A 144179-nucleotide genomic window follows, 5' to 3' on the forward strand; every position below is an offset into this window, starting at 1 on the left:
TTAAGTAGATGCTTTTGTCCAAAGTGACTTAGACATGTGTGCAAACAGTTATGTCAAAGGTGGCCCCAGCAGTTATCGACCCCATATCGCCTGGCATTGCAAGCACAATGCTCTACTGATTTGAGAATGTGTACAGATCTCGTTTGTCCTTCCATCAAATTTAACAAGCAAACCCAACTCATCTGATCCACCATAATTTTAAAAAATGAAAGAAAGCAAACCTCTGAATAAATAACAAGATAAATAATATTTATTTCCATGTCTTTGTCATATATAAAATTGTGTCCACAATTAATATTAACAATGCAATAACGAGAATCCTTTATTTCTGTGTTGCGAGATTCAGGCTCCAGCAACCTGTGAATGTTTACTATTGGTTGACAGGGAGAAAGGTCCAACAGGAGCAGAGCCACCTCTAGATTGGCGACTACCTCACTGATAATACACACATGGGTGCTTATGTTTCTACAGCACACGATGCCAAACATTAGCCTGACAGAAACAGATCTGGGACTGCGGTTTGCCAACTCCTATGGCCGTGGTCAATTGGCAAGACGGCACAAACAGATCTGGGACCAGGCTATCCAAGCGTACCATGGTTAGGACCACCTTCCTAATGGTCTGACCCAAATGGCTAACATGCGGTCTCTGGAGCCTGCAGTCACACCAAGCCCTTCAATGTACACACAACTTCATTACCCAGGATTCATCACTGTTCATCACACTGTCTAAACCAAACAATTAATTTTGAAATTCTCAACAATAATTCTCAAAACCATATTACCATTAGTGAAATAAATTATTTCATCATTATCATAATTATTTTTCTCATCATAACCATGATTCTTGTTGTTTATTTTACACATTGTAATTTATTGTATCCCTAATGTATGACACAAAACCCCAGCAACCAAGAAAACAAACAGTAACGATGAATAAACAACCTTTTTCTAGTCTACAAAAAAATGTAGATCATTAGATGCCAAGATGTGCTCAAAGAAAATATGTAATGGTTTCTCGCAGTTGGTTCTCTTGCTGTTAAGTAGGTTTCATTGATGCCATGTAAGTTATCAAAAAGGTCTTAATATACTGTATAGAATATTAATTACAGTAACAAGGTATCCATGCAATCTTTTTTCTTTTACAGAGTTCAAGGATTCAGTAGTAAATAACAAGGTACTGTACAAACCCACATCACTGCTGGACAGCCTGAGTGCCAGCATGCTATATCGCCATCATGATCTGAGGCTGAGGACCAGCTAGGAAGCACACCGGGGGTCCTGAAGCCTTCTGCCACTGTTAGGCTATAGAACAGGTAGAGAGCTACTGTATTGGCCTGGTAGTAATCTCCGAATCAAAAGTTGTGCTGGTTAGCTAACAAGAGTACCATGATAGATATTCATTAAAGAGCAATAGAAAGACCAAGATCTCTCCTTTCTGTCAAGGTGTTAGGTCAGTAATTAGAGATAGCTGGTCGTCCAATGTTTACCTTAAGTGCCAGTCACAACTGTTTGCATATCACAACTACAGTATATGCAGTTCCTTGATGAAAATCAAAGTGGACTTTGGTCATACTGCTTTGGTGCTCTCACCCAAGCAGACTTAGAACGTGTCAGAAGGCTTAACAAGCACATAACACTACTAGACCCAATCCCAAAATCGACCCCTACGCCCTACACATTTGTGGAGATCTGACTGGATGACAGGTGTAAGCAATATGGTAATAGCTCCACCTTGCCCTCTGATAGGCTAGGTGGAAGTTTCACCACATTGCTTATATCAATCCAATCCCTCAGATCTGTGCTTAGGGGTCAATTTGTGATTGAGCCCTTGTGTTTCTGCTTCCCTCCAGCTAATCCACTGGCCCCAGCCCGCAGAGCACAATGGCTCCACAGCAAACCCCAAAACAAGAGCTAAAGCAACAATCCAAAATTGATTCATTCAGTCAAATACATTATTATTACTTATTTTAAAAACAATAGCCAATAGTTAACCTGTAATGCAAAGAGCACTGGCGGTAGCGTGGAGAGCCCAGGGAGCAGCAGAACAAGGGGAAAGAGCTTGTATTAAGCTTGTCTAACTGGACATGCACTATTGATAGTGATGGTGTGTTATTATTATTCAATAAGATGAAAACTAAGTAACAAGGGATGAAATGATCTTACTGCACAGAACTAAAAGGGCTAGAGAGGGTTCACGTGGTAAACCAGGGTTCGTGGGCGTGGCCTGGGAGTAGAGTGGGAAGGAGTGGGAAATAGGCTGGCACAAAAATACATTCATTATTTGACCCTACTAGGTCCAAGTCGACATACAGCATGTTGGGAGTTTTAACGTCTTGATTTGATTGATATGTGCTGGGAGAGACAAAGGTCTCCGACTGATGAAGTCTGGCCAATTTAGCTGCCTTGCTTGCCAATTCTCCTCCTCACCCTCCTAAGCATCCTTTCCAAAGTATAAGTATATTTTGTGTATCTACTCTGTGGTAGTAGTACTCCGCAACTGCAATTGTGATTTAGGAACAGAGTTCTTGTGGTATGGAGATGGGTGGAGGGGAGGATGCGCAACACTGAAGGTTGATTGTGAGGCTAGATGGGTTTATCAGAATAGTCTGGGCAAAGTGGGTGTAGTCATCATTTCACATTTAATCTTGGTTGCCATGTCTCTGGACTGACTCCGGCTCCCCAGTAAGAACTAAAGAAAGCGGCCAAGCAGCAAAAAGCTATTCACACATTCAGGACAGAGAGGCACACGCCTCCGCACACCACACTGCACCGCCCAAGCCCGGATGAGTCAGAACCCAGGGCCAATGCTGCCTACCTGCTTCCTAAACAGAGAATGAAAGAGCAAGAAGAGAAAGGTCGATGGGAGAGAGGAGAGCTAAAGAGCAGAAATCAGCTCAATATACAGCAAACAGAGGTCCATGTGGAGAGAAAGGGAAGGAGAGGAACGTGGTGGTATACTGTAGCCAGAGGCGCATGTAGTTGTGATGCGATGGTCTGATGGCCACTACCATGAGCCAGACAGTGGTCCAGACAACTTCCCCAACATTGTGGATCTGGATGACAGAAGCCTTGGCAGACAGAGGGGTTCCTAAGGGGTGGGATGGACACATGGGTACTGGGCAGCACCTTAGGCCAAGCAATGTGGTTCCTCTAGCTGCCCGTTACTAGCATCTTCACCAGTTAGCATGCCAGGCTCTTTGTCGGTTGTTGGTACCATCAAGACTACGTAGTCTCTGCCAGGGTATACCCCTCTCTCTCTATGCTGCACCAGCTCCCTCTCCCCGCAGACACACAACAATCCCCCAGCTGATTGACCCCTCTCCTCCTAAACCTCTCCCTCTCTCCCCCCACGGTCCACCTATTGCATGTTACTGTACAGAGTCAAAAGCGATGAGCTGAATGTTTTAAAAAGCAACAGGAGTCCTGGATGTGTTTTGCAGTTTGTCGTCACGCTTTCCTGGGCCTACGTGAACATGGGCATGCATTCGTTCGTTGGTTCATATACAAACACACTAACTCGTTCATTCACTCTCACACATGTACACCATCGCACGCTCGCATACAAACACATGCGCACACACTCGCACAGATGTACTCTCGGTCTCATGCATGCCCTGCTCGTTTTCTAGTGGAGGTTGAGCATGCAGGACTGGGGGGAATGGAGGAGAGGGGCATTTCTTTAAAAAGGAAAGGTGTGTGTGTGTGTGTGTGGGGGGGTCTTAATATTTCAGCTGCCTCTTCCTGTACTTCTTGTCCTCGTTGTCTATTGGGGAGAAAAACAAAACGTTTTAACATTAACGTCTACATGCATAGAGCTTAACCATGAGGCATAAAAAGTCATTCATGAGAAGGGTAAACTGAAAAGTCAAAATCTAGCACGTTTTATCTACAATATACAGGTTTCAAAGAGGTGCAAGGAGGAGGCATGGGAGAGATGGGAGAAAAGGAAAGAAACAATGAGAAAAACCCAAATTATTAAGTACCTTTTACAGAAGGCGAGAGGAGACAAAGTTTAGGCTAAATAAGGAATGCAGAAAAAGAGAGGAACGTCACTTTTGGGGGGTTTCCAAAGCAAGCTCCAGAAGAAATGCTATCCCTAACCCATTTTCCTACCAAAGTCAATCAGAAATCTCTAGGGAAAACCAAACAGAGTCACATGTAGCGCATTCAGAAAGAATTCAAGACCCCTTGACTTTTTCCACATTTTGTTACGTTACAGGCTTATTCTAAAATGTATTAAAATCGTTTTTTCCCCCTCATCAAATTACACACAATACCCCATCGTGACAAAGCAAGAACCAGTATTTATACATTTTAGCAAATTTAAACAAAATACTTTGTTTGAAGCACCTTTGGCAGCGATTACAGCCTTGAGTCTTCTTGGGTATAATGCTTGGCACACCTGTATTTGGGGAGTTTCTCCCATTCTTCTCTGCAGATCCTCTCAAGCGCTGTTAGCTTGGGTGGGGAGCATCACTGCACAGCTATTTTCAGGTCTCTCCAGAGATGTTTGATCGGGTTCAAGTCCAGGCTCTGGCTGGGCCACTCAAGGACATTCAGTGACTTGTCCCGAAGCCACTCCTGCGTTGCCTTGGCTGTGTGCGTAGGGTCATTGTCCTGTTAGAAGGTGAAGCTTCGCCCCAGTCTGAGGTTCTGAGCGCTCTGGAGCAAGTTTTTTTCATCAAGGATCTCTCTGTACTTTGCTCCGTTCCGCTTTCCCTTGATCCTGACCAGTCTCCCAGTCCCTGCCACTGAAAAACATCCCCACAACAGGATGCTGCCACCACCACGCTTGACCGTAGGGATGGTGCCAGGTTTCCTCCAGACGCGACACTTGGCATTCAGGCCAAAGAGTTCAATCTTGGTTTCATCAGACCAGAGAATCTTGTTTCTCATGGTCTGAGAGTCTTTAAGTGCCTTTTGGCAAACTCCAAGCGTACTGTCAGGTGCCTTTTACTGAAGAGTGGCTTCCATCTGGCCACAATACCATAAAAGGCCTGATTGGTGGAGTGCTGCATTGATGATTGTCCTTCCGGAAGGTTCTCCCATCTCCACAGAAGAACTGTCAGTGACCATCGGGTTCTTGGTCACCTCCCTGATCAAGGCTCTTCTCCCTCGATTGCTCAGCTTGGCCGGGCGGCCAGCTCTAGGAAATTTCTTGGTGGTTCCAAACTTCTTCCATTTAAGAGTGATGGAGGCCACTGTGTTCTTGGACCTTCAACACTGCAAATAAATGTTGGTACCTTTCCCCAGATCTGTGCCTCGACACAATCCCATCTCAGGCTTCTATGGACAATTCTTTCGACCTCATGGCTTGATTTTTGCTCTGACATGCACTGTCAACTGTGGAAGCTTATATAGACAGGTGTGTGCCTTTCTAAATCATGTCCAATCAATTGAATTTACCACAGGTGGACTCCAATCAAGTTGTAGAAACATCAAGGATTATAAATGGAAACAGGATGCATCTGAGCTCAATTTCAAGTCTCATATCAAAGGGTCTGAATATTTTTTTAAATAATGTTTTTTATTTTTTATTTGCTAAAATTGATAAAAACCTGTTTTCGCTTTATCATTATATGTGTGTAGATTGAGGAATTTATTTGATTTTAGAATAAGGCTGTAACGTAACACAATGTGGAAAAAGTCAAGGGATCGGAAAACTTTCCGAATGCACTGTATTTCCTGTTTTTGAACAGGAAGCTACTTTTAGAAACTGAGTCATACCGTCTAAGTGATTGCGGGAGATGTACTTGAGGGCCTCATCCAAAAGGATGACGGGGATGGAGATCTTTAGGACCACAATCCACTGGCACCAGGACAGAGGGGTCACTTGGAAGATCAGCTGGAGAGCAGAGAAAAGAGGTAGACCAGGTCAGAGAGAGGGATACACTAGAAAGCAAACTATTGCTGACAGACAGACAGAACCTATGTATATGCTGTACTCACAGGCAGGGGCTCGACGTAGAGGATGAGGAAGTGGAGGGACAGGGAGAGGACTATGGCCCCCAGCAGCCAGAAGTTCACCCAGGGAGGCATCCTGATCAGGGACTGGTTCTCAGACAGACTAGAGGCAGGAGGAGAAGCCACATTAGAAAAAAAACAAAATCTGTAATTACTGTATTCATAGACAACTACTGGACCCAAAACATGGTCTACAGGACAATTATTACGATGCAGATGTATGAGGTCTGGGCCCGTATCCACAAAGCGTCTCAGAGTAGGTGTGCTGATTTAGGATATAATATCGTATTCATTATGATCTGAAAGGTGAAACTGATCCAATTTATAATTGGCTCATTCATCCCCCTCCTCTCCCCTGTAACTATTCCCCAGGTCATTGCTGCAAATTAGAACTTGTTCAGTCAACTTACATGGTAAAATAATGGATAAATAAAAATAAAAATAAAAATCCTAGATCAACACTCCAACTCAGAGTCTGAGTGGGTAAAGTCCCTGATTTACTACAGTAGTCTATACTCAAATGACTGGCCTAATAAAACGAATACAACTCTCAGAATCAGGGTGACATAGCAGAAGGCCAAAACATGGAAAGTATTCAGAGCACTGGACTTATTCCACATTTTGTTACGTTACAGCCTTATTCTAAGATGTATTTTTTCCTCACTACACACAATACCCAATAATGACAAAGCGAAAACAGGTTTTTAGAATGTTTTGCACATTTATTAAAAATAACCTTACTTACATAAGTACTGCGACCCTTTGCTATGAGACTCAGGTGCATTGTTTCCATTGACTATCCTTGAGATGGTTCTACAACGTGATAAGAGTCCACCTGTGGTAAATTAAAATGATTGGACATGATTTGGAAAGGCACACACACCTGTCAACACAAGGTCCCACAGTTGACAGTGCATGTCAGAGAAGAAAATCAAGCCGTGAGGTCGAAGGAATTGTCCGTAGCGCTACGAGACAGGATTGTGTCAAGGCACAGATCTGGGGAAGGGTACCAAAATATTTCTGCAGCATTGAAGGTCCAAGAACACAGTGGCCTCCATCACTCTTAAATGGAAGAAGTTTGGAACCACCAAGACATTTCCTAGAGCTGGCCACCCGGCCAAGCTGAGCAATCGAGGGAGAAGGGCCTTGGTCAGGGAGGTGACCAAGAATCTGATGTTCACTCTGACAGAGGTCTGGAGTTCCTTTGTGGAGATGGGAGAAACTTCCAGAAGGACAATCATCTCTGCAGCACTCCACCAATCAGGCCTTTATGGTAGAGTGGCCAGACGGTAGTCACTCCTCAGTAAAAGGCACATGACAGCGTGCTTGGAGTTTGCCAAAAGGCACCTAAAGGACTGACCATGAGAAACAAGATTCTCTGGTCTGACTGCCAAGCGTCACGTCTGGAGGAAACCTGCTACCATCCCTACGGTGAAGCATGGGGGTGGCAGCATCATACTGTGGAGATGTTTTTCAGCGGCAGGGACTGGGAGACTAGTCAGGATCGAGGGAAAGATGAACGGACTAAAGTACAGAGAGATCCTTGATGAAAACCTGCTCCAGAGCGCTCAGGACTTCCGACTGGGGCGAAGGTTCACCTTCCAACAGGACGACGACCCTAAGCACACAGCCAAAACAACACAGGAATGGCTTCGGGACAAGTCTCTGAACATCCTTGTGTGGCCCAGCCAGAGCCCGGACTTGAACCCGATCAAACATCTCTGCAGAGACCTGAAAATAGCTGTGCAGCGACACTCCCCATCCAACCTGACACAGATGAGAGGATCTACAGAGAAGAATGGGAGAAGCTCCCCAAATAGAGGTGTGGCAAGCTTGTAGCGTCATACCCAAGAAGTCTCGAGGCTATAATCGCTGCCAAAGGTACTAAAACAAAATACTGAGTAAAAGGTCTGAATACTTTCTGAAAATCCCCAAAATGTGTTTTTGCTTTGTCATTATGTCATTATGGGGTATGGTGTATAGATTGATGAGGGGGGGAAATGTAATCCATTTTAGAATAAGGCTGTAACGTTACAAAACGTGACATTTCCTGGATTGACTGACATTCATGTCTTAAAGTAAGGATGGACTGTCATTTCTCTTTGCTTATTTGAGCTGTTCTTGCCATAATATGGACTTGCTCTTTTACCAAATAGAGCCATCTTCTGTATACCACCCTAACCCTAACACAACTGATTGGCTCCAATGCATTAAGGAAAGCAATTCCACAAATTCACTTTTAACAAGGCACACCTGTTAATTGAAATGCATTCCAGGTGACTACCTCATGAAGTTGGTTGAAAGAATGCCAAGAGTGTGCAAAGCTGTCATCAGGGCAAAAGGTGAGTACTTTGAAGAATCTCAAATATATTTAGATTTATTTAAGACTTTTTTGGATACTACATGATTCCATATGTGTTATTTCATAGTTTTGATGTCTTCACTATTACTCTACAGTGTAGAAAATAGTACAAATAAAGAAAAACCCTTGAATTAGCAAGTGTTCAAACTTTTGACTAGGACTGTATATGTAAGAGGACGATATGCTTCTTTTGAGCCTAAAATGAAGAAAATCTGCCCAACATTTTAGGCGTAGACCCTCCTATATCTATCTATCTATCTATATATCTATATATCTATATATCTATATATCTATATATCTATATATCTATATCTATATATCTATATATCTATATATCTATATATCTATAGATATATCTACACACACATTTATTGTGTATATACATACATACATACATACATACATACATACATACATACATACCACACACATCATTTAGCAGATGCTTTTATCCAAAAATACTTACTGTCATGCGTACATACATTTAACATACCGTAATTGCTGGACTATTAAGCGCACCTGAATATAAACCGCACCCACTGAATTATTTAAAAAATATGTATTTTGTACATAAATACACCGTACATGTCTATAAGCCGCAGATGCCTACCGGTACATTGAAACAAATGAACTTTACACAGCCTTTAAACGAAATACGGCTTGTAACAAAAATAAATAGGCTTTAACGAAACACGGCTTGTAACAAAAATTCAAACAGTAGCCTACCAAGCCTCCTCCTGTGCACTGAAACCACTGAAGTCATCTCCTTCGGTGTCGGAGTTGAATAGCCTCAGAATTGCTTCATCCGATGTTGGATCGTTTTCATTGTCGCTCTCGTCACTTTCATCCGGAGGCAAATACCCCGCTGAGCTCATGCTGCCCCTTCAACACGCAGCAGTCCAGCCTTTCGAAACCCGTTGATGCTGGTGGATTTGACAATGTTCCACGCTGTCAGGACCCACTGGCAGACTTGACCATAAGTTGCTCTTCGCATGCGGCCCGTTTTAGTGAAGGATTTCTCCCCACTTGTCATCCAAGCCTCCCACTGAACACGGAGCGCCACCTTAAATGAACGATTTACACTGATGTCGAGTGGCTGCAAATACTTTGGGCCATCTGCTTTTCTTCCCTCTGAAAGGTTTGTTGTCTTTTTGCACTGAGTCAGTTCCTGACGCTGCTGTTTACAAAGTCTTATAATCGACTCATTAAGGCCAAGCTCCCATGCAGCAGCTCTATTTCTTTTTCCAACAGCCAGATCGATCGCCTTCAACTTGAAAGCTGCATCATATGCATTTCTCCGTGTCTTTGCCATGATGAGGGTGACAAAATTACTACCGTAATCAGAATGATGGGGAAGTTTGAGCGCACTCGATTTACGTCACATTATGTGACTGTGCTCAGTTTTTTGGCGGCGGCATGAATCTTGCGAAAGCGGGAAAAATCCATAAATTAGCAGCGTCATTGTATAAACCGCGGGGTGTGTGGGAATAAAGTAGCGGTTTATAGTCCAGCAATTACGGTACGTGTTGTCCCGGGAATTGAACCAACTATCCTGGCGCTGCAAGTGCCATGCTCTATCAACTGTGCTACAGAGGACCACCAGATATGGACCAAAATATATTCATGTATAATAATATAGTTCTGTTGCCCTCCCAAGTACAACATGCTGCTGACTGACCTGTTGAGGGAGTTGAACATCTCTATGGTGACCAGCACAGAGAGGGCCATGGTGGTAGGGTAGCGGGACTCAAACACCTCACAGTTGATACCCTGGAACATGGGGTTGTCCTCTGAGCACTGCATAAAGTGTCTCTGTGAAGAGAGGACAGAAGTTAGGTAAGCAGGCTTCACAGCATATAACCAACATGGGGTTGACCTGCATACACTGATTGGGTCTCTGTGGAGAGGTAGAGGAGAGTGGTGAGGTAGGCTTTACAACAGACAAAATAGCACCATGGAATGGGCTTTGTGTTGCACTATTCAACTTAATTCTCTTCCATTCCATCTAGATACAGTCATTGCACATTGGAGTATTATTCCAAAGTTTCTTACACGGCATTAGATGACCAAGACTGACTTCAAGCAAGTCAACGACCAGAACACTCGAAGCACTGTGCGCACTTGTGCACAGGAAGTGACCTAACCTTGCGACCTGCGGTGTTGGGTCCCAGACTTGGTCTGATACTGCAGCAGCTGCAGGAAACCCTCGACTCAGCTCCTCCTCTGTTCCCCCTTTCCTTCTCTGACATTTTCCCTTCTGGGGACCCTTGGACTCAGTTCACTCTTCCCTCCCTCCTCTGTTCCCTCTCTTTCTCTAACATTCCGATTTCCCTCAGACCACATGTGTCTTATTCTCCACCAGTGAACTCTCTATTTTCTCTGAATTCTATTTCTGTCTCCTTGTATGATCCCAGAGATTGTCGTCATGGCAAATAGCTGATGGGGTTAACCATAAGAACAACCAAATATAGCCCAGAACTGTACGAAGTGATTAAGCACCATCCTCTGGGGATGGATGCTATTGAAAACACATATAAACAAGAGGTGTTTGAAAAGTTACTGGTTTTCCTGAGAAGAATATCCATTTCTAGAGGCAGCAGAGAAAAGGGGTTGACCTAGGTCCTATTTATTAGGACACACTGTAGCAAAAATGGTTTTTAACTAACTGGACATGTTCAAGCAGTCCCTCCTTGTTTGTCGGTTTTCTTCCACCTGGTGGCTAATGAATAGGACCCTAATGAAGTCATTGCAATGGTGTGTTTGTTTCCACTCACCAGCTGGTAGAAGGTCACATTAGGGCCTTCCTCATCAAACAGGTACCACCAGGTGGCAGCACCCACCGTGCCCAGACCAACATACCCTGCAGGAACACACAGAGACAGTCAGGCAAGAAGTCAGAATCCAAGCAACCGTGAGAGCCAGGTCGATCACGTTTTAACCCCCCATGTTAGGAATGAAAGTCACATTAGGGTAGTCTCCAACTAGCTAGCGTGACACTTTGATTATGACTTGCGAGACTACATGTGAGATAAAAATAATGAATGAGCAACTCTTGTTGTATTATAACCAGTGTCCAGTAGACCAGACAGTGTCTCACCTCCAATGGCCATATATCTGAAGAACAGCCATCCAGAGATGAGGGGCTCCTTGGGGTTGCGGGGTGGTTTGTCCATGATGTCCAGGTCTGGGGGGTTGAAACCCAGGGCAGTCGCAGGGAGACCATCTGTCACCAAGTTGACCCACAGCAACTGTACCGGGATCAGAGCCTCAGGCAGACCCAAGATGGCCGTCAGGAAGATGCTTCAGACAGAGAGAGTAAACACGCATCAGAAATACAAAGAAAACAACGACAGTCAGCATTCTTGACATAGGAAAATGTGTGATTTTGTGTGCAGTGCATGCGTCTCTGCTTACCAGACGACCTCGCCAACGTTTGAGGAGATGAGGTATCGTATGAACTGTTTCATGTTGTTGTAGATGGCCCTGCCCTCCTCCACAGCCGCCACGATGGTAGAGAAGTTATCATCAGACAGAACCATCTCAGAGGCCGACTTAGCCACAGCCGTGCCCGAGCCCATGGCAATGCCAATCTCTGCCTTCTTCAGGGCTGGCGCATCGTTCACCCCATCACCAGTCTGTGGAGGAAAGCAAAAGTATTTCATTATGTAATAGGGTGTTATACAGACATGCGATGGGAAAACTTGATAGTTCACAGAACTCTTCATTGTCAAGCCAAGTCAGAATAGATTGGTCCATAAGTGAGTTATTCAAAGAATTAGATCTAACATTTGATCTACGTATTCATTGATTTATTTGCACACAAATGAAGTAAAGTCAACATCAATCAAGATCTAGTCAAAATTATACTGAAATGAGGCACTGAGCTCCCAGGCAGTTGAATGAGACAAATGGGTGGAGCTGTGCATTAACCCTCTCCTCACCATGGCAGTGATCTCATCAAACGACTGCAGGTAGCCCACGATCTTAGACTTGTGGGCTGGCTCCACACGGGCGAAGCACCGTGCCCGCTTTACAGCGTCTCTCTGGGACTCTATGGGTAGGTCGTCAAACTCCCTGCCGGTGTAGGCCTTGCCCACCACATCCTCATCCTCGCCGAAGATACCGATGCGTCGGCAGATGGCCACAGCCGTGCCCTTGTTGTCCCCGGTGATCATGATGACACGGATGCCCGCCTCGGCGCAGAGCTGGATGGCGCCAATCACCTCCTTCCTGGGCGGGTCCAGCATGCCCACGCAGCCAACGAACGTTAGGCCCGTCTGGAGAGAGCAAGGAGAGGATGCAGAGAAAAGAGGAGGAGAAGAGGGGTAGGAGGCAGGTAGAGGATGAGGAAATGTCGAAGAGAGAATGTGAGCACCAGATAGATGAATGAGCAGCACCCATCAGAATACAACCTGGATGTAGCTCAAGCTAAAGGATAAAGGGTGTCAGAGTAGGGGGAGCGCACCACATAAATACAATGATAATGATCATAATTTGTAAGGTGGATGATCTCTCCTTACATAGGACATGTCTATAAAAACAAAACCAATAACTCTCCCTGCTCAGTTCTGTCCATGCCCCGTCTCTGACATAGCACACAGAAACCTACAAACACTAAGGTTTTCCATCTCTCTCTTGTACCTCATACTCAGCGAACTTAGTGGCGTTCTCCAGATCCATGTCTTCCCGTTTTGGTGGTAAATCCCGTGTGGCCATGCCCAGGCATCTCAGTGTGTCCCTGCCGGTGCCCCAGTCCCTGATCAGGGAGGTCAGCTGCTCTCTCAGGGGTATGGTCAGTGCCACCTTCCCTGTGCCAACACGCAGGTACTGGCAACGCTCCATCACACTCTCTGGGGCACCCTGTGAGATTAGAGTGGAGAGGTTGTGTGTGTGTGTGTGTGTGTGTAGGGAGAGGGTGGGGGTACAGGGGTCAAAGGACACACAAGGTTAAAAAAAAATGACAGCAAAACAACTTGGACATCCAAGCTCCTAATCACTCTGGCTTACAGAGAAAATGTATTATTAAAGCATGTGAGAGATCTGTTGACTGAGGGGTTTGTGTGTGTGTACCTTGATGAACATCTTGCTCCCAGAGCCTGGTTTGCTAGTGGGGGTACAGTACACAGACATGGACTTGCGGTCGCGAGAGAACTCCAAAGTAAACTCTTTCTTCATCAGCTGCCTGATGACCTGGTGAGAGAGAGACACACCAAGAGAGAGAGAGAAGAAAAGAAGAGAGCAAAAGAGAGACCGGGTGTTTATTCCAGACAGGCATGTTTGTGGACAGCGGTCATCCTTTCAGTACCAGGTGGGGGACTGGGAGGCTTGACTCTGCCTTGGCTGTGTTGTTGTTTTGATGGAGGGGGCTCTAATGGGCCAGGTGTGGGACTGAGACTGGGAGGCTTCTCTTTGGCTGTGATGCTAACATGATGGATGAGACACTCCAGCATCCTATCTACTCTGGACTGGGAGGCTGTGTTGTGTTTGTGATGGAAGGGGCTTTATCAGACTATGGCCCGTATCCACACAGCCTTTCAAAGTAGACCCGCTGATCTATGATCAGTTTAGCCTTTTAGATCATAATGAATAAGATTATATGGACAGATCCTAGATTTTTGTATTGAACCTTTATTTAGATCCGCACTCCTGATTTGTGGATCTGGGCCCAGATAGGTGACAGAGGTTTGGCTGTGTTTTTGACACTGGGTGGATGGTACTCTAACATCCTGTTTGGGCTCAGAGTCAGCCAAAGGCACCAGACACAACTGAGCAAGTCTGTATATGAAGGGCCAGGATCAATCTGGGCCAGACAGGACCCTCTGTCTATGTGAGTTCTAGTGCCAAACAGGTGGTCTATGTTGATTTTACAAGGGACACAGACCATTTAGTGGGTGCAACTCAACTTGGCATAAACTTGTAATGAAGTGCAAGGTTAACATAGAACGTATACAGCCCTGCGTTCACATCCTTAAAAATCAGCAAAATGTCTGACTAACATGCATCATACTGATCAAGCTGTAAATAATCAGAAATGGTTGGTTAGGTTTGCATTGTCATTCATTTGTGGATACTGAGACCCATTTCCCTCGCTTTCCATTTCCTAGTGTCTAGTTATGAAGTACCACTAGGAGTCACCCTCGTTCCAGTTCCCATGAGCTCTCCCCCTCTCAGCTCAGACATCTCTGACGTGGAGACATGATGCCAGGGGCCTCCATAGACACTTCACAGATGTCCTCACAGACAGAGCCGCTGAGCCAAAAGACCCCTCTTCCCATCATTAAGCCACTGAGACACTGAGCCCATATTAAGCCAAAATCCCTCTCTTCCTCCCGTCGTAAAACAAAAGACGAGGAACGTGAGCCGAGTCGGTCTAGTGACGGCAGAGGAGGAAGCTAAACATCGTCTTACACACTTCACCGACAACTAGTGCATTAGTAGGAAACGACATCCTATTTATTTTCTGTTCAAAGCCCTTAACAGAGGGCTGGAAAGTTTAGCTAACCTCTTCATAAACTCCCTGGCTTGTCTAAATATTATCATCTCTAGCCTCTGAGGACGACTTGTGTCAGTGACAGGGTTTTTTCTTGTCGTGGGACTGTTGGGAATTTTAAAAATGGTACTTTATCTGGGGTTCAGTGGAAACACTTGGAACCGCTGGTCATTGACAAGAGCACAGGGAGTTAGACTCTCTCTCACGCCTACCTGTCACGGGTCATTCACAAAGACAGAGAGAAGAGTCACACGAGGAAAGGCGTCATTCGCACAGATGGAAGCTCAGAGCCCATCACTGGGAATTCACCACAGGGCAGTTAGGTCAGTTGGTAGCACTTTACAATAACTCCACATAATAAAGAATATATAATGGATTAGTTCATTTATTAATAATTCATAAGACGTTTAATACAATTTACTAATCATTAGTTAAGACTGCATCGTCTCAAGTGTGGGCTATTTATACTTTATACATGTTTTAAGTGACCACTATTTTCTGTGTGCGTGCGCATCTTTGTTGTCATTCATGCATTCGGCATAATGTAAAACCTAGTTTGTATACCTAGCTAAGTCTAAGAAGAAATTTGCAAGCCTGTCTTAATCACACAGCTAAATTTAAATCACGCAACCTTTTAGTTATGGGTTAACCAAGATTATAAACTGGGTGGTTTGAGCCCTGAATGCTGATTGGCTGAATGCTGTGGTATATGACGAAACAATTTATTTTTACTGTTCGGAATTACATTTGTAACCAGTTTATAATAGCATTAAGGCACCTCAGCGGTTTGTGGTATATGGCCAATATACCACAGTAAGTGCTGTGTCCAGGCACTCAGTTGTGGTGTGTGTATAAGAACAGCCCATACCACACCCCCTCGTGCCTTATTGCTTAATTAGACTCTCCTAAGGAGTGACTGCAATCCACACTGGTTTTTGCAGGAAATTCCCTGCCAAGAAATGCTTGTGTTCACAATATTTTCATAAACATCCTCTGTATTGTGTGCTTATTGTTTAACCATTGATATGTTCTAGGGGCCATTTTGAGACCTTAAGGAGCATCAGGTACTGCTGGAATGTCTACTAATGGCATGTCAATCTTTTTGTGAGAAATCACACTGTTCGCTCAAAACATTTATACAGTATAAATAAAGTATAAATATCCCACACTTTAGAAGAGACCACGCAAAAATACTCAACTAATGATTAGTAAATGGTTTTAAATAACCTATATTAAACATCTTATGAATGATTTTATGAAATCATAATTCAATACGTTAAAAGTGATTGATAAATGTGTGAATAACTAGGTTACTAAATGTACAAATGTGAAGTAATTATTCATTTATGAATATGCTATTCACTTAGCCATTATAAATGCTTTTTTACTTGGTGTTATTATAAAGTGCTACCCGAGAATCTGTATTCTCACACATTCTCTCTCAGGGAGTACGAACACCCTTAGTGCGGGCCAGCCAGTTACCAATGCAATTCGGACTACTGATGGAGCAATCACTGGTTTCATTAAATAATCAATTTTATGCGAGAAACCCATTTAAGTGCTAAACTAGGAGCTGAGGTGATCTTAGTGGAGATCATTGTCCGATGCGTTGAAAGCCAATAGGTACCTGCTCACATTACCATACCTTGTTTAAACTTGTTGTCCAAGTTCAGTTGTTTAATCACTGTGTTCAGGACAATATGTTAGATACATAATGAAATATGTATATGAATAAGCGAGCAGTATGAAGATGGCCTAATACACACGACATGCATGGATAGATGTGTTGTATACATGCCATCCACAATCCCTCCCCACTTCCCCCAGTGTTTTCCCTAGCTGCTTACTGCGTTGCACGCTCCGGCGCGCTCCACCTTGCTGAGGCCTGACATGTCAGTCTTGAACACATTCATCTTCTCCACCAGGGTAGTGAGGGCCGTCTCTGTCGCCTCACCCACCTTCTCATACACTCCTTTGGCCTAGGAGAGGGGAGAGGATTGGTTAGTCAGAAGTACAGAGAAACTCTGTCCGTGGTCGTATACCCTCATTTGCGTTCTAAATTGTAGGCATTTCGGGTATGCGAAAATAGAGAATTGAGTATGCTTTAAAATGCCAGGATAAACTAATTTGGGCTTTTCATCTAGTAGAATTGGCTGCACCCTATTAAGGAGGAGAAGCTTTGAGACCCACATGTGTCTGACAACAGCTGATAAAAATCACAAGGTGATGTGCCATACAAAAATGAATGAATGGCTGGAATTGACGCATTTGTGCATTAAATGACACATTCTCAGTATGGATGAGTCTAGTATGTTGATATTTGTTGCTTATTGCATTAGGTGTGACTACTCTGTGCGTTCTAAATAGTATACTGTATGTGGTACAATTAGTACAAAGTATGTAAGACATCTAGGCAAGACAGATTTCGGACACAGCCACTTGTCACATGTGCCGAATACAACGTGTAGACCTTACAGTGAAATGCTTCAAGAAAGAGTTAATAAAATATTTAGTAAATAAAACGTTTTTTAAAATAAAAAATAAAAAAATCTAATCAATCACAAAGTAACAAGAACTGTATATAACAATAACGGTGGTGTATACAGGGGGTACCGGTACAGAGTCAATGTATGGGAGTACAGGTTAATTGAGGTCATTTGTAAAGTGACTACGCATAGACAGCGAGTAGAAGCAGTGTAAAAACAAAAAGGGGGGGTTCGTAAATAGTCCGGGTCGTCATTTGATTAGTTTAGTTGTTCAGCAGTCTTATTATGGCTTGAGAGTAGAAGCTGTTAAGGAGCTTTATGGTCCTATACTTTGTGCTCCGGTAACGCTTGCCATGCGGTAGCAGAGAGAACAATCTATGACTAGGGTGACTGGAGTCTGACAATTTTTGGGGCCTTCCTCTGACACTCCTGGATGTCAGGAAGCTAGGCCCCAGTGAAGTACTGGGCCGTACGCACTACCCTCTGTAGCGCCTTCCGGTCAGATGCTGAGCAGTTGCCATACCAGCTGGTAATGCAACCATGCGCTCGATGGTGCAGCTGTAGAGCTTTTTGAGGATCTGGGGACCCATATCAAATCTTTTCAGCCTCCTGAGGGGGGAAAGGTGCTGTCTTGATGTGTTTGGACCATGATAGTTTGTTGGTGATGTGGACACGAAGGAACGTGAAGCTCTCGACCCGCTCCACTTCAGTCCCATCGATGTTAATGGGGGCCTGTTCGTCCCTCCTTTTCCTATAGTCCACAATCATCTCCTTTGTCTTGCTCACATTGTTGTCCTGGCACCACACTGCCAGGTCTCTGACCTCCTCCCTATAGGCTGTCTTATCGTTGTCGGTGATCAGGCCTACCACTGTTGTGTCATCAGCAAACCCTCCCCAAGCCCAAATATAAAAAATTATGCTATAAAAAAAAAAGGTAAAGTGTGCAGCGCATCAACTCTTCATTTAACGGATTACAGTTTGAATCGGTCTTCCCTGGAAATATAACGTTTATTTTGAAAGTAATAAATATATAGATATTTTTAAAAGCATTCATGATTTGCGTAAATGTAATATACTAACTATTACTCTTGTTTAAAATATGAAATGGTATTACATTTGGTGAAGAGCACATTATGACTTGTTTAGGACTCAAAACCTAAAGTTTAGGACTTGAGACTTGACGGTCTTGACTTGGGACTTGAGTGCTAAGACTTGAGACTTACTTGTGACTTGTAAAATAATGACTTGGTCCCACCTCTGATAAGCACTGATGTGACATCTAAAAGTCTGACTAACCAAGGTGCGTGCGTGTGTGTGTGTGCGCACGTCAATTAGTGAGTGCATTCTCTCAGTAATTCACATCAACCTTTAGTTCTCATTAGATGACTTGAGTCATAGTGAGTGAGTGGTGTGGTTTCATAGCTGGCTGACCTGACCAGCCAGGTAATGTTCTCTGTAGCTCAGTTGGTAGAGCATGGCGCTTGCAATGCCAAGATAGTCGGTTTGATTCCCGGGACCAACCATACGTAAAATGAATGCAATAGCTTTCATTATTATACTGTATATTATTATGACGTGAGTAGGTGGAGCCCATCGTGTTTTAATAGGACACAGCCCTGCCCACACTACCTGTCTGCCCCACTGAACACCACATGGTCAATAAACCCCCACTGCCCTCCACCGCCATCAGGATCCACTAATCTCACACCACTCTGTCCACACAGCTGCTCTACCTTTATCGTCCCTTCCCTCCTCTCGCCATCCATTATCTCTAGTTGGGAAAGACACACTTCTACAAAATGGCATGCTAATTCAGTTCTACAACGAGTCTTTTTGGGAAACAATCACAATTTCCTCTGTGTTTGAATAGCTTGTAATTAAACTGCTGTGTCCTTGGCTTCATTTACACACAGCATGGTTACCATGACACCGTGGTGATGACAGAGGTGAGAAAAGCAATCAGAGAACTAGAGAAACAGAATCACACATCAGAGTAAAATTAGATCAGCTACTGTAGGAGGCTTGGATATGTGTGTGTGTGTCTTCGTTATCATTCATGCATTTGGCATAATGTAATACCTAATCTGTATACTTAGCTAAGTCTATGAAGAAATTTGCAAGCCTGTCTTACTTTCACAAAACCTCTTAGAGTGGAGTCTGCTTTGCATGGCAAATCACACACTCATTTGTGTATCACAGAGGTTAGTCCAACTCAACATTAATGACGACATCAGTCAAACCTAGGAGAAGGCAGCAACAGATGTGCAGCCATGTCTACGGCTCAGTGTGTGTGCCACAGCTGCTCAGAGCGAAGGCTTCTTACCACTGAGGAAAACAGGGTGAAAGGACAGGAACAGAGAGTGTCAGGCTGCAGAAGAGTGCCTTAATGACTCACAAAAACAGTGTGTGTGTGTGTGTCAGCACTGACCTCATTGTAGTCCAGTGAGGAGTCGTTGCACATGGAACACACAGTGGCCAGCTCCAGTAGTCCATCATAGTCTGCGCACTGGACCACCTTGTCCCCTTTCAACCTGGAAGAGAACGCACACATTTTTTTTTCTATCCTTGTGGGACCAGACAATTTATTCCCATTGAAAATTACATTTACCTTAACCTCTAACCATTACACTAACCTTAACCCCAGACCCCTAACTCTAAACCTTTTTCCTTGTGGGAACTGGCAAAAAAAAGTCAAAATCATTTTTTAAAATTTAACTATCCTTCTGGGGGACTTCTGGTCCCCACAAGGATAGTAACCCCCCCCATTTAAAAACACCCAAATGTAGCCTACATTACTTATTTTTTGTTGTTTTTGTGGGGGGGTGGCTGGGCTATTGAATCTCATTATAGAATATGCATTAAATGCATCATCTGCCTATGCCCACACATTGTCTCAATAATATTTTCTATTTTTAATACCCTCAAATACCAAGATAGGCATTCCTAATTTCAAAATAGGCCACCATCACCTTCAATCGTGAATTATAAATCTTTATCACGTTTTACTGGTGAAACATCCAAACTAACTGCATCTACATGCCAGCCATTTGATCTCAATCAGTTTCATAGGAATATGCATTTAGAGCTTGAATTACTGTTCCATGAACAAATTAGAACAGGTGGTGTTATAACTATAGCCTAGCCTTGCTGTATTTTGTTTCAATCCAAGCACATTCTGTCTAGTGGCACGCAAGGTTGAGTTTGGGCCACAGGAAAAAAAGTGTGACTTCAGTTAACCATCCTAAAATCTAATGAGAAATTAGGTGGTGTTTTCGATGCAACAGTGACATTACTATATTTGTTACTGTTATGTAGAATACTAATGAATCATTATGGGGTCTTCTAAGAAATTGATTCAGCTGCTTTGATCTAACTTCACTAAACAAGCACCGTTGTGAGAAGTGGTTGAGCGACACTCCGGTGTACGCCAGCAGCACTAAGCCCCTGCTCCCACTGCACCAAACGAGCTAATTGAAGCACACCTAGCCTACTCTTTTGCCAAATGCAAAATTTGGTGATGCAGAAACGAGACCACGTGTGTCTGTTTTATGAAAATCTGGGAATATTTGACCAAGGAAACATTTTTGGCTGGTCTAAAACAGTTAAAACAGGATCGAGTGAGTAGCAGCAAATATGTCGAATGAGCAACTAATGAGCATGGAGAGCCTCAAGTTTGACAAAATTACTGTAGTTCTTTCAGTCTAATACGGCTATTTATTTTGGCCTACTTCTGTAGCGCATCAGAAGCATGCTTTTTGTAAATAGTTAGGACCAACTGTCCTCTCCAATTTTTTGCTGTAATTTAACCAGAAAGGATTTGAGAAACCTGATTGGTTGACAATAAGGCTTATGAAATTGGCCTACCTCGCGTCTTGCATTGAGCAGAATATCACCAGTGCAACATGACCCCAAGAGATAGGTTGGAATGTCTGACTCTTTTTCTAAATTAGTGGTATTTGAATTTGTTGATCAAATACAGTACATGATTGTTTGATTGCGGAACAAATGGCCAAAATGAGGGAATGTCCACAATCTGAGACAGGTAGTCATCCTATTAACAGGTGACATCAATAAGGGATCATTGCATTCACCTAGTCAGTCTTTGTCAAGGAAAGAGCAGGTGTTCTTAATGTTTTGTATACTCAGTGTATGTCGGCAATGACAGTAATATAAATGACACCCATAACATAGAGCTCCTAGTCAGTTTTAGAATGGGTAACTAGCAATAGGCTGGTGCTAACGCTTTATCATGGTACCAAACTGTCTGTTCAAGCAGTTGGCACACAATTCGGACACTCATCGGCATAGCACAAGACATGCAACCAGAGGTCTCTTCACAGTTCCCTGGAACAGAGGCTGGGAAGCACACAGTATTAAATAGAACCATGACTAAATGTAACTCTGCCACCCCAGGTAACTCAAGCTAGCAATAAAACCAGAAACAAAAACAAGGTTAATAAAATAAATAAAAAAATGGAAACACCTTACGGCACAACGGGGACTGTGGATATATTTTGTACTGTATCATTTCTTGTATTTCGTAGGTGGGTGGCCTTGTACGGGCAGGAGCTCTCTCTTGTTTATGAAGAGTGAGGCAGAAGCAGGAAATGATGTAGTAGTGTAGTGGTTTTGTATATTATGTTATTATTTTATTTATGTTTTTTTGTTTCCTGTTCGGACCCCAGGAAGAGTGCAACGGCTAATTGAGATCATAATAAATAGTGCGAAATAATACAACACTTAATTTTCATCATGAGCCAAATCGATTGGTTTTCTATACAAAGTTTCAAAGGAAATGCTGTGATCTACTAAATAAACAAAATAGACTAGAAAAAATGGATAAGAGTGTGGCAGTATAGCAGGAACAGTGGCATCTAGTGGGCAAAACCTAGAGAATATTGCTATTCTCTGAAAAGTGGGAGGGAAAAAACATCACCAGGTTCACAGGGAACACAATACATAGTATGGAGAAACAATACTCCAAGCCACAGCTTCATTCTACTTGTCAAACATTGAAAACTGATACTGTATACTGGTTGTTGGGGTGGGATTGGCATTGGGTGTGGAGGGTACGTGGGTGGCTTTTGACAATTTTTCACGTCTTACTCATTGGTAGGAAGAAGTTTGGTCCAAATCAGATGTTGGGTACTGTATTTATTTAATATTATCCTATAAATAAAATTAACAAAATAATGTTTTAGGAATGCCAATCGTGTTTCAGATCAATCTGTAATGACATGGAACAACTCGTGTTAATGTGAGTGTGTTTGTGTGTGCGTTCGGAGCAGCAGCAGTTGCTGGTTGGTTGCATGACCACATGGCCCACAGCCCACTAGAGGCAGCAACAGTTGCTAGTAGAGTAACAGCCCACACAACAACCCACGCTGTATGGCACTGCACCGCAAGGCATGCCAGCCTGAGATTTCATAACATCTCAGTTTCACACCCACAAACCAACCAGAACAGTGATTAGGACTTCATACACCTTTCTAAAACACAGTATCATCATGTTGCATTATATTGGATATAATCATGAGGTTTTAATCAACTTCAGTAGAGAAATTGTAACGAGTGAACAGTCTGAAGGGGAACATTTGGCATGGTAAGACATCATGAGAGCATAGTACTTAACCCTTCCCAAATGTAAAATGTTTGAACCAGAAGAACTATAAAAAGCATATGCATAACCATGGTAGCAATTGAAAGAGAACACTTTGAAGATTATGGGGAAATTATCAGACCAAAGGTGAGGAAACCAGTTCCCCTAACAAGACTGAATCCAAACATTACACGGTTGATTTTCTATTTACTGTACTTCTCACAGCATTTGTCAATAATGAAATCTGAAAACTCTGGATACTGTACATTCAGTAACGTAAGACTATTCACTGAAATGTGCACAATACGAAAAAACTATTACAAGGGTTTGAGTGAGAGGTCTAACTGGTGTCTCAGTGGCCACACACCTCTCCAAACTGTGCGCAGTTCCCAAGTAACTTCAATACACTTTTATGACTCAAGGAAAGAGTTGTCAACTATAAGGTGCTTTTATACTCTCTCCTAGCTTTGCCATTGAGGAACATAAGCAAGTACACTAGATTTTTGTTTGGAACACAGCCCTGAGTCCCCAGCATCACACAATAACTGTTGTTGTTTACACAATCCAAAAACGTTCCCTTATAAATCGCAATCGTACACATTTGGACTTCCGGGTATGTGGTTTGCTTGTATGACATCAAAACTGTATTTATTATAACGCAGTCTCATCTTTCAGAACACAAACCGTTCCCGATGTACAGCATTTCCCTCACCGAGACTTCAACAAATGTGCAACAGAATCCCAATTAGTGGGAGGGATGGGGGCATCTTGTCGCGTGAGCTGCGAAGTGGAGAACCTGAGCTCTGACATGTATAGCATGTTACCGTACAGCCACTGTGTTCCAATTTAGGTGCTTATCAATGACAAAACTGCCATTTTCAAACCGTATACAGGATAACAGGGGCTGTGAGTGGAAAGTGTTACCAATAAATACCTCAGCATTTCAAAATCATGACAGAGGTTGATATTGAAGTCGTTATTGTAAAAGAGAATGTGCTCTCAACTTATGACTTTCTGTATTTCATTTTTGAATGAAAAGCAGAAGGGATGAATACTGAAGAAGATCTAGTTCTGGGCCTTTGCAGGTAGTCATTTGGGGAATTAGACTAGAGTGGGCACTCCAGATAGCGAGAGAGGAGGTTGTCAATCAGGTTACAACTGACATTATACAGGAAGGGAAGGACTGCGATCAAGTTTGGAACACTATGACTTTGGCCCAGCTACACCCCTCATCTCTCGCCGTGTTCTTCTCTCCCAATCTCTCGCTCTAGTCAGAGCTATTTGTCATCTATTCCTCTAGGATTTCTCCACAGTGAGACTATTTTAGTAGTTGTCACAGGTCGGTGTCCTTTCCTCTCTGCGCTATCTGTTCCATCATGGAAAAAGTTCACATGCTTCAGGAAAACATCATTTGCATTCTCCCTAAACTTCCCCAGAGCTGTTAACCATTTGCGACAGAGGAAAACAGAGTAACCCTATGGGGGCTGGGGGCTGGGAATGAGAGTTGGTATGGGGAAGGAAGGAGACTTCAAAAGAAACCCCTTTACATCAAATGGAAAAAAGGAGGTTAGGGGGCTTTTAACAGCAGGCCGGCCAGATGAAAGTGGTCGTGGTGGGACCAAGGGTTTTCCACTACCGCCTGTAAAAATAGGTGTTTGTCTGTCCACGGACAGGGAAGGTTAACAATGGCCAGCCTTAACTTTCCTCTGGGGCTCAGTGTTTTCAGACTCTGAACCACACTCAACACACAATTTACTGGGAAGTGTAGGAGATAAACCTCATAGTGTGTGTGTGTTTGTTAGTTTGTGTACGCATGGGTGCATGTTTCCCACTTTGATGCCACAGTCACCACGAGTTGTAACCTGAAATCACACTTAGTCATTTGCACTCTGTACACTAATACAAAGAAAGGTAGGGGGACACTCACACTTGCCCTTCAGGGGCATAGGTGGAGCCAGTTATAGAGAACTCATGGACAGCACAGCTGGAATCCTCCACCTTGTCCACCACAAACATCTGGAGAGAGAAGAGAGTTGGGATAGATAAAGCAGGTTAATGTAGGCTAGGATATCGTCAAAGAGTATACAGAAACTCTGTGCCAGGGATTCCCAGAGTTCTGTACAGGGCCATGGGAGAGGTGAAGGACATTCCCGCCCCGGGCCGCTGACGCGGAGGGAAACACACTCACGCACGCTCCCACACTCCCATTCAGTTGTCGCGCCACTTAACTAAGGGCTTCCCCACCACATAATGTCACACAGCAGTTTTTGTTCTTTCCTTCTCTATTTTTCCAGCAGGCATTGGTTCCTGTGTTTACTGACCTTGGGACCAAACTATACCCTAAGCTACCAGTCTGTAATCCTGGCATACATAGCATAGATCACTAACCACACTGTTAGTGGAAGGCTAAGACTTGGGGGGGCAGCGAGCGAGAATGAGAGAGCAACTTGTTTCCCAGGTCAAATTTTGTTTTGATGTCTTTTCCACCCTTACCAGTGATCAGACTACGGTGTTGCCCAGAGTTCTGCTTTGTCTGCACTCATGTATTGATTTCCTGTGTAGAGAGCCCAGCCCAGAACAATTAGGGTTTGGCTATGCTGGCAGGTCTTTTAGGCTCGCAGCCCAGTGGTGAGGGTGGGGGGGGGGGGTTCTACTGTAGCCTTGGATCTGCCCCTTCTCTCCTGTGCGTGCGCGTGCGCGCGTGTGTGTGTGTTACATGCATACATTCGATCTGGCCCTCTCCTTTCTCTCTTGTTCTGGCTGCAGCGGTGATAACAGGTGGAATGGATCTGATGAGGTTCATTTATGGGAGTGCATCGATTGGCTTGTCACAGGGGTCTGTTGTTCCATTCACACTGGCTGGGACCACTGAGGAGGTTACAAACAAAGCCTTTGACTTTCCTCACATCAATATTCTCTCTCTGTAATCACAGACTTGCCATCTGGACCAGACACAACCATAGTAACCATGGAGAGAAGGGAGGAGATTGGCTAGGGCGGTCAGGTCGTGCACACACACTAAGGAAAATACTCCCTCCTGTCCGGGCTTTACTCGACTTTAAAAGTCAATTAAATCTGGACGATTAAAGAATTAATGAAGAAAAAATTATATATATTTTCCCTTCAGTACATCCGCTGCTACTGCTTCTAGAGGGTGTGTGTGTTCTGTTTTATACCGAGAGTAGTTTACAAAACACGTGTGTGAAATCTACTCCAGCTGAGAAGGTCTAACATTACACAGATCAGAGTCATCATGTCTGGAAGTGCTCATTTAGACAATGGGAAGTCATACTCAGGTCGTTTCAAACGAACAGTGACTAGCTAATAACACTGGCTATCTATCCATTTAAAGACACTGCAAACAATGTAACCATCTAGTCAGTCTAGGGTCTAACTTGACTATGATGGCTAGTTCTAGGCGATGCTGGATGCTCAGGTGACATACAGGTTCTCTAGGACAGATCGAGCATCAAGAACAACAACCCTCCTCTGCCACAGAAGCTTTATCTACTGACAATCTACCTACCTTGGGCCTCCTCAGTCCTCAGCAAACAGTAACAAACTGAATAATGTGAATGAGAAAAATGATTAGACTGACAAATAACCGCTGTGATTGGTGCCCCAGTGTGTCTGTGGCCCAGATCATACACTGTTCTTTAGGAGATGATAGGAGCTGGATTCTGGGTCTTAAATCTTTTTTTCACTGATCCTGGATATGTGACCGTGGAGCCCAGGAGACGACTGCAGTAATTATTGGAAAGGGGATACCTAGCCAGTTGCACAACTAAATGCATACCCACCCAAAATGTGTCTTCCACATTTAACCCAACCCCCTCTGAATCTTAGAGGTGCAGGGGGCTGTCTTAATCGACGTCCACGTCATTGGTGCCCAGGGAGCAGTTGTTGTTGGGGTGTAACTTCCTTGCTCAAGGCCGTAACGGCAGATTTTCTCCACTTTGCCGGCTCAGGGATTCGATCCAGCAACCTTTCGTTTACTGGCCCAATGCTCTTAACCGCTAGGCTGCCTGCTGCCCCTTATTGTGCATAGTCCCTGATAAGTAAGCTAACAACATCAAATACATGTCAAATCAAACTGTGTCATATGCGCCGAAGACCACAAGTGTAGACCTTAGCATGAAATGCTTACTTACAAGCCCTTAACCAACAGTGCAGTTCAAGAAGAGTTAAGAATATAGTCAATGTGCTGGGGTACAGGTTACTGAGATAACGTTTTACCACATGGCCTATCAGGACTGCTATTAGCATATTTGTAATAACTGCTATTTCAGTGTTTTGTCATGTTTGTCACGGCATATTTATCTCACTATCAGAGATGTGGTTTCCATGGAAACAAGGCACTACACGATTCATATGAACCAATGGTGCCCGTCTGTAGAAGTTGAAACTCTCCTCAATACAATTTGACTTGCCCTATATTGTGTGTATTGTGCTGTGTTGGCAGCAGTACCAAAGTGAGAGAGTGTCCCTGCTCTGTGTACTGGAAATTAAATGGTATGTCGTCATAGAGGGTATTCACTCCTGTGTGTGACCGTGCCCTGGGATATCCCCTCGGCTGGGAAAGCAGGATATGACAGGGCTACGGGACACAGACGTTCTTATCAGAACCATATGGCACAGCTAGACCCAGCTTAAGGTCAAGGACACGCTTGCACACACACGGACAGGCAGGCAAGCACGCAGACGGACAGGCAGGCAAGCACGCAGACACGCACGCACGTAGGCAGACACGCAGGCAGACGCAGACACACATGCAGACACGCGCACGCACGCAGGCAGACACGCAGGCAGACGCAGACACACACGCTGGCAGACGCACTCTCCCACGCAGGCAAGCGCACGCTGGCAGACGCACTCTCGCACGCAGGAGCACACTCGCAGGGACACGCAGGCAGATGCACGCTCGCAGACGGACGCAGGCTCACAGGCAGACGCACGCTGGCAGACGCACTCTCGCACGCAGGCAAACGCACGTTGGCAGACGCACTCTCGCAGGCAGGGAGACGCACGCAGGCAGACACACACGCATGCAGACGCATGCAGGCAGTCAGATGCACGCAGGAGCACGCTCGCACGCACGCAGGCAGACGCACGCACGCAGGCAGGCAGATGCACGCAGGTGCACGCTCACACAGGCAGACAGTCAGATGCACGCAGGAGCACGCTCGCACTGGCACGCAGGAGCACGCTCGCACAGACACGCAGGCAGACACACGCAGGCAGTCAGATGCACGCAGGGGCACGCTCGCACGGACACGCAGGTAGACGCAAGCTCTCTCGCAGGGAGACGCAAGCTCGCACGCAGGGGCGGGCACGCTCGCTCGCTGGGGCGGGCACGCCGCTGGGGCGGGCACGCAGGCAGAGGCGGGCACCCAGGCAGAGGCGGGCAGGCTCGCACCCAGGCAGAGGCGGGCAGGCTCGCACCCAGGCAGAGGCGGGCAGGCAGACAGTCGGGCACACTCACGCAGGCAGGCGCACTCACGCAGGCAGGCAGTCGGGCACACTCACGCAGGCAGGCGCACTCACGCAGGCAGGCACAGGCAGTCGGGCGCACTCACGCAGGCAGGCAGTCGGGCACACTCACGCAGGCAGGCAGTCGGGCACACTCACGCAGGCAGGCAGTCGGGCACACTCACGCAGGCAGGCAGTCGGGCACACTCACGCAGGCAGGCAGTCGGGCACACTCACGCAGGCAGGCAGTCGGGCACACTCACGCAGGCAGGCAGTCAGGCACACTCACGCAGGCAGGCAGTCGGGCACACTCACGCAGGCAGGCAGTCGGGCACACTCACGCAGGCAGGCAGTCAGACACACTGGCATGCAGGCACGGGCAGGCAGGCGCGGGCACGCTCGCACGCAGGCTCACTCACACAAGCAGGCAGACGCACACTCACACAGGCAGGCAGGCACACTCACGCAGGCAGGCAGGCACACTCACGCAGGCACACTCACGCAGGCAGGCAGGCACACTCACACAGGCAGGCAGGCGGGCGCGGGCTCACTCACTCGCGCAGGCACACTCACTCACGCGCAGGCACACTCACTCACGCGCAGGCACACTCACTCACGCGCAGGCACACTCAGTCAGGCGGTCAGGCACACTCACTCACGGTCAGGCACACTCACGGTCAGGCACACTCACGGTCAGGCACACTCACGGTCAGGCACACTCACGGTCAGGCACACTCACGGTCAGGCAGTCAGGCACACTCACTCACGGTCAGGCAGTCAGGCACACTCACTCACGGTCAGGCAGTCAGGCACACTCACTCACGGTCAGGCAGTCAGGCACACTCACGGTCAGGCAGTCAGGCACACTCACGGTCAGGCAGTCAGGCACACTCACGGTCAGGCAGTCAGGCACACTCACGGTCAGGCAGTCAGGCACACTCACGGTCAGGCAGTCAGGCACACTCACGGTCAGGCAGTCAGGCACACTCACGCAAAAAGGCAGGCACGCAGGCAGACAGACGCAGGCAGGCAGACAGACGCAGGCAGGCACTCACGCACACTCACTCACGCAGGCAGGCAGGCAGTCAGGCACACTCACGCAGGCAGGCAGGCACACACAGACACACACGAGGAAAAATGTAGAGTAGGATACATATTTTTCTTTTTTAAGTCAAATATATTGCAAAGGCCCGGGTATCCTGGAAGGACATTGACCTCATCCCGTCAGCTGAGGATGCCTGGTCATTCTTTAAAAGCAACTTCCTCTCCATTTTAGATAAGCATGCTCCGTTCAGGCAAAAATGCAGAACCCAGAACAGATACAGCACCTTGGTTCAGGCAGTCAGACCTGACTCACGGTCAGGCAGTCAGGCAAACATCCGGTCAGGAGTCAGGCAATAACGGTCAGGCAGTCAGTCCCGGTCAGGATATGCACACTGTTCAGGAAGTCAGGCACACCACGGTCAGGCAGTCAGGCACACTCAGTCAGGCAGAAAGCACACTAAGGCCAGCTTCTTCAGGCAGAAGTTTGCATCCTGTCAGGCAGTCCAACTCCAAAAAGTTCTGGGACACTGTGAAGGCATGGAGACAAGAGGCAGGCAGACCTCCTCCCAGCTGCCAGGCACAGTCAGGCACTCACGCAGGCAGGCAGGCACACACAGACACACACGAGGAAAAATCCATGATAGGATACATATTTTTCTTTTTTAAGTCAAATATTTGCAACGGTATCCTGGCCATGCCTCATCCCGCCTGGCTTGAGGAACCTGGTCATTCAAAAGCTCTTCCCCCATTTTAGCCCAAGCCTCTCCAGGTTCAAAAAATGCAGAACCCAGAACAGATAGCAGATGAGCTCCAAACCTGGACCAGCACAAAACATCCTGGGCGGACTAATCTGGAACATTTCTGAAACTAGTCCCCGCCATTATGCAACTGTTCAGCCTGTTCAACCAATTCATAGTCAGTCTGGATCCCTAAGGCCATTCTTCAGGCAGAAGTTTGCATCCTGTAGCCCAACTCCAAAAGTTCTGGGACACTGAAGTCCATGGAGAACAAGAGCACCTCCTCCCAGCTGCCCACTGCACTGAGGCTAGGTAACACGGTCACCACCGATAAATCCGTGATTACAAAACTTCACTAAGCATTTCTCAATCCTGGCCATGCCTTCGCCTGGCTTCTCCAACCTCTGGCCAACAGCTCCGGTCCCGGGTGCACCTCAGCCAAGCCTCTCCAGGTTACTTTAAATCCAGATATCAGATGTTCCAAAGAGCTCCAAAAGACAGTACAAACAGCTTTATAATTGGACCCTCATTTCTGAAACGCTCTTATCCAGAGCCATTGTCGCAAATTGCCTGTTCAACCTTATGACATCCAGTGGAACAGCCACTTTGCAATAGTGCATCTAGGTCATCCCCCTCTTTAAGGGGGGAGACACCCTGGACCCAAACTGTTACAGACCTTATCCATTCATCCTATCTAAGGTATTCCAAGTCAACAAAGAGGTGGGGTTTCAGGTGTCTCCGGAATCTGGTTTGACGGTCCGGTGCACCTCAGCCACACTCAAGGTACTAAGGGAGTTTGTTCCACCATTGGGGGTACAGTACTGTGCAGCTGTCTTCATCGACCTTGCCAAGGCCTTCGACTCTGTCAATCACCATATTCTTATCGGCAGACTCAGTAGCCTCGGTTTTTCGGATGACTGCCTTGCCTGGTTCACCAATTACTTTGCAGACAGAGTTCAGTGTGTCAAATCGGAGGGCATGCTGTCCGGTCCTCTGGCAGTCTCTATGGGGGTGCCACAGGGTTCAATTCTCGGGCCGACCCTTTTCTCTGTATATATCAATGATGTTGCTCTTGCTGCGGGTGATTCCCTGATCCACCTCTACGCAGACGACACCATTCTATATACTTTCGGCCCGTCATTGGACACTGTGCCATCTAACCTCCAAACGAGCTTCAATGCCATACAACACTCCTTCCGTGGCCTCCAACTGCTCTTAAACGCTAGTAAAACCAAATGCATGCTTTTCAACCGATCGCTGCCTGCACCCGCATGCCCGACAAGCATCACCACCCTGGATGGTTCCGACCTTGAATATGTGGACATCTATAAGTACCTAGGTGTCTGGCTAGACTGCAAACTCTCCTTCCAGACTCATATCAAACATCTCCAATCGAAAATCAAATAAAGAGTCGGCTTTCTATTCCGCAACAAAGCCTCCTTCACTCACGCCGCCAAGCTTACCCTAGTAAAACTGACTATCCTACCGATCCTCGACGATGTCATCTACAAAATGGCTTCCAACACTCTACTCAGCAAACTGGATGCAGTCTATCACAGTGCCATCCGTTTTGTCGCTAAAGCACCTTATACCACCCACCACTGCGACTTGTATGCTCTAGTCGGCTGGCCCTCGCTACATACTCGTCGCCAGACCCACTGGCTCCAGGTCATCTACAAGTCCATGCTAGGTAAAGCTCCGCCTTATCTCAGTTCACTGGTCACGATGGCAACACCCATCCGTAGCACGCGCTCCAGCAGGTGTATCTCATTGATCATCCCTAAAGCCAACACCTCATTCGGCCGCCTTTCGTTCCAGTACTCTGCTGCCTGTGACTAGAACGAATTGCAAAAATCGCTGAAGTTGGAGACTTTTATCTCCCTCACCAACTTCAAACATCAGCTATCTGAGCAGCTAACCGATCGCTGCAGCTGTACATAGTCTATTGGTAAATAGCCCACCCATTTTCACCTACCTCATCCCCATACGGTTTTATTTTTTTACTTTTCTGCTCTTTTGCACACCAATATCTCTACCTGTACATGACCATCTGATCATTTATCACTCCAGTGTTAATCTGCAAAATTGGAATTATTCGCATACCTCATGCCTTGTGCACACATTGTATATAGACTCCCCCCTTTTTCTCTACTGTGTTATTGACTTGTTAATTGTTTACTCCATGTGTATCTCTGTGTTGTCTGTTCACACTGCTATGCTTTATCTTGGCCAGGTCGCAGTTGCAAATGAGAACTTGTTCTCAACTAGCCTACCTGGTTAAATAAAGGTGAAATAAAAAATTTTTAAAAATTAAAAAATTAAAGCTCTACAAATCCATATCTTATCCTTGCTCCTGGACTGGCATCCTGAAAACCCTGAAATGCCCTTATAAGGTTCCATCATCACTCCAAAACAAAATGGAAAAACACAAATTACCCAATGTTAGGACTGAGGAGAGAGTTGCTTTCATTTATTTTTGTTAACCTTAATTTATAGAGGTTAGTCTCAGAGACTAAATCTATAATAGAAGAGAGACCTGGGTTCAAAATGGCAGCAGTAAGTCAGGGACCATTTCCCCTGGCGTTTCCTATCAGGTAAATTCTATCACTCAAAACTATGATGGAAAAACAACGCTGCACCACTGAAGACTGAGGAGGGAGAGCAGGTCTGCGTTTCCCTTAATCTCTCAGCTGCATTAAGCTAATATACCCTGGGCCCTGAGGGTAAATATTTACCAGAGAGAGCAGAGCAGTTGAGTCCCAAATGGCACCCTTTTCCCTTTATAGAGCACTACCCAGTTCTGTTATACTTCCACAGGACAGTAGGGAACTCCCGCTCTCCCTCGAATGCTGCTGATGGTTGGAACAATGTATACACATTTACTGACTGGAGCAAGCGGTCAGTTTCTACTAGCCACGTCATCACAGAGAGGGTAAGGGAGAGAGAGCAAGAGATAGAGAGAAAGAGCGAAAGAGGGGCAAGAGAGAGCAGCATCCTCTCAGCAGGAAACAGCAGTTGTGCAACCCTCTGGAGCTTCTTATACACACAGATGCACTGCATGCTGAAACAAAACATACAGGAAAGGCAGCAGAGCAGCACGGAAGAGAGAGCTCAAACCTCCTGAGAATATCATACAAACACAGTGAAACAGCAGGGACAAACAAATATAAATGCAATCACAGAAAAGTTTGGGGTCACTTAGAAATGTCCTTGTTTTTTTTTGGAAAGAAAAGCACATTTTGTTCCATTTTAAAATAGCATAAAAAATTGATCAGAAATACAGTGTAGACATTGTTAATGTTGTAAATGAATATTGTAGCTTGAAAACAGACATTTTGAGCCTGTAATCGAACCCACAAATGCTGACGCTCCAGATACTCAACTAGTCTAACGAAGGGCAGTTTTATTGCTTCTTTAAATCAGAACAGTTTTCAGCTGTGCTAGCATAATTGCAAAAGGGTTTTCTAATGATCAATTAGCCTTTTAAAATGATAAACTTTGATTAGCTAACAACGTGCCATGGGAACACAGGAGCTCGACACTACTAGCTAGCCAGCTAGCCCCCGAATCAACAACGCAGCCACTGCCAGCTAGCCTACTTCAGCAGTACTGTATCATTTTTAATCATTTTAGTCAATAAGATTCTTGCTACGTAAGCTCAACTTTCTGAACATTCGAGACGTGTAGTCCACTTGTCATTCCAATCTCCTTTGCATTAGCGTAGCCTCTTCTGTAGCCTGTCAACTATGTGTCTGTCTATCCCTGTTCTCTCCTCTCTGCACAGACCATACAAACGCTCCACACCGCGTGGCCGCGGCCACCCTAATCTGGTGGTCCCAGCGCGCACGACCCACGAGGAGTTCCAGGTCTCCGGTAGCCTCTGGAACTGCCGATCTGCAGCCAACAAGGCAGAGTTCATCTCAGCCTATGCCTCCCTCCAGTCCCTCGACTTCTTGGCACTGACGGAAACATGGATCACCACAGATAACACTGCTACTCCTACTGCTCTCTCTTCGTCCGCCCACGTGTTCTCGCACACCCCGAGAGCTTCTGGTCAGCGGGGTGGTGGCACCGGGATCCTCATTTCTCCCAAGTGGTCATTCTCTCTTTCTCCCCTTACCCATCTGTCTATCGCCTCCTTTGAATTCCATGCTGTCACAGTTACCAGCCCTTTCAAGCTTAACATCCTTATCATTTATCGCCCTCCAGGTTCCCTCGGAGAGTTCATCAATGAGCTTGATGCCTTGATAAGCTCCTTTCCTGAGGACGGCTCACCTCTCACAGTTCTGGGCGACTTTAACCTCCCCACGTCTACCTTTGACTCATTCCTCTCTGCCTCCTTCTTTCCACTCCTCTCCTCTTTTGACCTCTCCTCTCACCTTCCCCCCTACTCACAAGGCAGGCAATACGCTCGACCTCATCTTTACTAGATGCTGTTCTTCCACTAACCTCATTGCAACTCCCCTCCAAGTCTCCGACCACTACCTTGTATCCTTTTCCCTCTCGCTCTCATCCAACACTTCCCACACTGGCCCTACTCGGATGGTATCGCGCCGTCCCAACCTTCGCTCTCTCTCCCCCGCTACTCTCTCCTCTTCCATCCTATCATCTCTTCCCTCTGCTCAAACCTTCTCCAACCCATCTCCTGATTCTGCCTCCTCAACCCTCCTCTCCTCCCTTTCTGCATCCTTTGACTCTCTATGTCCCCTATCCTCCAGGCCGGCTCGGTCCTCCCCTCCCGCTCCGTGGCTCGACGACTCATTGCGAGCTCACAGAACAGGGCTCCGGGCAGCCGAGCGGAAATGGAGGAAAACTCGCCTCCCTGCGGACCTGACATCCTTTCACTCACTCCTCTCTACATTTTCCTCTTCTCTCTCTGCTGCTAAAGCCACTTTCTACCACTAAATTCCAAGCATCTGCCTCTAACCCTAGGAAGCTCTTTGCAACCTTCTCCTCCCTCCTGAATCCTCCTCCCCCTCCCTCTCTGCAGATGACTTCGTCAACCATTTTGAAAAGAAGGTCGACGACATCCGATCCTCGTTTGCGAAGTCAAACGACACCGCTGGTTCTGCTCACACTGCCCTACCCTGTGCTCTGACCTATTTCTCCCCTCTCTCTCCTGTTGAAATCTCGCGTCTTGTGACGGCTGGCCGCCCAACAACCTGCCCGCTTGACCCTATCCCCTCCTCTCTTCTCCAGACCATTTCCGGAGACCTTCTCCCTTACCTCACCTCGCTCATCAACTCATCCCTGACCGCTGGCTACGTCCCTTCCGTCTTCAAGAGAGCGAGAGTTGCACCCCTTCTGAAAAAACCTACACTCGATCCCTCCGATGTCAACAACTACAGACCAGTATCCCTTCTTTCTTTTCTCTCCAAAACTCTTGAACGTGCCGTCCTTGGCCAGCTCTCCCGCTATCTCTCTCAGAATGACCTTCTTGATCCAAATCAGTCAGGTTTCAAGACTAGTCATTCAACTGAGACTGCTCTTCTCTGTATCACGGAGGCGCTCCGCACTGCTAAAGCTAACTCTCTCCTCTGCTCTCATCCTTCTAGACCTATCGGCTGCCTTCGATACTGTGAACCATCAGATCCTCCTCTCCACCCTTTCCAAGTTGGGCATCTCCGGCGCGGCCCACGCTTGGATTGCGTCCTACCTGACAGGTCGCTCCCTACCAGGTGGCGTGGCGAGAATCCGTCTCCTCACCACGTGCTCTCACCACTGGTGTCCCCCAGGGCTCTGTTCTAGGCCCTCTCCTATTCTCACTATACACCAAGTCACTTGGCTCTGTCATAACCTCACATGGTCTCTCCTATCATTGCTATGCAGACGACACACAATTAATCTTCTCCTTTCCCCCTTCTGATGACCAGGTGGCGAATCGCATCTCTGCATGTCTGGCAGACATATCAGTGTGGATGACGGATCACCACCTCAAGCTGAACCTCGGCAAGACGGAGCTGCTCTTCCTCCCGGGGAAGGACTGCCCGTTCCATGATCTCGCCATCACGGTTGACAACTCCACTGTTTCCTCCTCCCAGAGCGCTAAGAACCTTGGCGTGATCCTGGACAACACCCTGTCGTTCTCAACTAACATCAAGGCGGTGGCCCGTTCCTGTAGGTTCATGCTCTACAACATCCGCAGAGTACGACCCTGCCTCACACAGGAAGCGGCGCAGGTCCTAATCCAGGCACTTGTCATCTCCCGTCTGGATTACTGCAACTCGCTGTTGGCTGGGCTCCCTGCCTGTGCCATTAAACCCCTACAACTCATCCAGAACGCCGCAGCCCGTCTGGTGTTCAACCTTCCCAAGTTCTCTCACGTCACCCCGCTCCTCCGCTCTCTCCACTGGCTTCCAGTTGAAGCTCGCATCCGCTACAAGACCATGGTGCTTGCCTACGGAGCTGTGAGGGGAACGGCACCTCAGTACCTCCAGGCTCTGATCAGGCCCTACACCCAAACAAGGGCACTGCGTTCATCCACCTCTGGCCTGCTCGCCTCCCTACCACTGAGGAAGTACAGTTCCCGCTCAGCCCAGTCAAAACTGTTCGCTGCTCTGGCCCCCCAATGGTGGAACAAACTCCCTCACGACGCCAGGACAGCGGAGTCAATCACCACCTTCCGGAGACACCTGAAACCCCACCTCTTTAAGGAATACCTAGGATAGGATAAAGTAATCCCCCTTAAAAGATTTAGATGCACTATTGTAAAGTGGCTGCTCCACTGGATGTCATAAGGTGAATGCACCAATTTGTAAGTCGCTCTGGATAAGAGCGTCTGCTAAATGACTTAAATGTAAATGTAAATGTGATGGTTGCTGATAATGGGCCTCTGTGCGCCTATGTAGATACTCAAATATCAGCCGTTTCCAGCTACAATAGTCATTTAAAACATTAACAATGTCTACACTGTATTTGACAAAAAATGAGCTTTTCTTTACAAACAAGGACATTTCTATGTGACCCCAAACCTTTGAACGGTAGTCTGTGTGAAGGGATCTGGCTACATCTCAGTCATCAAATGTTATATATACGCGCGCGCGCACGCACACAGACACACACACACACACACACACAATGCCCTTTGCACCCTCAGGTCTACACATAAAACACCAACTGGTGACCGGTTAAGCTCTTAGTTTTCACATCAATAAGCAAATACAAATACATGGACTCCATGACAGACAGATAACACACACACACACAGAGAGAGCGAGGGTAGAGCGAGCGAGAGAGCCCAGGAAGCAACACGTCAAGTCCAGATACAACTACACTGCAGTTAAAACAAACACTAGACGTTTTTATAGACCATGTTCTGTATGGCCTGTATGTAAAAGCACTGCCTGGCACACTGGCTGTACAGTACTGTAACTGAACAGTGTGGCAAACACCCTTTAAGGCAGGCACAGGTGGATGCTAGTTCTCCACTATCGTTCAGTCTTAATGTGCTCAGCTGGTAATACACTTGTGTCCTCCGGTAACCTCTTCCAACATAAATCATCATCCATTCAGGTTGCCAAGGCATCGGTTCCTCCTTAACTAGCTTTGATGGCGTGCCACCCCCCCCCCAAAAAAAAACGGAATATATGCTATGCATGCAGTCTTAAACTATTACACTCAACGGAACGACTTGATTAGTGTAGTGTCAACAACGCAGCCAATGCCAACTAGCCTACTTAGTCAACAACGCAGCCTCTGCCAGCTAGCCTACTTCAGCAGTACTGTATCATTTTAATCATTTTAGTCAATAAGATTCTTGCTACGTAAGCTTAACTCTCTGAACACTCGTGACGTGTAGTCCACTTGTCATTCCAATCTCCTTTGCATTAGCGTAGCCTCTTGTGTAGCCTGTCAACTATGTGTCTGTCTATCCCTGTTCTCTCCTCTCTGCACAGACCATACAAACGCTCCACACCGCGTGGCCGCGGCCACCCTAATCTGGTGGTCCCAGCGCGCACGACCCACGTGGAGTTCCAGGTCTCCGGTAGCCTCTGGAACTGCCGATCTGCGGCCAACAAGGCAGAGTTCATCTCCGCCTATGTCTCCCTCCAGTCCCTCGACTTCTTGGCACTGACGGAAACATGGATCACCACAGACAACACTGCTACTCCTACTGCTGCTCTCTTCGTCTGCCCACGTGTTCTCGCACACCCCGAGAGCTTCTGGTCAGCGGGGTGGTGGCACCGGGATCCTCATCTCTCCCAAGTGGTCATTCTCTCTTTCTCCCCTTACCCATCTGTCTATCGCCTCCTTTGAATTCCATGCTGTCACAGTTACCAGCCCTTTCAAGCTTAACATCCTTATCATTTATCGCCCTCCAGGTTCCTCGGAGAGTTCATCAATGAGCTTGATGCCTTGATAAGCTCCTTTCCTGAGGACGGCTCACCTCTCACAGTTCTGGGCGACTTTAACCTCCCCACGCCTACCTTTGACTCATTCCTCTCTGCCTCCTTCTTTCCACTCCTCTCCTCTTTTGACCTCACCTCTCACCTTCCCCCTACTCACAAGGCAGGAAATACGCTCGACCTCATCTTTACTAGATGCTGTTCTTCCACTAAGTAACTCCTCCAAGTCTCCACCACTACCTTGTATCCTTTTCCCTCTCGCTCTCATCCAACACTTCCCACACTGCCCTGCCTACTCGGATGGTATCGCGCCGTCCCAACCTTCGCTCTCTCCCCGCTACTCTCTCCTCTTCCATCCTATCATCTCTTCCCTCTGCTCAAACCTTCTCCAACCTATCTCCTGATTCTGCCTCCTCAACCCTCCTCTCCTCCCTTTCTGCATCCTTTGACTCTCTATGTCCCCTACCTCCAGGCCGGCTCGGTCCTCCCCTCCCGCTCCGTGGCTCGACGACTCATTGCGAGCTCACAGAACAGGGCTCCGGGCAGCCGAGCGGAAATGGAGGAAAACTCGCCTCCCTGCGGACCTGACATCCTTTCACTCCCTCCTCTCTACATTTTCCTCTTCTCTCTCTGCTGCTAAAGCCACTTTCTACCACTCTAAATTCCAAGCATCTGCCTCTAACCCTAGGAAGCTCTTTGCAACCTTCTCCTCCCTCCTGAATCCTCCTCCCCTCCCCCTACTCCCTCTCTGCAGATGACTTCGTCAACCATTTTGAAAAGAAGGTCGACGACATCCGATCCTCGTTTGCTAAGTCAAACGACACCGCTGGTTCTGCTCACACTGCCCTACCCTGTGCTCTGACCTCTTTCTCCCCTCTCTCCAGATGAAATCTCGCGTCTTGTGACGGCCGGCCGCCCCAACAACCTGCCCGCTTGACCCTATCCCTCCTCTCTTCTCCAGACCATTTCGAGACCCCTCCCTTACCTCACCTCGCTCATCAACTCATCCCTGACCGCTGGCTACGTCCCTTCCGTCTTCAAGAGAGCGAGAGTTGCACCCTTCTGAAAAACCTACACTCGATCCCTCCGATGTCAACAACTACAGACCAGTATCCCTTCTTTCTTTTCTCTCCAAAACTCTTGAACGTGCCGTCCTTGGCCAGCTCTCCCGCTATCTCTCTCAGAATGACCTTCTTGATCCAAATCAGTCAGGTTTCAAGACTAGTCATTCAACTGAGACTGCTCTTCTCTGTATCACGGAGGCGCTCCGCACTGCTAAAGCTAACTCTCTCTCCTCTGCTCTCATCCTTCTAGACCTATCGGCTGCCTTCGATACTGTGAACCATCAGATCCTCCTCTCCACCCTCTCCGAGTTGGGCATCTCCGGCGCGGCCCACGCTTGGATTGCGTCCTACCTGACAGGTCGCTCCTACCAGGTGGCGTGGCGAGAATCCGTCTCCACACCACGTGCTCTCACCACTGGTGTCCCCAGGGCTCTGTTCTAGGCCCTCTCCTATTCTCGCTATACACCAAGTCACTTGGCTCTGTCATAACCTCACATGGTCTCTCCTATCATTGCTATGCAGACGACACACAATTAATCTTCTCCTTTCCCCTTCTGATGACCAGGTGGCGAATCGCATCTCTGCATGTCTGGCAGACATATCAGTGTGGATGACGGATCACCACCTCAAGCTGAACCTCGGCAAGACGGAGCTGCTCTTCCTCCCGGGAAGGACTGCCCGTTCCATGATCTCGCCATCACGGTTGACAACTCCATTGTGTCCTCCTCCCAGAGCGCTAAGAACCTTGGCGTGATCCTGGACAACACCCTGTCGTTCTCAACTAACATCAAGGCGGTGGCCCGTTCCTGTAGGTTCATGCTCTACAACATCCGCAGAGTACGACCCTTCCTCACACAGGAAGCGGCGCAGGTCCTAATCCAGGCACTTGTCATCTCCCGTCTGGATTACTGCAACTCGCTGTTGGCTGGGCTCCCTTCCAGAACGCCGCAGCCCGTCTGGTGTTCAACCTTCCCAAGTTCTCTCACGTCACCCCGCTCCTCCGCTCCCTCCACTGGCTTCCAGTTGAAGTGCATCCGCTACAAGACCAACGGAGCTGTGAGGGGAACGGCACTCAGTACCTCCAGGCTCTGATCAGGCCCTACACCCAAACAAGGGCACTGCGTTCATCCACCTCTGGCTTGCTCGCCTCCCTACCACTGAGGAAGTACAGTTCCCGCTCAGCCCAGTCAAAACTGTTCGCTGCTCTGGCCCCCAATGGTGGAGTGACAGCGGAGTCAATCACCACCTTCCGGAGACACCTGAAACCCCACCTCTTTAAGGAATACCTAGGATAGGATAAAGTAATCCCTCTCACCCCCCCTCCCCCTGAAAAGATTTAGATGCACTACTGTTCCACTGGAGGTCATAAGGTGAATGCACAAATTTGTAAGTCGCTCTGGATAAGAGCGTCTGCTAAATGACTTAAATGTAATGTAAATGTTAAAATACCACCATTTTGGAATTTTATGACAACTTCAGGATGTTGCACACCGCGTTTAGCCAATCAGGTTGCAACAGTGTTGTTTACCCCTGGCTGAACGTGGGGCACAACATCAGGAAGTAGCATCTAGCATGGCGGTGGGAAATTGTTTTATTATGACAGTATGCATCTTTTCCCTGTGTTTTCTGCAGCGGCTAGTTAACCCTATCAGTCCCAAGACCCCAGCAAAAATCAGCTTTCCATGTATCGGACTTTCCTTTATCTGCATGTCCAGCCCTTATATTTAGCCTCACAATAAAGTATTTTACCATTTCCTTTTCAGGACAACCAGGGCTACAAGTACAACACAAAACAACTTGACAAACAGTTGCATTCATGAATTATTGACAAATGGCAATAAAAGAAAATGGTCCGCCAAAGCAAAAACCTGATAAAAATGATTTTATATGAATGATAACCGTTGTTTGCTCAGTGGGAAATGAATATCCAACTAGTCCGTGACAACTGTGTGGAGTGTGTGTCAGCAACTGTGTGAGCTTATTACAGTATTAGACACTATGTCCTGGGATATCCTATGATCTTCTAACGACTCTTGTAGCTTGTGAGCGTCATAGAGCAAAACAGGTGCATGTTTGTTATCCATGAAAAGTCTCAGCTTTTCATGGATAGCTTTTAAATCGTTTGTAGTTCAAAACATTCGGACTCTTGAGTTTTTTTGTAAAAAGACGCGGCCCCGGGCCCCTTCGGGATCCGCCCTTGTCTCAAACACCGCTCGAGCTCAGCCCCCGTTAATCATGTTTTATGTATGAACCAATCACTGCGGGACACGAGTGTATTACCAGCTGAGCATATTAAGCCTTGAAGATCGTGGAGCTCTAGCACCCACTAGCAGCTGCCTAGGCTACCTTAAAGGGAACAGGCTTCATCTCAGTCATAAAATGTGATTAAAATATTGACTTAAAGGCAACTTTCATATTCCAAATTGGCAAATAACATGACCACTGGCCAGCATGTACAATTTAGAGGTACAACAAATTTGAAATGCAGTTTGATCTTTCTCATAGGTGAGAGGTCAGGTGAGGGTAAGAGGAGTTCACTGTGGTTAGGCGGTGTGTGTGTGTGTGTGCACGCTGGGTGGGGTGTGAGCCAGATCCTGCTCCAGAGGCTAAATGGAAGCCAAGACAAACAGTGGCCCTGGCATTTCCTCTGTGGTAGAGCAGAGCAGGCACACACCCACCCACCCGACCAAGGTGTGGAGAGGAATGGGATGGGCTGTGGGATTCCACAAGAGTGACAATATGGGTGTGTCTCTCTGACTCCTGTGCTTGCACTGTGCATGTAGCATATTTCTCTGTACATAAAGGTCTCCAATGGTTATTTAGCAGCTGCAGGTTTGACATTTGAAAACATATCTATGCTCTGAGCTTCTTGCCTGCTAGCTGTCTGTGCCAGCCTCTCTCAGGGTCAGTGAGAGGGCCATGTAGTACTGTGACCTACAGTACAGTGTGCCGTTTGGTCCTGCCAGCCTGCATGCCTGCCCGGTCTAGGCTAGCTACACCTCTCAAATGGCTGACTGACGGTAAACATTACAACATCACAGGGATTTTCCATCACTACTAACCCCACCTGTCCCCCATCCAAAACCTGTGTGTGTGTACACACACGCGCCTGCGTGTCCAAACCCAACACTAACAGTATTTCACTGGAAAGAACACAGATGTGCTTTTGAGATTAGGCTAATCTTAACACAGAATATAATCTGACTGACTGAAGGCGTCTCAGTATGAAGGAAGTGTCAATCATTTATAAAGATGAAAGTGGATTACAATGCTTTGGTTTTTCTCTAAACTCGATGAAACTAAATATCCTGGGTCGGTACAATGACAAAACATCCTCTACAACTGCAGGTAGCCTAGTGGTTAGATAAGTGGGCCTGCAACCAAAAGGTTGTCGGGTAGTATCCCAAGACCAAAAAAGCACTTAACACTTTAAAAACGTGTTTTTCTTTACGTCAAAGCGTCATCACAGCGCATGTGAACAGCTGTCAATCGCACTAATATTACAGTCGCACATCAAACCATTCACACTAATATCCCTTGAAAGTGTTCCCAGACTCACCCTGCAGACAGACATCTGGTTAGTGGTGAGGGTGCCAGTCTTGTCAGAGCAGATGACAGAGGTGCAGCCCAGGGTCTCCACAGAGGGCAGGCTGCGGACGATGGCGTTCTTTTTGGCCATGCGTCGGGTCCCCAGCGCCAGGCAGGTGGTGATAACAGCGGGTAGACCTGAGGGGGTAAGAGAGGCAGGATTGGATAGAGTGGAATGGACCAATACAGTACAGTAACATGGACAGTAGTGGTGCACGGGTCAGCGGTTTGTTCACCAGCAGTCGCCCGCAATTGCTAATTATCCATCCACAACCTCCCAACTATGTGACATAGTACAAATCTGAGAGCCGCACCAGACTAATCTGCAAATATAGAAATTGCACTATAGGCTAGTCAGAGATGGCATAACAATTTTTTTGACAGGAGGTTCGGAGTTTTTTGGTGCCTAATTTAGATATGTTTCTGCTTATCATTTCTGACATTTTGGTAGGATATTAGTTATTCAACTGAATTAGATAGGGGAAGCTTCTCTTCTGCCATTTTATGTTGCCCTAGAAGACTAAATAAACCCTTGCTCACCAGAATAATAGCATAAATGATCGAATGAATGCTTCAATCTAGTTGACACAATCTCTGCTTCTGTTTAGGGATCTGGGAGAAAATTCTATAAAATGTCCAAAACTACATCAATTTGACCAGTAGTAAGGAAATAGAAAGCTGTGAAAACAACCCAAAGTGTTTCTGATAATATTTCAGTTTAACCTGGATGCATATTTTATGTGCTTGAAAAGATAGGGACCGTCTACAGAGGTCCTAACTGTGCATTCACATTCTCCCAAGACGCTGAAAGAAATCATTGTTTCTCCATCCTGTTCCCGAAACAAAATGTACATTTGGTGTATCATTTTACTGCAAGAAATGCTTAATTCTACAGGAGTTATTATTAAGGCAATGTGAGAGGTTATAGACCTGCAGTCAGTGTCCAGTCCACATACTTTTGCATATACAGTGCTTTTGGAAAGTATTCAGGCCTTTACTTTTTCCACATTGTTAGGTTACAACATTATTCTAAAATGGATTAGTTTCCCCCCCTCATCAATCTACACACACACACACACACCCCAAGCTCTGCCTGGGCCACTCAAGGACATATCCCAAAGCCACTCCTGCGTTGTCGTAGCTGTGTGCTTAGGGTCATTGTCCTGTTGGAAGGTGAACCCTCGCACCAGTCCGAGGTCCTGAGCAGGTTTTCATCAAGGAGCTCTATACTTTGCGCCGGTCATCTTTGCCTCGATCCCAACAAGTCTCCCAGTCCCCGCCGTTGAAAAACATCCCCACAGCATGATGCTGCCACCAGCATGAGTCACCGTAGGGATGGTGCCAGGTTTCCTCCAGACGTGACACTTGGCATTCAGGACAAATTCCTCTCATCAGACCAGAAAAAAAAGTTTCTCATGGTCTGAGAGTCTTTAGGTGGCTTTTGACAAACCCCAAGCGGGTTATCATGTGCCTTTAATTGAAGAGTGGCTTCCATCTGGCCACTCTACCATAAAGGACTGATTGGTGGAGTGCTGCAGAGGTGGTTGTCCATAGGAACTCTCGAGCTCTGTCAGAATGACCATCGGGTTCTTGGTCACCTCCCTGACCAACGCCCTTCTCCACCGATTGCTCAGTTTTGCCGGGTGGCCAGCTCTAGAAAGAGTCTTGGTGGTTTCAAACTTCTTCCATTTAAGAATGATGAAGGTCACCGTGTTCTTGGGGACCTTCAATGCTGCACATATGTTTTGGTACCGTTCCCCAGATCTGTGCCTCAACACAATCCTGTCTGAGCTCTATGGACAATTCCTTCGACCTCATGGCTTGGTTTTTGCTCTGACATGCACAGTCAACGGTGGGACCGTATATAGACAGGACCCCCCATGAATCAGGTGTGTGTCTTTCCAAATCATGTCCAATCAATTGAATGTACCACATGTGGACTCCAAAAAAGTTGTGGAAACATCAAGGATGATCAAAGGAAACAGGATGCACCTGTGGTCAATTTCAAGTCTCATAGCAAAGGGTCTTACAGTACCAGTCAAATAGTTTGGGCACAACTACTCATTCAAGGGTTTTTATTTTTACAATGTTCTACATTGTAGAATAATAGCGAAGACATCAAAACTATGAAATAACGGAATCACATAGTAACCAAAAAGTGTTACATAAATATGAGATTTGCGATTCTTCAAAGTAGCCACTCATTGACTTTCTTCACACTTGCCATTATCTCAACCAGCTTCACCTGGAATTATTTTCCAACAGTCTTGAAGGAGTTCCCACATATGCTGAGCACTTGTTTGCTGCTTTTCCTTCACTCTGCAGTCCGACTCATCCCAAACCATCTCAATTGGGTTGAGGTCGGCTGATTGTGGAGGCTAGGTCATCTTATGCAGCACTCCACCACTCTCCTTGAACAAATAGCCCCTAGACAGTCTGGAGTTGTGTTGGGTAATTGTCCTGTTGAAAATCAACATTATAGTCCCACTAAGCCCAAACCAGATGGGATAACGTATCGCTGCAGAATGCAGTGGTAGCAGTGCTGGTTAAGTGTGCCTTGAATTCTAAATCACTGTCAGCAGCAAGGCACCCAGACACCTTCTCCATGCTACACGGTGGGAACCACACATGCGGAGATCATCCGTTCATCTACTCTGCGTCTCACAAAGATACGGCAGGTGGAATCAATAATCTCACATTTGGACTCAGACCAAAAGGACAGATTTCCACCGGTCTAATGTCCATTACTCATGTTTCTCGGCCCAAGCAAGTCTTCTTATTGGTGCCCTTTAGTAGTGGTTTCTTTCCAGCAATTCAATTGAAGGCCTGATTCACACAGTCTCCTTTGAACAGTTGATGTTGAGATGTGTCCGTTACTTGACCTCTGTGAAGCATTTATTTGGGCTGCAATTTCTGAGCCTGGTAACTAATGAGCTTATCCTCTGCAGCAGAGGTAACTCTGTGTCTTCCTTTCCTGTGGTGGTCCTCATGAGAGCCAGTTTCATCATAGAGCTTGATGGTTTTTGCAACTGCACTTGAAGAATCTTCCACAGTTCTTGAAATTTTCCGCATTGACTGACCTTCATGTCTTAAAGTAATGGACTGTCGTTTCTCTTTGCTTATTTGAGCTGAGCTCTTCAGTAAGGCCCGAGTAAAAAAATGTTTTTAAATTTGTTATTTTGGGGTATTGTGTGTAGATTGCTGAGGAATTGTTTTTATTTCATCCATTTTCAAATAAGGCTGTAATGTAACAAAATGTGGGAAAAGGGGTTTGAATACTTTGATGGCACTGTATAGTGTAGCATAACTTTTTCTGCCTGTTACCAAAAAAGCGTTTGGTGATTGGTGTGTAGGAAATTTGGAGCATGTAAAGTTGGGCACTAAGTTAGTTAAGTTCCTCGGCGTACACATCACAGACAAACTGAATTGGTCCACCCACACAGACAGCATAGTGAAGAAGGCACAGCAGTGCCTCTTCAACCTCAGGAGGCTGAAGAAATTTGGCTTGTCACCAAAAGCACTCACAAAGTTCTACAGATGCACAATCGAGAGCATCCTGTCGGGCTGTATCACCGCCTGGTACGGCAACTGCTCCGCCCACAACCGTAAGGCTCTCCAGAGGGTAGTGAGGTCTGCACAACGCATCACTGGGGGCAAACTACCTGCCCTCCAGGACACCTACACCACCCGATGTCACAGGAAGGCCATAAAGATCATCAAGGACAACAACCACCCGAGCCACTGCCTGTTCACCCCGCTATCGTCCAGAAGGCGAGGTCAGTACATGTGCATCAAAGCTGGGACCGAGAGACTGAAAAACAGCTTCTATCTCAAGGCCATCAGACTGTTAAACAGCCACCACTAACATTGAGTGGCTGCTGCCAACACACTGACACTGACACTGACTCAACTCCAGCCACTTTAATAATGGGAATTGATGGGATTGATGTAAAATATATCACTAGCCACTTTAAACAATGCTACTTTATATAATGTTTACATACCCTACATTATTTATCTCATATGTATACGTATATCTTTATGTAATACATGTATCACTAGCCACTTTAAACTATGCCACTTTGTTTACATACTCATCTCATATGTATATACTGTACTTGATACCATCTACTGCATCTTGCCTATGCCGCTCTGTACCATCACTCATTCATATTTCTTTATGTACATATTCTTTATCCCTTTACACTTATGTGTATAAGGTAGTAGTTTTGGAATTGTTAGCTAGATTACTCGTTGGTTATTACTGCATTGTCGGAACTAGAAGCACAAGCATTTCGCTACACTCGCATTAACATCTGCTAACCATGTGTATGTGACAAATAAAATTTGATTTGAAGCTTAGGCTTACGCACTATTGACAACCTAAAAATAATGAAAGAATAATCTTAAATGTAGCCTATAAATTGTACAAGAATTATACATTTATAGATTTTTTGAATGTATCATTCTCCTTATTCAACTCAAGCATCACTAATGGACAGCATAGGATCATTCATTTTTTACATGGTATTTGGAAAGTGAGAGGGAAAACAGTGAAAGGGGGGGTCGAGAGAGAGAGGCAGATGGAAGGAAATAAGCTGTTCTCACATACCCTCAGGGATGGCGGCCACAGCCAGGGCCACAGCGATCTTAAAGTAGTAGATTGCCCCCCGCATCCAGGAACCTCCATGAACCGGGTCCCCAAAATGCCCGATGTTAATGACCCAGACGGCCACGCAGATCAGGGAGATGACCTTCAAGTTCAAAATATTGTCTGTATTTTGGTGAGGATGTACATTTGTCTTGGGATTTCAAGTCACATGGCTCATACACATCACAGCAAACACAGACAGAAAACGTATAGATATGATAATATCTATATAATAAATAAACTAATACAACAACTATAGTAAAACCCACCTTGGAGAGCTGCTCTCCAAACTCATCCAGTTTCTGCTGCAGAGGAGTCTTCTCCTGCTCCGTGGCAGCCATCTGGTTCCGGATTTTACCGATCTCCGTGGACACGCCGGTGGAGACCACGATGCCAATGGCTCGCCCCGCAGCAATGTTAGTGCCCTGAGCAGGAAGAGGTTAGCACAGAGTTAATATGGTGATATAGTACACACTGATATCAAACCATGCATACTGCATCTATATTGGACCACTACTTGCAACTAACTCCTTCAGGTACGCAGATGATCTGCTGAACACATCTAAAGAAATGATGCATAGAGAACAGAGCTGCAACACCACACACACACACAGCTGATTCAAAAGGGAGAATTCCTGATATGGCTGATGAATGCAGCAGAGAGAGAGAGAGAGAGATAGTGTGCCTGTGTGTGTGTGTGTGTGTGTGTGTGTGTGTGTGTGTGTGTGTGTGTGAGAGAGACATTGTGTGTGTGAAAAAGAGAGGGAGTAGAGTTGGCTCCAAACAGGAAGTGTATCTCTTACGGAAAACAGCATATTCTTCTTGTCTTGATTGACAGCTCTGGGGTCAGGGACGGGGTCAGTGTGTTTGATAACAGACACAGACTCGCCTGCAGAGACAGATTAATACACACTGTTACACAAGATCCTACAAGCCATTAACAGTAAGATGTTACACAGGTTTTAGAACATTGTATTTAATCGTAAGAGGAACACCTAGGCCAGAGGTTTAATCTTATTCTGTATTTGTTTGACAATGTTGTCGACTGTTTTAAAAAGTCTATTCTACTCGGCCCATCACATTTGTAGCATGCTTTGGAATCTCACAAGATGCAGCAAGTCAGCCAGCCAGTCAGTCATTCAGTTTGTTTGGTTAATATGGTTCCCCATTAGCTTTTGCCAAAGCAGCAGCTATTATTCCTGGGGTCCACACAAAAACAGGACAAGTAACAAAATGCTGACAGTCAGTCAGCCAGCCAGAATGGAGCCTACCTGTGAGAATAGACTGGTCCACTCTAAGTGTGGTAGACTTGATGGAGGTGATCCTGATGTCAGCAGGGACCTTGTCACCAACTAGACAACACAACAATACAGGCTGGGTTTAGAAGACAGATAGTCAAAAACAAAGTCATTGAATGAAAGCATTAGGTTAACATTCTACAGAGGGAGAAAGCAGAAGCGAAGGAAGAGAGACAAAAAGCAAAAAGGTGTGTTTGATTTTAAATGACTATATCTTTGCTCTCTGTAGTGACCTGGGAAAGTGAGAGTCTGGCGGGCCAGGAGATGTAATGACAAAGGAAACGAGAAGACAGTGGCCTAGCTGTCCCCAGGTGACCACTCATTTTCAACCTATCGCAGCCTTCACACAAAGCCACAAGCAAAAAAATGAGCCCCGGCTTAGACTCACAAGTCAACGAACAGCAGGCACCAACACAGATCGAGTCACAACGCAATCCCAACAAATTGATTCCACACTCGCACTCGGCATCAGAGAAATCTTTTAGTTCCCATATCACAGCGCGATAAAGCCAGATACAAGCAGCTTGGATTAATGCATGTAATGTCTTTAATCTGTTTTCTCCTCTTTGGCTGTTGTTTATGAAAGTCATATTTCAGGACAGGGTGTTTAGGTGTCATGGGCCTGTGGCACCTAACGTCTTTTTGAGCCATGCACATTGCTTCCACTGTACACTTGTCACAGCTTCACAAACAATGTTGGGGCGTTTTCTGGGTTACACCAGGACAGTTATGCTGGAACTGCTTTAACTAAGCTCCAGAAATGGAGTAAAATAATAATACAGAGTTAAAATTGTAGCTGGGCCCACCAGATAAAAATTGCACAACGTTAGCCCTATGCTAACCTCACCAGGTGGCAGTGATTATATCGTTCAACAAGTTCTGCATCAGCCAATTAAAATAGTCAAAGTAGTTCCAACACATGTTCATGGAAGCATCCTTGACATATTTCAGCACATTCTGATCAAAGCAGCCATCACGTATATTTGACTGATCCCCCCCATAATTTTGATTTACTAGTACTGTGTTAGTGAAGAGAAGCCCACAACAAACCGCTAATAAGGAGCTACATCTTTCAGCCTTGCACCCAAACACACTGCTATTGCCTAATAATTATATTGAGTAGGCTATATTACATGGACGTGTACACCTAAAATGTAGGTTTACAACCATTTTTATAATCTGTTTTGTCGAGGAGGATGAGAATGACAAATTGGGTGTACTCTCACCATCCTCCTACAGACGGCAGTATTGCAGTTATTTTATGGCATTGTTGAATATTAGTTTCTGATTGGCTTGAAGGGCATTCGCCATTTCCCTATAACGCACGGAATAGTTCAGTCTTACATGTTCTGTTTGAGCTGCTGTTGAAAGCAAAGGTCGAATTGAAAACGTTATTCGCTTTGTTGAGTTTGATTTTTATAATAGCAAGCTAGGACTGATGGCTTGGTTAGCTAAATTAGCAAGTCTGGTTGGTTACCAAGGCAACTACTGTAGCTAGCTAGTAAACTTGTTAGCTACTTCAGTTTGATGTTGAACACATCTCTCTACCTGCAAAGCAACACATTTCTAAACGGCAAATGTGTTCAATTATAGCTATGGTAATAATGCAACTCCGTGGAAGGTCAGTTCCACTCCACTAGCGTGTCGTGGAACACAGAAGGCATAGCCCCTCATTGATTATACCATATCGCGAGTTCAGACGACGAATATAGTCTTAAATTGCGGAAGACACTTAGCTGTATCAGTATCAGATGGTGAATTAGTTATATTTGACAAAGTAATCTAATTAGCCTTTTCTGTAAGCTACTATAGGAACGCCAAATCAACATAGCTATTGCCTACATTCATTCACATCAGATCGTTTCCTCATTGTGCTATAATAACCTATTAATGCATATGGGACTGTGTATGGTACACCTCGAGTCATGATGAACCCCATTAACCTCCTTGATCGTATTCCATAAAGTCTCGGCTTCCAAGCCGGTGAGGTGGAGCCTACCCACAGAGTGATTACGCCCTCCTCTGGCAAGGAGCCAGTGTAGACTATCATTAGTAGGCTACACTTACATGTAGCCAGCCACGTTTAACAGGCTTTATGACATTATTAGAAACCATCCACTTCGTCACATGCGTTTTGAATTCGAGCAAAGGACCTGCAGTGAAAAGTTTTCCCCAACAAAAGAAAAAGCTTGATGTTGGGGGGCTCGAACCCATGATAAAAGTGCACTATCGATTTCAAGTCAACCACTTTAGCAGTGTTCCACCTAGAAGTGATGGTGATAATGTTACATGACTGCTATTTGATGAATCCACAAGGCTCTTTGTTGTTGTAAAGGACTACATTTCTCTTTTTTTTAAGCACATGGATGTGTGAAACAGATAAGACAACATTATCACATTTTTGTTTAGTAGTAGCCTAGGCAAAGACACGTCAATGCAATATTGGCACACAACATTCTGTTACAGACCAACGAAACAAAAAAAAAAACATTGAAGGTTTAAAATATCCCACTAGTGGCCAGTTGACCTATTTTAAGAAAAATGCCATTGGTTGGTGGATATAGTCAAATATCTTTGATAGGCTGATGAAGAATTTGTTCCAGGATATAATCACGTAGTGAAGTTAGCTACAATTTAGTGTTGTCACGTAAGTCAACGATTTCAATTGGCTGATACAATTGGAGTTTGATAAACTGTTTACATTGAAATGATTGCTTATCTTCGTAAATATGGCCCAATCTTCTTCTATAATACAACTATATCTTCAAAGTAGGAGGTTTACAACAAGTCAGAAGGAGCCCGAAATCTTCATAACTAGCGCTGTTGCAACGGATGTTGAGCACACAATCAATATGCCATTCTGTAATGGTTTGAAGTTACTTGGTTTGCAGAGGTAAACACATCTCAACACAGCCTTTTGTACAAGATGTTCTCCAGAAAGAGCAAATCCTGTCATCAGACAGCCTAATTAATTGCTGTTCAGTAAAACACTAAAACAAGGCCAATAACAGAATGCACCAAGTACGCTTTTCAAGGTGATTCCTTTGGAAAAGGCTCCATCTTGTCTTTTCCCTTGTCTGGTAGTGCAGGATGATCATTATTTGGCAAGGCAACCTGACTGTGATTAGTGATGTTCCATGACCTACAGGGTGTGGGAACGATAGTTGGCCTCCCATCTACCTCCATCAGGAAGTGAAGCACTGACCAAACCCAAGGTATTGATTAAGAACATTTCAGTACTTCATAAATCACATACATGTGTGCATAATGAGTAGGACTATGGCAAACCTCTAGTTTGATGATTTCAGAAAACATCCTGTGTTTATATAATTAATCAGATTCCCCTATAATCATGCCATTTCCATGTGTTTTGTGCTTGGGAGTTCTCATCTTCATACATTATGACAAGTTCCCAATCTCTTACATTGTATCAACACTCCATTTCACTCTTCCTCAACAACCAGAAAGAGAGATTGAAAGATAAAGAAAAAGATAGATTAAGAGAGGGAGGTGTGTGTGTGGGAGCTGGGGGCAGTAGCTCCACAGGAGGCAGGCAAGGCAGAGGGCAGCAGCAAGAGGCTTTTGAAACTCCCACTCCCAGCATCCTCCTCACTTACTGTATGTAGTCCTATCGCCTCCAACTCACCCCTCGCTCTTCTCCATTCGCCTCCCACAGACACTCTCCCTCCCTCTCTCTCTCATTCCCACTCATCTCTATCCATCTTTCTCCCTCTCTCTATTAAGATTTGCCCAGACGCAATCTAAATGCTAATACTAGGAGCATTAGAACATATTCTATTTCAGACAAAGAATACATACTATACCATAATGCAGCCTACGCCATTACTGTATGAGGCCCAATACCAGGCATCAACATCAAATGGGTCTGGATGGAACCTTGCGATTCATCTAGTAAAGTGGGCTAAAAGGGATAGTTCACCCAAATTACAAAACAATATATTGGTTTTCTTACCCTGTAAGCAGTCTATGGAGAAGTTATGACAGCAATCCATGCTTTGGTTTTGTTTACCTGGCGTACCAATATGTAATTGTGTTATTTGGGTGAACTATCCCTTTAAAGTCAGAATACGCAGTTGAAACAATAAAGCAGAGACCCCCACCTCCGTTTTGCTAAAAAGCAGAGGGATGGGCCTGGAGAAATGTAAGCACTCTCAAATGCATAGAAAGAGCTATGGATGCAATGACTGACCATCCATGAAATCAAAATTACTTTTAACCATGTTGAGGCTATACAGTGTTTGCTTACATTTGCATCGTTTACAAACATTGGAGAAAAACAAACATATTTTGGGCTCTCGTGGAGTGTGACAGTTGAACTACGCTCATGAGGCATTTATAAGTTATATTCTTCAAGAATCAATGGGTATATTATTCAATTTATAAGTTCAAAAATGGATGTAGCCATTAAGGGTTCTAGCTTTAACTTCACTTTTACTCCTGTAACTAAGTATCGATCAGACCAAACCCTGGTTGATCTGATGGTCTTATTTGATTTAAGTATCTTGAAAAAGTTCCTACGTCCCTGCCTGTCGAGTATACAGACTATTTCCATCTGTAATAAAAAAGCTGGGAAAGAAAAGCTGGGAAAGTTCCACAATCATAACCGTGACACTTCAGATCATGTGAAACCACCCAGGCAAGCAGGGTGGAAACTAGTGTAAATATATTGATTTTTTTCCCCCTCTCTCCTCAAATGCACTTGTGGTTGAGAATGTCCTTTTTCTGATCCCTCCAGATCGCTTGTTCTACCCTTCGCCTTGAGTTCCCATGGAGCCACCACTGTAATGGACACTTGCTAATCCAACATCCAAGAAAGGAAAGACAGATGAACAACATGCACATCAAGACAAGAAATGTAACTGCAAGTCATTTTTTCTCTCAAATTCTGAACATGTTTTTAGCCAGGATCATAGTCGCTTCTCAAGATACTGACACTTTTTGAGAGACAAAATACATAACCCTGAGTGCTTACTCATGTCTAATAGCACTTAATAACCAGAGAAAAGGGATGGGTAGATATCCCTCTGATCTTCATCTGCTCAGACAATACATGCAGAACACTATACGAAGCTGAAAGCCTCTATCCTGTATGGTAGGAAATTAGCTTTAACTTATGTCCTCTCACAGCCCATGTGAGTGCATGCGTGCGTTTGCATGAACAATATGAGGGCCCTGCCCTCTACTCAGCAGCCAGTCAGCAGGGACTGGGTGGGCAAGTCTAACTGAACGTCATCATTCATCTACTGTATATAGAGCTGCTGAGAGAGAGAGGAGTGATACTCTGACTAGCCATCCACAGAGGAGACCCTGGTGCCAGGGACAGATGGGGGTCACACCCCATTTCAACAGAAAATAGTTCCTTCTCCACTCCAGCTTAAAGATGCCAGATTGCCATGGAGATAAACAGGAACGGAGTAGCTAGATCTCAGAGCCTGGAAATATCCCAATTATGTTCCGTGTGTGTGTGTGTGTTTGTACTCTGCCGGTGGTGGAACAACAAACTGTGAACCTTCATATCCATTCATAACTGACCAAATTATGAAGACAAGCATTGTAATTTAGTATTCTATAATGTGAGTGTGGAAGAGACTGATTGGTTGTCTATCAATAATGGCAAACCACCTGGTACAGACAACTTGGATGGACAATTACAAAGGATAGTTACGGACCATTGACCCCAACATACATTCTGAGCTATATACATTTTTTTTAAAGAGATTCAAAGCTTCAAAACAATGTACAACTTGTATATCAATTCTCAAAATTGTTAAAGCTAATTTCCTAGAGCTAGTTATAACAGAGGTATCCCTGATCAGCTGTTCAGAGAAAATCACCCCTGAAATGTCTGTTTTCAGGGCAGGGAAGTTAGCATTCTGCACATCCCAATGCAGTGCTACTGTAACATACATAATTTCTGTTATATGGCATAACTCGAAGCTTGCTAGCTAGCTGATTAATATGTCTAAAAACAAGTTTGTGGGGGTCCTAGCAAGCTAAACAGCTAGTTAGCTAGCTTGTCAGTTGACTTTTAGCTAGCCAAGGACTCGTTCTGAAAGTCAGGCTTTAAAAGAGTGCTTACACTTTCATTGACATTCAAACTAATTTGGTTGGTCAGAAAACATGTTGTTCTAGTGCAGTGGTCGCCAACCGGTCAAGGCATGTGTAGTCAACCACCAAACATTTCTGTAGAAAAGCCAACCATAAAAGGCTGAAAGGCTTTCATTTGTGCTGTTGGTGGTAGGTGCACTTGATTCAGAAGCCCTGCACACCAGGTAAGCAAAGTGTTCACATTTTGAACCATTTAAATTAGTCTGAAAAGACTAAATGCCACCTACTTGGTGGACCAGGAGACCAGTGTCTAAAATGGAGCGCGCCTGCTGCGCTGGCCAATCGGATAGCTCAAATCATCGCGCCTACAGAGATTCCATGACCCCGGCCATAGCCAAGTTTGATACTAGCCTAAGTAAGATTTCATAACTTTGAAAATCATGACAAGAGAGACTGTCAAATAACACAGCAAAGAGCGGCTGTTTGTTTATTCAACACTATTACAAAACATAAAATGCACTTCTCCCTACTTCTGCTTGCGCTGCAGCTGCAAGGAATGAGTAGCAAATTGTGCGCCGCCCTATGGGACTCCCAATCACGGCCGGTGGTGATACAGCCTGGAATCGAACCCGGCTCTGTAGTGATGCCACTAGCACTGAGATGCTACGCCACTCGTGAGTCCAGTATCGATAGCCCTGTGTTTTTATTAGTATTAGCAGCACGTTGTGTCTATTTTAATATCAAGGAATATTTCACTTTCTCTGGTCATAGGAACAACATGTATTTGTGCATAAGGCAGATGCGGTGCGACTCGAGTTTCGCCATCAGGTGAAAGACTGTCACCTTCCCCTCTCACCAGGGGGAAAGGAAGGAAAGAGCAGGGACCATGATTTGACCTTGTTTTTTCTGCATTCCCAGTTATCTTGAAATCACCATGACCATCAGATGTAGGTAACATTAGTCCAGTAAAATAAAAAAAAGCTAAGTATTTGCAAAATATTTCAATTTGTGCTTAGCTGTGCCTCAAATGCTACACAGACTGATCTATTTTGTAATCAAAGCTTGAGTTTGAAATATAATATGGTCTGAGAATAACAATATTGGCAGGACAGGCATATAGCCAATATGGTGTGCTAATGTATTAGGCCTACTGCACAAACCTAATTTCTTACAGAACTGTTTTTATTAGGTTAAATGTTACATCATTATTTTTTAAATATACTTGCTTTTTGACTGCAAAAAATGACTCGACTTAGAAAATGTTGGTGACCACTGTTCTAATTCCAATAACAGACCATACCAATATTTGACTATAAAAAAAAGCTGATCAGCTAGCGCAACCTATTTTTATAGCTCATGTCACATAACACCACTCCTATTTGCCATCTCTTCAATCTAAGCCAACATGAACTTGTGCGCCCTCAGGCCTGGAGGGAAGCAAAAGTCATTCCGTTATACAAGAATAGCAATACACCCTTTACTGGTTCAAACAGCCCACCAATAAGGCTGCTACCAACTCTTAATAAACATTTTGGGGAAAAAAAAAAAGTGTTTGACCAGATACAAGGCTATTTTACAGTAAACAAATAAACTGACTTTCAGTACGCATATAAGGAAGAGCACTCAAAATGTACGGCACTAACCCAAATGACTGATGATTGGCTTAAATAAATTGATAAGATTGTGGGAGCTGTTTCATTAGACTTCAGTGCAGCATTTGACATTACCGATCATTGTCTGCTGGTGATAAAAACATGTTATGGCTTTACATCCTCTGCCATATCGTGGATCGAGAGTTGCCTAGAACAAAGAGGGTATTCTTTAATAGAAGCCTCTAACGTAAACCAGGTAGTTTGGCATACCTCAAGGTAGCAGTCTTGGCCCCTTGTTTTTAAAATGTTTCACTACTGGCCTACCATTAGTATTGAGTAAAGCCTGTGGGTATGTTGATGATTCAACATTATACACATCAGCTTGCATAGCAAGTGAAATATATAAAAAACTAAAAGCATTGTATTTGGGACAAATAATTTGCTAAAACCTAAACCTCATCTAAATATTGTAATAAATCATGTAAATAATGTGGCAATTGAGCAAGTTGAGGAGACTAAACGGCTTACTATAACCCTTGATTGTAAACTGACATTGTCAAAACATATTGATGCAACGGTAGCTAAGATGGGGAGAGGTCTGTGAAATCAGAGCAGCGCGTTATCACAGACAATCAACAAAAGAGTTCTACAAGGACAGGTTTACCACACCTGGACTACTGCTCAGTTATATGGTCAAGTGCCACAAAGAAGAACATAGGCAAATTACAGTTGACCAACAGAGCAGCACAGCTGGCATTTCTAAATGTACACGGAGGGCCAATAACATGCATGTCAATCTCTCCTGGCTCAAAGTAGAGGAGAGAATGACTGCATCACTACTCGTCTTTGTGAGAGGCATTGATGTGTTGAACGCACTAAACTGGCAATTCAAAACAGCTAAACACAGCTCGGACATCCATAATTACCCTACAAGACATGTCACCAGAGGTCTCCTCTCAGTCCCCAAGTCCAGAACAGACTATGTGACACATGCAGTACTACATAGAGCCATGACTACATGGAACTCTTCCACATCAAGTAACTCAAGCGAGCAGTGAAATCACACACGCACTCTACACACTAATGTGGTATTGTGGATTTTCTATTGTACATTTAGGATCCCAGGAAGTGTATTGGGGATCCTAATAAATACTAAATGTGGGCCTGTCACAGCCTGGTTGACAGTCAACACGCATACACAAGCTCAGACACACACACCTGAACAAAGAGTGTTTCCTATGGCACTGGGGCATGTCATTTACACCACCTCTCCTCCTTTCTCTCTCCTCCTCTACCAGAAACATACACAAGATCGCAAAAAGGAAAAAGAAACAGCCTCCCATCTGAAATCCTCAGTCGGTCAATGGTTGAATTCCTTTCATTCTCAAATCCATGCTACCTGACAATAACACGGTGGCTTCATTCAAGCTAGCACGTTACCCATTCAGAGCACGCAATCCCTTTCCCCTGTTGTGAGGTGCGCAGTGCAGTGATTATGAATGAAAACTGTGATTCCAGTCTCAATCCCTCCATCCTACCCCTTTTTATCCCACCTCCCAAAGACACTCTGCTGCTGCTTCTGAGAGAGATCATTAAAGGCAAAGTCAAGGGTTACACAAAGAAACACAAATCACTTTGATTATGAGACTGTGTGTGTGTGTGTGTGTGTGTGTGTGTGTGTGTGTGTGAGAAAGAGAGATACACAGATGTTCTGGAACCAGACAACAAGACTACTTTTAGACAGAGGGCATAGTGTGAGTGAGTGTATAGCTGACAAACAGCCAGCAGCAGTGACCAGGTGGTAAAACTGAGACCATGGAAAAGCCAAGGGAAATTCAAATAGGGCCCTAAATACAGGGACGACCACAGCCACTTTGCAGTTTAGCGTGCGTGCACACACACAGCTGAGGTCCTGGCTGGCACCTGTGGGCCCAGAGGAAAGGCTGTTATGCAACTTAGTTTTGAGCAATGTTTCCAGCACTGGAAATGGGGCCTTACACACGAGTGTGTGCGTGTGTGTGTGTTGGGTAAGGGCAAGCATGCATATGGTGAGGGGGAACAGAGAAAGACTGCCACTGAAAAGACCGTTCCCCCAACTTGTGACACCAGGGACAGCCTCTACTCACCGGCAATCTCTACAACATCCCCAGGCACTATTTCCCGGGCCTTGACCCTCTGGACTGCCTTGCGGTTCATGCGGTACACTTTGGCTATCTCTGGCTCGTACTCCTTGAGAGCCTCGATGGCGTTCTCTGCATTCCTCTCCTGGATCACAAAGAGAGCGCATGAGGAGGACAAAACGAGTGGCAGGTTCAATACCAACACAAAGGCCAAAAGGTTGATGCTTTACTGAAGCCCCATTTTGTACCATGGTACAGCGTTTGTATATTCCTGTCAACTTGAAATTAAATCCCAAAATGAACACCTACTAGAAAGTCGATGTCTACAAACTAAATATCCAAACTGATCTTACCCAGTGTACTCAAGCTCGCTCCCTCTCAAATTGTTCCTTAAAAACCCAGTTTAAAACCTCTTAACACACATCTTATTCTACCTACCCATCCCTCAAGGGTCAAAGTGCTCTATTCAGGGACCTATTCTGATTAGGCTTCGTTTCAAAGTTCTTCAATTAACACCAAACTATCTGTCTGCAGATCTACAGACTGAAATGAACAAAGACAAGTTTAGATTTGTCATTTAGGAGACACTCTTATCCAGAGCGACTTACAGTTAGTGCATTCATCTTAAGATAGCTAGGTGGGACAACCACATACTGTACAGTGCATTCTGAAAGTATTCAGACCCATTCACCTTTTCCTCATTTTGTTAAATTACAGCCTCATTCTAAAATTGACTAAATTTTATTTTTCATCAATCTACACACAATACCACAATACATGAAAAAGCAAAACCAGGTTTAAAAAAAACTGAAATATCACATTTACATAAGTATTCAGACCCTTTACTCAGTACTTTGTTGAAGCACCTTTGGCAGTGATTACAGCATTGTAATCTTCTTCTTGGATATGACGCTACAAGCTTGGCACACCGGTACTTGGGGAGTTCCTCACATTCTTCTTTGCAGATCCTCTCAAGCGCTGTCAGGTTGGACGTGGAGCGTCGCTGCACAACTATTTTCAGGTCTTCCCTAGATCCGGCTGCCACCACGCGTCACTGTAGGGATGGTGCCTGGCGTCTTCCAGACGTGACGATTGGCATTCAGACCAAAGAGTTCAATCTTGGTTTCATCAGACCAGCGAATCTTGTTTCTCATAGTCTTTTAGGTGCCTTTTGGCAAACTCCAAGCGGGATGTCATGTGCCTTTTACTGAAGAGTGACCATCGGGTCACCTCCCTGACCAAGGCCCTTCTCCCCCGATTGCGCAGTTTGGCTGGGCATCCAGCTCTAGGAAGAGTCTTGGTGGTTCCAAACTTCTTCCATTTAAGAATGATGGAGGCCATTGTGTTCTTGGGGACCTTATATGCTGCAGAAGTTCTTTGGCACCCTTCCCCAGATCTGTGACTCAACATAATCCTGTCTTGGAGCTCTACGGAGTAGAGTGGAAGTGTTGGTTGAGGAATTATTAGTATTATTCAATTGAGATGAGGGTGATTATTTAAGAAGAGGTAGGGTTTCAAGTGCTTTTGGAAGATGGACAGGGACTCTGCTGTCCTAGATTCAGGGGGAAGCTGGTTCTACCATTGGGGTACTAGGACAGAGAAGAGCTTGGACAGCTGAGCAGAAGCTGCCTTCCCGTAGGGGTGGGAGGGCCAAAAGACCAGAGGTTGCAGACAACATGTCATCATTCACAGACTAAAAGGCCTACAGAAATGGCATTCATGTCATAAATGGCTTGTTTTACTGGCACCTCTAGAAGCAGATATGTACATTGTCATACGTATACCAGTATCTTTCCATGGCTAAAATTTTAACACAAAGCAGACCAAACTCTTTGGTCCTTTAATTACCTGCTGTATGTCAAATAGTGTGCTATAACTTGGAAAATAAATAAATGTGACTCTGGATGACAACATAATGATGTTTGTTTCCAACATTAGGGCTGTTTTCCTAAAGATGTTAAATCTGCCTTGTGTTTTGCTTCATTGCCACGATACTAACAGGTATCACGATACTGGTATCGTCTCGGCACTAATGCATGGCCAACGGGGCTATTTAAAAGCTTTCCAAGAGCTTGGCATTGGCTGTAGTCTTAAACTTGGGTTCCATGGTTTCGATTGATAAGTCTCTCCTGACCTACAATAAAGTACATCAATAAAGCCCTGCTGACACGCATGATGATCGAAAGCCAAACAGAGGTTATGGTTTCCGTATAGGATAAAGGACACTTTATATAATGACCTCCTCACCCTAAGTGACACACCATAATACCTTGTATTTTAGCACCATCTCATCTGTTATCTGCTCCAGGCAAATACCAGCTGGGTAGGAGCAATACTGTACGCACACAGGTGAGCAAAGGATACACAAATATAAATGGTCTGAAAATGCACACACGGTGACATCATACCTCACACATTTTGAGAACAAATACACACTCAATATGAGTCTCTTCAGGTGAACATGCATCCACACACAAACACACTAAGAGAGGGTCTCACCTGCCAGACTCCAATCACAGCGTTAGCGATGAGGATGAGCAGGATGACGATGGGTTCTACGAAGGCTGTGATGGTCTCCTCTCCCTCCTCAAACAGAGCCAGCACCTGGAACACAGACAGAGAGAGAGAAATATGAGTCTCCTCTCCAGATAAAACAGACTCAATAGGAGTATCCTGGACACACAGAGAGAGACAGAGAGAGTAGCCTCAATATGAGTCTCCTGGACAGAGAGAGAGCGTAGCCTCAACATGAGTCTCCTGGCTCGAGAGAACCATTATCAGTGTACAGCAATTCCGTCGCCTTTGACCCTAGTTCTGACCTAATATATTGGTCTGTATCTGTGAACATCACACATTGTTTATGCAGCTTTAAAAGACATTTAACTCTTATAGCTCTATAAAAACAGTTTGAAAAATCACAAATTATCAACAGCAAGAAATTCTTTGTAGAGGGTGTAGTCTCCTTGTGGCTTGGTCCCGTCTCCACCTATAGTGAGTGGTAGTACGTATACTATATAGGAACTAAAGCCCCTTCCGACCCAAAATGGCAGCAGGGAAATGGATGACGTGTAAAGGCAGGAAGGGGTAGCATTTCTGCATAAAGGTCAGCAGTGGCCAAAAAACTGAGGGCAACATTCTCCACTAGGTTCGGGGTGCATCCCACATTTGTCATGTAATTTTCTTTTAAACTAGGCAAGTCAGTTAAGAACCAATTCTTATTTACAATGACGGCCTACCGGGGAACAGTGGGTGTATCTGCCTTGTTCAGGGGCAGAACGAAAAATTTCTACCTTGTCAGCCCGGGGATTCGAGCCGGCAACCTTTCAGTTACTGGCTCAACGCTCTAACCACTAGGCTACCTGCCGCCCCAAATGGCACCCTATTCCTGCATAACACACTACTTTTAACCAAGGCCCATAGGGCTTTCACAGCCATTTGGGACACAGATTTCAACAACTGTATAGCAGTTAGCTATTCCGGTTGTTCTTTTATTTCTGTAGGTTAAATTGTGGACTTTAACAACATTAAAAGCTAGGTCCTTATGTATATGTGGGAGAGAAGGTGCACAAAGTCACCACCGGAATGCTGTGGATTCGAAGAGGAGGAGAAAACGAGATGCACCATTGGTGATAACAGAGCTTAACCACATACACAGTAAAAGTTATCCCCTCCACAGTGAGTAGTGAGGAGGAGCGAGCAGAACGAGGTACGGCAGATCAGTGGCTCAAGCCCCGGTCGATAACTCATCATTCACAGTCATTTGGGGCCCGCAAATATCCCCTTCCCTCCGCTCTACTGCTCCGTGTAGAGAACATTGATGGGGGGGCAACTCCTGATCAGTCCTTTCATTCAGCCTACCTAGCCAGCTGAAACGCACACACGTTTCCGTTGCAATTCTGACACTTAGCGAATATTTTTTAGTTTCAGCAGACAAGAGTTAGAGAGAGAGAAGCATGATGAGAAGGCTGAGGTTTACACAGGGTTTAAGGTATCAGTGCAGGAGTCCATTTCAACTTATCACAGGGGTTTCTCCACAAACCTAAACTTATACATTAAGCAATAGACCAACTCCTACACACATTTAAAAATCTCCACCTAAGTTTAGACTGAATGTCCAGATTTCTAACATTAAGTGCCAACCAAACACAGAGTCAACAAACGGAAGAGAAAAAAAAACAATGCCAAAGACGGTTTACCAAGATGTGTAAGGAGAACAAGAGAAGAATGAGATCCAAATTTAACCCAATTCAAAAGGCCACTGACTTTTTTCCCTCCTTTCCTGTACAACCCAGAACCTTAACCTACACTCCCTTTCTCACATAATGCCATGGAAAAATAAATAAAGGCAAGCTAACCTTTCCTTGAATGGAGGAAGTGTACAAATGTTCACCTCGGTTTACTGGGTGAGACTTTGTGACCTTCAACAAATACAATGAGTGGATAAAACAGAAACAACATGCTCTTTCCATGACAGACTGGCCAGGTGAAAGCTATGATCCCTTATTGAGGTCACTAAAAATCAGTGTAGATGAAGGGGAGGAGACAGGTTAAAGAAGGATTTTTAAGCCTTGAGACATGGAATGGGGTCCCATGTGGTTCAGTTGGTAGAGCATGGCGCTTGCATCGCCAGGGTTGTGGGTTCGATTTCCACAGGGGACCAGTATGAAAATGTATGCACTCAGAACTGTAAGTCGCTCATCTGCTAAACAACAAAAAAGTCAATTATGTATGTGTGACATTGAGGGTGAATAGGCAAGACAAAATATTTAAGTGCCTTTGAATGAGATATGGTAGCAGGTACCAGGCATACCGGTCGAGTGTGTCAAAAACTACGACGCTGTTTTTTTACAAGCGCAAAAGTTTCCCCGTGTGTATCAAGAATGTCCCACTCACCCAAAGGACATCCAGCCAACATGACAACTGTGCGAAGCATTGGCGTCAACATGGGCCAGCATCCCTGTGGAACGCTTTCAACCCCTTGTTGAGCCCATGCACAGATTCATTGAGGCTGATCTGACGGCAAAAGGGGGTGCAACTCAATATTAGGAAGGTGATCCTAAAAAAAAAAAAAATGACGCTCAGTGTATATTTTTGGGTGTTTTAACACATTATTCAGACAGTAATGAAATGAGGTGGGGAAACAAGCAAGCGGGAAAAAGGGTGGACGCATCGATTGAACCCTGGTCTCCGGTGGGGAGTTTAAGTGAAATGTTCCGGGGAGTGTTAACACTACAACGCAGCTCTGCACAGCTTCTGTTACCTTTGAACCTGTAGTGATTGACTTGGTATGGCCCGGTCTATACTCTCTATCCTTATACATGGATAATAGTAATCAAATTGGCTCAAAAACAATATCAGTAAAAACAATTAGAGTAAAAAGGTAGCCTTATCAGTATTTAACGTTACAAAACTATCGTAAGCATTGTGTCCAGTCCAATATAACAGCTATTGAGCCGACAATGGTAGACTTGAGCATTCTCCCTCTTCTGCTACTTCTCTCCATAGTAATGTACAGTATATGATTATATCATATTGGAGCCAGCTTCAAAACACAGCAACACTTTCTCCTCTGTTCTGCTCCTGTCGCCTGGTTACAAGGCTCTTTATTCTCATGTCATGCAAAGATTCAGGGCAGGTCAATATCTCTATTAACATATTCAAATAGGCACACAAAGGTGTTCCACATTGAGGTTCGGCCCTTATATAGGTTAGCCTCTCCTTCAGATACTAACGCAGGTCACTTTCTCCACCAGCACTAGCAGGCACTGCACTGGGAGCTCACGTTGCGGTTCTCTTGAGAGGCCTGGCAAAGTTACTGCTACTGTCCTTTCCAACAACCGTTTTAAATGACTGACTGATATGATTGATCCATAAAGAATCCATCAGCATCAAGTCTCAAAGGATGTACGGGAGTTTCAAACAGGGTGCTCTCAAATTCAGGAGGGAAATTATGGTACTCTCAGGAAACTGAGTAGTGAACCCGGCTCAGCGCTGCTTGGTATATAGTAAAGCTGTGAGAGCTGTAGAGAAACCAGCCTAGGTAGCTCAGTGACTGCTTGGTGTAGTACAGTATATAATAAAGCTGTAGGGAACCCAGCCTAGGCAGCTCAGAGTGCTTGGTGTAGTATATAGTAAAGATGTGGGAGGTGTAGTGAAACCAGCCTACGCAGCTCTGCTTGGTATATAGTAAAGCTGTGGGAGTAGAGAAACTAGCCGAGGCAGCTCAGAGTCTGCTTGAAGAAAACCTCATCTCCAAAACATAAACTTCAGGAAATTGAAAAAAAAACTACCATATTTTACCATTACTGAACATAGTTTCAAAACCTTAGAAGCTATTTCGAATACATTTGTGGTCCTAGTCATGAAATGTTAAGGACATTGAGGAAAGCTACTGCTTCAATACATGTAAGACAATGAAAATATGCTAAAATGGAGCTACAAGGTTCAGACAGCAACGATAGTAAAGCTGTGGGAGCTGTAGTGAAACCAGCCTCGGTGGCTCAAAGTCTGCTTGGTATATAAACTCAGCAAAAAAAGAAATGTCCCTTTTTCAGGACCCTGTCTTTCAAAGATATTTCGTAAAAATCCAAATAACTTCAGAGCTTCATTGTAAAGGGTTTAAACACTGTTGCCCATGCTTGTTCAATGAACCATAAACCATTAATGAACATGCACCTGTGGAACGGTCGTTAAGACACTAACAGCTTACAGATGGTAGGCAATTAAGGTCACAGTTATGAAAACTTAGCACACTAAAGAGACCTTTCTACTGACTCAGGGCCCCTGCTCAGCTGCGTGAACATGCCTTAGGCATGCTGCAAAGAGGCATGAGGACTGCAGATGTGGCCAGGGCAATAAATTGCAATGTCCGTACTGTGAGACACCTAAGACGGCTCTACGGGGAGACAGGGCAGACAGCTGATCATCCTCGCAGTGGCAGACCATCTGTAACACCTGCACAGGATCAGTACATCTGAACATCACACCTGCAGGACAGGTACAGGATGGCAACAACAACTGCCCTAGTTACACCAGGAACGCACAATCCCTCCATCAGTGCTCAGACTGTCTGAAATAGGCTGAGAGAGGCTGGAGTGAGGGCTTGTAGGTCTGTTGTAAGGCAGGTCCTCACCGGCAACAATGTTGCCTATGGGCACAAACCCACCGTCGCTGGACCAGACAGGACTGGCAAAGAGTGCTCTTCACTGACGAGTCGCGGTTGTCTCACCATGGGTGATGGTCCGATTCACGTTTATAGTCAAAGGAATGAGCATTACACCGAGGCCTGTACTCTGGAGCGAGATCAATTTGGAGGTGGAGGGTCCGTCATGGTCTGGGGCGGTGTGTCACAGCATCATCGGACTGAGCTTGTTGTCATTGCAGGCAATCTCAATGCTGTGCGTTACAGTGAAGACATCCTCCTCCTTCATGTGGTACCCTTCCTGCAGGCTCATCCTGACATGACCCTCCAGTATGACAATGCCACCAGCCATACTGCTCGTTCTGTGTGTGATTTCCTACAAGACAAGAATGTCAGTGTTCTGCCACAGTTAGTGAAGAGCCCGGATCTCAATTCTATTGAGCACGTCTGGGACCTGTTGGATCGGAGGGTGAGGGCTAGGGCCATTCCCCCAGAAATGTCTGTCAACTTGCAGGTGCTTTGGTGGAATAGTGGGGTTATATGTCACAGCAAGAACTGGCAAATCTGGTGTAGTCCATGAGGAGGAGATGCATTGCAGTACTTAATGCAGCTGGTGGCCACACCAGATACTGACTTACTTTTGATTTTGACCCCCCCCCCCCCTTTGCTCAGGGACACATTATTCAATTTCTGTTAGTCACATGTCTGTGGAACTTGCTCTGTTTATGTATCCGTTGTTGAATCTTGTTATGTTCCTACAAATATTTATACATGTTAAGTTTGCTGAAAATAAACGCAGATGACAGTGAGAGGACGTTTCTTTTTTTTCCTGAGTTTAGTAAAGCTTTGGGAGCTGTAAATCAGTTGAATGGAACAGGGGCTCTGTTGCACTGTAAACAACACATTTACATTTAAAAGTAGGAAAAACTAACTCTGCAGACACACAGGCAGCCCAATCCACCCCAGGCTTGTCTGGACTCACAGCCTCCCACTTAAAAACACCAGGCATCAGGATCAACACACAGGCAATTAGTGCAGATACTCTATCATATACGTTTTCCTACTTCCCAGAAGTGCCCAGTAATTCCATCCTGTGGCACTGGGGACAGTAACAGTAATAGATGGAAATAAAATAATTATCCAGGCAGGTTTCCCTTGGTCGTGACACTCACCCCATCCCGCTCTACCTTACCATCTGGCCCAAAACAGGGTCACTATTTAAAAGTGGAACTGACAGCATTTTAGCAACATGAAATCTTATTAAAATCTGTTCATATACACCCCAGGAGGAATGACACTTTCCTAAACATGTTCTGATCAGCAAGCAATTAGATATGGTTATTTTCACAGTTTCATAAATTCTTAGAATGTTTGGGAATTACATATAGTAAGGCATTTATGGAAAAATCTATATCTATAGCAATATAGAGTGGGAAAGCGGATGAACATTTAGACAATTAATAGACACTGCAGCAAATAAAATATACAAAAAAACCATTGTCTCGTCGAAGACCGGAGTCTACACAGACCGTTGTGCTGTAGCCAATCAGAGCTACAGCAGGCATTATACAAACAAGCCATTTTCCCACACTGGCCAGCCATAACTCACCTTGAACTGGACTGTTTGTTTACAGGCAGTTGCAACAGCATAACTTTAGATCATTAGCTAGACCGCATTCAACAAAAGCCACAAAATACGCCTGAATGGATTTCCACAAATATGTTAACACTACGGGAGTCCTCTTACATTTGGGAACTTTACAGTCCTATTGATCAAACAACCATGAAAAAGGTAGGCTCGCTCCCTCAGTTATGCACATCAACAACTAATGCTAGCCACAGCAAGATGAACTCAAATCTAACGAAGGAACAGTAGATAAACTCTCAAAGTTTTTCAGCTAGTTGACCGTAAAAATTGCACTCATAAACGATGGGGAATTGTAGCCTCCTCATCCTTCTGCCAATGCATGCTTGTCCCAACCAAGCACCTAAGCTAACTGGCTAGCTAGCTACTTCCAGACACAGATGAGAGAACACCTCTCTCTGACCATTTTACTCGCCGTAGCAGAGCTGGCTAGGCTGTTTACGTTATTACTTTTTTTTGCCTACGTTTACTGACACCGGTCATACTGAGAGTTCATAAATTCATCAGGTCTGAGTGTGCCAGAGCTAAGAAAAGAGTGCTCTGAAATCGGAGATAGCATATCTCGTGTTTGCAAATTGTCTGGCTAACTGTATAACAGTCGTTGAAGTTCTTGCTAGCTAACCAAATAACACCTGCATCTCTAGCTGTGTATAGGCACCAAAAAACGACATGAGGGGAAAGTCAGTCACTCACCCACTTCCAATTGCATGAAATTACATTCTCCTAGCAGCTAGCTAGCTATATAGCTAACATTAGGCTGTGTTTTTAGCTTGGTACATAAATAGATACGCTAGCCTATTAGCCACGTTATGATCATTGCCCTTGCTAGTTTCATTGTATTAATTTTCCCAGTCTTAGTCACATTTGTCCATTTATGTCAAAAATATTGAGTCATTGAAACTGAAACAGTGCATCCCAAATGGAGGCAGCAAACAATGTACTGTACTAGGCCAGCTGTGATTTACAACCTGTTAGCAATATTTTTTGGACTACCAAGAAACGTATTAGTGAATTATATGACTCATGCTTTGAACGGCATCAATCTATTTTGCCAACAATGCCTTACTGTACATCATGGAAAGTTGAGTTAAATATAACATATTTTTAAAACCTCTTATAAAGTTGGTTTGGTAGCATAAACTGGGAATGTTATATTTTGATTGTCTGTGTTGCATATCTGCAAAGTAGTAAAAACTCTGTCAGTTCCACTTCAAGGAATTGTATGTGTCAGAGTGCAGGTTATCTGGTATTATTCTAAATACTAAAGTGATATTATGCAGTATTTAGTTATTTTATTTCACCTTTATTTAAATAGGCCATGGTGGCAAAGTAATTACAATATAGCAATTAAAACACTGGAATGGTAGATGTGCAGAAGATGAATGTGTAAGTAGAGATACTGTGGTGCAAAGGAGCAAGATAAATAAATACAGTATGGGGATGAGGTATGGGCTATTTACAGATGAGCCATGTACAGATGCAGTGATCTGTGAGCTGCTCTGACAGCTGGTGCTTAAAGCTAGTGAGGGATGTATGAGTCTCCAGTTTCAGAGATTTATTTTAAAAAGCAGGCAGAGCTGAGGAAAATCTAGGAATTTCAAATGTCTTAACTTTCCATTTGCATTTCAATATTATTGGAAATACAGAGGTGGTATGCTAAGCACTGCCTTCAGGCAGAGAATTATGGCTACATGATGCCCACAGTCAGGCCAGAGCATTATGGCTACATGATGCCCACTGTCAGGCCAGAGCATTATGGCTACATGATGCCCACTGTCAGGCCAGAGAATTATGGCTACATGATGCCTACTGTCAGGCCAGAGCAGACTAGTTGTCGCTATCGGCCAAGCTGCAAAGCCAGACGTTCAGTGACGCATCCACTGTGCAAAAGCCCAAAACATTCAACTCTATGTAATATGAATGAGTGGAGCAAACAGAGATATGGTGATGAGCAGAAGTCAGCGATACATCCTGTTGATGGGTATTCTGGTCTACAGTGGTTACTTACAAAGGAGACGCAGGCAGCTAGCAATAGGATCCTGACCAGGAGGTCCTCAAACTGCTCCACCACCAGCTCCCATAGGGACTTGCCTGCAATACAGACACACAGAGAGATGGAGTCAGTCACATGGCTGTCCGGCTATACATCATCGTGTCACACATGCCTAACAACTTAGTCAAGGCCTAAAAGTACTGTACATATGATAATCTGAACTACAGTAAATGTAGCTCCCCATCTGTTGATGATATGGGACTTCTATAGGCATACTTGTGTTCTTCCAGTTATGGTGCCCTGTTCTACTGACAGTGTGTCTATGTATCTATATGGGTAGTGCTACAACAGTCCGTGTGTACTCTGAGGGTTTTCCCTAACTGTATCTCTCTAGTACAACACAGATGATCCCTAGGCTATAGGGCTAATTGTCAGCTTATGAAGGAGGCTCCAGAATCACACTGGAAAGGTCAATATTTACCTTCTTCAGCCGGGAGCTCTGTCAGTGTCACATCACCATATCCATGGAGGAATGGAGAGAGAGGAGAAAGAGAGTTGGAATGAGAGATAGGGAAAGAGTAAAACAGAGAGAGGGAGGGGGAACAGAACAAACAAAGACAAGTTAATACCTTTTGATTAACTTAGAATAGGCTTTGAAATGCGTTTGACATGTGTATTATGGTTTCCAAAGGTGGTGGAGTGGCAATCTTTACCAAGGAACACCTTCAGTGCTCAGTTGTCGCCACCAAGTCTGTCCCCAAACAATTTGATTTGTTGGTTTTAAGCATTAAGCTTTCTACTAGCTCTTTGTTGACTGTTGCTGGGTGTTATCGTCGTCCATCAGCCTGTACCCTACCTGCCTTAAGTCTGAATTTGTCCTGCTAGGTGACCTAAACTTGGACATCTCAACCTCTAAAACACCATTAGGCAAAAGGCTTGGCACACAATGTAGAAAATAGTAATAAATAAAGAAAAAACACTGGAATGAGGTGATGTCCAAACTTTTGGATTGGTACTTGTAATTGATGAGGCTGGTACTTGTAATTGATGAGGCTGGTACTTGTAATTGATGAGGCTGGTACTTGTAATTGATGAGGCTGGTACTTGTAATTGATGAGGCTGGTACTTGTAATTGATGAGGCTGGTACTTGTAATTGATGAGGCTGGTACTTGTAATTGATGAGGCTGGTACTGTAATTGATGAGGCTGGTTGATGAGGCTGGTACTGTAATTGATGAGGCTGGTACTGTAATTGATGAGGCTGGTACTGTAATTGATGAGGCTGGTACTTGTAATTGATGAGGCTGAGCGTCATGTACTGTGAAATTTGATCGACAAACTGATGACTATTAGAATTTTGAATACTGAAATGACTGTACTTCTGTAGTTGTACAATTTGAGTGATGTGTAACAAATGGGTGTGTGTGTTGTGTAACACAAGGAGTATGTGCCATGTAACACATGGAGTGTGTATATGTGCTGTGTAACACATGGAGTGTGGGTGTTTACTGTTGTTTAGTCACTTCCCAGGCCTGAGCGTGCGTGTGTGTGTGTGTGGCAATGGACGCAAAGCAGGAAGCGTGTGGGAGGGAGACAGGCAGCAGAACACACTGCAGCTGGCCTACAATGAATGGAGATCACAACTATAGCTATGGTACAACACCCACCACAACCACCCCGCTTTACAGCACCAACCATCCATCAATACTGTGGTCAGCACACAAACACTAACTCACATTGAGTGCTAAACATCTTACTCTGGCCTCCCGGGTGGCGCAGTGGTTAAGGGCGCTGTACTGCAGCGCCAGCTGTGCCATCAGAGTCCCTGGGTTCGCGCCCAGGCTCTGTCGTAACCGGCCGCGACCGGGTGGTCCGTGGGGCGACGCACAATTGGCCTAGGCGTCGTCCGGATTAGGGAGGGCTTGGTCGGTAGGGATGTCCTTGTCTCATCGCGCACCAGCGACTCCTGTGGCGGGCCGAGCAACACATTGGTGCGGCTGGCTTCCGGGTTGGATGCGCGCTGTGTTAAGAAGCAGTGCAGCTTGGTTGGGTTGTGTATCGGAGGACGCATGACTTTCAACCTTAGTCTCTCCCGAGCCCGTACGGGAGTTGTAGCGATGAGACAAGATAGTAGCTACTACAAACAATTGGATACCACGAAATTGGGGAGAAAAAGGGGTCAAATAAAAAAATAAAAAAACATCTTACTCTAAATTAATACTGTAAATCCTGGCAGTTTAAAAGCACGATGAAAATCCTGTGTTTTGATTCTGCTACAGTAGGACGGCATCGGAGGTTTCACATGGGGATCAAACGTCACACACATGCCACGGAAATAAAAAAGAATACAATTTCAAATAAAAAATAATACAATTTCAGGACCATTGGAATTAGAGTTAAATCAGGATCTTTTAAATTCTTCCAACCAACTTTGACTGACCAGAAGGAAAGGAAAAAGTAGAAGTATTTTAATCATTTCATGTTAAAATGCCCTTTAATTAAATTGCTTTGTATTGACAGAGTCCGTACAGTACATTGAGAATGTAATGTCTTGTAGCAATACAAAGGGGGTTATTGTGCTTTGAAGAACAGTCTGTCTTTGTTTCCACTTATTATGTTATCCGAGTAGGCAGAGTGGAGGGGTAAGATGAAGCAGAGGAGAGAAAACTGCCATTGAAAACTGCACCATAAATATCAACTAGTGAATGCAAAAAAAATACGCAATTTCAGTCATAGCCTTACAGCTTGGCATTTCTTCTTAGTTCCTAACCAATTATCTGTCAAATATTTTTTTGCGTCTTTTCATCATCATTTTTGCCTCATTTTCACAGAGTAATCTGTATAGCTACGATGACTCAATGTAAATGAGTACGTATTTCGTCATATAGAGACTCAAGGTGAGTTCTCTGACCTGAACATGGTAAACCCTTATGGAGAACCTCTCAGTTCCAGAGGCTCCTGCAAACTAGAGGAAACTGTCCCGCTGTTTTCCCTGTACCGCCAGTCTTAATATGCCCATGTCCCTCTTACTGTGCCTCCCCACTTGTTGAAGGCTGGCCTGGAAAGAGACAAAGGGAGGCTTGCTAGCCAGGAGCAAGGGAGGGAGGGCTGGAGGGGTTGAATGGGGTTCCCCAGCGTGCACTGTGCCAAGGATTCCCTCCTTACTGTTGTCATCTGGGTTGTGTTAGCCTCAGCCTGCCCAGGCACATTCCAACAGACTTCACCACGCCTCTTTCTTTTTTTTTTCTCCTCCTTCTCTCTTGCTGGCTCTCCCTTTCTCTCTCTCCCAGGCTCTCCTTTTCTGCCCCGCCCCCCAACAAACTCTCATGCCCCCCCGCCCCCATGTGCAGAGTGCAGACAGACTGAAAACAAGAGCCAAACTGTTTTGACACTACCAGTCCAACAAGAGGGGAACCACTTCCTGGTTACAGTAGCCAACAGAACAGAGGGATCCATGTCCAAGACCAGGGTTCAACTACTATTTGAAATCATTTAAAATACTTTAGCGGTGCTTGATCAAGCTTTCCTGTTGCAATGGGCCAATTGGTATCTTTGCAAAAGTGCAAACCCTGCCCACCTGGTACTCCAGACAGGTTAAAGCAAATGTTTACAGTAATTAAAAGATTTCAAATAGTTTTTGAACCCAGATCTGATGATCAGAGATAGTAACAGAGAGCCAGGAGAAGCAACAGGAAATGTACCATCATGACTAGGACATGGGATGTGCTGATACAGAAGCTTTCACTATAGCTTCCTAGTACACTCAAACGCACTTACACTTCCTTAATTTCTCCTTTAAAAGCATTATAGCTGTAATCACTAGGCAGACTAATAAACTACACATCATAATATGGAAAGCACAGCAACAGGGCTAGATTATAGTGGCCCTCGGCCTCAACTGTAAATAAGTGAACGTTTGCCATGGGTAATTTGCTTGTGGACACTACTGGAAAACAGTGTTTCATTGGATAAGTCACCAGCGTCTGACCAACAAAAAACCAACAAAAAAAAAACACCCAAAATAATTTATGCGTATAACAGTGCGTACTGTAGGAACTTGATAAATCTCCACACTACACACTGCCCCAAATGGCACCCTATTCTCAATATAATGCACTGCTTTTGACCAAAGCACTATTTAGGGAATAGGACAAAAGTGGTGCACTATATAGGGAACAGGGTGTCATTTGGGACACACCGTGGCTCTCTGGGTATCTAACAGCGAGCTCACCATCGTAACCCCGTAGACTAGAGCTACAGATCACCTCATCTCTGAAACAGAGTGAACTTTACTGCTGATGCTGACCTTTATAAAACCCTCTTAGGCCTCACTCAATCGTATCTGAGAACTACTGCAGCCCTCATCCTCCACCCGTTCTGTCAGTCACATTCTGTTAATGTTCCCCAAAGCACACATCCCTGGATCGCTCCTCTTTTCAGTACACGGTAGCTAGCGACTGGAACGAGCTACAAGAAGAAGAAAAAATAAGTTATGAAGTTTTATCTCTTCATTCAATGACTCAATCATAGACATTCTTACTGACACTTGTGGCTGGTTCACATGATGTATTGTGTTCTCTACCTTCTTTCCATTTGTGCTACTGTCCGTCCATGTTGTGCTGCTGCCATGTTGTGTTGCTACCATGCTGTGTTGGCTGTCTTAGGTCTCTCGTCATCATGTGTTTTGTCCTACATTTTGAATCTCAGCCCCACAGGAGCCCTGTTGCCAGGCCATCAGTGTAAATTAAAATGTTCTTTTTTAAATTTATAATTTAATTTTACCCCTTTTTCTCCCCAATTTCATGGTATCCAATTGTTTAGTAGCTACTATCTTGTCTCATCGCTACAACTCCCATATGGGCTCAGGCGAGACGGAGGTTGAAAGTCATTTGTCCTCCGATACACAACCCAACCAAGCCGCACTGCTTCTTAACACAGCGCGCATCCAACCCGGAAGCCAGCCGCACCAATATGTGTCGGAGGAAACACTGGGCACCTGGCAACCTTGGTTAGCGCGCACTGCGCCCGGCCCACCACAGGAGTCCCTGGTGCGCGATGAGACAAGGATATCCCTACCGGGCTGTCTCTGGTGGCACAGCTGGTGCTGCAGTACAGCGCCCTTAACCACTGCGCCACCCGGGCAGTAGTTTAAGAATGTTCTTAAACTGACTTGCCTAGTTAAATACAGGGCGGCAGGTAGCCTAGCGGTTAGAGCGTTGGGCCAGTAACCGAAAGGTTGGTGGATCGAATCCCCGAGCTGACAAGGTAGAAATCTGTCGTTCTGCCCCTGAGCAAGGCAGTTATTCCACTGTTCCTAGGCCGTCATTGTAAATAATCATTTGTTCTTAACTGACTTGCCTAGTTAAACAAAAAAAGGAGAAATAAAATACATTTACGGTGGGATAATAAAACGGGTGGCCAGGAGATGCCCTCGGTCAGCCCGTAGAGTTGGTCTAGTGCTGCACTCAGAAAAATAGCCCGTTATTCAAATAAATAGCAGAAGGTCATAGAGAGCCGAGCAGTCAGCTATAGCACTCTGTCTGAGAGAGACCCAGCCAGTCTGACACAGTGGCTATGCTGTGGGAATACAAAATCAAGTCTAGAAATGGTAGAATGGTGAACTCTTGCACCTTCCTGTGTGTCTCAAAGGTCTGCATGCATTAACCATATCATGTATTAGATGTGAATGATAAGGGCCATAGACTTTAATGATAGTGTGACTACGCCATGGATGTCACTCATTCATATTAATAGAAATGGAGGTTGGAGGAGGGTGCACCTTCATTCCCAGGAGAGGCAGGGGTGTGTAAGCACGAGTGTGTAAGTGTCTGTGTGACTGCATGATGGGATAGCCCCTATCAGGTTAGTGTGAGGGCAGGGGATGAAGTTCAGTCAGTAGGTCAGTCATTACTATGCTACAGTACAGATGGGGAGTACTCACAGTATCTGTATGGGAGAATCATAATCAGGGTGACTAAACTAATGTAGCAGGCGTAGAAAGACACCTGTGCGGAGGACCCACTTCCGTTTTTCAGGAGAAACGGAAGTTAGGTTGAAAATACTGTTTCCCTGAAAACCAGAAACACACACTTTGTCAACACCGCTAAGGGTGGGGTTGCTGAGGAAGATGAATCAGGGCCACCGCTGTGACAGGCCAGATGTTTATCTCTTACTTATTCAAAAGCCCAGAACCGGTTTAACACCAGGCTTATCTGCCCAATTGACACGCACCTCCCAGATGAACTCATGGATACCCTTTTCATGTCTCTGCGTGCAATCTGAAGGAAGTTGCTAACTAGCATTTCGAGCAATTGATTAATAGCATTAGCACAATGACTAGAAGTCTATGTAACTGCTAACATACTAGTAGAAACCATAGACTTCCAGTCATGACGCTAATGCTAGTTACCATTGGCTCGCGAAACTACCTCTACCTTCCTTCATACTAGAGGCAGAGACATAAAAAGGGTATCCATGAGTTCATCGGACTGAAGTAGATAAAGGGCTTCATTGCCAAAATCCTGAAGCATCCCTTGAAGTAAATAAATAAAACAAAGCCGTATTTTTGGTGATTGTCTCTCATGAGCAATGGATAGATCACTTTGTCAATAAAATTAAGTACATTTAAAAGGCTGGCCCTTTAAATGGCAGTAGTTTTTACCCACAGAGATGGATAGAGATACAGTATTATCATTATAAAAATCAGTCCCCATTATACGGCTGTGAACACACAGGTAGCGCCAGTGAGGCAATCTCCATTTTGAAGTAGTCAATTTTCTTATTTTGTGTTTGATAAATGCATACATCTTATTTTGGTGATTTACTGCCACCTGCAGTGTTGGAGTCCTGAACCATTCATTTATTGTGGCCACTAGATGGCACTGTTAAAATCATTTAGAAACAAAAGCACCCAATTTGAAGATGAAGACAACGCTGTGATCATTCACTGATTGTTCCCAACTCATAGGAATCCCCACCCTTTAAAATGGTGGAAGGAAAAATGGGCATGCTAAAATGGCTTACATTTAGGTTGGGTCCTCTATCCAGTTCTTATTTACCACAAATGACAAACGTTTATGTTTACTTTAAATGTTAAAAAACAAAATGATCAAAATTGTACATCAGCTTTTTAGTACTAATGTGTATTGTGTACTTTGGAAAAAAGCTGCACATTATTTAAGGGAACATTTAGATTCTTGTTTTACAGAATATGCAAATGTGCTGTAATTATGCTGTTTAGGTTATATATTTTTACAGATAACATTATTTACATGTCTAATGATGTTTTCATGATAATTAGGTATGATTGTTGTTTTTTTCCCCCCAATAGTTCCATGGAAATCCATGTCTGTAAAATATGTTGGTAGTATGAGGGTTAATCAGTTTGACTGAATGGCTGATCAAACACACGTGGGTGCGTGTGCAGCTCAGCTCTGAGCTGCTTCTGCATGGCTCAGTGACTCAACATATATCTCAAGAAGGTTGCAGGGAGTCTGACTGACTGCAGAGGTGGGAGGAGAGAATCAAAAAAAGAGGGACAAGTTAGCACAGGATCCCTGATACTCTGCAGAGTAATGCATAACAGAACAGAGCCAGACAACACCTCAAGGACTAAAGACATTCTGTTAAACTCGCCTCTCCGTTCGGATCTCCGATAGAAAAGTCCAAAATGTTATATACATCTGGTCTATTTAAAGAGGAAGGAATAATATCATTATTTGCAGTTGCATTGCAATATAATTAAAATAATAAACAGTGATATGAAGAGTGCAAGTGTGTAAGGGGCAGGGTTAGTTTGACAGGAAGTAGTATGGCAAGAAATGGTGGATAACTGGCAACTCTCCAGCCTGGTCTCAGAGCAAAACGTATTATATGTTACTAGAATCCCTGTAACTCTGTTTAGTATGATATGTTACATTATTTGATCCGTTTAGTATGACATTATGTTGGATAAGACAGTAGGTTATTTAAGGCGAAAACTAAAGTAGGGTGGTCGGTTGGGCATAAAATGCAAATGTCTAGCAACCCAAAGGTTGCATGTTCTAATCTCGTCACAGGAAACTTTAGCCAACTACTTACGTAGCATGTTAGCTAACCCTTCCACTAACACCTAGCCTAGCTAAAGTTGGCGACCTATCCACCTATCTAACGTTAGCCACAACAAATTGGAATTCTAACAAAGGTATTTCAAATTCATAACATATTGTATGAATTGCAATTTGTACTATACATCCTAGAATTCGTATTATATTGTACGACCCCCTATTACATTGGTAGGCTAATGTAATGAAAAATATCATACTAAATGGTATGGAACAGATTTCAGTAACATATAATGCTCTGAGACCAGGTTGAACTCTCCCATACGGTACACATTCTACAGTGGAAGTCAGGGTTGGACATACACCAAAGAGCTGCGTCACAGGATATGCATCAACACTAATGCTCCTTTTCCAACAAGGAAATAGTAATAAATGTGAGTAATATTGAGTAATGTATTGCCCAATGATATATTATCGCTACAGAATTCAAATTAAAACAGGATGTTTAACAGAAGCCAAACACCATGAGGAACAAACATCAAAACATGAAGAGTTTTGTTACCGTACCAGTCAGAAGTTTGGAAACACCTACTCATTCCAGGGTTTTTCTTTATTTTCTATATTGTATAATAATAGTGAAGACATCAGAACTATGAAGTAACACATACGGAATAATGTAGTAACCAAAAGGTGTCTAATCTAAATATATTTGAGATTTTTCAAAGTAGACACATTTTGCCTTGACAGCTTTGCACATAATAATGGCTGGAATGGAGTGAATGGAATGGCATCAAACACAAGGAAACCATGTGTTTGATGTATTTGACACATTTCCGCTCCAGCCATAACCACGAGCCAATCCTCCCCAATTGTGACTCGTTTCAGGAAACTAGGCTTATGTCACTACTTCACAGCATTTGTGTTTTTGGGCAGAAATGCCTTCTGGAACATGTGCACTTTCCTGTGCCTTAATAACAAACATGTATGCCATCTGTAAATACAATTGTTAAATCGGGAGCCTAGTTGGTTTAGCCACAAAAAAAGCCAGGAACCTTCCCGCTAGCCATGTTTGGCTGAGATAATGTGTGGGCTGAACATGCCAATGGAGGAGTTTGGATTGGTCTGCCATGTAGCATGTTTCTGTCTATAACATGAGCTGGTCAGTATGTGTAGGTAATCCTTTCTAACACAGCTTTTTTTTAAAAGATATATAGTAGAACTGCAAAAGTGTTGCTCTCCACTTTCTGGAAGACTGAGTTTTGAGCTAAGGAAAGCTGAGAATTCTGGCGTTTGATTGCAAATATGCAGAGGGAGTCAAAAAGAAAACTCCCAGAAGGCTGTTGTATAAAACACCTGTCTCCAGATTACATCTTCAAACTAAGGGCAACCATGGAATCTGTGACTGAGATGGAGAAGTGTCCATCCATGTATAAGGGTAAAATAGTTTAGCTAGCTACATTTTAAGATTACACATTTCTAATTTAGTCAAAGTAGTTATCACATGTTAAAGCGTACTGTTAGCTAGCTAATATTAGCTGGCTTGCTAACGTTACATGTATGATCTGTGTAGTAATATTATACGTATCTCAGAGCCATTTGCATTGCTAGTTATAGCCTAATGTTAGCTAACGAACCAGGTTCAATGTTAGCTAGCTAGCTATCTGCAGATTCATGCAGGGTAGTAACATAATGAACTTGGATGATGGCTCATTGTTTAGCTAGCTAGCTACATGTCTAAACAAAAGACTCCACTATGCAAGGAACCATTTCAATCTAAATGTTCATGATGTCACTGTGACAACTGTTGATAGACGTAGCTGGTAAATTCGCTCTGGCTATCTATTCTGATTTCAGAGCATTCTCGTAAGTGTGACAGAGCACAGAATAACTGAGGAATTTACGAACGCTCAATACCCGTTGAATATGGCCGGTGTCAGTAAACGTTGGCAAAAAAACGTATTTCAATTGTTGCCAAGCCGGTCGGTCACAATAAAGATGCCATCAAACTCCTGCGGTTTAGGGTCCGTTTTACACACGGTAGGGTTAGGGTCCGTTTTACACACGGTAGGGTTAGGGTCCGTTTTACACACGGTAGGGTTAGGGTCCGTTTTACACACGTTAGGGTTAGGGTCCGTTTTACACACGGTAGGGTTAGGGTCCGTTTTACACACGGTAGGGTTAGGGTCCGTTTTACACACGGTAGGGTTAGGGTCCGTTTTACAGGGTTAGGGTTAGGGGTCCGTTTACACACGGTAGGGTTAGGGTCCGTTTTACACACGGTAGGGTTAGGGTCCGTTTTACACACGGTAGGGTTAGAGTCCGTTTTACACACGGTAGGGTTAGGGTCCGTTTTACACACGGTAGGGTTAGGGTCCGTTTTACACACGGTAGGGTTAGGTTTTACAAACATAAGTCAGCAGCATCAGCTTGCTGGCCCATTTCCCTTACAAACAGAGGGGTACAAATGATCATTTTTAACCACCCTCTATGGGGGTGGGCGTGCATGCTGCACACACGTCACCACTCACACCGCTGCAAGTTCTCAACGCAACAACATCCTTTCTAGCACATTCACAGGGGCGGACTTAGTGATTAATATGGGTTTTATAGTAAAGACATGTAATTTAACGGTAAAAACATATTGCCTTTTAATCTGCCATGATCACAACCAGTCATGTTGCCATCTGATTGTCAAACAAATCGCTTTAAAAAGGTAGATGACCTTCGCACGTTCTTCCAAAATAATTCCAGCATCCAAACAGTACACTGTGAATCCGCCAACTTTCTTTCAATTCGCAATTGGCTGAAACTCTCTCACTGGAGAAAGTGTGAGAGCGAGCGAAACAGCACCACCATCTTACAATATGTAGCCTGTGTATCTGATGTTGTCTGGCCAAAAAGAATATGACATGCCATACTCTTTGGTCAGATAGAATCCGACACATGGGCTACACCATACATGTCCTCTGCCTCGACAAGATTGCAGTATTATCAGCTTCTCCTGTCTTGTTACTTAAGAAATGCATTAACAATTTCTGGGGTTAAATTTAAATCTTTATTTTTCCTTCCCCATCCTGAAAGCAGAATAATTTCAATGAAAGTCACGTTCGAAATCATATCGCGTGAAACAATGTACGGGAACGCGAGTGGAGCATTGGGGGCCCTAAAGCGGAGAAAATATTTTGTAAAAATTATTACTAGTATTAAAATGTTAAAAATTATGCCCAGCTCACAAGGCCCCTTGATGTGAGGCCAGAGGCAATTGCCTCTTCTACCTAATGGTAAGTCCACCACTGCACAGTCAGAGTGGCTTCTTTTACTATGCAAACACCGAGTTGCAGTCTTCACAAGTAACACCAGCAGACAAAAAGTGAGTGTCTGGCTGTGCACACGAATGCTTATGAGAGCGCAAGTGTGTACGGCTAGATGTGTTGCAACCTCCCCCCATGGCTTTGTAGAGAAGGTCACGGAGGCGCTGAGACCCGGCCAACTTTCCAACATCTGGGAGTGGGACCAACACAGCTACAGCTAACTACAGTACTGTACCTAAAACATGATGCATCTGGAGCTAGGAGTTGATCTCAGCGCACCAGTAGTACACAAAAACAACAAGTACAGTTTGGAGCTGCTGTCAATGTACCAAGTCAACACACAAAAACAAGTACAGTTTGATCAATCAAAGTCACTTTATTTTCGGAAAATTAATTGCTGAGAAATGACATGCGGATGACATTTGGGAGATCGAGATCAAGGTTGCTTGAAATGCCCTTCTCAAGATAGAAGTGAAGAGACCACATCAGCTAGTGTAGAACATCCTGTTTCACAGTAGACAGTTGTTAGTGCAAATTCATTTCACTAGTTTGGCTGTTCCTCTTAACAGGAAGGAAAGAGAAATACTCTGCTTGTTCGTGTCACTGTGTGTATATAACAATTAATGAAATCCAACTCATTAACTGACAACCAAGTTTTGACCATATTCAAGTCATCAACCTACCAAAACGTCCCAGTTTTGAGTATGAGATAAAACACATTGTTGGTGGTCTAGTCTGACCTCAGACCAGAAAGCCATAACAAAAAGGCTTTTCCACCCCTAACAGTTTCAAAATAAAAGAGGATATGGCCTCCACAATGATAGCACAGGTTTGACTAGGGGTGAGGGCCTAAAACACAAGTCTGTGTGCTAAGCTCCGATAACAAAAGCCACCAACCACCACTGCCAGGGCATTGGTTACATCTTTAACCTCGGACAGTAATACCAACCGTGACGATCTGGATTCAAATGGAGTCTCCCCTCCATTGCCCATGGTTGTGATAATTAGGGACGTGGCAAAACATTTTACAACACAAAAAGAGCAAGACCAGATAGACCAGTCCTTTTTAGTTTCCATTAGGTGCCTAATGAACACGACCCCGGTGGTAAGACACTCCATGCAGGAGAGTTCCAGGGACAGACATAGTGTGAAATAGGCCTCCCGTAGGAATGTTATGCCTGTGTCTACAAAACTGGCACGCCATATATCTCCCATGGGACGCTGCTAGTACCTACTACAGTGGAGCAGGAAACAAAGTGATCAGAGGGGGTTTCCCTAGTTCATAACCCTTTTTGGTTACTGTACCCCCCAATCTATTATTCAATAGATGTTTCTCTGACATAAATATGCCCTTATCAGCATTCCCCTAAGGACAGGCCAGTCTGTCCAGGTACCCCCAGAGGTTAGATTACGGGACCTGTTTGTGGCCATGTCTTTGTGTAATGATTATGCCTCTATAATGAGTCTACTGCACAGCTCCTGTATGGAAACAACCTGTCCTCGTGTCAGAGAGAGAGAGAGAAGTAATCATGGAGGATTTGTAACAGAAATGCATGCCGCACACACAGAACAGTGGCTCCCTCCCTGCAACAAAACACCAAACTCACATCAAGTCATTGCAGTCAACAACAAAAGGTAGATTGTGGTCGGTTTGTCAGTAGAGGGAATGAGCCATTCAGTATTCTACACACATACTCAGTTGAGACATGTAGCTACTAAAACAGCGAATAACAATAACACAGCTGTTTAATGTGTTGTTGACTGTGTTGAGAAAGACATAGGCCACGTTCAGTAGGCAAACAGTGTGGAATGTTGCAGATAGAAATGTCATGAATAGAACTGACAAGATTGTTTATTCTACATGTCAGATAAGGCATGTTTGTTCTACTCAATATATTTATATCTGAATGTTCCACAATGTTGTGCCTTGGTGAACGTGACCCTGGTTTACAGCCAAGAAAGGAAAGGGTATTCCCTTAAGCCTTTCTCTGCACACGCAAGAACCCACACAGACAGACACACAGAGAGAGCGAGAGAGAGAGAGGAAGTCAGTTCACACAGCTAAAAGTTTAAGATGCTATCTGCAACAAGACATTTTTCCATGAAGTCATCAAAGCCACAGGGTAGGTCTGTGCAACAAAGGACTGCTGTTTCACTCCTACAACACAGTGGCTCTCCTCTATGGCTTAACGACACAAGCCACCATGCAAATGAATGGCAGGGCCATAGACTCAGAAGGAAAGTAGTAACGGTGTTGACAGGTGCCAAATTCAATACAACACAAATTAAAGAGCACCAGGTCTACATTCTAGATTAGGGCTTTAACTGGGGGATTATATCCAATAAACTCATGGAACAGAAGAAGTTAAGCATTTGGCTGCTGCAGCATCAACACCTTGTAGCCTACAAAAAAAACCTTGTGCACATTGAGCGATGGGCCCTGGAATTGTGTATGCAGATCTCACACAAAGGTATAGCTATAGCATTCTCTCAGAAGTAGAGTAAGAGAGTTTCCTAATTTGATCAAGGGTTCTCATTGTCATTATGGCACTAACTATGGTGGTGTGCTGTGTTAAGCATGTCGTTTTGGCCCCCCCTCTGTCCCTCCAATGGGGGTGTCATAGTGGAATACAGAATTATCACCTGAAATATCACTTAATGCCACGCTCTTCCCCTTGATACAGTAGCCTAACATAGCATAAAACCCAAATTGAAACTGTTACAGTATTACACAATACAATACTACTACTCTTAATGTGTTTACGTTAATGAACGTGACATAATTATTATACCCCAATGCCTCCCCATAAATGCATGGCAAAACAGATGTGATATACTTCCTGCCTCAATACAGGCGTTAGATTAATAGCATATCCTATTGATAATCTGGGTCTCGTTTTTACACATAGTCCGTAACCGTGATGAAAAGCGTTCGGGTTCAGTGACTCGATCGTGCGTCCTTCCCACACACACACACACACACACACACAACTTTGTGCAGAGCGAGAAACGCAATGTAGCTCGGTAAAGTACGACAAAGGACTTCAAACAGCGTTGAGTAGCCTCACGCATAAGATCTGTCTAAAAAAGCCTGGAAGGAACAATTGCAGGCTGTAAAATACTGATATTCGTGTTTTCAACCTGTTTGTTTTACAATAAGGCGCGGGGAAATAGTTTAACCAATTTCCCTAAACTGGGCAATGATATCCATGCCCGTGATCGAATTGCATTCAACACTCACGCAGGTAAACTGAATAACAGTGAAAATACAACATTATAAACAATGTTTGTTACTCACCGTTAGGTCCATATTTTTCTACATTGGATTTCACTTGTTCAAGGGTGAGTCCAGTGTTTTCATTCACACTAAAGTTTTCAAAAACTTCAGATGAGGATTTAGTGTGCGCGTTATCCATCTCGGAGGGAGAACTGACTAGCTAAACAATGAAATTAAAAGTCATGTAGTTAAATATATAACATATATTACGACAATAAAGGACTAATAAACAACAGTCGTTTTCTAACGATGTGCCTTGCGTTCAGACTGCCAAGCGGAGGTGGATCTGCCTGCGTAGACGGTCACCTGCCTCCTCTTCTGCGAGCCGACGATTTGATTCCGGATTCCTGTTCGCGACGCTGCTATTTCCCAATAAATACAATTGCAGTCCGCGCTTCATCAAAATCAGAAGGTGTGCTGTGTTGGTACTGCCTCCTCCACAAGTGAGCGTGTTTGAGCACTCCCTTGCGTTCCTATTGGTTGTCATTACCTGAGTGGAGAGCGTTGCTCAACTCCCACATCCTCGACAATACATCCTTTTGGTAAGCCAAATAAGGAAGCCCTTGTCTTCTTGGTTTATATATCTTATGCACTGTATACGAAAAGTCACAGGAGGTAATACTATATCATTCTCAAGTTACATATGTTTCTTATATGTCATTAGTTAATGCTTTAAACCAAGGTTATGGTTCTCTTCCCCTTTGGCACAAGAGTAGGCCTACGTGCATCATCTTCATGCTGGTACTTAAATAATCGCAAACACACTAACATTAAATTAATCTTTACTTTTCTTGTACATCTCGGGATAGCGGTGGCCTACATCTCTCTAAATAGTTTGCCAATTGAGTGTAATCAAATGTTGCCTGATCTAATACTACCAGTACCACGCAACTCCTACACAGCACTTAACGTCACACTATGAGGTAGAAGTAGGTGCGTTTAGTGTTCTTGAAAGGCCTTGCACCCGAGTCATCCTTCAATCATTCTGACCCTTTCTCAGTTCTGACCCCACCACATACTGATGTAGTGAAACTGTTCATTTCAGACGTTGCGGCAGGAGTAACCTATACAAGGAAGGGGAAGGTGTAGGTCCAAGTTGTATCCACTTATGTAAGACTCATCAATGTGACGCTACTGCAGTTCGATCTCCTTATCCCTGGCTATGCAGAAGATGAGAAGGCCCAGTACTGTACTGTAGGATAGGTTTCAAGCAGTAGGCAGTGGCTGGGAGGACTACTTTTGGAGTGAGAGGTATAAAGGGAACAAGGTGCTCTAGTTATGTCCTGTCTCACAGCTGGGCTCCTCTATCTCTCACAGCTCTCAACTTATTTATAACTTAAAGCGCTTACATAACTTTCAGAACTATAAGGTATAGATCAACTCTGAGAAACAGGCCTCCCACTAGAGGTGGGGAGCTATGGTGGACACTCTATACTTCCAATGGGGCCAAGATGACTAAATGAAAAGCAAGTCATACATCCCTCACACTGAATCAGGTCAAAGCCAGGTTTGGGCCCCAGGTCTGACTCCCTCTCTGGCTGATGATGTGCCAATTAGACTTCACCTCACTGCAGCCATGCCTTGTCCTACCCACAGTCAGACACCCATGCAGTGGATACGACTGATAGATACAGTGACCACAGTTCAAGGCACCTCTCACTCACAGACAGACTCAAACTCTCCTGCAAAAGTTTTCATCTGATTCTGAAGTCAGCAATAGATGCACATGCTCTTGACATACCAGCACATAAACAACCGACATAGTTTGAATTGTATTTGTGATTGTGTCTGTGGTTGTCTTATTAATGTGCAATATGAAAGCCATGTGTGAAACAAAAGAGAGCACTTCTGGCTCCACACATTTCTAAGGAACCCCTTGGATTCCAAAGTTCTTACGCAAGGGAAATCCTCCCCTTCTCCGTCCTCTCTCTCTCTCTCTCTCTCTCCCTCTCTCTACACAATGGCTGCCTATCCTAGCCACCACTCCAGTCACACGACATTTTCCATACAGCTCTGTCCGTCTGTAAGCCCTCCAGCAGCATTTGCCTTCTTTTCTAGTCACAGCCTGCATTTGCATTATGGAAATAAGCCGTGGCCATCCATGCGTGAAGAGATATTTACCTCCCTCTTGCATCCCTGTGTGGTATGCCACACAACTACCTTGTTCAGAGTGAGTCTCTCTGGAATGGATGTCTGTAAAAGGTCTAGTGCAGGCTGTCTTTGTACTTATATGGGCATCTTTTCTTACAACTTATTTGGATGCCTTCCGTTTTTATATCCACAGTTCAGTTTCGTCTCTGGTGCATGTGAATCTGGAATAGATGTTTGTGTGCTTGAATAGTCACTTCATGGTAACGTCAAATACAGTAGATGTCCCTTACAGTTTCTTAGAACCTCAGTCCCTCAGTTGTTTTAATCCTGACAGTGTGTTCCCTGACAGATCCACAGTGCTCTGTGTAAGGACTGACGGCTGCTACTGCCATTGACTTTCAATCAAGGAGACTTGAAGTGAGACTCAACCACAGTCTGCACTCTGCAGCAGCTGCACCTGACAAGCACACTGAGCAGCAAGTTAGCACCCCCGTCCCCACCCGCCTCCCTCCCCTTAATAGGTCTCCCCCTCCTCTCTCAAAGCCCCCCTCCCTCCCTTCCTGCACGGAGCTCTCAGGGACTGTTTGTGACGCAGTCTTCAATTCACAGGGTACCACAGAGGAATTCCACTCTGCCTCACAGCCCTATGAATAGGAATGTTTAATCTAGAAGCAGGGGGGCTCATTTCTACTGTATCTTAATATCAGGTTATGTATCATTTACAACTAAACCCCGTATCCCCCCTTCAACCTGACAATAATGGTTTGATCCAATAGCATCTCATTGATAGCAGTGTGTGCTCCGATTGGGCAAAAATGACATCATTTTTATTCATAAACAAAGATAAGAAAACTGAGGGGAACACAGAGAGATGTACAGATGGAGAGAGAAAAGAGGGAGGGAGAGAGATGAGCTATAAATCTAGCTGGGGGAATAACCGATTGCACAAAAACTTTCATTTTCTCTACTCCATTGGTTTTGATTTATCTTGATATACTGTATCTCTGTGTGATGGGATCAAATATTGGGCCTTTTGACCGGGCAGTTTTTCTGCACTGCCTTCCTATACTCAATTTCACTTTCAGTTCCCTCTACGTCAACACTTCAAATCAAAACTGACCCCGCACGCACACACACCGTCCTCCTGTCTGCCCAGTCCAAGCACGACTCCATTTGTCACCTAATCATTTTTTGGTGAGGATGAGTCATCACTGCGACGCCTGGCCAATCTCAAACTGTCACTCAGTCATTAATGGAATCAAACATTGTAAAGGAGGCAATTACACCATCCAGATGATGTCTGTTAAATGGCACTGTGTGTGTGTGTGTGTGTGTGTGTGTGTGTGTGTGTGTGTGTGTGTGTGTGTGTGTGTGTGTGTGTGTGTGTGTGTGTGCTGTGTGACTTGATGTCCCAGACAAATTGATAGGAGGACCTTGTAAATACAGAAGACAGATGGAGAAAAACTAGCTGAATCATCTCTGGATGATGAACCATAGAGATAGACAGTTTTATCTCCATGGGATGAACAGCCAGGCTCACATCACTCATCATTCACACAGGCTATTATTTAATAAATGTCCCCACATCTCTAGATCACATTGTCTTTAATCTTTATTTTTCATCCAAAAGGTATGTCATGTTGTCATCTCTTTTGCAAGCAATCTTGGATCACTCCTACATTATCACAATCACTCCTACATTATGTGCCTACTGTTGCCATCTGCATCTGTTTATAGTTCTGAATATATTTCAACGTTAACTTTTCTTGTCAAAGTTTGAGACGTTATAAAGTAAAGTTCATTGTTTATTGCCCCTATTAAGAAGTTGCCACCACACACATTAATCAAGGTGGACAGAAACCCTGTCATTGCACACAAACACAAACTGGACCAAACCCCCGTGTCCCTCAGTGTCTGATGAGAACTCTGTACTATTATCTCCCCACAGGCAAATCAGTGGGCTCCTACACGGCATCCTGCACCATTCTAATGCACCTCACATACACTCATGTTCCCTATTCAATAGAGGTCACATATAAATAACACACACACATGCACCGCACATACACAATGAGCCAGAACCACACACACTTTCAATGTCAAGGACCAAGACCATGATGAAGGAAAGCTCTTATTTTCTAACTGGGATCAATTATTTTCAAATGCAGGATCTGTGCTGCTCGACCTGCCCATTGGTCAGATCAGCATGAAGTTTCTCTTTTTTTTGTCAGCTAGTTCTTTTATAATGTGTGTATGCTCCACAGAGAGCTAATCGAGAAAGAAAAGCATACAGCAAGAACAGAGAGGGACAGAGGACTAAAGAAGACAGATGAAAACAGAGAGGACTAGAAAGAGAGAGAGAGAGAGAGAGAGAGAGAGAGAGAGAGAGAGAGAGAGAGAGAGACTTTAAGGTGATGCCAGTGACAGGCAGACCCAGGCTGACGGACACCTGGGTGCTGTGTTAAAAACAGGGCTGGAGTAAAGATTGATTCACAGAAACATCCATTCTTGATTTACAATAGACAGTCAGCAGGCTCAGGCAGCATCACTGTGGTTTTTATTCACAGCACAGCCCTCTCTGAGGAAGATAACACCAGACTGGGTTATTACTGAGCCCATGTGTGTTTGTCTAAGGCTTCACTTCAAGCACTGCCCTCAATCCTTCTTCACAGACTGCTTTTTGATGTTCCTCTTCTTTTACCAGAGAGTTCTACCAGAATGCAGATCGGCCCAATCGTACAAACAAATCAAGACATAGCTTTCATTACAAACTTGGGTCAAAACTAAATTATGATTGATGAAGAGAATCCTGAGACACAGGTTCCTGGGAACCTCTGGTCCTCTCACCCCCTCACCTCTCTTTTACCCAGTGGCATAGTCCTAGAGCATGGCAGGCTGCAGGTCTTCTCTTCCAGACCAATTACTGTGAGCATGACAAGCTGCCAACATGACGGGCAGCCCAGACCCCAGAATTGACAGATCGACACCTCTGCCTTCTCACGGCATTTACTTGGCTTGCACTGCTGCAGTACCTACCCCCTGCCAAAATAGAGGGGGCTTTTCTGGGATATAACATAACACATAACTTGATGACTGCTGGGTTGGTTTGCAGATTCAAGTATTCAACATTCTGTCTCTGTGGAAGATAGTTTTTATAGACATATCAGTCAGAATATCAGTCTATATCAATAGCCTTTTTCAGAGAATTAAAAAAAGGAAATTGTATTCTAATAGGCCTAGAGATTTCTCCTATGCATATATGAGCTTAATTCAGACGGAAGTCAAAGTTTTTCAATGTAAGGTAATCCACCATTTTGGCTGTGGATGGGTAAGGGAAAGGGTACAGATGATTGCATAGGGGTGAAAGGCATGGAACAAAGTAGTAATTTCCTGTCATATTAAAACAAATAAGGAGTTGATCCTGTAAGGCTGTAGGAGCTTAGCAGTGGACCCTCATAACTAATCCACTCATGTTCCAAGCCTGAGGAGTCACATACACATGCATGCACACACATACACACACACTGAGGAGGGGATAGACACACACATACATAACACACACAAACAAACAGAGGAGGTGAATGACAGAGCCATTAAAGATGATCAAATGTTGAGTCTCATTTCCCAGGAGGCTTTGTGCTAATTATCCACTGAAGACGCTGGTTGGCATCAACAACAACACACACACACACAATAACATCAACACACACAGAGCGAGGAAAACAGTCATAGGAAAGGATTCAGAGCTGTGTGTGTGTGCAGGTGCGTTAGACAGCAGACCCTTGAGCAGAGGGACAGACTAGCTGTCTGTGACAGAGAATTAGGCACAAAATCTGCCTTCCACATGTGCTGTCACCCTGCTGACTAGACTCGTCTTGTTTTGGTTTTACACATACAGGTAACTGACAAAATAAAGGAAACACTTGAGTAAATGAGGGAAACAAAGTACATTGAAGGTGTGGTTTCTAAGTTAATTAAGCAATTAACATCCAATCATGCTTAGGGTCATGCATAAAAATGCCCAGTTACCCATTATTTTGGCTACAATGGCTAGAAGAGATCTCAGTGACTTAAGAGGGGTCTCTCAGGAGCATATTTTGTGTGTCACCAGATCTCAACCCAATTGAACACTTATGGGAGATTCTGGAGCGGCGCCTGAGACAGCGTTTTCCACCATCCATTAACAAAATACCAAATGATTGAATTTCTCGTGGAAGAAGGGTGTCATATCCCTGCAACAGAGTTCCAGACACTTGTAGAATCTATATGCCAAGGCGCACTGAGGCTGTTCAGGTGGCTTGTGGTGGGCCCAAGGCCCTCTTAAGACACTTTGTTGGAGTTTCCTTTATTTGGGCAGTTACCTGTACACAAACACGGGGCGGCAGATAGCCTAGTGGTTAGAGCGTTGGGCCAGTAACCAGCAGATAGCCTAGTGGTTAGAGCGTTGGGCCAGTAACCAGCAGATAGCCTAGTGGTTAGAGCGTTGGGCCAGTAACCAGCGGGTAGCCTAGTGGTTTAGAGCGTTGGGCCAGTAACCAGCGGGTAGCCTAGTGGTTAGAGCGTTGGGCCAGTAACCAGCGGGTAGCCTAGTGGTTTAGAGCGTTGGGCCAGTAACCAGCGGGTAGCCTAGTGGTTAGAGCGTTGGGCCAGTAACCAGCGGGTAGCCTAGTGGTTAGAGCGTTGGGCCAGTAACCAGCGGGTAGCCTAGTGGTTAGAGCGTTGGGCCAGTAACCAGCGGGTAGCCTAGTGGTTTAGAGCGTTGGGCCAGTAACCAGCGGGTAGCCTAGTGGTTAGAGCGTTGGGCCAGTAACCAGCGGGTAGCCTAGTGGTTAGAGCGTTGGGCCAGTAACCAGCGGGTAGCCTAGTGGTTAGAGCGTTGGGCCAGTAACCAGCGGGTAGCCTAGTGGTTAGAGCGTTGGGCCAGTAACCAGCGGGTAGCCTAGTGGTTAGAGCGTTGGGCCAGTAACCAGCGGGTAGCCTAGTGGTTAGAGCGTTGGGCCAGTAACCAGCGGGTAGCCTAGTGGTTAGAGCGTTGGGCCAGTAACCAGCGGGTAGCCTAGTGGTTAGAGCGTTGGGCCAGTAACCAGCGGGTAGCCTAGTGGTTCGAGCGTTGGGCCAGTAACCAGCGGGTAGCCTAGTGGTTAGAGCGTTGGGCCAGTAACCAGCGGGTAGCCTAGTGGTTAGAGCGTTGGGCCAGTAACCGAAAGTTTGCTAGATCAAATCCCTGAGCTGACAAGGTAAAAATGTAATTCTGCCCCTGAACAAGGCAGTTAACCCACTGTTCCTAGGCCGTCATTGTAAATAAGAATTAGTTCTTAACTGACTTGCCTAGTTAAAAAAAAAAAGAGGTAAACAAGAACCTGCATTGCTGTCACTGATTGGTAATTGGAGCTGTCATTCAGTGACCTGAGGAGATGGGTCGTTAATGACAATGCGCATCAAACCTTTTTAGCAAATTGCTTTATTCGAAAAACTAAACTGGATCAATAACCTTTTGATTACATCACTGATTATGTGGCCAGGAGCATAATTATGAGGTATTTTTATCCAATGTTGAAATGTTATCGTGACAAGCCCTTATTAGGCAAGGTGATGTTTGTTATTGCCACCTCACTGATACAGATTCATTATTGACACGATTTAGAGAACTAAAATACTTCCTAAAATGTTTGGTTTTCCATGGGGATTGAATGGCAATGACCCATCCTATTACATGGTACTCTGTCTGTTTAACTGGTTAGCTAAGTCCTGAAGAAATCCACTCCATCGACCTAGCACACAGCTTCATTTACCTTTGGCCAGTCGAATAGTGTGTGCCATTTTCCCCTCTCACTGAATTAAGTGTCCCTGCTCTCTAATGCTCAGAGAAGAGCAGGCAGAGTTCTCTGCTTTTTGTCCTAGCAGGTGACCTGTCAGACTAAAGCTGCGGTTTCAGAAGGACTAATGTAACGTAGTGGCGTTTCTTTCTTTCTGGTCCTGTTGGGGGAGGTTCTCTTCTGCACTGTTCAACCAATCCGGTAAATGTGGAGGAGGTAAGATGGAGTGTCACCTTGTTATCATCCAAAAGCCTTAGTCCGGTCACAGATCTCTTTCAATTTCCCCTGAAAACCAGATCTCTCCATACCTAACAACCCCGCTGAGGGTGCAGAAGGACTTGACAGAGCTTGGCATTTGATTGGCTCCCTGGTGAATAAAGAAGGTTGCACCAGATGGAACGGACAGAGGTGGTTAACGGGATTGTAGTACTGCCAGAGCGCAGGGCAGCGGAACACCCTCACTTTTTTCAATTTGAGAATACGCCGGGCTGGTAAAACTAATTCTGGAAGATATATTCGAATAAATTCCAAATAAATATTTAGTTACCACTAAAATTCCATGAAAAAACAAATAAATACTGTGTGTATAGCAGCCTAGAGGTAGGTAAAATGGTGGTTTCTTCTCTGTCTTCTCTCTGGCAGTGTAGGCTACTTGTGTGCAATGCAGAGGCCCATCTGAGGCTTGACCACTTTGGCCAATTAAAAACTTGGCAGTGTCACGCCCTGATCTGTTTCACCTGTCCTTGTGATTGTCTCCACCCCTTCCAGGTGTCGCTTATTTCCCCTGGTGTATTTATCCCTGTGTTTCCTGTCTGTCTGTGCTAGTTTGTCTTGTATGTTCAAGTCAACCAGTGTGTTTTTCCCTGTGCGCCTGCTTTTCTATTCTCTTTTACTAGTCCTCCAGGTTTTGACCTTTGCCTGTTTTTCTGGACTCTATTCCAACCTGCCTGACCTCCAGCCTGCTTGCCATTCTTTACCTCTGGAACTCTGAACTGGTTTTGACCTTTTTCCTGTCCATAACCATTCTCTTGCCTACCCCTTTTGGATTGTAAATAAACATCTTGGACTCCTGTGTCTGCATCTGGGGCTCGGCTTGTGCTCTTATAGGCAAAATGTGAGAGCGGGTTTAGCCACATTAACCTTAACACACCAATGAGATCAAGGATCCAGATTCACCGTGTGTCTGCCTTGGTGTTCATAAAACTCCACGGACCCCCTCTTGCACTGCACAGTGGAACCCAGAACGATATATAACCACTTGGTTACAGCGACACCATTCTACCGAGGACACCCAAACCAGAGTAGTCACTGCAAGGCCCAAGGAGCCTCGGATAGATTGGCCATATGGCAATTCGGACAAATGCCAGATGGAATGGACCATTGTTTAGTTGGGTGGGCTTTTTCATATAGAAAAATGAAAGGTGACATGGCCGGTAGCCTAGTTAAAAAATATATATAATATTTTTTAAATTAAATAATATTTTTGCACAATTTCTCTTATACTAATCTATAATGAGCCTTTGGCTGATAAGTGGGCAAGGGTTTTCTGATAGGCTGTGGTCACGCAAACTTAGATTCAAATTCTAACACGGCATCAGCAAAGAGACCTGCTCTGACATCAGTTAGACAGTCAAGATCATGGATTGTAAAAAACAGAAAGGGTTCCTATAAACTTATAAAGACCACATTCTACATTGTCACCTTATTCAAAATGTCCTATTTTGGACAGCTAAAACCCTTATTTGGTGGGGCAATGGTACAGGATGGCAGTCAGGGTCAGGTCAGGCAGAGTGGTCAGGCAGGCGGGCGCCTACCTGGACGGGCGCATACCTGGTTGAGCGGGGTGTCGGCGTTGGAATTCAGAGATGAGGCCTGGGTCCAGGATGTCCCTAGCGGAGACCCAGCACCTCTCCTCCTGGGCATAACCCTCCCAGTCAACCAGGTACTGGAATGGAAACTCCTTCCCCGAAGTCGAACCTTCAGGAGACGTCTCACCCTGTACGCTGGTTGGCCGTCGATGAGAGGGGCGGGCCTGGAAACAGGAGACACGGCTGTGAGACATTTACATCTAGACACATGAAAAGTAGGAAGTATACGGAGGGTACGGGGCAACAGATGATGAACAGCAGAGTGTCTAATGATCTTGGAGCAGGGAGGAAGGTCTCGTTTTCCCGGGGTGTAGCCGCTGGGCTAAGGTGGTGTGCCAGCGCATCCGGCTTAACATCCTTGGGTACCGGTCAGTGTTGTGGAAGCGAAGTGGCCCGGGCCTTACTGAACGCCTCCCGGAGGTCCTGGTACTCCGCAGGAATAGCAGAGAGGTCCGGGGAAATTCACAAGCCCCCAGGAAGAATAGCAGAGAGGTCCGGGGCAGGCAGAGCTGATTTCAGGCAATGAGTATGGCAGAACGGGCTCCAGCCTACAATGGCACAAGTAGACCAGTCAATTGAGGGATTGTGTTGCTGGAGCCAAGATAATCCCAATACCACAGGAACCTGCAGAGACTCAACTAGCAGGAATTGGATTGTCTCGATGTGGTTCCCCGAAACTTGTAGGCTGATGGGGGTGGTATGGTGGGTGACCTGGCCTATAGAACGCCTGTTCAGTGCTCTAACATTCATGGGAAAGGAGAGGGTTTGAGTGGGGATGCCCAGCTTGGACGCAAGGGTAACGTCCATAAGTCTCATATCAACCCCTGAGTCGATGAGTATCTGGAGAGACTTGGACTGATCACCCCACCGCAGGGTGGCATGAAGAGGGGGCGAGTAGAGGAAGAAGCTAAATTGTCCTTAGGACCCACCAGAGTACTCATTCCTACCAATGAGTTAGGTCTCTTGAAGGGACAGGTAGACACGACAGTACCGCAATACAACTCTGGGTGTTAAGTCTGTGTAAGCGTTTGGCTGGAGACAGCCTAGCTCTGCCGAGCGGCATCGGCTTGGGAAGAGGTAAATCAGCAGTCTTTGAAGGCTCTTGGAGGAACTCTGTAAAGCTCGGATCCTCTCGGGGACACAGACGCTGGGGACATCTGGAGTCCATCAGATGCAAGATGGGATCTTTGAGTGAGCGTTTGGAACCGCAATCAGACCTCTTCTCCCTCCTACGTTCCCGTAGCCGTTCATCGATCCGAATGGTTAAAGAGATGAGTGAGTCGAGATCCGTCTGTCGTTGCCGGGCTGCAAGTTCGTCCTTTACTTCCTCCGATACTCCGTGCAGGAACGTGTCGAACAGCGCTTCCGGGTTCCAGGCACCCTCTGTGACTACCGCATAGTCTGCCACACTGAGGGAGTCCTGCACCGCCATGGCCCAGGCGAGTGCCCTCCCGGACATCAGCGTAATGATGTACGCTATCCTCGAGCGGTCTGAGGGGAACGAAGAAGGCTGCAGCTAGAAAATGAGGGAGCACTGGGAGGGAAAGGCCTGACAGGTTCTGGAATCTCCATTGTAGCGCTCCAGGGGAGGGGGGTGAAACCGGGGTGACGGCGCTGCTACCGGCCGGGTTACTGAGGGGCTGGGAGGTTATCGTCGTGGTGGGCTGCCTAGTAGGCAACCCACGGACTTGCTCCCGCAATGCGTCCAAAGCTAGGTCATGACGTTCGGCCATGGTCTGGAACCCTTCCATCAGACCGCGAAGCAACTCCTCGTGCCTACCAATGGTGGCTCCTTGGGAGGATATGGCATTGCGGAGCTGATCTAAGTCTGCTGGGTCAGTCATGGCCAGTTCCTACTATAACATTTCAGGTAAGACCCAAGTGCAGACTGTGTTGAAGTAACAATGTTTATTACAGCAACAAGGTCGAGGCAGGCAGGGGTCGATAATCCAGAGTGGTGGGGCAAAGGTACAGGACGGCAGGCAGGCTCAGGGTCCGGCAGAGTGGTCAGGCAGGCGGGCTCAGAGTCCGGACAGGTAAGGGTCAAAACCAAGAGGGCGAGAAAAAGAGAGACTGGGGAAAAGCAGGAGCTGAGAAAAACACTGGTTGACTTGACAAACAAGACAAACTGGCAACAGACAAACAAAGAACACAGGTATAAATGCACAGGGGATAATGGGGAAGATGTGCGACACCTGGAAGGGGGGTGGAGACAATCACAAGTACAGGTGAAACAGAGCAGGGGGCGTGACAGTCTCCTTGTCCTTGTCAATGAGAGGAGGCCCTCAGCTTTCGGTAAGTATAATGTTTTTCTTCTCAACAATTAATATTCAGCTCATTAGCAACTATTCTTCTCAACTCCCAACCGAAATGTGCACCGGCCATTGCAAGGGCATAGGTCTCATGTGTAGTAGCCGACAACTGCAAAGTAATTTTTTGGAACATAACATTTACTGTTTGATGAATACATGGCTACTATCAGCGGGTAGTATATTTAGAGTTAGTGTGTTTTGCGTTTGCACTTTCTCAGCTGTTGAACCCCAAATTAATTAGCCTCTGATATTAGTTAGTGCACATAAAGACGTATGCAATTCATCTCTATTGAACAAAAAAATGACATTATGGAGTCCTATTTTGACCATTAGAAAGTAGCAATTAGATGAAACAACTTATTTATTGAATAACTCAGTAGCGGAGAGTGGGGTAAGTTGAGCCAAAGAGTTAATTGAGACACCCTTTGTTTCTAGGAAACCATATACAAAATTAATCATGTGACCAAATATTTAGGAAGAGGTCATCACTTCATGGAGTCTGTGAAGGAAGTGGTAAGCAAATTGGGACCATAAAACAGATTTTCACCAAGTCCAGTTAATTTATTGTGTGATAGGTTTTATGATTCTTGTATCTAAATCAAAGTAGACCCTTTTAAGATAGTTTTTAACATCAGTTGGGGTCTCTATAAGCTACAATATGAGGCCCGAAACCTAGCATTAAAGTGCATGCTTGTAGCTGTGTGGGATAATATAGTCAAAAAGTTTTTCTTGGGGTAAGTTGAGCTAATGGCCACCATGCCCCCATACAAATGATGATGATTTTTTCAGTTTTAGCGGCGTGTGCAGTGATGTGGGCTGGTGTGGATAAAATGCCATGGACTAATTCTTGTCCCAGGCTGCCCCTGCCCTCTCTGGAGTTGCTGTAGCCCTGTTTGGGATATTTAGCCGATATTGGCTCTTGGTTGAAATGCAAGGACCATTCTATTCTTGGTATGTTAGCGTGGGCAATTGGAAATGTGAATTGGGCCAAGTTGGAGGTAATAAATTCTACGTAGTAATGATTAATGTTCACTACTTGGTCAATTGATTTGATAGCATGTTCAATCTTGCAAATACATTTTGTGAATTGATACTTCACCTGGAAGCTGGTTCCCACATATTCTGAGCACTTGTTGGCTGCTTTTCCTTCACTCTGCGGTCCAACTCTTCCCAAACCATCTCAATTGGGTTGAGGTTGGGTGATTGTAGAGGCCAGGTCATCTGATGCAGCACTCCATCACTCTTCATCTTGGTCAAATAGCCCTTACACAGTCTTGAGGTGTGTTGGGTCATTGCCCTGTTGAAAAACAAATGATAGTCCCACTAAGCGCAAACCAGATGGGATGGCGTATCGCTTCAGAATGCTGTGGTAGCCATGCTGGTTAGCTGTGTCTTGAATTCTAAATAAATCACTGACTTTGTCTCCAGCAAAGAACCCCCACACTATCAACCCTCCTCCATGCTTCACAGGGGGAACCACACATGCAGAGACCATCCGTTCACCTACTCTACGTCTCACAATGACACGCCGGTTGAAATAAAAAATCTGGACTCATCAGACCAAAGGACAGATTTCCACCGGTCTAATGTCCATTGCTTGTGTTTCTTGGCCCAAGCAAGTCTATTCTTATTATTGGTGTCCTTTAGTAGTGGTTTCTTTGCAGCAATTTGACCATGAAGGGCTGATTCACGCAGTCTCCTCTGAACAGTTGATGTTGAGATGTGTCTGTTACTTGAAGCATTTATTTGGGCTGCAATTTCTGAGGCTGGTAACTCTAATGAACTTATCCTCTGCAGCGAAGGTAACTCTGGGTCTTCCTTTCCTGTGGCGGTCCTCATGACAGCCAGTTTCATCATAGCGCTTGATGGTTTTTGCGACTGCACCTGAAGCAACCTTCAAAGTTCTTGAGATTTTATGGATTGACTGACTTTCATGTCTTAAAGTAATGGTGGACTGTCGTTTCTCTTTGCCTATTTGAGCTGTTCTTGCCAACTGCATTCCAGTATATCGTAGCTCTAACAGAGAAGGCCGACTGGACGATTTTACTGTGTCGAAAAGGGACAACGCAATCCCCTCTAGTTACTGCCCTTGTTATCCCGGAGGTGCTTTCCTTGAGCATGATATGCCGGCACAGAGGTGGAGGGGCAAGACCATGCAGGATCGTAAAGACACGGCTTGCATCTACATACTGATTAAAGCTATACAGACTAAATAAATGATGCTTGTAAATTATATGACAATGGTGGTAACTGTTTGGTTTGTTATCAAAACTCTTAAGTGTTTGTTTGTAGAGTGATTCAATTGGTTTCAGAATAGTAGCTCCTTCTTGTGACCAGCATGTGATGCAAAGTCTCAAATGTGATAAGATCATAGCATGCATATATAGTTTGTCGGCCTCCAGGGGAAGGAAAGGTCTTTATAAACGTAAAGTTGGATAATCCAAACTTAACCCTGTTAACCACCTTTTTCACATGTTTCTTAAATGTCAAGTTGGAGTCCAAAATGACACCATGATACCTGAAGTTAAACACAACTTTCAGATTCTCCCCATTAACAAGAACAGCTCATTGGGAAGAATCAATTGATTTCTTAGAGAAGTACATACAAACAGTCTTGTCGATATTTAAATGCAGGCAAGAATTAGTCATCCATTTAGAAACATGTACCATAGCTTCAGTTAACTTGTTAACAACCAATTGTCTATTTTGTTTGTGTACATACAGAACTGTATCGTCGGCATATGTACATCTGCATGTTAACTTGTGGACAAGCAAGTGGGAGATCCTTTATATAGATGGTAAACAGAAAGGGGGATAATATTGACCCTTGTGGGACCCCAATGATATAGTAAAGAGATTCCGACCCCAAACAAACCCTTTGACTTCTGTTTGTCAGATAGGAATATATCCAACTAATGACTTCAGTGGATACATTAAGGGAGGATAGCTTGGATAGGAGGACCTCATGATTCCCTGTCACAATCGTGTGTATAGGTGGCAGGGAAGTCAGAAGTGCAGGAGAATTAAACTTGGTAAAATGGAGTAATTTAATAAAACAACTCCAAAAACCATAAACACAAATGAAACAAATTGGGTACTAGGACCCGTCGCGCACCAAATACAAACAACACGAAACTGAACATAAAACAATCTCTGACAAAGACATGATGGGAAACAGAGGGTTAAATACACAACAGGTAATGGATGGGATTGAAACCAGGTGTGTAGGAAGACAAGACAAAACCAATGGAAAATGAAAAATGGATCAATGATGGCTAGAAGACCGGTGGCGTCGACCGCCGAGCACCACCCGAACAAGGAGAGGCATCGACTTCGGCAGAAGTCGTGACATTCACAGTATCAAAGGCCTTTTTAAGATCCAAAAATACTGTTCTGACGTCACCACCTATGTCCAGTTTAGATTGAATGCACTCCAGAAAATAGCAATTGGCTGTTTCGGTAGAATGGTTAGTTCTGAATCCAAATTGCATTTGATGTATGGAGTTGCACTGAATGAGGGGATCAGTCAGATGATCAGCCAACCATCTTTCAGCTACTTTTGATAGCACTGGAAGAATGCTTATAGGTCAGTAATTTTCCACCAGTGTTGGGTCACCAGATCTTAAAACAGGTATCATTGCAGCAGACTTCCAAGCATTGGGGAAGAAACCATTTTTGATGGACAGATTAACTAGATGTACAATCAGAGAATATTTGGGTCTCTTCAAGAATACAGTGTCTAGACCAAGTACATATTTTGATCTAGAGCTCTTGAAGTAGCTAACAATACTGTCCACTGCTGACGCTGAGATTTCAGGAATTCTGAATATTAGTTTATTACTGTGGTCTTGGTTGAAAGTCTTTGAGCCAGTTTCCTGACCATCAACAAAAACATAGTTAAAGGTGGTGGATATGAAATTGGAGTCTTGAATTAGAATCCCATTAACCTATAATTCATGATGTTTTTTGGACTTTTCAGCTCCTCTCCCTGTTTAGTTTGTTGAGATTTTCACAACTCATTTTCCTTTGTCATTTCCTTTTGCTTCATTGATCACTTCATTGCTTTTTTTTATATTCCTAACCACCTTATTATACTAAATTAGCTAGCCCTATTCCCTGCCTCTGAGTAATTTAACATGGTTGTAGCTAACTCCTACTTTTATGGTGGTTCAGTTACTGTAGGTTTTTATAGCCTAATTGTTTCTGAGTTAGCTAGCTAGCTGGATAGCTAGTCTCAGTCTGGATGCGCACAGTTACTTGACTCTCCACTTAAACTGTGTGAACGTCATGTCTTTGTCCCCCAAAGCCCAGATTCTAGAGGCTGCATGGCCATTAGAGTGCTTCTCCACACCATATTGAAATGAAAGTAGTTTATCCAATGTTCATCCATTTCGTCTGTCCTCAACTCAATCCAGAATAACATCCGGCTAACAGCAATGGACTGTATGGCATGTTCTGAACAATGGGAAAGTCCACAATGTGTGTGTGTGTGCATGTGCGCACACACACATTGTGTGAGTGTGATGAGTGTCTTTATTATTGTTCAACATTTTATAATCATATTCTTTAATCCCCAGGCTGGAACCACTTTGGCTGAATATCCACACTAGGCGAACAAAGAACAAGAGACTCGAACCCTTTGTTCTGAGACTCGGGGACAATCGCTTCTTCTCCCTGGCATTCATGAATGGGCAGGCTCTGGAGCAGAAGATAATGTTTCGTTGTTGTTTTACATATATTCCTATTGAAAATTGATACCTGGTTGGGGTTGAGGGAGTAGAGGGTAAAGTGTTTACTTTTCTTCAGCCCCTTTCCTCAGCTTTAATTGGTAGGGCTGCTTTGATTTTGACATTTTGGATTGTGCTTCTAAAGGAGTTGTTTATTTGTGTGTTCCTTATTTGTTTATCTTTTCTAGCTGAAATTAATATCTGAAATAAACGTTTTGTATTTTATCGACAATTTGTCAAGATTGGCCATACAGTGTGTCAGTGTTTTAAGAATTTCATAGACTATGTAATGACATTGATTGTTATTGTTAGAAGTATTTGTACCTTTAGAAAATGTATAGATTCTGTAATAGAGTGCCTTGATTTTTCTTTTTACAAAAAGGTCCATTTTCAAAACACATCAAGGTCTAATGACAATCGCTGAATGTCACTTTTTGGTGCTCTGTAACAGATGTCTCTTTCCATTCATCAAATGGCGTGTGCACAGTTTACTGTTTGGATTTTGGAAGCTGGAATTATTTTGGAATGGACGAACTTGTCCAGGTAGCCTACTTTGGGAAGTTATTTGGGGGGTGTGCAAGACCGAGTCAAGACCGAGACCGGGAGAGGGAAAAGGGGTGCAAGACCGAGTCAAGACCGAGAGAGGGAAAAGGGGTGCAAGACCGAGTCAAGACCGAGACCGGGAGAGGGAAAAGGGGTGCAAGACCGAGTCAAGACCGAGACCCGGAGAGGGAAAAAGGGTACAAGACCGAGTCAAGACCGAGACCGGGAGAGGGAAAAGGGGTACAAGACCGAGGCAAGACCGAGTCAAGACCGAGACCGGGAGAGGGAAAAGGGGTACAAGACCGAGGCAAGACCGAGTCAAGACCGAGACCAGGAGAGGGAAAAGGGGTACAAGACCGAGGCAAGACCGAGTCAAGACCGAGAACGGGAGAGGGAAAAGGGGTACAAGACCGAGGCAAGACCAGAAAAAATGTCATTTAAGACCATGATTAATTTCTGTGTTAATATTTCAGAACAGTGTATGGATTCTTTAGACATTCAGAATAGTTGGAAAAAATGCGTGCAGAGGAAAAATAGAGCCACTCTACAAATTATTACTAACCCAAACACACTGAGGAGCAATTACTATCTGCAAGGTAGTTCAAATGGTGTCCGTTCCTGTTTAAACTTTAGGTCACCGGTTACTTGCTAAACGTGAAATGTTTTTTGTAACGGGAAGTAATAGTTGTACATTTCGATTGGGGAATGCTTAATGGTTGTGTTTTTGTATTCTTATAATTGGGACCTACTGGTTTATTTTGTCAGAGTTTATGGACTATGTATCCTTTAACATCATGCTATGTGTGACTGCTGTCTTCCCATCTGCCCTATGCAGCGGAGTAGTGGTGCCTGGAGAAGTGGGTATACTATCATTTGGACAAAAAGTTCCCAAACAGCCCTCCCATCAAACGCCACCCTGTGTGAAAAATTTCTTATAGATTTGTCTGATTTTCACTCTCAAAATCTCACCTTTTTTGTTATATAAGTCCACAACAATGGTTAAACCACATCAATCTGATTGGGTGGGCCTGTCAGGGCCTGGCTCCCCATTTTGTGGGCCTGTGTCCACCAAGGCCCATCCATGTCTGCGCCCCTGATGGAAACAATGCATGATGACAATTGCTCATCAAAAATAGCCTACTAATCAACACTGGTTTGCATACCCATTGTTGCCTTAGTTAGCATTTACTGGTAGATATCACAAGTTGAAACGTCTTTCCTACCCTACCGGCTACCGATGTCATTCTTCTGTGAGCTGCTCCTTGCCAAAATCAGTTGAGAGCTGCAAACTTGTGTTGCCTGCATTCCGATGAAACTAGGCTAGTTTGTGTAGGCTACATTGTGCATGATTTCTCTATTGTCCTACATAATCGATAAATCATTTTCCTCCACTACGCTACTTTGATACACATCAGTGGGGATTAAGAAGTACGTAATGCCCACTGAAAAAAGTGGGTATACGGTTTATATACAGTATTTGGTTTATATATTTGGTTTATATATTTGGCCTGGCGAAGCGATTTTATGCTCTGACTGAATGGAAGCTGATAATTATGAGTTATTTTACTCTGCGGGTCTCGGCCGGTCTCGGGAAGAAATTATGAGTCCTCACTGTCAGAGACTGGGTCAAGACCAAGCACAAATGTATCCAACACAGAGACAAGACCGAGACACTCCATATGTGGTCTCAAAACCGGACACTCCATATGTGGTCTCAAAACCGGACTCGAGACCGGTCTCGAGTACTACAACACTGGGTGGCCGTACTCATTTTGGGTGCTGGTATAGGTGTCAGTACTCATTTTGGGTGCTGGTATAGGTGTCAGTACTCATTTTGACAGTGGTGGAAAAAGAACCCAATTGTCATACTTCAGTAAAAGTAAAGATACCTTGATAGAAAATGACTCAGTCACCCAGCAAAATACTACTTGGGTAAAAGTATAAAAGTATTTGCTTTTAAATATATTTAAGTATCAAAAGTAAATGTAATTGCTAAAATATACTTAGGTATCAAAAGTACAAGTATACAGTGAGGGAAAAAAGTATTTGATCCCCTGCTGATTTTGTACGTTTGCCCACTGACAAAGAAATGTCAGTCTATAATTTTAATGGTAGGTTTATTTGAACAGTGAGAGACAGAATAAGAACAAAACAATCCTGAAAAACGCATGTCATAAATGTTATAAATTGATTTCCATTTTAAGGAGGTGAGTAAGTATTTGACCCCCTCTCAATCAGAAAGATTTCTGGCTCCCAGGTGTCTTTTATACAGGTAACGAGCTGAGATTAGGAGCACACTCTTAAAGGGAGTGCTCCTAATCTCAGTTTGAAGCAATCAATCAATCAGATTCCAAACTCTCCAACATGGCCAAGACCAAAGAGCTCTCCAAGGATGTCAGGGACAAGATTGTAGACCTACACAAGGCTGAAATGGGCTACAAGACCATCGCCAAGCAGCTTGGTGAGAAGGTGACAGCAGTTGGTGCGATTATTCGCAAATGGAAAAAACACAAAATGACTGTCAATCTCCCTCGGCCTGGGGCTCCATGCAAAATCTCACCTTGTGGAGTTGCAAGGATCATGAGAACGGTGAGGAATCAGCCCAGAACTACTATCTTGTCAATGATCTCAAGGCAGCTGGGACCATAGACACCAAGAAAAAACAATTGGTAACACACTATGCCATGAAGGACTGAAATCCTGCAGCACCCGCAAGGTCCCCCTGCTCAAGAAAGCACATATACATGCCCGACTGGGTGAAAGTGTTGTGGTCAGATGAGACCAAAATGGAGCTCTTCGGCATCAACACAACTCGCCATGTTTGGAGGAGGAGGAATGCTGCCTATGACCCCAAGAACACCATCCCCACCGTCAATAATGGAGGTGGAAACATTATGCTTTGGGGTGTTTTTCGGCTAAGGGGACAGGACAACTTCACCTCATCAACGGGACGATGGACAGGGCCATGTTCCGTCAAATCTTGAGTGAGAACCTCCTTCCCTCTGCCAGTGCATTGAAAATGGGTCATGGATGGGTATTCCAGCATGACAATGACCCAAAACACACAGCCACGGCAACAAAGGAGTGGCTCAAGAAGAAGCACATTAAGGTCCTAGAGTGGCCTAGCCAGTCTCCAGACCTTAATCCCATAGAAAATCTGTGGAGGGAGCTGAAGGTTCGAGTTGCCAAACGTCAGCCTCGAAAACCTTAATGACTTGGAGAAAATCTACAAAAAGGAGTGGGACAAAATCCCTCCTGAGATGTGTGCAAACCTGGTGGCCAACTACAAGAAATGTCTGACCTCTGTGATTGCCAACAAGGGTTTTGCCACCAAGTACTAAGTCATGTTTTGCAGAGTGGTCAAATGCTTATTTCCCTCATTAAAATGCAAATCAATATATAACATTTTTGACATGCGTTTTTCTGGATTTTTGTTGTTATTCTGTCTCTCACTGTTCAAATAAACCTAACATTAAAATGATAGACTGATCATTTCTTTGTCCAGTGGGCAAACGTACAAAATCAGCAGGGGATCAAATACTTTTTTCCCCTCACTGTAAATAATTTCACATTCTTTATATTAGGCAAACCATACGGCACAATTTAGGAATGCAGTAGAGTAAAAGTAAAAGTTGTAAAAAGTTAATAAAGCCACGTACAAACATCTATTTTTTGCTTTATTGAGTTAGGCAGCTCCAAAATGCAGGTGTTTCAGCCTAGCTCAGTGTTTTTTTGTGGTGGAGGGGCAGCCAGTGGAAAATACAGAGAGGAGGGGTTGGTAATCTTCTCTAGTTGCTCAGTGTTGTCACTCATGGGGACACTTCATCACCGCAAAATCTGCAGGGAGAGTGAGAAAGTTCAAGCCCCCTTGGGTGCTGCCATAGATTTACATTAGAAGTGCCCATCCAAGAAGGCTCAAGGTCATTGGCCACAGATAAAATTACATCAAATCACGTTATGTCTACCGTAGCTTTGATTGTACTGAACATCACACTTACAAAATCTTAGCTAGCAAGCTAGACAAGCAGTCATCATCATGAATCACGTTTACAATCTACTGGTAAATCTTGCTCAAGCTTTGTCATATGAAGAGAAATGATGGATAAATCATATCGGTGCTCATGGGCCATTGTACATGAACATTACACAACAATCTGGAAATCACAAATTCAACAATGAGTGGTTTGGAAGGAATCAGGGGCTAACTGCAAGCGTTGCCAACCCAATCAAATTGTATTTGTCACCTGCCAAATACAGCATGTGTAGGTAGACCTTAAAGTGAAATGCTTACTTACAAGCCTTAAACCAACAATGCAGTTTTAAGAAAAATAAGTGTTAAGTAAAAAATAGAAAATAAAAGTAACAAATAATTAAACAGCTGCAGTAAAATAACAACCAGTAATATGTACATATAGGTTAGGTTAAAGTAACTATAAATGGATAATAAACAGAGAGTAGCAGCAGTGTTAAATAGGGGTCTGGATAGCCCTTTGATTAGCTGTTCAGGAGTCTTATGGCTTGGGTGTAGAAGCGGTTGAAAAGCCTTTTGGCCCTAGACTTGGCGCTTCAGTACCGCTTGCCGTGCGGTAGCAGAGAGAACAGTCTATGACTAGGGTGGCAGGAGTCTTTAACAAACCGCCTGGTATAGAGGTCCTGGATGGCAGGAAGCTTGGCCCCAGTGATGTACTGGGTGGTACGCACTACGCTCTGTAGGGCCTTGCGGTCAGAGGTCGAGCAGTTGCCATATCAGGTAGTGATGCAACCATGCTCTCGATGGTGCAGCTGTAGAACCTTTTGAGGATCTGAGGACCCATGCCAAATCTTTTCAGTCTCCTAAGGGGGAATAGGCTTTGTCGTGCCCTCTTCATGACTCTCTTAGTGTGTTTGGACCATGAAAGTACTCCCATTGGGGCGGCAGGGTAGCCTAGTGGTTAGAGCGTTGGACTAGTAATCGAAAGGTTGCAAGTTCGAATCCCCGAGCTGAAAAGGAACAAATCTGTCGTTCTTCCCCTGAACAGGCAGTTAACCCACTGTTCCTAGGCCGTCATTGAAAATAAGAATTTGTTCTTAACTGACTTGCCTAGTAAAATAAAAAAAGTTTGTTACGATTTGGACACCAAGGAACTTGAAGCTCTCAACCTGCACCACTACAGCCACGTCGATAAGAATGGGGGTGTGCTCGGTCCTGCTTTTCCTGTAGTCCACAATCATCTCCTTTGTCTTGAACACATTGAGGGAGAGGTTGTCCTTGCACCACACGGCCAGGTGTCTGACCTCCACCTCATAGGCTGTCTTATTGTTGTCGGTGATCAGGCCTACCAATGTTGTGTCCTAGGCAAACTTTATGATGGTGTTGGAGTTGTGCCTGGCCATGCATGAGGGGACTGAGCACGCATCTCCTGAGGGACCCCGTGTTGAGGATCAGCATGGCGGGTGTGTTGTTACCTACCCTTACCACCTGGGGGCAGCCCGTCAGGAAGTCCAGGATCTAGTTGCAGAGGGAGTTGTTTAGTTCCAGGGACCTTAGCTTAGTAATGAGCTTCTGAGGGCACTGTGGTGTTGAACGCTGAGCTGTAGTCATTGAATAGCATTCTCACATAGGTGTTCCTTTTGTCCAGGTGTTAAAGGGCAGTGTTGAGTGCAATAGCGATTGCATCATCTGTGGATCTGTTGGGGTGGTATGCAAATTGGAGTGGGTGTAGGGTTTCTGGGATAATGGTGTTTATGTGAGCCATCATCAGCCTTTCAAAGCACTTCATGGCTACAGACGTGAGTGCTACTCAACGGTAGTCATTTAGGCAGGTTACCTTAGTGTTCTTGGGCACAGGTACTATGGTGGTCTGCTTGAAACATGTTGGTATTACAGACTCAGTCAGGGACCAGTTGAAAATGTCAGTGAAGACCCTTGCAAGTTGGTCAGCGCATGGACAGAGTACACATCTTGGTAGTGCGTCTGGCCCTGCAGCCTTGTGAATGTTGACCTGTTTAAAGGTCTTACTCCCATCAGCTACGGAGAGTGTGACTACACAGTCGTCTGGAACAGCTGATGTTCTCATGCATGTTTCAGTGTTACTTGCCTTGAAGCGAGCATAGAAGTAATACAGCTCGTCTGGTAGGCTCGTGTCACTGGGCAGCTCACGGCTGTACTTCCCTTGTAGTCTGTAATAGTTCTAAGCCCTGCCACATCCGACGAGCGTCAGCGCTGGTGTAGTACAATTCCATCTTGATCCTGTATTGACACTTTGCATAGCGGGATTTCTTATAAGCTTCCGTGTTAGAGTCCCGCTCCTTGAATGTGGCAGCTCTACCCTTTAGCTTAGTGCGGATGTTGCCTGTAACCCATGGCTTCTGGTTGGTGTATGTACCTATGGTCACTGTGGGGGGACGTCATCGATGCACTTATTGAGGAAGCCAGTGACTGATGTGGTTTACTCCTCAATGCTATCGGAAGAATCCCGGAACATATTCCAATCTGTGCTAGCAAAACAGTCCTGTAAACTTAGCATCTGCTTCATCTGACCACTTTTTTATTGACCGAGTCACTGGTGCTTCCTGCTTTAGTTTTTGCTTGTAAGCAGGAATCAGGAGGATAGAATTATGGCCAGATTTACCAAACGGAGGGCGAGGGAGAGCTTTGTACGAGTCTCTGTGTGTTGAGTAAGGTGGTCTTGATTTTTTTCCTCCTCTGGTTGCACATTTAACCTTCTGGTAGAAATTAGGTAAAACGATGAGTGTTTTCCTGTTTGCTTATTGCCGTATACAGCCCATTGAGTGTGGTCTTAGTGCCAGCATCGGTTTGTGGTGGTAAATACGACTGGTTATTCATGTCGTCATTCAGCCACGACTCGGTGAAACACAAGATATTACAGTTTTTCATGTCCCGTTGGTAGGATACACGTACGTGGTCGTAGTTTGTCTATTTTATTATCCATTGATTGTATGTAGGCTAATAGTACAGATGGTAAAGGGAGATTACCCACTCGCTGTTGGGTCATTGCAAGGCACCCAGTCCTTTGTCCCTGATATCTCTGTCTCTTCCTCCTGCGAATGATAGGGATGTGGGCCTTGTCGGGTGTCTGAAGTAAATCCTTCCTGTCCGACTCGTTAAATAAAAAGTATTCCTCCAGTACGGGCTGAGTAATCGCTGTCCTGATATCTAGAAGCTCATTTCGGTCATAAGACACGGTGGCAGAAACATTATGCACAAAAAAAGTTACAAATAACGTGAACAAACACACTATCACAATTGGTTAGGGGATCGTAAAACGGCATCCATCTCCTCCAGCACCGTAAAGCAATCACTATTTAGCTTGCCCTGCCTGCTATTTGGTGGAGAGGGTGTGTGGTCCAAGTCTGGGTATAAGGGTCTCTTTAACAAGCTTTAAAGGATAAACATTCACACGCAACACGATGGGCAAGAAAAGGTTGAATACATTGGCCATGCTGTCAATCCAGCATGACTTCAGTGAGTTCAAGACAAATGGGAACTCGGATAAAAATGAGCTCCGACTGTGAAAATATGTTTTGAATGGTTATTCAACTCGGAATTCCAAGTCGGGAACTTAGGTCTCTTTCTAGGGCTCCGACCTGAAGTTCACTGACGTCATGATTCTACTTAGTTTTTTTGTCTCCAAAACACCATAAATCCAGAGAATGCCAGACTTGACTAAGTCTCATGACAAAATTTGCCCACAAGAAGAACCGCCGTACCACCTCCCTGTTCAAGTGAGCACAGCGCAACGGTGAGTCCAAAAATGTCTCGTATGCTGCTGCATACATTATGTAATATGCCAGGGAGATAGGATTACTTTCATAGCTACAGTGTATGTTGTGTAGTAAGCTGTTAGTAGTCCATGTGCCTCACTCTAATACTTTGTTGCCTTCCCCCCTCATAACTTAGCCTACTGTTCTGACTTGGTGGTGCACATGTTGCCTATAACCTGTTTTCGAGAAATGTCATCATTGAATATTGTAAAGAGCTTTCATTGTCTGCTTATAGGAACCTTTTATTTATCCTGTGGTGTATAGGGAGAACACTGTAAGAATGGTCCATCTTCTGAATACTGTCACTGTACATTTCAAAAGTGCTGAACAAATAGTTATTTTGACTACATATGTCTTAGCTCGCTCATTAATGTCTTAATCGAAATTACGGATGGCCTCTTATCCGCTCATCGTTCCCTTATGCCATAGTTTGTACATCTCAATTGTCAGAAGAAACCACATTTGTTTAATAAAGTCAGCCATATCAGCTATGTTTTTTTTAAAGGCAGCAGCTGCCAGACAAGGCTCCGCTGATAGCCAGGTGTAGTGGTGGTAAGGATTCACTCCATGGTGCTGAAAAGATAACTCTGCTGTTGCGACAGCTTTATGTACAGTAGGCCCTAAACGTTTGTGGGCACTGTTTGTCAGCGTTATGGTGCAATAAATTTATTGTTTAGTGTTGTGGCTTTGCTGGCATGCATAAAAATAAAGTTTGCCCCACCAAGATGTACATGCTAAAATTGCCACTGTCTGTGAGGCCATTAATGCCTCACACAGCAGCACATGAGGAGGCGGATGGGTAAACTAATATTTTTGAATATCTTTGTTTTTGTGTATGGAGCACTTCCTCTTTTTGAACCAATAGAGACAGACTTCCCCTTTGTCTAAAGGAGCTGTTGCTTATCAACAGCACTGCAGGGAATCATACTGTACTCCTGTGTTGTACACTTTAAGGAGTATTTATTCACGTTCACCTAGCCAATTGCAGTACACTGCCAAACTGCTCTCCCAGAGGACATATAGTAGGTCTATTTTTTGTGTGATTGGATCTGTTCAAGCACCCCAGAGTTGTTTGTTATAACCCAGCTATGGGAGGGTTGGGTACTGTCACTCTAAGTTGTACAGGCAGTCGACCGTAGCGGCAATAACGGAAAGAGGAGGAGACTCGCTCATACTCATCTTGGGATGTGTGAGTTTCAATCAGAGAGTGAAATAGGTGAATATACTGTAGGTAAGGTCAGAGACATACACTGAGTATACAACTGATGTGCTCTTTCAATGACAGGCTGACCAGGTGAATCCAGGTGAAAGCTATGATCCCTTATTGATGTCACTTGTTAAATCCACTTCAATAGTGTAGATGAAGGGGAGGAGACAGGTTAACGGAGGATTTTTAAGCCTTGAGGCAATTGAGACATGGATTGTGAATGTGTGCCATTGAGGGTGAATGGGCAAGACAAAACATGTAAGTGCCTTTGAACGGAGTATGGTAGTAGGTGCCAGACGCACCGGTTTGTGTCAGGAACTGCAACGCGGCAGGGATTTTCACACTCAACAGTTTCCTGTGTGTATCAATAATGGTCCACCATCCAAAGAACATCCCTGTGAAACGCTTTAGACACCTTGTAGAATCCCCATGCCCCGACGAATTGAGGCTGATCTGAGGGCAAAAGGAGGTGCAACTCAATATCAGGAAGGTGTTCTTAAAGGTGAATAGGGGGGAGAAATAGGGAAGATGATTAAGGGGGCTCTTAACTTTTCAACTCATACCTGAACAATGTCCTTCATGTTCACTTGACAGTCTTCAAACAGCAGTGTTACCTTGCAGAAAGTGTCAATAGCAACAGTAGATAGCAGGGTAGGGGTGGAGGGGTTCCGCTTGAGAGATGCACAATAAACATAGCCTGTGTTTTTTCCCCCAGCTGTCATTTCTGTCTTCAGATTGGGGAAATTGTACCATTGCACCTGGTACAACAGAAAGTTAACAAACCCAACAATAAAAAACCACATAAGTGATTCTTTCTTTTCTATTATATTCTAACAGCGTGAGGATCGTCTTAGGGAATAGAGTATCATTTGGGACGCAACCATGATGTCTGGGGGATCAAGAGGGAAATAACAGCCTCTGGCCAGACCTCTCAGGGAGGGAGGGATGTTTTGAAGAAACAGAAATGAACACAGGCTGCAAAAGGACAACCTGTGATGTGGGAGCGATAGGGAGACCCTTTCTGGTGCCTGAGTCTGTCTGAACACAGCAGAGCAGCAGAGCACACGCACTCAGACCTGAAGTCAACATCATCTCTGCATGGTTATGTTTGGGGCAAAACAACCCAAAGAAAGACCTGAATGCAAGAGTTATGTCTAAAAACCAGGCAACTGCCCTTTCTGTCTCTGCCTTTCTCTACATCTTGTAGCTCAGAGAACGTCTTTTGAAAGGAAATTCAAGAGGTAATTACTATTCTGAAATCCAGCCTATTCTGTCTCTGAGATTGATGGTTCTGCTGCTGCCTTATCATGTGGTAGTGTTTTACTGTCTGATTTCTTATGTCCTGCTTGTGATGGTTTCTCTGTACTCTGATTTGATTTATTAGGATTCCCAATAGCCGACATGTAACAAAGAATACATTACAGACAAAATACTTTACAATTTACATACACTTTGGACAGAGAGATAGAGAGAGAGAGAGAGAGCACTATTTACTCTGACAATGTGACACAGGACTAATAATAAGTCATAATGATCATATACAGTACCAGTCAAAAGTTTGGACACACCTACTCATTCAAGGGCTTTTCTTTATTTTTACTATTTTCTACACAAGGCCTGATTCACGCAGTCTCCTTCTGAATACCAAGCCTACCTTGTCACAACACAACTGATTGGCTAAAACGCATTAAGAAGGAAAGAAATTCCACAAATTAACCTCTTGATTCTAGCCATCCCGGATCCGGGATCGTGAATACAGCCTCAAGCTCATTACCATAACGCAACGTTAACTATTCATGAAAATCGCAAATGAAATGAAATAAATATGCTAGCTCTCAAGCTTAGCCTTTTGTTAACAACACTGTCATCTCAGAATTTCAAAATATGCTTTTCAACCATAGCAAAACAAGCATTTGTGTAATAGTATTGATAGCTAGCGTAGCATTTAGCGTTAGCATTGAGCGGGCAACATTTTCACAAAAACAAGAAAAGCATTCAAATAAAATCATTTACCTTTGAAGAACTTCGGATGTTTTCAACGAGGAGACTCTCAGTTAGATAGCAAATGTTCAGTTTGTCCAAAAATATTCTTTGTGTAGGAGAAATCGCTTTGTTTTGTACATCACGTTTGGCTACCAAAAAAAACAGAAAATTCAGTCATCAAAACGCCAAACTTTTTTCCAAATTAACTCCATAATATCGACTGAAACATGGTAAACGTTGTTTAGAATCAATCCTCAAGGTGTTTTTCACATATCTCTTCGATGATATATCGTTCGTGGAAGTCTCCTCTCTCCCCTGAATCACATGGATGAATGCGCGCAGCTTGGAAATTACGCACCAATTTCGACAAAGGACACCGGGCGGACACCTGGTAAATGTAGTCTCTTATGGCCAATCTTCCAATGATATGCCTACAAATACGTCACAATGCTGCAGACACCTTGGGCAAACGGCAGAAAGCGTAGGCTCGTTCAGGGCACATTCACAGCCATATAAGGAGACAATGGAAAACAGAGCCTCAAAAATTCTGCTCATTTCCTGTTTGAAGTTTCATCTTGGTTTCGCCTGTAGCATCAGTTCTGTGGCACTCACAGATAATATCTTTGCAGTTTTGGAAACGTCAGAGTGTTTTCTTTCCAAAGCTGTCAATTATATGCATAGTCAAGCATCTTTTCGTGACAAAATATCTTGTTTAAAATGGGAACGTTTTTTTATCCATAAATTAAAAGAGCGCCCCCTATATCCAAGAAGTTAAGCATTCCAGGTGACTACCTCGTGAAGCTGGTTGAGAGAATGCCAAGAGTGTGCAAACCTGTCATCAAGACAAAGGGTGGCTACTTTGAAGAATCTCAAATATAAAATATATTTTGATTTGTTTAAACCTTTTTGGTTACTACATGATTCCATATGTGTTATTTCATAGTTTTGATGTATTCACTATTATTCTACAATGTAGAAAATAGTAAAAATAAAGAAAAACCCTTGAATGACTAGGTGTGTCCAAACGTTTGACTGGTACTGTATATTTTGGTTGCCTGACGGCAAGAGTAATTAGGCAAGTTGTACTGTAATCAAAGTAAAGTAGAAGTAGTCCTCATTTGTGGAGATACAGAGCCTTTTAAACAATCTCGCAAGCTTTTATACATCTGATGCTTCACGTCTTTCCTGCTAAAGTTCATATAATGTAACCTGGATGAAGGAACCGGGGATTGTGTCATGAGAGAGGGAAAATAAATACTGATGATTAAGGTTAGAGATGAGATCAGCAGATGTGGATTCTTAAGAGAGCGTTCAGTTGTCTTCTGGGATGTGTCACGTTGTGACACACTGTTTCTAGTCCTTAGGTCTGTTTTTAGTTCCACGGCTGCTTTGGGCTGGATTCAATCCGTATCGCAGAAGTATCACAGAAGATCCGCGTAAAAATGTTAAAGTAATTTCCTATTGAGCCGACATATGCAGTGTTCACCATGAATGCAGTAGCCTGTTTGTACCTGGTCCCAGATCTGTTTGTGCTGTCTTGCCAGCTCATATATATTAAAGGATTATAGTATAAGAGTTGGCAAAACAGTACAAACAGATCTGGGAGCAGGTTATGTCCGGACCGGTGCCCCCTTCATCATTGTGTCATAAACACCTATGGATCTCCATCTAGACTAAAGAGATCAGTGTTAAGGAGTGTAGTACAGTCTGACATTAATTCATGTTTGTGTCAGAAAGCAGGCAGGGTTCTGAATGGGCTCCAGTCTCACCATCATTGCTCTCTCAGTGGTTGACATAGTGTGTATGTTAGGGAGAGGACAAGTAAAATAAACTCCTCTGTACCCGACCGATGCACCAACCCTCTGTCATACAGTACCATTAGTGCACTCTGTTCCCCTGCCAGACAACAGCTTACTGGTGTAAGAAATAAACATTCTTTATTGCACTGCACTTGAGAGGGCAATTGTTGAAACCCTTGAGAGATTGTATACAAGAAGAACAGTGGAATGGTCGTTGGTTATGTAAGGATTGTCTTTTCAAAAAATGAAAATGAATGTCTTTTTACAAAATATTGTACATCTAAAAAATGGGCAAACTTGAGGGCATTGAAACAGTCATCTAGTCTACACTCATGAATACAAATAGGACACACACAAAAAGTCACACATCTAACACACACACACAAACACACAAAAACATCCCCCAGAGCACAGTCCACCACACACAGTACAGATGTAGGATCTTTATTTGAGCCAGTTTGCTACAGCAGGAAAAAAATCCTGCCACGAGAGGAAATGTGAATTATTATGTGGACAATAATGAATGGAAATTTCAAAGTGGGAATTATAAACTTCGAAAGCCTTTTTAAATCTCAAATACACTACAAGTTCTCCTGCAACAGGGTGATCAAATTAAGATCCTACGTCTGTACAGGAACAGCCCACATCTTGTTTGTGGGTGGGTCCAGATGAGTGGGCAGAGCTGAGATGGGTTTAGGTTTGGCTCACGGGCTCTCTGGTAGCACTGTTCGATGGAACAGCTAGACAGGTGACTCCTTTCCTCTTTTCTCGCTGTTTCTCATCTCTTTCTTTTCCATTCTCTTCTCCCAGCTCTAATACAGCTCACACTTACCTCCAGAGTTATGCAGAATGAGCTCTGTGAGAGAGAGAGAGAATAGAATAGAGATAAACAGTAATGCCGTCTTTTTGTAGGCACTAACTTTACATAATTGTTCAGCCCATTTGCTATAACAGGTGCATCCTGTTTCCATTGATCATCGTTGAGATGTTTCTACAACTTGGAGTCCACCTGTGGTAAATTCAATTGATTGGACATGATTTGGAAAGGCACACTCCTGTCTATTTAAGCTCCCACATTTGACAGTGCATGTCAGAGCAAAACCCAAGCCATGAGGCCGAAGGAATTGTCCATAGAGCTCTGAGACAGGATTGTGTCGAGGCACAGATCTGGGTAAGTGTACCATTGAAGTTCCCCAAGAACAGAGCGGCCTCCATCATTCTTACATGGAGGAAGTTTCAGGGGAGAAGGGCCTTGGAAGAAGAACCCGATGGTCACTCTGATAGAGCTCTGGAGTTCCTCTGTGGAGATGGGAGAACCTTCCAGAAAGACAACCATCTCTGCAGCACTCCACCAATCAGGCCTTTATGGTAGAGTGGCCAGACTGAAACCACTCCTCGGTAAAGGAAAAAGGCACTTAAAGGACTCTCAGACCATAAGAAACAAGATTCTTTGGTCTTATAACACCTAGATTGAACTCTTTGGCCTGAATGCCAAACGCCACGTCTGGAGGAAACCTGGCACCATCCCTATGGTGAAGCATGGTCGTGGCAGCATCATGCTATGGGGATCGTTCACGCTCATTCTTCAAAATAAAAGCCTGAAACTATGTCTGAAGACTGTTGACACCTTGAGGAAGCGATAGGAAAAGGAATCTGGTTGATATCCCTTTCAATGGAGCAATGGGAGGCTATGGAACATGGAGTTTTCAAAATAGAAGCCACTTCCAGACAATACTTTGACAGTTTTGGAAACTTTGGAGTGATTTCTATCCTAATCTGTCAATTCTATGCTTATTCTAGCATCTGGTCCTGAGAAATAGGCCGTTAACTTTGGGAACGTTATTGTTCCAAACATAAAAATAGTGCCCCCTAGCTTCAAGAGGTTAAGCAATGTCTTTTTTCTGGCCACTCTTCCGTAAAGCCCAGCTCTGTGAAGTGTACGGCTTAAAGTGGTCCTATGGACAGATACTCCAATCTCCGCTGTGGAGCTTTGCAGCTCCTTCAGAGTTATCTTTGGTCTCTTTGTTGCCTCTCTGATTAATGCCCTCCTTGCCTGGTCCGTGTATTTTGCTGGGCGGCCCTCTCTTGGCAGGTTTGTTGTGGTGCTATATTCTTTTAATAATGGATTTAATGGTGCTCCGTGGGATATTCAAAGTTTATTATATTTTTTTATAATCCAACCCTAATTTGTACTTCTCCACAACTTTGTCCCTGACCTGTTTGGAGAGCTCCTTGGTCTACATGGTGCTGCTTGCTTGGTGGTGCCCCTTGCTTAGTGGTGTTGCAGACTCTGGGGTCTTTCAGAACAAGTGTATATATACTGAGATCATGTGAAAGATCATGTGACACTTAGATTGCACACAGGTGGACTTTATTGAACTAATTATGTGACTTCTGAAGGTAATTGGTTGCACCAGATCTTATTTAGGGGCTTCATAGCAGAGGCAGGGAATACATATGCACGCACCACTTTTCCTTTTTTATTTTTTAGAAATTTTTTAAACAATATTTTTTTTCCATTTCAATTCACCAATTTGGACTAGTTTGCGTATGTCATTACATGAAATCCAAATAAAAATTACTGGTTGTAATGCAACTAAATAGGAAAACGCCAAGGGGATGAATACTTTTGCAAGGCACTGTAAAGGGTCTGAATACTTATGTAAATGTGATATTTCAGTTTTTTATTTTTAATACATTTGCAAAAATGTCTAAAAAACAATTGTTGCTTTGTTATTATGGGATATTGTGTGTAGATTGATAAGGGGGAAAAAACTATTTAAATCCATTTCAGAATAAGGCTGTAACAAAATGTGGAAAAAGTCAAGGGGACTAAATACTTCCCGAATGCCCTGTATGTGTATATATGGTAACAGTCTCTTCTCGTGTATTCTACAGGGTATGGGTGGATAGGTACCTTACTGTTTCTGTTGTAATGCAAAGCACATAAGTATATATATTTTAAAGAAAATTATAGACGTTATGTATGGGAATGGAAGGGAATAGATTATAGATAAAAAGCTAGAAACAGTGGCACGTTTCTGACACAGTACATCACAACTTTTCAAGACAGCAGAGAGAAAAATTGAATTTGAACATTAGTCTTGGAGAATACAAGTACGTTCGCCAGAGGCGAGCAAGTCGTTTAGGGACACCTAACACAGTCCAAGTGGATATCGTGTTCAATACAAGAGCTCAGTCAATTATACAACACAGTCTCACGTACACAAACCCTCCCTCGCTGCCTATGAGGATGTCTCCCTACACAAACAGGATTCTTTATGGAAAGGCAAACAAAACACAGCATGCAAAGTAGCCTAGCCGCAGATGGCCTACATAACCTGTGCACGTGGGTATCTTTCTGTCACCAGGCTCATATTTTTTGCACGCACGCACGCACGCACGCACGCACGCACGCACGCACGCACGCACGCACGCGCACGCACACACACACACACACACACACACACACACACACACACACACACACACACTCCCAGTTGGCAAAATTGTCTGCAATGACTTTATTTTGGTCATGAGGTCATAGTCAGGTTGCAAACAGGTTGTAAAATTATTTTTATATTTATTTTTAAGGTTGTTTTCAATAACCTGAAGCACATATGCACAGCATATGCTGCCATGCAGAGGGAGGAATTTGCAGCAATATTCAAGCAAGGTCTTGCAGCAGTTCACGAATGACCAAGAAGAGAGTTATGTTCCTGGAATTTCTCCAAAGGCGGTTGGTTGATTGGTCTGTAAAAAGCCGGTCCGAGGGAGGGAGGCTGCTGACAGACTGTTGACATGTTGGCTGGTTCTCTGTTGATGTGTTGGAGAGCAGAGGCTGGTTCTGTGGTTCTAACTGTGATACATGTCTTTTTGCAAAAGCATAAAAAAGTTAGACATAAACTGACACCAGGCTGGCTCTGGAGAGTTATAGAGAGTTAGATGGCTGTTGACACTCTCGAGGGGAAGTACAGCAGGAAGCCGTCATGTGTCTGATTAACTGGAGCTCAGTGATACTCAGGGTAGATCTACTCATCAGAGCTACTCAGGGTTCCTGACAGTCCGCTGGTCCCCCACTGAACTGAACATGGTACAGAACAGATATTATGGAGACCACTGAACATAGTACAGGCCAATGCCAGTTATTAACCTGCAATTTGACCACTGCATTTACATCCAACTAATCATTACTGATCATGAAGCTTTCACATCAGATCATCTTTCAAGTCCAAAGTCCAACACCCACTGGGTGGCTGGGGTGGTTGTGATCACTGATGATTAGGTAGGACCATTAGTTGAACTATTGATTGGATCAATGGAAAGACTAAAAAGCAGAAACCCAAGGATCTCGTCCTTTTCCACCACAATGTGTAGTACACTGAGACAAAGACATTATACATGTGATGGAACAGAGTGCTGGCTGGAGGCAATCCCATCTCAGAGAAGTGGATTATGAGACAAATGAATGTTCTCCATCTCTTCATGATGCGTCTCACAGTTATCAAGACACTACCTCCTTCAGGCTCCTTCTGTTGTGTGAAGGCAGGGCCTGTAACTTACAACACACACAAACACATACAGTTGCAAAACCCGCCTAAAATGCCAATCTATCTCCATTATCAAATCATCCTGCCAGAGCCCCTCTTCTAAGTATGGGTCACTACAGACATAGGCTCATTGGTTTTTTGTCCAGTCCTCCCTCACACATCCCTCCTTGCTCCATCCCTCCCTCCCTTCATTCCGCCATCCCTCCCTCAAAAACTCTCTAACACATCCCTCCCTCCCTCCTCCTGTGCATAGTGTCTGGCGGTCATTTCTGGGGTGTTTTGTATTGTTGTTGTTTTACAGTGACTAGGTGTGTGGGCCTTCCCTCTCTCCTGGAGGGTCCATTATCGATTAGGGGCCAGTGATTCATAGAGCTACCAGCATCACACAGATAGCACACACACACACACACACACACACGCGCACACACACACACACACACACAAACGTGCATGTGTGCATAACTGCATGAGCACACATCCATACTCACACACATTCACACTCACACACATTCACACATACCCACAAGCTATGAGCACATGAGCAAATAAAGTCACTGACTCTGTACACACCCACACATATTTACTCCAACACGTTTTCATAACTGCATTTATATGCAAACATAGACAAAGTACAGTAGATGTCTTTTTCTTTATTCAAGCCCCATCACAGCTACTGCTCAGGCCAGGATAGCAGCTCACTGCTCTTTCCCTCTCTTCCTTTCTCTTTCCTTCTCTCTTTTTCACTCAGACACACACACACACACACACACACACACACACACACACACACACACACACACACACACACACACACACACACACAGTCATCTGACAGTGGCCAGTGTGGGTTTTGCAGTAACAGTTAGTAATCGTACAGCATGCCTGAGTAGGTTTTTATCCAAGAGTCGGCCAAATTACAGCTTGGCAGAGGACAGGCTGTTTATCTACGTGCTGCTGAGATATTTATGTATGTAGTGGTTATGAAACCAATATCCAGTATATGTATGAGATCTGGATCATAACTGATCTGGCCATGTAACTATACTAAAGGGGTTAGAGTGAATGGCGTTGAATGTTTTGATGAAACAGGAAAAGAGATCGCAAACTATGATCATTCTGTGGTAGAGAAATAAAGATGCAGAAACACTGTAGAGCAAAGAAACGCAAATCCAAGCCCTGAACACAACAGCTCTGATTACATCAGGCCAAAAGTTAGCAGAGAGAAAAGGGCTGAGGTGGTGAAAGTGCTCAGTGAGTTTTAAGGTCTCTGTCGTCACCTCTATAAGGGCTGTGCAGTGAAACTGTGAAGCCCCAAAGGACTGTCGCCCACGATAACAGACTTGAAATAAAGCACTGTCCTGATTACAGTCTTACAGAAACACGCACACACCAACACACACAGGCACTACAGGCAGGCTGGCCTAAATTCATCACAGCCCAGCTAACCACAGGTGCTCTAGCTAGCACAACGTGGAGAGGGAGACAGAGAGAGGGTAATATAGAGGTTATGGGGGTGGTAATTGTTGTTCATGTGGGCTGGGGGTGGGTTATGGGGGTGGTAATGGTCGTTCATGTAGGCTGGGGTTTGTGGTGGGAAGAGGGTGGCTGGTATTGTTATAATCATGTTATATACAGTACCAGTCAAAAGTTTGGACACACCTACTCCAGGGTTAGTCTTTATTTTTACTATTTTCTACATTGTAGAATAATAGTGAAGACATCAAAACTATGAAATAAGACATATGGAATCATGTAGTAACCAAAAAAGTGTTAAACAAATAAAAAAATATTTTATATTTGAGATGCTTCAAAGTAGCCACCCTTTGCCTTGATGACAGCTTTGTATACTCTTGGCATTCTCTCAACCAGCTTCATAAGGAATGCTTATCCAACAGTCTTGAAGGAGTTCCCACACTTGTTGGCTGCTTTTCCATCACTCTGTGGTCCAACCTATCTCAATTGGGTTGAGGTTGGGTGATTGCTGAGGCCATGGCATCTTATGCAGCACTCCATCACTCCCCTTTTTGGTGAAATAGCCATTACACAGCCTGGAGGTGTGTTGGGTCATTGTCCTGTTGAAAAACAAATGATAGTCCCACTCTGCACAAACCAGCGTATCGCTGCAGAATGCTGTGGTAGCCATGCTGGTTAAGTGTGCCTTGAATTCTAAATTTATCACTGACAGTGTCACCAGCAAAGCACCCCCGCACCATCACACCTCCTCCTCCATGCTTCACGGTGGGAACCACACATGCGTAAATCATCCGTTCACCTACTCTGCGTCTCACAAAGACACGGTGGTTGGAACCAACAATCTCAAATTTGGACTCATCAGACCAAAGGACAGATTTCCACCGGTCTAATGTCCATTGCTCGTGTTTCTTGGCCAAAGCAAGTCTCTTATTATTATTGGTGTCCTAGTAGTGGTTTCTTTGCAGCAATTCGACCATGAAGGCCTGATTCATAGTCTCCTTTGAACAGTTGATGTTGAGATGTGTCTGTTACTTGAACTCTGTGAAGCATTTATTTGGGCTGCATTCTGAGGTCCAGTTACCTCTAATGAGTTTATCCTCTGCAGCAGAGGTAAGTCTGGGTCTTCCTCTCCTGTGGCAGTCCTCATGAGAGCCAGGTTCATCATAGCGCTTGATGTGTTCTTGAAATTTTCCGGATTGACTGACATTCATGTCTTATTTTAATAAACTCTAAGACTCGTACTATCCACCTCCTGTGTCTTAATCTGGGTCTTAGCCTGAGCTGTGATAGTGCAAACTGGCCATGACTAACCCAGCAGACTCGGACAAGCTCCGCAAAGCTGTCTCCTCCTAAGGAGCCACCATTGGAAGACATGAGGAGTTACTGCAAAGCCTTATGGAGGAACTCCATACCCTGTCAGAACGCAATGACCATGTGTTCAATACATTGCTGGAGTAATTCTGCGGATTCCTGACTAGGCAGTAATCCCCCAGACTCTCATCAACCCCGCCACCAGCGGTACTTCCTCCCAGCAAACCCCGATGTCCCGAGAACCTTGCTTACCTCCTCCAGAGAGCTTCGCTGGAGACTCCCAGTGCTCCCTCATCTTTGAGCTGCAGCCTTCTTCGTTCCCTTCGGACCGCTCGAAAATGGCGTACTTGATAACGCTGATGTCCAGGAGGGCGCTCGCCTGTTTGGGAGCAACAGTCAACCGTTTGCCTCAGTCTGGAGGAGTTTGTGGCAGTGCTCCGAAAATTTTCTGATTCTCCGTTGTTCGGGAGAAAGGCTGCTCGTAAGCTGCTTCAACTATGTCAAGACTCCCATAGTGTGGTAGATGACGCTGTGGATTTTTGCACGATGGCGGCTGAGAATGCCTGGAAGGCCTGTTTATCACATTCCTTCACGGATTATTGGAGGTGATTAAAGACGAGTTTGCAGCCCAGGAGCTGCCCATTGACTTCGACTCCCTCATAGTCTTGACCATCCGGATCGATGGGTGGCTAAGGGAACACCCTCGCTCGTCCTCGAATTCCACCTCACCTCTGAGGAATCCCGGGAAATCCCCGGAGTCTACATTTATGAGAGAATCCAGTGTCACCCGAGTTCCCTCGGAAATCACAAGGGCTGTCGACTCTCCTCCTCTGGAGCCCATGCAACTGGGCAGGGCTAGAATGACTCCTCCTGAGCGATTATGTAGACTGAATGCCGAGAGCTGTCTGTTTTGTGGAGCTACAGGACATTTCTTATCTACCTACCTATTGGTCCTGAGTGGTGCAACAGTCTAAGGCACTGCATCTCATCACCACAGTCCCTGGTTCGAATCCAGGCTGTATCACATCCGGCCATGTCTGGGAGTCCCATAGGGCGACACACAATTGGCCCAGCGTCGTCTGGGTTTGGCCGGGGTAGGCCGTCATTGTAAATACAATTTTTTTCTTTATTGACTTGCCTAGATAAATAAAGGTTAAATAAATAAAAGACCAGGCTCATCAGTAGTTATGAGTACACAGGTGAGCTGTACGGGGAGTTTCCAATCTCTCACTACTCGTAACCCCCTCTACACTACTCTGTTGTGGGGAGACCAGTCCAAATCCATCCGGGTGCTTGTTGACTCTGGGGCCGATGAGAGCTTTATGGACACTACCCTGGTGTCGGAGCTGGGTATCTCCATTCAACACCTTTCCATCCCGATGGATGTCAGAACGCTTAATGGGAGCTCTATTGGCAGAGCCACCCACAATACGGTTCCTATTAACCTGCGAGTGTCAGGCACCCACAGTGAGGTTATGCAGTTTCTGCTCCTGGAGTCTCCTCATGTACCCATGGTTTTGGGGTTTTCATGGCTCCATAGGCACAACCCCCTTATCGACTAGGCGATGGGTTCCATCATAGGTTGGAGTCCGTTTTGTCATGCACATTGTCTGAAGTCGGCACTGCTTTCCCCAGGTGGGCTCCCGGAGGGCTTGGCTCTCTCCGCTGTTTCCATGGAGTACCAGGACTTCCAGGAGGTTTTCAACTCTGCCCGCGCCACATCTCGTCCTCCACATCAGCCTTACAACTGTGAAATCGACCTTCTCCTGGGCACCGTGCCACCTCGGCGACTTCATTCCCTGTCGGGTCCGGAGACCAAAGCGATGGATGGTACATTGAGCACTGTCTCTCTGCAGGGATTATCTACCTCCCCCGCCGGCACCAGCTACCTCTTTTGTTGAGAAGAAGGACAAGACCCTCCGTCTGTGCATTGACTACCGGGGCCTTAAAGTAATGATGGACTGTCATTTCTCTTTGCTTATTTGAGCTGTTCTCGCCATAATATGGACTTGGTCTTTTACCAAGTAGGGCTATCTTCTGTATACCACCCCTACCTTGTCACAACACATCTGATTGGCTCAAATGCATTAAGAAGGAAAGAAATTCCAGAAAATAACTTTTAACAAGGCACACCTGTTAATTGAAATGCATTCTAGGTGATTACCTCATGAAGCTGGATTGAGAGAATGCCAAGATTGTGCAAGCTGTCATTAAGGCAAAGGATGGCTACTTTAAAGAATCTCAAATCTAAAATATATTTAGATTTGTTTAAAAACATTTTATTTTAAGAAAAACCCTTAAATGAGTAGGTGTGTCAAAACTTTTGACTGGTACTGTATAATCAGGGTAAGAAGGACCAAAGCCTCACCTTTGTTCGTTGAACAGACTCTTGTAGCTCTACATCAACAGTTGACCTTTCTATGACCTTGCTTGGTTGGTGGTTAAAAAACAAGAACAACATTGACAGCCAACCTGTGAGAATAAGAGCAAACAACCTGGTCTCAGAACATATGGTATTATTCTGTACGTAAATTCTGGACATTCCATTTAGTATGATATGTTACGTTTCGTATGGTATGTATTCATTTGTGGATGTCCGTCACCAATTTCTTATGATATGTAACGAATTACAATTTGTATTATATCTTACGAATTTTCAAAGCGTACAATATCTTACACATTTTCAAAACTTACTACATGTTACAAATTTGCATGAAGTATGATATCTTATGGATTCTAGCTAGGTGGCTAATGTTAGCTAGGCTAGGGGTTAGGGTTAAGGTTAGGTTTAAGTTTAGGTGTTATGTTAAATGGTTAGGGAAAGGGTTAGCTAAAACGGTTAAGGTTAGGGGAAGGGTTAAGGTTAGAGGAAGTGTTAGCTAACATGCTAACTCTTTGTAAAGTAGCTAAAAAGTAGTAAGTAGTTAAAAAGTTGCTAAATAGCTCAAATGCGGAACTTGCACGTGATGAGATTCGAACTCGCAACCTTTGAGGTTGCCTTAAGTAACCATCTGTCTTATGTAACCATACCAAACATAACATATCATACTCATTTGAGTGTCCTGGATTTACATTTACTATGTTACGTCTAGTCTATGAGACCAGGCTAGGGTGAATCATCATTCTAGAGCAGCCTGACTGCCTGTGTAACAGGGGGTGAGGGGAAGGTTGACTGGTCAGATCGATGCATAATATTTGCCTGGCAAACAATGGCAGACTGGGAGAGCCATGCAAAAGAGTAGAGGGTTGAGATGAGAGTGGTTTGTGAAAGGTTGCCTGGAATCCAAAGTGAATATTGCTCCATTTCACTAATGTGTGCTAGGACCAACCTCTCCCTGCCAGAGATATGAGAGAGACATGAGAGAATATGAGAGATACATTTGAGAGAGAGAGATAGATAGAGAGAGATGTTTCCCATGCCAATAAAGCCCTTGAATTGAGAGAGAGAAAGGTCAAGTAGGTTAACTATTTTAACAGCTAACTGTACATCTTTGTTGTCTCAATACAGACAAGAAGAACAAGCACACCCTCAGATCCTACATTGAGGAAAAGCAGTACCAAATGTTACTGAGTGGACTAACTAACATAAGAATAAATAATACAAATAATAAATAACATAAAAAAGGCTATCTGTCTTATATTCAAGAGCATGCCAGGTTAATGCTGTACAGTAACTAATTGCTTTGATTATGTCATTAGCACCCAATCGTGAGGCAGCGGTATTGACATTTGGCCACTTGCTATTGTCTGTTTGAACGATAATTCTTCTTGGCAAAAGACCACTAGAGCGAGAGTGTGTGTGTGTGAGAGAGAGACAGCAGACCCTTGAGCAGAGGGATAGACTAGCTGTCTGTGACAGAGTATTAGCCTGCAAAGTTCTGTCATACTTTCCAGGTCTATTTTTTTATTTTATTTTACCTTTATTTTACTAGGCAAGTCAGTTAAGAACAAATTCTTATTTTCAATGACGGCCTAGGAACAGTGGGTTAACTGCCTGTTCAGGGGCAGAACAACAGATTTGTACGTTGTCAGCTCGGGGATTTGAACTTGCAACCTTCCGGTTACTAGTCCAACGCTCTAACCACTAGGCTACCCTGCCCAAACAGTTCGAGCCTCTCCAGAAATAAGTCTCTCACTGTTGCTGCCTGTTATAGACCCCCCTCAGCTCCCAGCTGTGTCCTGGACACCATATGTGGATTGATTTCCCCCCATCTGTCTTCAGAGTTTGTTCTGTTAGGCTGTTGCGCAGCAACTTACTGCCTTCCTGAAGACAAACAATGTATACGAAATGCTTCAGTCTGGTTTTAGACCCCATCATAGCACTGAGACGGCACTTGTGAAGGTGGTAAATAACATTTTAATGGCATCGGACCGAGGCTCTGCATCTGTCCTCGTGCTCCTAGACCTTAGTGCTGCTTTTGATACCATCGATCACCACATTCTTTTGGAGAGATTGGAAACCCAAATTGGTCTACACGGACAAGTTCTGGCCTGGTTTAGATCTTATCTGTCGGAAAGATATCAGTTTGTCTCTGTGAATGGTTTGTCCTCTGACAAATCAACTGTAAATTTCGGTGTTCCTCAAGGTTCCGTTTTAGGACCACTATTGTTTTCACTATATATTTTACCTTTTGGGGATGTTATTCGAAAACATAATGTTAACTTTCACTGCTATGCGGATGACACACAGCTGTACATTTCAATGAAACATGGTGAAGCTCCAAAATTGCCCTTGCTAGAAGCATGTGTTTCAGACATAAGGAAGTGGATGGCTGCAAACTTTCTACTTTTAAACTCGGACAAAACAGAGATGCTTGTTCTAGGTCCCAAGAAACAAAGATCTTCTGTTCTGACAATTAATCTTAATGGTTGTACAGTCGTCTCACATAAAACTGTGAAGGACCTCGGCGTTACTCTGGACCCTGATCTCTCTTTTGAAGAACATATCAAGACCATTTCAAGGACAGCTTTTTTCCATCTACGTAACATTGCAAAAATCAGAAACTTTCTGTCCAAAAATGATGCAGAAAAATTAATCCATGCTTTTGTCACTTCTAGGTTAGACTACTGCAATGCTCTACTTTCCGGCTACCCGGATAAAGCACTAAATAAACTTCAGTTGGTGCTAAATACGGCTGCTAGAATACTGACTAGAACCAAAAAAATTGATCATATTACTCCAGTGCTAGCCTCTCTACACTGGCTTCCTGTCAAAGTGAGGGCTGATTTCAAGGTTTTACTGCTAACCTACAAAGCATTACATGGGCTTGCTCCTACCTATGTCTCTGATTTGGTCCTGCCGTACATACCTACACGTACGCTACGGTCACAAGACGCAGGCCTCCTAATTGTCCCTAGAATTTCTAAGCAAACAGCTGGAGGCAGGGCTTTCTCCTATAGAGCTCAATTTTTATGGAACGGTCTGCCTACCCATGTCAGAGACGCAAACTCGGTCTCATACTTTAAGTCTTTACTGAAGACTCATCTCTTCAGTGGGTCATATGATTGAGTGTAGTCTGGCCCAGGAGTGGGAAGGTGAACGGAAAGGCTCTGGAGCAACGAACCGCCCTTGCTGTCTCTGCCTGGCCGGTTCCCCTCTTTCCACTGGGATTCTCTGCCTCTAACCCTATTACAGGGGCTGAGTCACTGGCTTACTGGGGCTCTCTCATGCCGTCCCTGGAAGGGGTGCGTCACCTGAGTGGGTTGATTCACTGATGTGGTCATCCTGTCTGGGTTGGCACCCCCCCTTGGGTTGTGCCATGGCGGAGATATTTGTGGGCTATACTCAGCCTTGTCTTAGGATGGTAAGTTGGTGGTTGAAGATATCCCTCTAGTGGTGTGGGGGCTGTGCTTTGGCAAAGTGGGTGGGGTTATATCCTTTCTGTTTGGCCCTGTCTGGGGGTGTCCTCGAATGGGGCCACAGTGTCTCCTGACCCCTCCTGTCTCAGCCTCCAGTATTTATGCTGCAGTAGTTTATGTGTCGGGGGGCTAGGGTCAGTTTGTTATATCTGGAGTACTTCTCCTGTCCTATTCTGTGTCCTGTGTGAATCTAAGTGTGCGTTCTCTAATTCTCTCCTTCTCTCTTTCTTTCTCTCTCTCGGAGGACCTGAGCCCTAGGACCATGTCCCAGGACTACCTGACATGATGACTCCTTGCTGTCCCCAGTCCACCTGGCCGTGCTGCTGCTCCAGTTTCAACTGTTCTGCCTTATTATTATTCGACCATGCTGGTCATTGATGAACATTTGAACATCTTGGCCATGTTCTGTTATAATCTTCACCCGGCACAGCCAGAAGAGGAGTGGCCACCCCACATAGCCTGGTTCCTCTCTAGGTTCCTTCCTAGGTTTTGGCCTTTCTAGGGAGTTTTTCCTAGCCACCGTGCTTCTACACCTGCATTGCTTGCTGTTTGGGGTTTTAGGCTGGGTTTCTGTCAAGCGAGTAGGCCTTTCTAATTGACCTGGCCAGGGTATCCTGGAAGGATATTGACCTCATCCCATCAGTAGAAGATGCCTGGTTGTTCTTTAAAAGTAATTTCCTCACCATCTTAAATAAGCATGCCCCTTTCAAAAAATGGAGAACTAAGAACATATATAGCCCTTGGTTCACTCCAGAACTGACTGCCCTCAACCAGCACAAAAACATCCTGTGGCGTACTGCACTAGCATCGAATAGTCAAATCAAATCAAAGGTGATTTGTCACGTGCGCCGAATACAACAGGTGTAGATCTTACAGTGAAATGCTTACTTACAAGCTCTAACCAATAGTGCGGAGAAAAAAAAGTATATGTGTGTGTGTGTGTGTGTGTGTGTGTAGGTAAGTAAAGAAATAAAACAACAGTAAAAAGACATTTGAAAATAAGAGTAGCAAGGCTATATACAGAGACCGGTTAGTCAGGCTTAATGAGGTAGTATGTACATGTGGGTATGGTTAAAGTGACTATGCATATATGATGAACAGAGAGTAGCAGTAGCGTAAAAAGAGGGGTTGGCGGGTGGTGGGACACAATGCAGATAGCCCGGTTAGCCAATATGCGGGAGCACTGGTTGGTCGGGCCAATTGAGGTAGTATGTACATGAATGTATAGTTAAAGTGACTATGCATATAAGATAAACAGAGAGTAGAAGCAGTGTAAAAGAGGGGTTGGGGGGCACACAATGCAAATAGTCCGGGTAACCATTTGGTTACCTGTTCAGGAGTCTTATGGCTTAGGGGTAAAAACTGTTGAGAATACTTTTTGTCCTAGACTTGGCACTCCGGTACTGCTTACCATGCGGTATGACTGGGGTGGCTAGGGTCTTTGACAATTTTTAGGGCCTTCTTCTGACATCGCCTGGTGTAGAAGTCCTGGATGGCAGGTAGCTTTGCTCTAGTGATGTACTGGGCTGTACACACTACCCTCTGAAGTGCCTTGCGGTCGGAGGCCGAGCAATTGCCATACCAGGCAGTGATGCAACCGGTCAGGATGCTCTCGATGTTGCAGCTGTAGAACCTTTTGAGGATCTCAGGACCCATGCCAAATATTTGTAGTTTCCTGAGGGGGAATAGGCTTTGTCGTGCCCTCTTCACGCCTGTCTTGGTGTGTTTGTACCATTCTAGTTTGTTGTTGATGTGGACACCAAGGAATTTGAAGCTCTCAACCTGCTCCTCTACAGCCCCGTCGATGAGAATGGGGACGTGCTCGCTGCTCCTTTTCCTGTAGTCCACAATCATATCCTTAGTCTTGGTTACGTTGAGGGATAGGTTGTTATTCTGGCACCACCTGGCCAGGTCTCTGACCTCCTCCCTATAGGCTATCTCGTCGTTGTCGGTGATCAGGCCTACCACTGTTGTGTCGTCAGCAAACTTAATGATGGTGTTGCAGTCGTGGCTGGCCATGCAGTCATGGGTGAACAGGGAGTACAGGAGGGGACTGAAAACGCACCCCTGGGGAGCTCCAGTGCTGAGGATCAGCGTGGCAGATGTGTTGCTACCTACCCTCACCACCTGGGGGCGGCCCATCAGGAAGTCCAGGATCCAGTTGCAGAGGGAGGTGTTAAGTCTCAGGTTCCTTTGCGTAGTGATGAGCTTTGAGGGAACTATGGTGTTGAACCCTGATCTGTAGTCAATGAATAGCATTCTCACATACAGTGGGGCAAAAAAGTATTTAGTCAGCCACCAATTGTGCAAGTTCGCCCACTTAAAAAGATGAGAGAGGCCTGTAATTTTCATCATAGGTACACTTGAACTATAACAGACAAAATTAGAAAAAATAAATAAATGATGGTGGAAAATAAGTATTTGGTCAATACCAAAACTTTATCTCAATACTTTGTTATATACCCTTTGTTGGCAATGACAGAGGTCAAACGTTTTCTGTAAGTCTTCACAAGGTTTTCACACACTGTTGCTGGTATTTTGGCCCATTCCTCCATGCAGATCTCCTCTAGAGCAGTGATGTTTTGGGGCTGTTGCTGGGCAACACGGACTTTCAACTCCCTCCAAAGATTTTCTATGGGGTTGAGATCTGGAGACTGGCTAGGCCACTCCAGGACCTTGAAATGCTTCTTACGAAGCCACTCCTTCATTGCCCGGGCGGTGTGTTTGGGATCATTGTCATGCTGAAAGACCCAGCCACGTTTCATCTTCAATGCCCTTGCTGATGGAAGGAGGTTTTCACTCAAAATCTCACGATACATGGCCCCCTTCATTCTTTCCTTTACACGGATCAGTCGTCCTGGTCCCTTTGCAGAAAAACAGCCCCAAAGCATGATGTATCCACCCCCATGCTTCACAGTAGGTATGGTGTTCTTTGGATGCAACTCAGCATTCTTTGTACTCCAAACACAATGAGTTGAGTTTTTACCAAAAAGTTATATTTTGGTTTCATCTGACCATATAACATTCTCCCAATCGTCTTCTGGATCATCCAAATGCTCTCTGGCAAACTTCAGACGGGCCTGGACATGTACTGGCTTAAGCAGGGGGACACATATGGCACTGCAGGATTTGAGTCCCTGGCGGCGTAGTGTGTTACTGTTGGTAGGCTTTGTTACTTTGGTCTCTCTGCAGGTCATTCACTAGGTCCCCCCATGTGGTTCTGGGATTTTTGCTCACCGTTCTTGTGATCATTTTGACCCCACGGAGTGAGATCTTGCGTGGAGCCCCAGATCGAGGGAGATTATCAGTGGTCTTGTATGTCTTCCATTTCCTAATAATTGCTCCCACAGTTGATTTCTTCAAACCACGCTGCTTATCTATTGCAGATTAAGTCTTCCCAGCCTGGTGTAGGTCTGCAATTTTGTTTCTGGTGTCCTTTGACAGCTCTTTGGTCTTGGCCATAGTGGAGTTTGGAGTGTGACTGTTTGAGGTTGTGGACAGGTGTCTTTTATACTGATAACAAGTTCAAACAGGTGCCATTAATACAGGTAACGAGTGGAGGACAGATGAGCCTCTTAAAGAAGAGGTTACAAGTCTGTGAGAGCCAAAAATCTTGCTTGTTTGTAGGTGACCAAATACTTATTTTCCACCATAATTTGCAAACAATGTGATTTTATGGATTTTTTTTTCTCATTTTGCCTGTCATAGTTGAAGTGTACCTATGATGAAAAGTACAGGCCTCTCTCATCTTTTTAAGTGGGAGAACTTGCACAATTGGTGGCTGACTAAATACTTTTTTGCCCCACTGTATGTGTTCCTTTTGTCCAGGTGGGAAAGGGCAGTGTGGAGTGCAATAGAGATTCCATCATCTGTCGGATCTGTTGGTGCAGTATGCAAATTGGAGTGGTTTCTGGGATGGTGGTGACCACTCTCACCGTAGCCAATGTGAGTAAGACCTTTAAACAGGTTAACATTCACCAGGCTGCAGGGCCAGACGGATTACCAGGACAGGTACTCAGAGCATGCACTGACCAGCTGGTAAGTGTCTTCACTGACATTTTTAACCTCTCCCTGACCCTGTCTGTAATACCTACATGTCTCAAGCAGACCCTGTGCCCAAGAACGCCAAGGTAACCTGTCTAAATTACTATCGCCCTGTGGCACTCACATCTGTAGCCATGAAATGCTTTGAAAGGCTGGTCATGGCTCACATCTACACCATCATCCCAGACACCTTGAACCCACTCCAATTCGCATAACGCCCCAACAGATCCACAGATGACAATCTCTATTGCACTCCACACTGCCCATTCCTACCTGGACAAGATCCCTTTTGCACTAACTCATTTGAGTCATCACATACGCTGATGTTACTGTTTAGTATCTGTCCTGTTGCCTAGTAACGTTGGTGCCAGGACAACAACCTCTCCCTCCACGCCAGTAAGACAAAGGAGCTGATGGTGGACTACAGTAAACGGAGGGCCGAGCAAGCCCCCATTCATATCAGCAGGGCTGTAGTGGAGCGGGTCGAGAGCTTCAAATTCCTCTGTGTTCACATCACTAAGAGTCTATCATGGTCTACACACACCAATACAGTTGTGAAGAGAGCACGACAACATCTCTTCCCCTCAGGAGGTTGAAAAGTTTTGGCATGGGCTCTCCGATCCATCACCGCTTGGTAAGGCAACTGCTTGGCATCCGACCGCAAGGCACTACAGAGGGCAGGTGGTAAGGCCCAGTACATCACTCCTTGTGTATTTTCTATTACTTTTATTATTATGTGTTTTACTTTTCTATTTTTTCTCTATTTTCCTTCATTTACTCCACAACATTCCTTAAGAGAATAATGTACTTTTTACTCCATACATTTTCCCTGACACGGAAAAGTTACTTGTTACATTTTGAATGCTTAGTAGGACAGGAAAATTGTCCAATTCATGCACTTATCAAAAGAACATCCCTGGTCATTCCTACTGCCTCTGATCTGGCGGACTCAATAAACACACATGCTTCGTTTGTAATTGATGTCTGAGTGTTGGAGTGTGCCCCTGCCTACCCGTAAGAAAATGAAAAAAATAAAATGCTGCAGTCTGGTTTGCTTAATATAAGAAATTTGAAATTATTTATACTTTAGCAATTACATTTGCATTTGACATTCAAGTATATTTAGACTTTTACTCAAGTTGTATTTTATTGGGTGACTTTTCACTTTTACTTGTGAATTTTCTATTAAGGTATCTTTACTTTTACTCAAGTATGACGATTTGATACTTTAACCACCACTATTTCACTGTTAGTCTACACTTGCTGTTTACGAAGGATGTGACGAATACAATTGTATTGGATTTGGCACTGTTCCACACCCTGTGTATTAGTAGTATATCCCCGCGCCGGTACAGACTACACGCTCAAGTTCACACAGTTCTAGACAGGGTCATTAAGTATTAACCAGCTCCAGTTCATCAATGTGATGGCTGCATTGTCTCCCAAGTTCTGATGAATGAAAACAACACTGATCGCTCCTCGGGGCTGGAAAAAATACCAAATTAAAATCTCTCAGCGACGTCTTTCTTTTCATCTTCTGACTTTGTCCATCCTATTGTGTGTCTGTGGACTGTCTGTTGTGTGTATGTGGTATGTACCAAGAAAGACTATTAGATGACCATACTACAGCACAGACACAGAGCCACAGGCTGACATCTGATATTGTTACACTCCCTGTGTTCCAAATGGCACCCTATTCCCTATACAGAACACCATTTTTGACCCTGGCCCATATACCCTATTCCCGATATAGTGCACTACAGGGCACTATAGGGCTCTGGTCAAAAGCAGTGCACTATATTGGGAATAGGGTGCCATCTGATAGAGTTACACTGTGTCTCCTGACGACAAAGTACATTTCTCCAGCTACGCACCTCCATGATAAAGTAGTGTACAGCACCGCTGCTCTGCAGGACATTTCTGTTCTGCTCAGCCAAGTGTGACCTGAATCCAGGGGGGAATGTAGAACAAGTGGAAAGGGAGATGAGAAAGAAAAAGAATATCGCCCTCAGCAGTTCAGCCTTGTATTCATGTTTTATGGAATGACTATTGAAAATATATATTAAAATATATACACTATCGTTCTAAAGGTTGGGGTCACTTAGAAATGTCCGTGTTTTTGAAAGAAATGCACTTTTTTCTGTGCGTTAAAATAACATCAAATTGATCAGAAATACAGTGTCGACATTGTTAATGTTGTAAATGACTATTGTAGCTGGATTTTTTTATGGAATATCTACATAGGCCAAAGGAGGCCCATTATCAGCAACCATGTTGTTAACAATGTCTACACTGTATTTCTGATGAATTTGATGTTATTTTAACGCACAGAAAAAAGTGCATTTCTTTCAAAAACACGGACATTTCTAAGTGACCCCAACCTTTAGAACGATAGTGTATATATTTTAATATATATTTTCAATAGTCATTCCATAAAACATGAATACAAGGCTGAACTGCTGAGGGCGATATTCTTTTTTTTTCAAAAAAAAGAGCTTTTCTTTCAAAAACAAGGACATTTTTAAGTCACCCCAAACTTTTGAACGGTACTGTATATATATTTATGTATTTATATTTTTTCTGTGACAAACTACATCCATGATATTCAAGATAACAATACTGCAATATTGACATCTACACTTGAGTGTACAAAACATTAAGATCGCCTGATCTTTCCATGACATAGACAGACCAGGTGAATCCAGGTGAACGCTATGATCCCTTAACCATGTCACTTGTTTAAGATTATTACAGTGATTAAAAACTCTATATTAGAAAGGTGTTCCTAATGTTTGATTTCTCTGTGTATATCTGATGGGGGGGAAAACAAGATGCTCTTATTCTACCACGACAGATTCATACAGTCACAGTGCCCATATCAGATGGGGGAAACTGAAATGGAGTAAAGCAGAGAATATGCGGTTTGCCAGCTTTTACATGGTGCGTCCCCCGCAATGCAGCTCTTGGCTGTGATCATACAGACTGAAGACACACCACAGACAGACACTGTCTGTGTTTTTGTAAAATGTTTGATTTTACCTTTATTTAACTAGGCATGTCAAATAAGATCAAATTATTATTTACAGTGCATTCGGAAAGTATTCAGACCCCTTGACGTTTTCCACATTTTGTAACATTACAGCCTTTTTATATTATATAATCATTTTTACCCTCATCAATCTACACACAATACCCCATAATGACAAAGCAAAAACAGGTTTTTAGAATTTTCTTCATTTTTTTCTTCATTTTTTTGTACTGAAATATCACAATTACATAAATATTCTCTTCCTAGAGAATAAATAAATATTCAGACCCGTTACTCAGCACTTTGTTGAAGCACCTTTTGCAGGGATTACAGCCTTGCGTCTTCTTGGGTATGACGCTACAAGCTTGGTACACCTGTATTTGGGGAGTTTCTCCCATTCTTCTCTGCAGATCAAGCTCTGTCAGGTTGGATGGGGAGCGTTGCTGCACAGCTATTTTCAGGTCTCTCCAGAGATGTTTGATCGGGTTCAAGTCTGGCCTCTGGCTGGGCCACTCAAGGACATTCAGAGACTTGTCCAGAAGCCACTCCTACGCTGTCTTGGCTGTGTGCTTGTGGTTGTTGTCCTGTTGGAAGGTGAACCTTCACCCCAGTCTGAGGTCCTGCGTGCTCTGGAGCATGTTTTCATCAAGGATCTCTCTGTACTTTGCTCTGTTCATCTTTCCCTCTGTCCTGTCTAGTCTCCCAGTCCCTGCCTCTGAAAAACTTTCCCACAGCATAATGCTGCCACCACCATGCTTCACCATAGGGATTGTGCCAGGTTTCCTCCAGATGTGACGCTTGGCATTCAGGCCAAAGTGTTCAATCTTGGTTTCATCTGACCAGAGAATCTTGTTTCTCATGGTCTGAGAGTCTTTAGGAGTCCATCGGGTTCTTGGTCACCTTCCTGACCAAGGGCCTTCTCCCCCGATTGCTCAGTTTGGCCGGGCGGCCAGCTCTAGGAAGAGTCTTTGTGGTTCCAAACTTCTTCCATTTAAGAATGATGGATGTCACTGTGTTCTTAGAATAAGGTTGTAACATAACAAAATGTGGAAAAAGTCAAGGGTTCTGAATACATTCCGAATGCACTGTATGTATATCAGTCTGTTGTGTGTCTGTGGCATGTATGACGACAGCACAGTGCTGAGACACAGCCAAGGTCAGGGAAGCCACCAAACACAACTGTCACGCCCTGACCTTAGATATCTCTGTTTTCTTTATATTTTGGTTAGGTCAGGGCGTGACTAGGGTGGGTATGCTTGTTTTTGTATTGTCTAGGGTTTTTTGTATGTCTAGGGTTTTGTAGGTCTAGGTGATTTGTGTGTCTATGGTGGCCTGATATGGTTCACAATCAGAGGCAGCTGTTCATCGTTGTCTCTGATTGGGGATCATATTTAGGTAGCCATTTTCCTTTGCTGTTTGTGGGATCTTGTCTATGTGTAGTTGCCTGTCAGCACTTGTTTGTATTGCGTTTTGTTGTTTTGTTCATTGTTAAATTCTTTAAATAAATAAGAATGTACGCATACCACGCTGCCACTTGGTCCGATCCTTATAACGAACGTGACAACAACCAAGTATCCAAATTAGAATCATGACTTACTATTAGCTGCACATCCTAACACCAGGAATGTCTTATGCAACCTCCATATCTAGTTGGCCAAAATGAAATTTCCAAAGAGATTTTGTCTTTGAAAAAAGGTTTTATAAAAGTCTGCATCTTTTATTTCTGCCTGTCTTTGTCCTTCTTCTCCTCTACTCCTGCTCTAACTGTGCCATAGGAGCTTAGTGTTGGAGGTGTGCGTTTCTTTGTAGTCTTTTTCACTTTGCAGTCTTTCAATCCACCTCTGTCCCTCCTCTCTCTACCTCTGGTTTATCTGTCTGTGCCAATGGAGTTCACTGTTGGAGCTGTGTGTGTTCGTGTGTGCATCTGTGCATGCATATGTGTGCGGTGCGTGCATGCCTGCGTGTGTGCATCTGTGTGTAGTCTTTCAGTCAGGTGCTGGCGTAGGGACCTGACTGCAGTAGTTCCTGTATTCAGAACAGCGGTGACCTTGCAGGTCTGGTGCTTTCCTGGCCGGGATGGGACACTGCATCACTTATCCAAGATGGCGTAGCAGTAAGTCCTTCCGTGTCGTGTCTCTGTATATATCTCTTTCGTTTTTTTACATATTTTTCTTCGCATATCTCCTTAAAAACTTTTTGCTAAACCTAAGCTTCCAATTACTCTCCTGCAACCCGCCTCACCCAATGTAGCTATTTTTCCTAAAGTATTTATATTTACTTGGAACCGGAACCCCTCAACTGAAGCTCAACTGAAGCTAGCCAGCAAACCACTAGCCATGCTAGTGGTCTTCAGCTAACCGGTCATCAGCTAACCTTCAGCCCGGAAAGCTCTCGCCAGTTCGAACAACGCGACTCTAACCAGAGCATAACGGACCTATTTATTTATTTTCATCCACCGATTTCTTCCCCGGATTCCCACCGCAAATGGAACATTTTTCAGCTGGATCTTCACAACTAGCTATCTAGCTATCTACGAACTGTTAGCTTGCTAGCACAGGCCTGCTAACCGTCTGCATCGCCGCGTCCAAAACACCCATATTTACTTTCTATCTCTTTTTGATTTTAATTTGTTTATACCTTCCGGAAACCTGCCTCACCCAATGTGATACGGAATCGCTATTATTTTTATTTTTTAGAACACACTCAAGAACCTCCAGAAGCTAACTAGCTACAAGCTATTTAGTCACTGTTCGTTTAAAAAAATAAAAAATAAAATTTAACCTGGATAACACTCGCCAGTCCAGCTTCCCTGCCCCATCCACCGCTGCCCCCTGGACACTGATCTCTTGGCCACATAGCTGATGCACGCTGGACTGTTCATTAATCACGGTACTCCATTCTGCTTGTTTGTTTTATCTGTTGGCCCCGTTGCCTAGTCAACGCCATTTTACCTGCTGTTGTCGTGCCAGCTGATTAGCTGTTGTTGTCAAACCTACTGTTTTAGCTAGCTTTCCCAATTCAACACCTGTGATTACTGTATGCCTCGCTGTATGTCTCTCTCAAATGTCGATATGCCTTGTATACTGTTGTTCAGGTTAGTTATCATTGTTTTAGTTCACAATGGACCCCCTAGTTCCACTCCTCATACCCCTGAAAACTCCTTTGTCCCACCTCCCACACATGCGGTGACCTCACCCATTACAACCAGCATGTCCAGAGATACAACCTCTCTCATCATCACCCAGTGCCTGGGCTTACCTCCGCTGCACCCGCACCCCACCATACCCCTGTCTGCGCATTATACCCTGAATATATTCTACCATGCCCAGAAACCTGCTCCTCTTATTCTCTGTCCCCAACACTCTAGGCGACCAGTTTTGATAGCCTTTAGCCGCACCCTCATACTACTCCTTCTCTGTTCCGCGGGTGATGTGGAGGTAAACCCAGGCCCTGCATGTCCCCTGGCACCCTCATTTGTTGACTTCTGTGATCGAAAAAGCCTTGGTTTCATGCATGTCAACATCAGAAGCCTCCTCCCTAAGTTTGTTTTACTCACTGCTTTAGCACACTCTGCTAACCCTGATGTCCTTGCTGTGTCTGAATCCTGGCTCAGGAAGGCCACCAAAAATTCAGAGATTTCCATACCCAACTATAACATCTTCCGTCAAGATAGAACTGCAGTCTACTGCAGAGATAGCCTGCAAAGTAATATCATACTTTCCAGGTCCATACCCAAACAGTTCGAACTACTAATTTAGAAAATTACTCTCTCCAGAAATAAGTCTCTCACTGTTGCCGCCTGCTACCGACCCCCCTCAGCTCCCAGCTGTGCCCTGGACACCATTTGTGAATTGATCGCCCCCCATCTAGCTTCAGAGTTTGTTCTGTTAGGTGACCTAAACTGGGATATGCTTAACACCCCGGCAGTCCTACAATCTAAGCTAGATGCCCTCAATCTCACACAAATCATCAAGGAACCCACCAGATACAACCCTAACTCTGTAAACAAGGGCACCCTCATAGACGTCATCCTGACTAACTGGCCCTCCAAATACACCTCCGCTGTCTTCAACCAGGATCTCAGCGATCACTGCCTCATTGCCTGTATTCGCTACGGAGCCGCAGTCAAACGACCACCCCTCATCACTGTCAAACGCTCCCTAAAACACTTCTGTGAGCAGGCCTTCCTAATCGACCTGGCCCGGGTATCCTGGAAGGACATTGACCTCATCCCGTCAGTTGAGGATGCCTGGTCATTCTTTAAAAGCAACTTCCTCTCCATTTTAGATAAGCATGCTCCGTTCAAAAAATGCAGAACCAAGAACAGGTATAGCCCTTGGTTCACTCCAGACCTGACTGCCCTCGACCAGCACAAAAATATCCTGTGGCGGACTGCAATAGCATCGAAGAGTCCCCGTGATATGCAACTGTTCAGGGAAGTCAGGAACCAATACACGCAGTCAGTCAGGAAAGCTAGGGCCAGCTTCTTCAGGCAGAAGTTTGCATCCTGTAGCTCCAACTCCAAAAAGTTCTGGGACACTGTGAAGTCCATGGAGAACAAGAGCACCTCCTCCCAGCTGCCCACTGCACTGAGGCTAGGTAACACGGTCACCACCGATAAATCCATGATTATCGAAAACTTCAATAAGCATTTCTCAACGGCTGGCCATGCCTTCCGCCTGGCTTCTCCAACCTCGGCCAACAGCTCCGCCCCCCCCCGCAGCTCCTCGCCCAAGCCTCTCCAGGTTCTCCTTTACCCAAATTCAGATAGCAGATGTTCTGAAAGAGCTCCAAAACCTGGACCCGTACAAATCAGCTGGGCTTGACAATCTGGACCCTCTATTTCTGAAACTATCCGCCGCCATTGTCGCAACCCCTATTACCAGCCTGTTCAACCTCTCTTTCATATCGTCCGAGATCCCCAAGGATTGGAAAGCTGCAGCAGTCATCCCCTCTTCAAAGGGGGAGACACCCTGGACCCAAACTGCTACAGACCTATATCCATCCTGCCCTGCCTATCTAAGGTCTTCGAAAGCCAAGTCAACAAACAGGTCACTGACCATCTCGAATCCCACCGTACCTTCTCCGCTGTGCAATCTGGTTTCCGAGCCGGTCACGGGTGCACCTCAGCCACACTCAAGGTACTAAACGATATCATAACCGCCATCGATAAAAGACAGTACTGTGCAGCCGTCTTCATCGACCTTGCCAAGGCCTTCGACTCTGTCAATCACCATATTCTTATCGGCAGACTCAGTAGCCTCGGTTTTTCGGATGACTGTCTTGCCTGGTTCACCAATTACTTTGCAGACAGAGTTCAGTGTGTCAAATCGGAGGGCATGCTGTCCGGTCCTCTGGCAGTCTCTATGGGGGTGCCACAGGGTTCAATTCTCGGGCCGACTCTTTTCTCTGTATATATCAATGATGTTGCTCTTGCTGCGGGTGATTCCCTGATCCACCTCTACGCAGACGACACCATTCTATATACTTTCGGCCCGTCATTGGACACTGTGCTATCTAACCTCCAAACGAGCTTCAATGCCATACAACACTCCTTCCGTGGCCTCCAACTGCTCTTAAACGCTAGTAAAACCAAATGCATGCTTTTCAACCGATCGCTGCCTGCACCCGCATGCCCGACTAGCATCACCACCCTGGATGGTTCCGACCTTGAATATGTGGACATCTATAAGTACCTAGGTGTCTGGCTAGACTGCAAATTCTCCTTCCAGACTCATATCAAACATCTCCAATCGAAAATCAAATCAAGAGTCGGCTTTCTATTCCGCAACAAAGCCTCCTTCACTCACGCCGCCAAGCTTACCCTAGTAAAACTGACTATCCTACCGATCCTCGACTTCGGCGATGTCATCTACAAAATGGCTTCCAATACTCTACTCAGCAAACTGGATGCAGTCTATCACAGTGCCATCCGCTTTGTCACTAAAGCACCTTATACCACCCACCACTGCGACTTGTATGCTCTAGTCGGCTGGCCCTCGCTACATATTCGTCGCCAGACCCACTGGCTCCAGGTCATCTACAAGTCCATGCTAGGTAAAGCTCCGCCTTATCTCAGTTCACTGGTCACGATGGCAACACCCATCCGTAGCACGCGCTCCAGCAGGTGTATCTCATTGATCATCCCTAAAGCCAACACCTCATTCGGCCGCCTTTCGTTCCAGTACTCTGCTGCCTGTGACTGGAACGAATTGCAAAAATCGCTGAAGTTGGAGACTTTTATCTCCCTCACCAACTTCAAACATCAGCTATCTGAGCAGCTAACCGATCGCTGCAGCTGTACATAGTCTATTGGTAAATAGCCCACCCATTTTCACCTACCTCATCCCCATACTGTTTTTATTTATTTACTTTTCTGCTCTTTTGCACACCAATATCTCTACCTGTACATGACCATCTGATCATTTATCACTCCAGTGTTAATCTGCAAAATTGTAATTATTCGCCTACCTCCTCATGCCTTTTGCACACATTGTATATAGACTCCCCCCCTTTTTTTTCTTTCTACTGTGTTATTGACTTGTTAATTGTTTACTCCATGTGTAACTCTGTGTTGTCTGTTCACACTGATATGCTTTATCTTGGCCAGGTCGCAGTTGCAAATGAGAACTTGTTCTCAACTAGCCTACCTGGTTAAATAAAGGTGAAATATATATATTTTTTTTAAATCACACGCCATGCGTATTCCTCTCAACCATCCCCCTTTCCCTCTTTCTTTCTCTCTGTCTCCATCCCTCTCTCTCTCTGTCTCTCTCTTCTCCCCTCTTCACTACCTCATTGTTTCTACTCTCCCCCTCTCTGTCTTATCTCCATCCTGATAAGGGCCAGTGCATGGTGTGTGGTTGGTTAGTTGGTGGGCTCTCAGCCAACCCCCTGTGTCTCTGATAAATACACCCCTAATTGAGGGATTTCTCCCTGAGAGAATCCTGACATTTAACTCCCCCTCCCACCCCTCTCCCCCAACCTCTTTCTCTCTCTCGCTTTCCAAAACATAACGGGTTCTGTTCACATAGGCCACATCCCACAACTCAGGGATGGTCCAGTAATTGTAAAATAGAGGACATGGTGCAGCTGGGCAGCATAATGTCATTTGTGGGGGTGTGCGTATTCAGACCATAATGAATTAAGGCACTTAAGTTAGGCTCACATTATTACACCATTTGACTCAGAACATGTTCACTGGATGTCCCTCTTTAACATCTCCCCAGTAAGATCAATAAGGTGATCATATCATGTCCCAGACCTAGATTTTGTGTGTGTGTATGCGTGTGTGTGTATGCGTGTATGCTTGTATGCGCGTGTATGCGTGTGTTCGTAGTACGTGTGTTGCCTACAATAGAATCCTTATTCATCCTGATTAGATATGATTAGGACACACAGTAGGAGCACATAGCTAAAAGTGTAATAAGACTGAGACAAATAGACCAATAGATTTAATAAGGCACTTGTGACCTTATTCGAACTAAACCACTAAGCAGCCAGGCCTCGTCTGAACACAGAATTAGATCAAATGTTTTATTCCATCACTTATCTTATGCAACCTTATCTGCTGGTTTATCTGGTGGTGGCTGTTCAGAGTTGTTCAGAGATTAGAGAGAAAGAAAAAGGGCAAAAAAAGGGAGGGAGGGAGGGAAGGAGGGAGAGAGGGAAGGAGGGAGGGAGGGAGAGAGAGAGGAAGAGAGAAAAAGAGAGCGAGAGGGGAAGAGAGAGTGGTATCTATGGTATCCTCCAGGCTCACCTGCAGCCCCAGTCCATTAGTGACCCGTGGGCAGCTGGAGCGGCAGCAGTGAGGGGAGAGGAGAGCCACAGACTGAGCCATGCAGCTGGGACTGATGGGAGTTTTACGACTTCTCTCTCGCTTCGCCTGTCTCCTGGCTCCCGTCTGCCTCCTACAAGAAAAAGCAACACAACACTCCCTGCGCTCCGGAAGACAGGATAAATCAAAGGGGGAGAGGGATAGGGAGGGATGGAAAAGAGAGAAGGAGTGGGAGCGACTCGCTGCTCACTGCCTGAGGATAGGAGGACGAGAAGAGAATAGAAAAACCTCTACCTCTCTTTTGACCTTGGCTGAGTTTGAACCAAGTGCTGCCTAGAGATGTTTTCCACGACCAGCATCAACTTGAGTAAGGAGGAAGCATAATACAAGTATGAAATAAAGTTAACTTTGTTGAAATTCAAGGTAATTATCTGTCTATTGCCTCAGTAGGCTAAACCATCATTAGCAGTTAGGGCCAACAAGAAGGAATCAATCTCAGAAAATGTACTGCTGATCTTAGTTTTCAGCAGTTATCTGCCACAAAAACACCCCTCAAATTCAAATCTGGACCTTGAAGCCAGTTCCACTACTTAAAAAAAAAGACCTGGGACACCAGGTGAGTGCAATTAATTATTAGGTAGAACAGGACAAAAGCAGTTCAACAGACCTCGTAGGGTAATATTTCAATACCCCTGCCCTACAGACTACCTCATATCTAGTATCTAATATCTGTCACAGAAAAGCCTACAGTAGCCCTCACATATCTGTCACAGAGAAGCCTAACCCACATACATTATCTGTCAATGAAAAGGCTCTATGGAGAACAGTCTTGGCCCTATCTCAGAGCTGTCCTCTCTGTCCTATTGTGAAGTGAAAGCCAGCCAGCCCTGTTTGATCTCTATGGGGCCAGCCAGGTGCTGTCTGTGCATTCTGAAGTATGAAAAGAGAGAGAGAATAGAGAGATGAAAGAGAAAAGAGATGGAGAAAGACGAGAGGGAAAGGGAGTGAGATAGAGAGAGGGGGGGGGAGAAAGAGAGGGAGGTAGAAAGAAAGAAAGAAAGCAAGATAAAGAGAGAGAGGGGGAAATTCAGGAGAGATCTGGTTAAGGGCCAAACACCCAGCACACCCAGGCTCATATTTAAACAGCCACAGGGACAGGGCAAGCCCTGACAGCCTCAACTCTGCTCCACCCCACTGCCTTTAAAAGGACAGGGCAAGCCAGACATAAACAAGGCAGATCATCGAGACCCAACTCTGCTCCACCTCACTGCACTCTGGTGTCCCTCCTGTCACTCAGAGCCCTGAGGAGCTAAACAAATCAAATTAACATGCTTAGCATGGCTTCCATGTCTGAGGTCACAGCTACCTATCATCACTATGCCTCCCCTGTTCTCACGTTGCCACACTCCCAAGTCGTGTTCATCACTGGGCTGTGAGGAGGAGGCCTAGAATCGAGGCAAGCCTTGACCTGATACATTTACATTTACATTTAAGTCATTTAGCAGACGCTCTTATCCAGAGCGACTTACAAATTGGTGCGTTCACCTTAAGACATCCAGTGGAACAGCCACTTTACAATAGTGCATCTAAATCTTTTAAGGGGGTGAGAAGGATTACTTTATCCTATCCTAGGTATTCCTGAAAGAGGTGGGGTTTCAGGTGTCTCCGGAAGGTGGTGATTGACTCCGCTGTCCTGGCGTCGTGAGGGAGTTTGTTCCACCATTGGGGGGCCAGAGCA

At 44.6% G+C, this 144179-nt stretch overlaps 1 protein-coding gene across 2 annotated transcripts; it reads right to left on the reverse strand.

Annotated features, from left to right (window-relative positions):
* Window positions 1–228: 228 nt before the first annotated feature.
* LOC115105400 (sarcoplasmic/endoplasmic reticulum calcium ATPase 1-like) lies at window positions 229–84734 on the reverse strand. Of its 2 annotated transcripts, none has more exons than XM_029627398.2 (23): window positions 84311–84733; window positions 70141–70158; window positions 69675–69757; window positions 61380–61484; window positions 58887–59025; window positions 49073–49153; window positions 48605–48690; window positions 48071–48226; window positions 47763–47904; window positions 43122–43288; window positions 24831–24919; window positions 19733–19835; window positions 16666–16797; window positions 13399–13518; window positions 12970–13188; window positions 12270–12605; window positions 11743–11963; window positions 11426–11628; window positions 11103–11188; window positions 10007–10140; window positions 5952–6069; window positions 5730–5847; window positions 229–3765 (listed from the first exon to the last, which is right to left on the reverse strand). In XM_029627398.2, exons 1-23 carry the CDS (start codon window positions 84426–84428, stop codon window positions 3722–3724), a joined length of 3018 nt encoding a protein of 1005 aa, XP_029483258.2. In that variant the 5' UTR covers window positions 84429–84733; the 3' UTR covers window positions 229–3721. The 2 variants fall into 2 exon arrangements, with proteins under 2 accessions (XP_029483258.2, XP_064863345.1); XM_065007273.1 differs by having other exon boundaries at window positions 3704–4019; window positions 84311–84734.
* Between the last annotated feature and the right edge of the window lie 59445 nt (window positions 84735–144179).

This window comes from Oncorhynchus nerka, linkage group LG22 (assembly GCF_034236695.1).
Source record: "Oncorhynchus nerka isolate Pitt River linkage group LG22, Oner_Uvic_2.0, whole genome shotgun sequence".
Lineage (NCBI taxonomy): Eukaryota > Metazoa > Chordata > Actinopteri > Salmoniformes > Salmonidae > Oncorhynchus > Oncorhynchus nerka.

What these genes read in the sequence shown, in the direction of transcription:
- LOC115105400 (XM_029627398.2), bottom strand. Translation starts at nt 84,428, where the DNA reads ATGGATAACGCGCACACTAAATCCTCATCTGAAGTTTTTGAAAACTTT. An exon ending in CCTCACTGGACTACAATGAG is followed by an intron (nt 16,798 to 19,732) that starts GTCAGTGCTGAC and finishes CCCCTCTCCTAG; the next exon opens with GCCAAAGGAGTGTATGAGAA. An exon ending in AACGTTGGCGAGGTCGTCTG is followed by an intron (nt 11,629 to 11,742) that starts GTAAGCAGAGAC and finishes CTCTGTCTGAAG; the next exon opens with CATCTTCCTGACGGCCATCT.